General features: G+C 36.1%; 4 protein-coding genes across 7 annotated transcripts; 2 read left to right on the forward strand and 2 right to left on the reverse strand.

Annotated features, from left to right (window-relative positions):
* Window positions 1-7,378: 7,378 nt before the first annotated feature.
* On the forward strand, window positions 7,379-64,658 carry LOC132543273 (uncharacterized). The gene is made up of 17 exons (XM_060206756.1): window positions 7,379-7,568; window positions 13,627-13,711; window positions 23,845-23,906; window positions 26,992-27,016; window positions 28,492-28,620; window positions 29,357-29,625; window positions 49,207-50,017; window positions 50,102-50,372; window positions 51,103-51,160; window positions 57,581-57,660; window positions 58,384-59,226; window positions 59,621-59,704; window positions 60,091-60,218; window positions 61,641-61,788; window positions 62,312-62,518; window positions 62,970-63,044; window positions 64,261-64,658. Exons 1-17 carry the CDS (start codon window positions 7,379-7,381, stop codon window positions 64,360-64,362), a joined length of 3,567 nt encoding a protein of 1,188 aa, XP_060062739.1. The 3' UTR covers window positions 64,363-64,658.
* Window positions 64,659-66,267: 1,609 nt separating this feature from the next.
* Window positions 66,268-69,886, forward strand: LOC132543272 (uncharacterized). Its single transcript, XM_060206754.1, has one exon. It carries the CDS (start codon window positions 68,817-68,819, stop codon window positions 69,717-69,719), a length of 903 nt encoding a protein of 300 aa, XP_060062737.1. The 5' UTR covers window positions 66,268-68,816; the 3' UTR covers window positions 69,720-69,886.
* Window positions 69,887-70,276: 390 nt separating this feature from the next.
* LOC132543267 (gasdermin-E-like) lies at window positions 70,277-105,159 on the reverse strand. Of its 4 annotated transcripts, XR_009553967.1 has the most exons (10): window positions 104,571-105,159; window positions 86,812-86,996; window positions 84,737-84,981; window positions 84,291-84,447; window positions 82,597-82,834; window positions 81,869-82,041; window positions 79,645-79,779; window positions 77,520-77,666; window positions 75,196-75,941; window positions 70,277-74,620 (listed from the first exon to the last, which is right to left on the reverse strand). XR_009553967.1 is itself a non-coding variant. In XM_060206749.1 (9 exons), exons 1-9 carry the CDS (start codon window positions 104,911-104,913, stop codon window positions 75,732-75,734), a joined length of 1,830 nt encoding a protein of 609 aa, XP_060062732.1. In that variant the 5' UTR covers window positions 104,914-105,159; the 3' UTR covers window positions 70,277-75,731. The 4 variants fall into 4 exon arrangements, 3 of the variants coding, with proteins under 3 accessions (XP_060062732.1, XP_060062730.1, XP_060062733.1); XM_060206749.1 differs by having other exon boundaries at window positions 70,277-75,941; window positions 81,869-82,038; XM_060206747.1 differs by having other exon boundaries at window positions 70,277-75,941.
* Window positions 105,160-112,024: 6,865 nt separating this feature from the next.
* On the reverse strand, window positions 112,025-113,023 carry LOC132543270 (carbohydrate sulfotransferase 9-like). Its single transcript, XM_060206753.1, has one exon. It carries the CDS (start codon window positions 113,021-113,023, stop codon window positions 112,025-112,027), a length of 999 nt encoding a protein of 332 aa, XP_060062736.1.
* Between the last annotated feature and the right edge of the window lie 31,156 nt (window positions 113,024-144,179).

Here is a 144,179-nt window from a genome sequence, read left to right on the forward strand (position 1 = left end):
GTAATACAGAGTTGGGGCCTCAAGTTGTGTCAGCTGGGGCAGGCACATTGTGACAGAAAGACATGACAGAAATCACACTGAATTAATGCTGATTAAATGACATGTATGCATGTATAATTTGGTGATATCAATTGCTTTCGATAGTCATTCACAACCTGTTTAGCTTACTGCAGCATCTACTGTGGATGTGAATACGGAATGATAGTGACCAAATAGACCGCACATTGTGATGTCAATATCCCTTAATATCAATTAGTTAGACACACATACAATCTCATAATGTGAAACAAAAGTAGAAAGGGTTCAAACCATCACTAGTCAGAAAGTTACTATTTTTCAAAAAAAAAAAAAAAATGAAAAAAACATATTCAAAATTACTTGCCTCATAAAACTGACGAATAACTGGTTTACTCTGAATACCATCAATAACGAATCATTTGTTTTTGTTAAAATCATGTTAAACCCATGTAAGGCAATAAAATGAAAAGGTCTAGTACTGTAAACATTGTACTGTCATGGGATGGCATTTATGGTGGTTATAAATACCATGAGAAGACAGTTCAGTGCTTAAGTATGATACACCTTGTAGAAGACACGGGATAGGGTTAAGGTGTACATAAATTGGAGCTTGTGACTGATCTTTTTAAATTACTATATCTGTATCTAGTTACAAGTCCAGTAGACAAATACTCAATACTTCTGACGTAATGCAAGAGATAATTTTGTGGAAGTAAAATTTGTATTTTCTCTTGTTTTTTTTTCCCAAACCACAATAAACATAGATGGGGTCTAAATTTCCAGACTTGCATAGGGCTTAATTGTCAGATAAATTTGTGTTAAAGCAATAGTTGGGAAGAAATGTCCATGAATTCTAAATGTGGTCACTGTAAGTGATATAGAATACTTATGGTATCAGCAGTAGTCCTCGGGGCCCCTGTGTATATTTTGTCTATTTGTTGCTGCTGTTGAGTAAGGGTGAACTATATATATACCATATTCTGTCCATAAACATTGCTTGACCTTCAGACACCTGGCCATCTTTTATAAGTAAGACTGTCAGTGATAAGTGGCTATACTGTTTGACCAATGGTCAGGTGTTTGCCCTGATATATATATATATGTAGGTGACTGGTGCATTTTGTTTATTTGTTATACACTGTAGATAATGACAACCTGCTGCAAAAACATCTCGGTGCCTAATTGCACATATTTTTCATATGTACCTGATGTTTAGTTAGGGGTTGCGATGGAGGTGGAGGGGATAAGGGGTGTGTCACTCATGTCCCTCTGCTTCCTGTCCTCTCCGTCCTTTGTCCCATAACACCTCAAAAAATATTGATCAAAGTTTACACTAAGGTCAGGAACAACAACAACATTTCAGTTGAGTTCATGTTTCAGGATTACAGGGCCAAGATCAGGGTCATCAAATACTGGTTATCTTACAGATAGTTTTTTGGTAGGCCTAACTCACATTTTCATAATGTTATTACCACACTTAATGTTAATAGTCAGTACTACAATATACAGCTTAAAGGCGACACTTGTATGTGTGAATTGACGTTATGTATTTTCTGCTTTCAGCTTTTTAACCCAAATTAGATCTATAACTATTTCTTATGGAATTTTTTTTAGATATGTGTAAAGTTTATGTTCCTTAACTATATCTAAAATGTATATTCTAGACACAATCATATACTTTGAAAACAAACCTTTTTATAGGGCTCTTATTTTCGTGGTTTTCCATAAATATAAGCATTTTGTTGGCACTTGATTTCATGAAAAACTCTAGCTTACAAAATCAATTAGTGCTGTAGTCCATGTCAACCTTTATTTAATATAATTTCATGCACATATAAATTTGTGGACAAAGAGTATCTATAAATTCAAAGAAAAAAAATACTGAAAGAAAATTTTATGATTTTACAGTTTAAAGCAACATTATTTTGAGAAGATGTTTATGATAATTTTTTTATACAAACAGTGATTGAAAACTGCATTTTGCAAAAATTTTTGTTTCTTTTATCAAGCAAAGTGTCATTGGTAGTAAAAATGAACTATTTTGGGACAAAAATGTGTTGTGACATTTTGACAGCTGACTTGACACTTTTGTCTATCTAAGAAATAAGTCGCCATCTATCATTTGCACTTTTTGTTTGCTTGAGAAATGAAATGACTTTTTTGAAAGTTTTCAAAATATCAGAGTTTTCAAGTTGCTGTTTGTGTTAAACACCTTCTCAAAATATACGTATAATCAAACTGAGGAATCTCATTCCAATCATGAAAGCAGCATTAGTTTGCTTGTCACCTTTTTTATTTTCTGCAGAGGAGATAGTCCGTGTTCAACATAAACCTTCCTTTTCACAAATTAAAGCAGAAATAAAATATTGATCCTCATGAGATATTTTCAAAAGTAGTCAAGATGTTTTAAATTAAAATCAAAGTACAGGGATTTGATACGTGCGGGTTATCTCTGTGACATTCCTTACAGGAGTTCAAGAGATAATTAGGTAATTAAAACTATACAACACATGGTTTGTATACACAATGGACTTTAATGATGGACAATGGAATGTTATGCAGTACTTATATATATAAATAATTACCTACGGTGTAATTATTTATGTAAACTAATTGTAATTTTAAATATGTTGAAACACTTCAGGGTTTCAAAGTAAATACTTAATTTCAAATTCAACAAAATTTTATTTGAACTTTTAATTCCAGTAAGAATGACATTTGTCTTGTGAAGATCTCAAACGTGAAAATAGGTCTTTAAGTTATAATATATGTTTCATTTCAGATAAAATTCAGGTCAGACATTTTTCTGAGCTATACTTGAATAATTGTTTGCAGCATACCTAAATATTTCAATGAAGTTTAAATTATTTATGAGATGTGTATTTTAGCATACCTGATTTAAGTGACATATATGTCATTCAGCTGGATTTCTGATTATGTTGTACAGTGAGGTAGCCACCATGCAGCCTCAATACGACCTTGGCTGTTTACATGTATCATGCGGCTGACTTTCAAATCGTGTGGTTCAGATAGGTAGCCATTATGCAGCCTGGATATAACCCTAGCTGTTCACATATGATGCACTGAGTTGAAACAACAATTTCCTTTATTTGTATTGGAAATAATAACAACAATGGGGATTTCTTTAGAAACAGTAGAAGTAATAATATGAGGAAGAATTAAAGGTCATTCAAGGTCAGAAGGTCTATATTTGATAAACAGAACAGATAATTCCAATACACAGTCTGTCACAGAAGATAAATTATGAGGTAGTGGTTATGTCAGATCCCATTTCCTTATTTGCTTCTAAGATCTGGTATCAGGCCCCTGTGTTATTTTTTGGTAGGGAGATATATTTGTCTCTTTCTTGGATCTGATACATGTACATCATGCCCCTGTGTTCATCTGTATTGCCCCAGAAATACATGTATACCAGGCCCCTGTGTTACATATGTATTGTCCCTGAAATACATGTATATCAGGCCCCTGTGTTCATCTGTATTGCCCCTGAAATACATGTATAGCAGGCCCCTGTGTTACCTCAGTATTGCCCCTGAAATACATGTACATCATGCCCCTGTGTTCATCTGTATTGCCCCAGAAATACATGTATACCAGGCCCCTGTGTTACATATGTATTGTCCCTGAAATACATGTATATCAGGCCCCTTTGTTCATCTGTATTGCCCCTGAAATACATGTATATCAGGCCCCTGTGTTACCTCAGTATTGCCCCTGAAATACATGTATATCAGGCCCCTGTGATACCTCTGTATTGCCCCTGAAATACATGTATATCAGGCCCCTGTGGTACCTTTGTATTGCCCCAGAAATACATGTATATCAGGCCCCTGTGTTACCTCAGTATTGCCCCTGAAATATATGTCTATCAGGTTCCTGTGTTACCTCTGTATTGCCCCAGAAATACATGTATATCAGGCCCCTGTGTTACCTCAGTATTGCCCCTGAAATACATGTATATCAAGTCCCTGTGTTACATGTTATACATTATATATTCATTACCTGGGAGATACATCATATGTCATCTGTGATAGAGGGATAAGATCAAACTTTCTCGTCAATTTTTACCTGATATGATATCACACCTTAATCCTTTATACAGGTAAAAAAATTCTTTTGTATTTCATATTCCCACGAAATTTTCAACACCTGGATATATCAGTGCCATGGAAGTGAGGACAGTGGTAATTTTCCTGCTGTACAATACAACACCAATCTCGTACCTTATTTTTAATACTCAAGATCATCATAATTATGTGGTAATCTTATACAAGTTTAGCCCAGTTTGAGCAGCCCTCACACACAGCAGGTAATGATGATTAGAGATAAAGAATAGGAATATTTTATTTACCTGTATAGTATATATCTTTAGCACTGTTGACTGGTTTCAAAAGTCCTCTGTACCTCTTTATATCTATGTTATAGAAAGGTTATAATATAGTAAGATCTGGATTAGTGTGGTTTTGTATGTCTAGCTGTGACTTATATAGTGTCAGCAATGGTAGAGTTCTGTGTAGGGGTATGTTTACACTGCCATTGATGTATTAGATTTATGCCTGTACCCACGCCCTGGCAGGTGTAAATCGAACAGGTGGAACAGCTCAGTTCATACACTGAGTAAGGTAACTATATTAATAACTTTTGATTATTTTTAATATCAAGGAAACTATATTAATGATTTTTTATTATTTTTAATATCAATATAAAGGAATAGACTTTCAACAAAGTTTTTGCTGTTGTTTATGTCTCCACAAAACTTATCTGACCAGTCGGGTAAAATTTTACCCAGCGGGATCAAAAGTCTTCAAAATAAGAAGAAAAGACAAAGCAGAGAAAATGATTAAAAAACTTTCTGGTACAAAGGGATTATAGACAACATGCATAGCTTGTATAAGTTTGTTCTTAAAAACGGTATTATAAAAGATGTTTATTCATCCTGATTAAAGCCAAGTCAATTCCACCTAGACTGACATACTGTCACAAAGATAAGTAAGTACACAAAATTGTTACAGTTTCTAGACTTATGGATCAGTATGTGTATAGACAGGATTGATTTACTGCCTTCAAAGTTGAAGGTTATTTACCACAGTGTTAAGACGTGGTATATATTATACACTACACTAGTATTGTATATTATTCATTTCAATGACAACCAAATAAGACTTGGGACTCAGATGAAGGTAGGTTGCATAACTTAATATAAAGTATCCTTTTTTATGTGTAATATTTTTTTTGTAAATAAAACTTGTGATAACCTTAAAGATTTCACGTACAAGGCTAATCACTGGCGATGATTTATGTGTTATATATATATGTATTGTAGCACATTATACATTTTTAATCTGTCACCGTGGGCTAGATTTTTAACAATATCAAATAATCCTAATCATCACGTTCAAATATTTACAACAGTCTTCTGGCGCTCCATGTCATTGGCAGAAATTTTTATTATCACTATTGATGCTTAGAAACAAAACAAATTAGAATTCATAAATGTCCAGTCAGAGAGTGGAGCTGAATTCATGGATGTCCAGTCAGAGAGTGGAGCTGAATTCATGGATGTCCAGCCAGAGAGTGGAGCTGAATTCATAAATGTCCAGTCAGAGAGTGGAGCTTTTAAGACATTTTGATTAATACTCGTACATGGAAGCATTTGATATACCTTACAAGGTCATTTGTGGGAATACAGTTCATTTTCCTGTTCAATGTCTCAGGTGTGTTTTGTCATTAGGCCAGTATGTTCCTACTTCATGCTCTTTATTGAGCTTTGAACTTTAATTTTCAGCTCATCAACTTTCTAGAATGAAATACAGTTACCCAGTGTTTTGATTAATGTATATCTATATGTAATGTGTAGTTATATAGTCACACACACATACAGGTGGTATACACTGTATATATATATATATATGTAATGTGTAGTTATAAGTCACACACATACAAGTGGTGTACACTGATCAAAATGCAGGAAGGCTGCATTTGAATATGGTATGCATGAAATGCTTTGATGATAATGAAATTGAATTGGAAATAAAATTGAATTGGAAATAAAATTGAATTGAAATTGAATTTAATGGATAGGAACTATATGTGCATGTCTATATAAACACTTCTATAAGTGATGTGCAGCTTAATACATGTATGTATTTATAGCAAATAATCCATCAATACTTTCTGAGAAAATGATTTAATGTGGGATTATGTAAATAACCAATCTAAGTAACCTTTATATTAAATATAGTAATCAATATATGCAGAAATTAACATCTTGTACATATATAATTATGTTGACCTCTCACCTCTATGTATATATATGGTAGGCAGTGTGATGATCGCTGGAATTCTTCACTAATTCCAGGTATGAAATCAGATATAAGATATTTGCCTTGGATTTTCTTACTAATTAAGTTTCTTTTAATCTTTTAAAAAAGTCACAGTCTTATTTTTTTTGCCCGTACACTATATGTAAGTAAACAGTCACATAATCTATTGATAATTTAAATCAGAGCTAAGTTTTTATATTCTGTCATATCCTGAAATAAGTAATGTTTTAAGCATATGAAAAATACACCTGAATGTAATTTTTATCAAGTTGAATCACATTCTTTCAGGCAATTTTAATCATGATATTGTCTTTAGAATATTTCAGTTTCTTTGAGAAAAAAATGATGTTTGAAAATTCTAGCAGTGCTTTAATTGAATGATTGCAGGTGAAGGAATTCGACAGTCATCACCTAAGTGGTCAAGGGAGACAAGTCCCACAAAATGGACTGACGCTGGCTGGGATGAAGAGGGAGGCCTTGACCAGTGGTACAAGGAGGAAGGGGAATGTTTCAGTATCAGTTACCATAGCAACCATAGTGTGAAAAGTAGTCAAAGTGACAGGGGACCTGTTAATGCATGTCCTATTTTGAAATCGGTCAATTTTTCCAAATCTGCGGAATTTGTTGAGATTTGGGACGATCAGTTTGATTTTTGCGTGAAAGAAGATAATCTACCAGATCCGGGGGATATCCACTTGTCGCCGAGTAAACGGAAAAGTAACACGAAGAACAAAGCCAAGGAAGTGTTTAATAAAAGTAAAGATTATATCCGATCTAAAGTAGAATCCTGTCGTAAGAGGTTAAATACCTCATCATTAAACATATTCTCTCCAGTTCACCGCGGAAAACATGGCAGGTTTGTGAACAATTGTTGTGAAGCAAACATCTCCAATCCAGAGGTGAAACAGATTCTGGAACAATCTGGTAACCATGGTGATCAGGAACAGGTTTTAATAAGCACAACTGCTAGTACATCATGTGCAAATGTCACAGAATATTCGGATAGACTTGAACTAATGGTGAACGACATTTCACGTCAGAATGGGGCGGGCAATGATACATCTTCATGTGGACATTTACAGGAACAGCAAGGCAATGTCAGGGAGGTCTGTGTTACCTTAGAAACAGAGGAATCACTTTGTACCTCCAACACTGAAGAGCTACAACCCTCTGATACAATGCCTGGACTTATCAGAAGTCAAACAGGTAATCTTTTAAAGAAACTTGACCACACTTGACCTTTATTATCTGTTTTGAGTGTAAGAAGAGTTTTATGTTTACATTGTTTAGTTGTCTTGTCTTCAGATCAGGAATGACCTAATATGTCCTACACCAAACCACATAAAAATATTTAAAGGATGACAAGGGTCTCTGTTGTGAAATCTTGTATTTCAGTATGGACACAAATAGGCAAAAATTAAACACCACAAAAATTAACACAATGATGATAATCTATTACTGTATGATATAGTCAGTTTTTCTGAAATTTGATCTTCACAAAGTTGTTGTGACACTAAAATCATTAAAGGTAGCAGCTGCTGTATACAGTAGTGTACTGTGATTAAATTTCATTGGGCAGTAATTTTTGTTTTTTTTTAAAAGCAATACATTAAAAATCTACACAATTTTACTGGCTTTCTTCAATGTTTGCTGCAAAACATTTGCATATGTTTTAAATTATAACCATAGGCTTTTTCTTTATTTGACACCTTCAAATCTTATATCGACTTTTTCTGTCCACACTTGATTTTAAATAATCCTACAATGATTATGTTTCCGAGGAAGTTTGTGGTTTCTTAATACAAGTGATTTTACTGTTTTGCGCAATAACAATGTAAAGATAATTTATTTATTACGTCAGGCCCGACATGAATACAAAGAAAATTTTAAATTCTATCATAACAATCTGAATTTTAAAATATATTTTAGAAGATTTTAAGAAACTACAGAATAATTTGAACAAAGATATGTACGTAGTGTAAATACAAGGATTGTCACACTGCTAGATGATGTACATAGTAGACCAGACACAGCAAAAGTTTGCTAAAAATAGAATTTTTGTATGTTGTACAACATACAAAAGTTCATTCTTTTAAACAGTAAGTTTATTTGAAGTTAAAATTGAACATGTTTATATTTTTAGTTGAAAGATTAATTCTTATACATGATAAAAGCTGCCAAAGTCAGACTGACATAATTCTAGTTTATAAATTAATTTGATGTTTGAATTAAGAGTATGTTATAGATATATTACAATATATAGGACAAGTGAGACAGGATGTGGAAGACTGACAGAAATTCACCAGTACACAAAAGTGTTCCGACATGAGAAATTCTAGACCTCACATTCTACGAGACACTACTTATTAAAACAGTAAATTAACTTGAAATTTGAATTAAAGTCTGGTTATAAAATCTCTAAACAAAAGAATTAAGCATTGTGAGTAAGGTGTTGATTATTTATTTGACAGTTTCCTGTTTCTTACATCCTCCTATTTATTTGTAGATTTAATGAAATGATGACAGGACTAACAGTTAATCTACTGCTACAATATTTTTTTGTGATTTATTAAACAGACCGGTGTATAAGTTTGGAAACTATATTCATTTTTTGTCTGATTTATTTCCTGTTAATCATCAGATCCATATCCTTGAATGACATGTATATAATGTAGGTTTAAGTTTTCATTATTATAGTGTCTAATTACTATAAGCTTGTTATTAATTGTACCCCATATTTATCCTGTTAGGGGTCCATGCCTGGTGATTTTGTAGAATAGACCAGTTTATTTTAAAAATGGGTCACAGGACAAATACAGTAATTGATCATCTATAAATAGTGCTCCGATATTAAAGACATTCAGTTGATGTAAATGTGTATATATAATGTGTCTATGTGCTGTTTAAAGTACAAATTAATAAGAAATAAAATCACTGTACATAGTGAAGGTCGAAGTTTTCATGAGAGAATGCCGGATACATGGCACCACACAGGTAAGTATTATCACTTTGATTACAGGATCAGAACTTCCTGTTGTGTTGGTCAAGCTTGAGAAATGGCAAATATTGAATTTCAATTTATAAAGATTTGTATGGACACATAATTTATAAAGCTGTGTTGTCTTGCTTTGACAATAGAGTGAAAGTGTTAAGTTTCCGTCAAGAGTTCACATGCATGTCAGCTATATGTTTAGCTCATCTAGTTCTCAGTTAGTAACTGTATATTACATACTCTGTCTCACAATGAGGATCAAGTCAGAGTTAAGGGTTTTACAATTCATATCCTTAACAACAAACGATGAAGAGGACCTTGTTTACATGTATATGTAGTAACAAGTATTATCTACCATCCTCTTAAACTGACTTCCCAATATCTCCTACTGTCCTCTCAAACTGACTTCCCAATATCTCCTACCGTCCTCTCAAGCTAACTTCCCAATATCTCCTACTGTCCTCTCAAACTGACTTCCCAATATCTCCTACCGTCCTCTCAAGCTAACTTCCCAATATCTCCTACTGTCCTCTCAAACTGACTTCCCAATATCTCCTATCGTCCTCTCAAGCTAACTTCCCAATATCTCCTACTGTCCTCTCAAGCTAACTTCCCAATATCTCCTACTGTCCTCTCAAACTGAGCTCAAATGTTTTCTCATAATGATCAGGCTTTTCTTCAACTCTTGAAAACCTGCATTCTGCTTAATTAGTTGAATTGACAAAAGACCCTCAAAATTCATAAAAACAGTTTTACTCAATATCATATGTGATTTCAGTCCTTGAGGACTGGTATAGTCATAAAATTAGGGAGTCCCAGAGAAAACCAGTATTTTGAATGGAATATTAATCTGTATCTTGTTGTTGTTATGAAAGTTAGAATTTAAACAAATTTGTTACATGATGCAATATAACAGACAGGATGTACGTTAAAATATCTTATAACACCTATATAGGGTACAGTATATAAGTGATATGTAATTAAAGGTGGTAGCTCGTCAACTGAGGCCAAAAGACCATAAAAGTGGATGTAAATAAATAAATAAATAAATAAATAGATAAATGAACAAATAATTCAAAGTTTTAATGAACAAAAATTACAACGGCAAAAGTAAGCCAAAATCTAGAAAATTTCGCAACATGTTATTATATGTAAATATATATGAAACGTGCCAGATTTGATTGTAGATAAAGAGCCGAAAGTGATTTTAAGATCATTGACAGATCTGCTGGAATTGATTCATATGAGTTCTAAGTGATAGTCATTGAACCATAAATACTACAAATAGCCGTCTAGGTCTCTATATACGTTGTAAGTGAAAGCTTTAAGCCTGGAGGGATATATAAAATTTGTTTTTATTTTGTGTTATGTTGTATGCGTCTATTGTACATTATCTTTGCTTGCGTCAATAGGTCAAATACTTACGTAGTTAAACTATAAATGTTGACATTTTAATTTTCATGTAAGGATATTGTAACGATACTGCAAATCATTCGTCTTTGATATTTAAGTCATGCATATCGTTATTTAAACAAGTAAATAGTTTATGTTGACACTTTAGTCAATGGTTACTTCTTCTTCGTGATTTTAAAGCTGAAATCTTTAGAAATTTGTACTTTGTTCTATAGGTATGATGTCATTCAGTTTTAGCTAATTATCTCGAAACAAAAATGTATGTCACTGAAAATTCTTGTGTGAAATATTGTATATTGATTGGTGACAATTTGAGTTAAAAAATCCAATTTGCAATGCAGTAAGTATACCCTATTTTTTAAGCAATAAGCCCATGTCTCGTATTGTAAACCTCACGTCTGTACATTGCTGTTTAGTAAAATTCTAAAATATTGTAAAACATTTGTGGTTTTGATCCGCACCACAAGTTGGCAGCAATTTACTTTCGTGAAACAGAATATACTATACTGTTATCTAATAACATTTTACCATCCATCTGAATTTGTGGCAATATTGCAAAGTTTACAGAAATCGAATAACATGACAGAAAGCTCAATGACATTATTTTGCTGTCCTGTAATACGTCTACTCCCTGTCCTTTAATACACCTACTGCCTGTCCTGTAATACACCCACTCCCTTTCCTTTAATACACCTACTGCCTGTCCTGTAATACACCCACTCCCTTTCCTTTAATACACCTACTGCCTGTCCTGTAATACACCCACTCCCTGACCTGTAATATACCTACTCTTTGTCCTGTATTACACCTACTCCGTGTCCTGTAATACACCTACTCTCTCTGACCTGTAATACACCTACTTCCTGTCCTGTAATACACCTACTCCCTGTCCTGTAATACACCTACTCCCTGACCTGTAATACACCTACTCCTTGTCCTGTAATACACCTACTCCCTGTCCTGTAATACACCTACTCCCTGACCTGTAATACACCTACTGCCTGTCCTGTAATACACCTACTCTCTCTGACCTGTAATACACCTACTCCCTGACCTGTAATACACCCACTCCCTGTCCTGTAATACACCTACTCCCTGACCTGTAATACACCTTCTCCCTGACCTGTTATACACCTACTTCCTGTCTTGTAATACACCTACCCTCTGACCTGTAATACACCTACTCCCTGACCTGTAATACACCTACTCCCTGACCTGTAATACACCTTCTCCCTGACCTGTTATACACCTACTTCCTGTCCTGTAATACACCTACCCTCTGACCTGTAATACACCTACTTCCTGTCCTGTCATACACCTACTCCCTGACCTGTAATACACCTACTTCCTGTCCTGTCATACACCTACTCCCTGACCTGTAATACACCCACTCCCTGTCCTGTAATACACCTACTCCCTGACCTGTAATACACCTACTCCCTGACCTGTAATACACCTTCTCCCTGACCTGTTATACACCTACTTCCTGTCCTGTAATACACCTACCCTCTGACCTGTAATACACCTACTTCCTGTCCTGTCATACACCTACTTGCTGTCCTGTAATACACCTACACCTGTCCTGTAATCTGCAAGACGTCTACTCCCTGACTTCGATTAAGAATCAGTAGATCAGCTGTCACCTTTTCCTATAGGAAAATGAATAGAATAATGTCTTATTGTCAACTGAACCTTAGCAGGATGGTTCTTATCGAGAGAAGATTTTAGCATCCTACAATATAGACTCTTGGTTCAGAATGATGTATTTTTAGGTCATCTGGACCCGAAGGGTCCGATGACCTATAGTCATCATGCTTCGTCCGTCGTCGTCCGCCGTGCGCCGTGCGCCGTCCGCCGTGCGCCGTGCGCCGTCCGTAAACTTTTCATTCAAACGACTTCTTCTCAAATACTAGAAGGTCTAGGGGGCTAATACTTGGCACAGAGGATACTGGCATGGAGCTCTACCAAGTTTGTTCAAATGAATGACCTTGACCCGCTTTAAAGGTCACAGGGGTCAAATATGTTAAAATCTTTAAACAACTTCTTCTCATTAACCAAAAGGCTCAGAGTGTAGATATTGGGCCTGTGACATGCTGGGATGAAGGACTACCAAGTTTGTTCAAATGAATGACCTTGACCCACTTTAAAGGTCACAGGGGTCAAATATGTTAAAATCTTTAAACAACTTCTTCTCAATAACCAAAAGGCTCAGATTGCTGATATTGTGCCTGTGGCATGCTGGGATGAAGGGCTATCAAGTTTGTTTAAATGAATGACCTTGAACAACTTTCAAGGTCACAGGGGTCAAATATGTCAAAATCTTTAAATAACTTTTCTCAAATATAGAAGGCCTAGGGGGCTAATACTTGGCCCATAGCATGCTGGCATGGAGCCCTACAAAGTTTGTTCAAATGAATGACCTTGGCCCACTCAAGGTCACAGGGGTCAAATATGTTAAAATATACAAAGGACTTCATCTCAATAAGCAAAAGTCTATGAGTGCCGATATTGGGTCTGTAGCATGCTGGGAGGAAAGGCTACCAAGTTTATTCAAATGAATGACCTCAACCCACTTTCAAGGTCACAGGGGTCAAATATGTTAAAATATACAAACGACTTCTTCTCAACAAGCAAAAGTCCATGAGTGCTGATATTGGGCCTGTAAGATGCTTGGAGGAGAGGCTACCAAGTTTGTTCAAATGAATGACCTCAACCCACTTTCTAGGTTTGGCTTGCTTTTTGTCAGATGACCGTTAAGGCCCATGGGCCTCTTGTTATATTTCCTATCCTCCTGTTACAGAAGGGAGATAACTCTTGATTAATGATCATACTTAATGATGTACATCATCTATTTTGTAGATGGAGAGGTGGATTATGGGATGAGACCGAGCATAATTGTTCAGGATGATGTTGATGATGTCGCCATGGAAACTATGGAACAGAGGTACAAATTGAGCCTCCAATTTATCAATAAACTGATCTTTTGAATGAAGAAAATCCTGATATCGATTTGACTTGTGAAGAACCACTACATATGCATTGGCACAATATATTTTAATTTGAGGTTTTTTAATGTAAAACCAATTTTCATGATGTAATACTTACCATAACTTTAGTATGCAAATACAGTACCTACACCCCCATCTTTGTATCCCAACAACAAAAGATTCAAAAGAAAAACAATCCCGCCCTCCCTACGATCCATGAGCCATCACGGCAGGAACGCAGAGTGATCTCCCTTCCTCTAATAACCTTTATGGCGTAAACCCCACAGAGGAGCAGCCAGGCAGATAAGGAAGAGGGGAGGATAGGGTGGGACTCCATAAAGTTATGGTAAGTATTACATCATGAAAATTGGTTTTACATTAAAAAACCTCAATTTCATTTCAGTAATAATTACCATAACTTTAGTATGCGAATTCGTCTTACCGTAGTGGTGACTAGAAGCCAGGCAGCCCCTTCAGCACAACCAAAGTAGTAGGGAGGGAGAACAGAGTGCTAAAGTGAAGGAAGGGACCTCTCTGTGAAAGAGCAGGTGTACCCACATGCCGCCGTACGGAAAGACATGGCCCGGGGCTAACGAGGAGGCCCAGCCACTGACTATGCCACCACCAAAGGTCCCAATGAATACAGGCCTTATGAGTGGGAAGCTAGGGATCACAGATAAAAATCTGTTAAGGTATCCCTGCCCTGCCAGAATACTGCAGACATGACCTCCTGAAAGGAGGACTCATTGAGAGAAGGGCCCAGGATGAAGCAAGGGCCCTGACCTCGTGAGACTGCGCTTTCACTCTCGCCCGAGCCAGATCATCAAAATGCTCGTAAGCATACTACATCACCTGGCAAACCCACCTGGAAACCGACTGGGAGGAGATATCTCGTTGCCCCTGTTTAATGGGCAAAACAGACGGGATCGAGAGCCCCGCCCCCCCCTGGTTTTATCAAGATAAAACCTAAGAGCCCGACAAGGACAAAGCAACCTATCTCGCTCCTCCGAGCTAGTCACAGCCAGGATCCTGATGGGATCGTGCGAGAACCCCGGAACCTGATTCTTCGCTAAAAACAACTCTATTCATAGCAAAGCCTCTGATTAGGGCAGAAAGAGAGGAGGACTAACCGATCTCCTTCCTGCCATAACAAGCAAGAACTCTGGCAATAGCTGTACGATAGCCAGCAATAGTGCCAGGTGGCAGATAGCGGTACCTAAACAGAGAGATTAGGAATTCCGCAATCAAATGCAGAGGCTTCGAATGAATAAGCTTCCTTGCCGACACACCAATCACAGAAGATCATCCAACGTGACTGGTAGACGGCAGAAGAGGAAGCCCTGATTGATTGCTCAATGCAATCTGACAACTCTTGAGAAAAGCCTGCCTTGGCGTGGCTTCCAGAGATAGCCTCAGCGCGTGAAGGTGGAGGATCTCTGGTCAAGAGTGTGTCGTTCTGGGCCAAGGCTGGCGAAGGAGATTCGGTCTGGTGGGGAGAGCCAAGGGCTCCTCCACCAGAAACGACAAGAGCTCCTGAAACCAAGCTTGCCTCGGCCACAGAGGGGCTCTCAGAAGTAAGGAGCAGTGATGCTCCCAGAACTTATGTAGAACCCTGCCCACCAGGTTGAAGGGAGGGAATGCATATGCATACGTCCCTTCCTATTCCAGAGAAAGGGCGTCCACAGCCCACGCCTTACGGTCTGGGACCGGGGAGACGAAGGTTAGCAGCTGGTTGTTCAGGGAAGTGGCAAACAGGTCTATAATAGGTCTGTCCCACGCCTGACAATTCCCCTTGAAAATCAAGGGACACAGCTGCCATTCCGTCAACACCGGCTGGTGGCGCCTGGAGAGTGGCCACCAACACACTCAGCCTGCCAGAAAGATGCTTGACCGCTATGGTCAACTGCATGTCCTGGCAGAGAAGATGGATGTTGATGGAGAGGGCACACAGGACATGAGACCTGGTGGCCCCTGTCTCTCCAGATACGCGACAACTGTTGTCGGTAGCCACACTTTGGACTGCAGGATACCCCTAAAGGACTGCAGAGCCAAATGAACAGTCTCATCTCGAGTACACTGATGTGCTCCGAGAGTTATTCGCCAGACCACTCCCCCATCGAGGTAAGCTCACATTCCTGTCATGAACGCGTCCATGAACAGGATCATAGAGGGGATAGGCTTGGTCAGAGGTACCCCGTGGAAAACGTTCTCCTGAATGGTCCACCAGCAAGAGAACTCCCTGACCGACTGGGTAAGTGGGATCCAGGCCTCCTGGATGACGGAACCCAGTCAGACAGGAGGAACATCTGGAGAGGTCCGATGTGAATCCTCCCTAGGGGGACCACATATGCCAAGGAGTTGAGATACCCCAGAAAACTGAGGAACCAATGTACCTGGACAAGCGACCAAGTGATGAAAGTCAGAGCCAGAGCCCTGACCTTCTCAAACTTCTCCAGAGGTGGAAGGGCTAAGCCCCGAACCATGTCAAAATGGTTCCCCAGGAAGAAGAAGTCCTAATATGAAGGAACCTCTGACTTCTCTCTGGAAGGAATGAAGCCGACTCTGAGCAAGAGTTTCAGGACCAGACGAGTGTCCTTCACTAACGATTCCCACACCAAAAGAGGCATGAGGGAGTCGTCGAAATAGATGTGGACGTCTATTCTGCAGGAGTGAAGGAAACACCAGCAGCAACTTGGTGAACACCAAAGGAGCTGTCGTGAGCCCCAAGGGCATCTCTGCCTTGGCAGCATGGTCCCTACTTCCTCCTGGAGCACCCGTGCCCTTTCTGAATCCCCGGGAGGAGGAAAGAAACAAAAACGGCCAGGAGGCGAGGGACGAATCCTGAAGAAGGGGAATACCTAGACCCTCCCTGACCACCGACAAAAGCCCAAGCGTCCTCTGTAATATCCTGCCACTAGGAAAGGAAAGCAGAGAGACGTCCGCCCACAGGGAGTTCCGGATGGGGCAGATCGAGCCCCTGCCAGACCAGAGAATCGTCTGCCCACCCGGAGCCTGAGCCTGCAGGAGAAGGACATGAGCCCGGGAAAGGAGAACCACCGTCCACCCGGCCATACCCTTCGCCTTTCGCGGCCAAGAAGCAGAAATAGTCAGGAACCCTTCTTCTTGCCCCCAGGAGGTTTCTTACCCTTCCTACCCTTCCCCTTGTTGCCGTTGAAGTGAGGTTGGGACTTGGGCTGTGCAGAAAACTGAGCAGCCGAAGACTTCGCCTTCTTCTTAGGAGGCACTGACCCCTGCGAGGCACTGGCCTTCTCAGCCTGAAACCTCTTCACCAGAAGTGCTGAGGCGACCGAGTCCTCCTTCATATCCTTCTGAACCCAAGGAAGAGCTCCCCTGAACAGGGTAGAGCCCTAGAAGGGGGCATTCAACAAGCGGAAACGGTAGGGTTACTGGACTGGGCGGAATTTCAGAACTGAAAACTGCCTAGCCAACACGGCATTGACGAGCAGAGAACCTGCAAGGTTGCCGTGTCCTGTATGTCGGCTGTTCTGTCTCGGATAACCGACACTCAGGCAAATCGGATACCCTGTATAGACAAACTGTCAGGAAGTCTATGTATGACAGAACTTCGATGGAGAGGTGCAACATTCTCTCCATCCTGTGGTGCTCTTTGGGATCGAGCACCACCTGGTCCACTGATTTGCCGGGCCAGGCAGCCAGCTGTCTCAACTCCAGCTGTGCTGGTTGAGAGGCCAGCTGCCCATCATGTGTGGCATAGTCGGAAGCTGAAGCCTCCGACAATTCACCAACACTGAGCTGCAGACCGACAAACCCGAGAGCACGGGTAGAGAAGGAGTCCTTCTCTAAAACCGGAGCCCGGGCCGTGGCCAGAACCGAAGACATGATATTGCCTTCTGGCAGAGACCGATCTGAGCGAACGGAAGCCCGAGGAGCCACCAGGGAACCCAGAAGGATGGTGGATTCAGGCGCCGACGATGCTGAGGCGGTGGGCAAACCTCCGCCCTGAGAATCCGGGAGATGTTGGCCCGGAGGACCCGCATCCCAGAAAGCACATGCTGAGCCTCAGCTTCAGCAGTCTCAGGGCCATCTTCCCCTTGTGAACCCTCTTGGCCCAGGAGAAAGATGAATGACATCGTCTTCCTCTGCCGAGCCCGCACCCTCGATGTCCATCTCCTCCTCAATAGAGACCGAAGTCCCCTTGGGAGGAACAGGGGCCACCAGAGGAGCCATCTCCGCAGAGGGGAACTCCTCTTTATGGCATTTGGACGCAGCGCGACCAACAGCTGTAGCTGTAGGCTTGGGTCGGAGACCCGAAGCCGACCCCTGGGAACAGGAGACCGACGGGTCCGCGCTGGAGGCGGAAGTCCTTAAGGTCTGGCAAACCTTTATAGGACCGGCCAACAAGGCCCCCGAAGTAGCAGAACATTGGGGGGATTCCGCACTGCTATAACATCTCCTAGAGGAGAGACCAACCCCTATGGGTTCCACGAGTGAAGACCCATGGGGTAAAAACCCAAACCCCTGAGGGAATGGGAACGGTCCAGCGGGCCGGGAGTGACCCCAGAACTGGCCAAGATGGCCTGCCTGAGTCTGGGGCTGGACATCCTGTCCAAAGGACCAGGATGAACCGCCACTCCCACCAGGTGGAAACCCAGACATGTACAGGCTAAGCCCGTAACTGCTGAGTAACTGTTGGTACCCAAAACCATCCGCAGGTTGGCCTGGGAGACCCAGGAATAAGTGCCCGCAGGCACCCCTACTCCCTGAGCCCGGGGGAAAGGGAGACCGGAAACCGGACTCCTGGCCTGAAGCCCCAAACCCTTGGAGGAAAACCCCCTGGGAAACCCTGCACTGGGAAATCTGGATTGGGACGGAAGTCCCAGAGCCAGAAGCCTGTGAGGGTGGGAAAACAGACCCCGCGCTGACACCAGGATTAGTGAACTCAAGTGTCACTAATCCCCGTAGCCACAGACAATCCTGACAAAAAGTCTGTGGCCCCTGAACCTATACCCGAAGGCACAGTTCCGGAGTCAAAGCGGCCCCCACCAACGACGCCACCTGGCGTGCCGAGGTCCCTGAAGGAATCAGAGACCTCGACCGGAAGTCCCTTTCCGACGGTAACACCGCCGCCTATCGAGAGCTACCGGCCAATTCGACCCTTGACTGCGCCGAGTCAGGGTCGGGCTGCCCCCCCCCTACTCCAGGACGCACCTGGACAGGGGGAGCCACCCCCTGCTGAAGGGCGGAGCTCGGTGGAACGAGAGCACCCCCAGTAGGAACGCTCTGGTTCAGAACTTCAGGAGGGAGGTCTTAAAAAGCTTACTTCCCTTACCGGAAGAAGAGGACGAATCCCTCTTCCGGCGGAAAGTTAGCTGGAAAGGCATGGGAGCCTAAGCAGCAGACTCCATGTGCAAACAAAGTTCACATAGTGAGGTCTGGCTGTAATGTCGGCAAATGGGACAGGTATCATGGGGTTCCCATTATCTATAGAAATAGGAACATCCATGCGCTGACCCCCGACGTAAACCCGGCACCTTTATCCAGCATCGAAACAATAAAAAATTGTAACAATGAAAACAAGGATAAAAAGTTTTCTAACAATCAAAAAACTACGAACGAGATCATAAAACCTACCGTACGCAGCAAGATTGTACTGCAAAAAAGGAAAACGGTCGTACAAAACGGCCGACAAAGCAGCAAGAAAACAATTTCAACTTCACGAAATTCCGAGTGACGAGACAAGTAGTCACTCACTCGAACACGCGGAGTAAAAACACGGCCGGAAACGAAGTTCTCGAACAATAAAAAAAACTACGAACGAGAGCACAAAGCCTACCGTACGCAGCAAGATTGCACTGCATAAATAAAACGGCCGTACAACACGGCCGACAAAGCAGCAAGAAAACAAATTCCAACTTCACGCAAATCCGAGCAACGAGACAAGTAGTCACGCACTCGAATACGTGGAGGAAAAAACGGCCGGAAATACGGTCAAAATAAACAAATGACAATACTTAATTTCACAATATAAGTTGGGAGATGGGTTTATAGACTACTAATAGAGTAACAATATACTCAAACGACAATGGCAGTACGAAGAGAAGGAGTAAGAAAAGCACTTAGCTCAGACACCTCCGCACTCGTCGGCAGCCATAAAGGTAAGAGGAAGGGAGATCACTCTGCGTTCCTGCCGTGATGGCTCATGGATCGTAGGGAGGGCGGGATTGTTTTTCTTTTGAATCTTTTGTTGTTGGGATACAAAGATGGGGGTGTAGGTACTGTATTTGCATACTAAAGTTATGGTAATTATTACTGAAATGAAATCTGTAAATTGTATCAGTACTTTTCTACCAGTTCTGGGTTGGAATTTTATCAAAACTTGACCTCTCCTGCCAGGTTGAGTTGAGAGATTGTTGATATAATAGCTAATATACATTTTTTCAACTTTTTTTTTCGGTATGGTTATATCTATTTCAGATTATTTCACATATAACACATCTTGTATGTAAAATGGATAGAACAGCTGTGATTAAGTTAGGAATGCTTTCTCTTTTGTAAATAGTATATATTTAGTATAATAAAAGTGAAAGTATGAATGGCTAGGGTTTAAACAATCAGGAAATTTATAACCTTGAACAAAATCACTTGTCATATTATACAGATTTGGAAACTTATCGGGTATATGGCGGTTACTATTGGTCAGCTAGTGTCACATGTGATTCATCGAAATGTGAACGCATAGACAGAGACTTGTTGATGATGTACCCTGTTCGAACAAATTAGCGCACTATATGTGTGATTGCAAAACACAAAATGGGTACACTTTATTTACTTTTTCCATACTAATTTCAAATTTTCAAACATTTGTTATCTGCAATTTATTGTATCTATAAAGCAGAAACATGCTAATTGAATACCTGCGAGGAAAATTGTTCTATAGAATGACAGATATTGAAAGTAAGTTTGTTTACACATCTAACCAATTAATGTAAGTTGTCTACACATCTTACCAATCAATGTAAGTTGTCTACACATCTTACCAATTAATGTAAGTTGTCTACACATCTTACCAATTAATGTAAGTTGTCTACACATCTTACCAATTAATGTAAGTTGTCTACACATCTTGCCAGTTAATGTAAGTTGTCTACACATCTTACCAATTAATGTAAGTTGTCTACACATCTTACCAATCAATGTAAGTTGTCTACACATCTTACCAATTAATGTAAGTTGTCTACACATCTTACCAATCAATGTAGGTTGTCTACACATCTTACCAATCAATGTAAGTTGTCTACACATCTTACCAATTAATGTAAGTTGTCTACACATCTTACCAATCAATGTAAGTTGTCTACACATCTTACCAATTAATGTAAGTTGTCTACACATCTTGCCAATTAATGTAAGTTGTCTACACATCTTACCAATCAATGTAAGTTGTCTACACATCTTGCCAGTTAATGTAAGTTGTCTACACATCTTGCCAATTAATGTAAGTTGTCTACACATCTTACCAATTAATGTAAGTTGTCTGCACATCTTACCAATTAATGTAAGTTGTCTACACATCTTACCAATTAATGTAAGTTGTCTACACATCTTACCAATCAATGTAAGTTGTCTACACATCTTGCCAGTTAATGTAAGTTGTCTACACATCTTGCCAGTTAATGTAAGTTGTTTACACATCTTGCCAGTTAATGTAAGTTGTTTACACATCTTACCAATTAATGTAAGTTGTCTGCACATCTTACCAATTAATGTAATCATTTGATTGCTTCTTGATCGTAACCCATTTGGATAAAGTCTTGTTTGAATTTTTTGATAAAGATTCTTATTTGTTCATATATGTAACATTTTTACTAATTTTCCTCAGTTTTTACTGTTATCAATGACCAGAAATCAAAAGTATAGTTGTGGGATCGCACAACATTACACAATATGTGATGCACACCATGTCTACATGATGTACACATGATGTCTACACAATGTACGCACGATGTATGCACGATGTATGCACGATGTGTGCACCAGGATTTTTGCATTGGTGCATTTCGTGTTACCACAACTATAAAAGGAAGTCCATTTTGTTGTCTATGTTGTCCCTATCAATACCATTTAAGTTTTGAGCACCTACTCAAACAAATGATTCAGCAGTTAAATACCCTGATTCTATTTTTGATAAGTTGAACCACGTTATTTTGAGCTCATATAACTTGAAGACCCTGAATTTGAAGCATTTCATTGATTCTCATGAAACTTTACGTCAAAATTGAAACTCAATTAAGTCAAATACTCGGTTATTTCAAAGTTTTCCTGTGGTCCTACCTGCTTTGAGATAACAAGTCTTGACTGTATTTTGATTGGTTAAATATGCATTTCGTACTTTGCAAAATCTTTTCTGTGTAACATTTCTAACGGGTGAGTATCACAACTGTCTGTTGATATCAACTGTAGGTTTTGATTGGCTCATTCATTTTTTCGTCCTGAAAAAGATGGGGGTGCACTTATTGAGGCAGTCAAATATGGTAATTGCTGATGATATTTTGGGATGAAAGACTTTCCACATATGGTATCTAGGGTATGTAACTATATTCATGCACCAATAAGACCATGTCTGGTAATAAGCCCATCCACATTTATTGCAGTTTCTTTGGAAATGTCAATAAATTCTACACCATAGCACAGTAACAAGTCCATGTAGCTCCCTGCTGTAAGGTGTTGTGGTGGCAAAGTGGTTACAATATCTGATTGTCTTTATCACTAGTTCTCCACCTCTAGGTAGTGCTTTGAGACCTAAGCAAGGCAGTTGCCAGGTGCTGGCCCCAAGTAGGTGTTTTTTCTTGGGAACTTTGACTTTCCTCTAATATTCAAACCTGGCATGTCTTTAAATGACACTGGCTATAAATAGGATGTAAAGCTCCAGTAAAGTAAACTAATTCCTAACTTTGAGTCGGGGTTGTGACAAAACACCCTGGGCTGAAGGTAGGATTGATACAGTATGTTTTCTGTTCAGAATGATAAAATATGGCTGATCTGACTGACATGTCATGACCAAAAGCATGTGGGATATATTTACGATTTAAAACGGTATGAATATTATGTTTATAGTGTGTCAGGCAAGGTAGGTGAGATGTAAGTGGTTAGATGATAATGTTATATATAGTGAGCTGTAAGTGAATTATGATATGGTTTAGCTTTCGCGAGGACTGTGATAGTTCAGACATTGGCCTAAGTATCCTCTTTTGATGATCTTAGATGTGTGGTTATATGATCTCTTCCCATGGTGCCTTGTGTTTATCGAAAAGTTGAAAAATGGATCATCATCCGCAGTCATGGTTATGTCTTTGGAAAAGACACTTTACCCTAATTGCTCTGGTGGTATGTGATGGGCCTTCCACATGCTGTTCAGTGGATTAGCCACCAGCTTCTGCAAGGAGATCCCCCTTTAAACAGCCTTGGATGTTCATGAGATGATAAACCAATCAAAAAAATCTACAACTGTTAAAAACGTTTCATTAAGTTGTGTTAACTATAGCAATGCTTGTTAAAAATTGACTTAAACACTCTCCGATCAGTTTATTCTGTGGTGAACATGAGGTGCTCGGACTAGAGAAAAATTCTCTGATCAGTTTACTCTCATGATAAGAATGAGGTGCTTGAATAATAAAAAAGAGATTGTGATAAGGGTTGGCATGCTTATCAGGTAAACACAGTAATTAGGATCATATCTATAAACATGTACATATCTGATTAGATTGAAATGCTGAACCAGAAAAGTTCTTTGATATTTCTTTGATAAATTCCTTTATATATGTGTACATGTATGTGAATTTGAATTTTTTTTTAAGTGATTTTTTTTTGTATACCAGTATGTGTGTATACCAGGGGTGTATGTACGGGGTTGACTTCAAAGCAAAAAGTTCAGTGCATCATACTATGGAAATACATGTAGGAGATGGTAAGATACTTAGGAGGCCTGTTGTATATCCTGATATTGCTTCCAATAGGAAAAGATTGACAAGCACAGTTAGCAGCCTATTCTTGTCCTAGTAGTGTTATATTCAAAGGCAGATAAATAATGATATTTTTGTTACTTTATCAGGTCTGCTGAAATGATGGAAGATGGTAATGTGAATGAAGAAGACATTCCAATGGGAACAGAGGGTAAGTCCAGAGGTATTTTCAGCTGTGTAACCAACATTCGGAACCTCTCTTTCCCTGTTAGTTATATACTGTTAAAACCATCATCTCCAAACCTCTATATTTCATTTCCCTGTGATCCATGGATTGTCTTTCTCTCTTGTGTTATGTCCATTGTCTACCGCTGGCTGTGTGATCAATGTTCCCATTCTTGTCTTGTTTCCTGTTTAAACTTTCTCTTTTAGCGTCCACTTCCATTAGTCTCCTTGTGTCCTGTTCCATTGATCCCCATGGTCAAAGTGTCCTCTTCGATTGTCATTAATCATTAGATGTCATGTGTGTCCTTCTTGCTTTCCTCCTGATCTATCCTTCAGGTGTATGTACAGAGTGTCTCCAGTATTTCACCTGTCATCCTATATATATGATATTTACCAATCACCTTTTCTGTCCACAAAAGACCTTATGCTATCCCCTTTGTCCAGTTTTCTCCCTGTCCAGACCTTGTGTTATCCCCTATGTCCAGTTTTCTCCCTGTCCAGACCTTGTTTTATCCCCTATGTCCAGTTTTCTCCCTGTCCAGACCTTGTGTTATCCCCTATGTCCAGTTTTCTCCCTGTCCAGACCTTGTGTTATCCCCTATGTCCAGTTTTCTCCCTGTCCAGACCTTGTGTTTCCCCTATGTCCAGTTTTCTCCCTGTCCAGACCTTGTGTATGTTTTTGATGTCTCTATATTCCATGTGATCCTGTTTGTCTCTATTTACCACTGGATATTTCCTATAGTATTCCTGTTACTACCTATCTATGTATGAATCTTCAATATCAAATGGTGCTGATGCTGTTTGATATTGACTTATATTGTTTTGGAAACATACTAGTGTGATATTATTGATAGTTAATAATTGATCAGGTCTAATGAGCTGAGATACCTGGTTATGATAGCTTTCACATTAGAGTAATCAACCAATGTTTCCTGGTTTGTGTGTAGCTGTTGAAGGGGAAAGAGGATAGGGGAGACAATACCTATAATTTAAAATCAAGGAGTGGGCTTATCATAGGACAATGAATTAGTAATTATTATTAATTAGTCCTACTGAATAATGAATTGAAGTAATCGTCAGGTGAAGGTATCCGCAACGTGACCCACCTGATGGTTATGAATGATAAATTTTTAAGTAAACATATAAATGATAAATTCAGTTGAGCTAATTACCAGGAGTGGGTTCTGTCATAATGCTTTAGTCTAACTGACAGTATGTGAGCTGTATAAGGACAGTTTAACCTCATTTTACTGTGAGTTAGGATATTTCACTATTATATAAACACATCTGTTAGTGGCGTCTTTACAGACTTTAGCTGTAACAAGGATGAAAAACAAACAAATCACTAGAACTATAGAAATAAGGATGAAATACCCAAACAAAGGAATTATACAATTAAACAAGGTTTTTTTTCCAAAAATGTGGAAATAGACTAATGGTTATAATCATATTAAGAACAAATATCAAATTTTATTTAGATTGTATTTGACCAAAGCATGTGTAGAGTTTCAAATGCTGTGAAATGTTAGGAGCTAATATGGCACATGCATTTTTAATGAATGTTGATGAGGTAGCAGGTTTCAGTAATGGTCATTTTCACAAACGATGAAATGATTGAGTGTGATCAGGTAGCTGGATGATATGCCTGGTTTGTTCAGTTGGATCCTGAAACTAAGACTATTGCTAGCCATTAAGGGTGATGTTTGTATGGCGGTAGTGTGATTATGCCAGCCATAGGGTGATGATTGTAGGGGGAGAGTGTGACTATGCCAGCCATAGGGTGATGATTGTATGGGGAGAGTGTGATTATGCCAGCCATAGGGTGATGATTGTAGGGGGAGAGTGTGACTTTGCCAGCCATAGGGTGATGATTGTATGGGGAGAGTGGGACTATGCCAGCCATAGGGTGATGTTTGTATGGGGAGAGTGTGACTATGCCAGCCATAGGGTGATGTTTGTATGGGGAGAGTGTGACTATGCCAGTCATAGGGTGATGGTTGTATGGGGACAGTGTGATTATGCCAGCTATAGGGTAATGGTTGTATGGGGAGAGTGTGACTATGCCAGCTATAGGGTGATGTTTGTATGGGGAGAGTGTGATTATGCCAGCTATAGGGTGATGGTTGTATGGGGTAGTGTGATTATGCCAGCCATAGGGTGATGATTGTATGGGGAGAGTGTGACTATGCCAGCTATAGGGTGATGTTTGTATGGGGAGAGTGTGACTATGCCAGCTATAGGGTGATGTTTGTATGGGGAGAGTGTGATTATGCAAGCCATAGGGTGATGTTTGTATGGGGAGAGTGTGATTATGCCAGTCATAGGATGATGTTTGTATGGGGAGAGTGTGATTATGCAAGCCATAGGGTGATGTTTGTATGGGGTAGTATGATTATGCCAGCCATAGGGTGATGTTTGTATAGAGACAGTGTGATTATACCAGCCTTAAGGTGATGTTTGTATGGGGTAGTGTGATTATGCCAGCTATAGGGTAATGTTTGTATGGGGAGAGTGTGATTATGCCAGCTATAGGGTGATGGTTGTATGGGGGTAGTATGATTATGCCAGCTATAGGGTGATGGTTGTATGGGGGTGGTATGATTATGCCAGCCAAGGGTGATGTTTGTATGAGGAGAGTGTGATTGTGCCAGCGATAGGGTGATGTTTGTATGGGGACAGTGTGATGAATTGACTTGTACAGATCTTTTATCATTGACATTTACCTTCAATGGTTGGGTGTGTCATGTATGTGATTTGTACTTACTTGTACTTTCATTTACATACGTTAACATTTCAAATAAATCGTGAAAACATTAATAATGTTTAAGTGAAAATACATCACAAATAATGTATACACGTATTTTACTCATTTTTCATAATTCATGGCAGGAAAATCATACCCTTTTCACTTTTTCAATATAAATAAATTTTAGTTGTGTTGGAAATGTATTTGATATTTTCAATTTTGCAAACTTGATTGTATTTAATGATTCACTGATATTTATTCAAGAGTTTTAGCAATTTCTTAGCTTTATCTTGTCGTACTAATTATATATATATTATATTCACAGCCAACTCCTTTGACCAGAAGGAACGGTGAGTGAAATTTAATTCAATTTCATTGATTACTCTATAATTTCAGTGTGTATCAATTAATCATTCTATAATTTTAGTTCATGTCCCTATTGAGCTGAATCCTTTTATTGTTAGTATAGACTTTTTGAAAGCATTTGATGAAATGAAATTTTTTATACCTGTTTTGTTTAGTTTTCAGTTAAATTTAAAATAGAAAGTCTGGCTAGGAAGACTTTTATTCTACCTTAAATCAATGGAAGAATTTCTTTCAGTTTTCCTTTTTTAAAAATATCTATCCACATGTTCTCTTTTTGAGTTTATCAAAACTATGAAGAATTATTCTAAAAAATAAGTTAAATTTTCTGGTGCATAAAACTTATTTTGTGAAAAAGAAAAAAGGGAAGAACATTTGCTCTAAATTTTTCACCTAGAAAACAGTTACTTCATGGCAGAAATTTTGTGATGGTGCTGTCACCTGTATTTGTGACGGTGCTGCCACCTGTATAAATGTTTTTGTTTTTATGATAGAAACTTTGTGACGGTGCTGCCACCTGTATAAATGTTTTTGTTTTTATGATAGAAACTTTGTGACGGTGCTGCCACCAACTTTGTGACGGTGCTGCCACCTGTATAAATGTTTTAGTTTTTATGACAGAAACTTTGTGACGGTGCTGCCACCTGTATAAATGTTTTTGTTTTTATGAGAGAAACTTTGTGACAGTGCTGCCACCTGTATAAATGTTTTTGTTTTTATGAGAGAAACTTTGTGACAGTGCTGCCACCTGTATAAATGTTTTTGTTTTTATGAGAGAAACTTTGTGACAGTGCTGCCACCTGTATAAATGTTTTTGTTTTTATGACAGAAACTTTGTGACGGTGCTGCCACCTGTATAAATGTTAAATGTTTTTGTTTTTATGACAGAAACTTTGTGACGGTGCTGCCACCTGTATAAATGTTAAATGTTTTTGTTTTTATGATAGAAACTTTGTGACGGTGCTGCCACCTGTATAAATGTTTTTGTTTTTATGACTGTATAAATGTTAAATGTTTTTGTTTTTATGACAGAAACTTTGTGACGGTGCTGCCACCTGTATAAATGTTTTTGTTTTTATGACAGAAACTTTGTGACGGTGCTGCCACCTGTATAAATGTTAAATGTTTTTGTTTTTATGACAGAAACTTTGTGACGGTGCTGCCACCTGTATAAATGTTAAATGTTTTTGTTTTTATGATAGAAACTTTGTGACGGTGCTGCCACCTGTATAAATGTTTTTGTTTTTATGACAGAAACTTTGTGACGGTGCTGCCACCTGTATAAATGTTTTTGTTTTTATGACAGAAACTTTGTGACGGTGCTGCCACCTGTATAAATGTTTTTGTTTTTATGATAGAAACTTTGTGACGGTGCTGCCACCTGTATAAATGTTTTTGTTTTTATGACAGAAACTTTGTGACGGTGCTGCCACCTGTATAAATGTTTTTGTTTTTATGACAGAAACTTTGTGACAGTGCTGCCACCTGTCATGGACAAGCGGTTACAATGGTTACTGGATGCTCCACAAAATCTCAGCTTTGCCTCGGATTTCTCACAGAACACAACAACAAGCATGTCCAGTGACATCAGGTATATATATTAACAATATTGATAGGTTTGTGTGATTATTGTGTCTGGTAATAAGTCTGTGGCTGGTAATAAGCCGGTGTCTGCAAATAAGCCCATGACTGATAATAAGGTCTAGTAATAATAGTAATAGTGTTTGGTAATAAGTCTGTGTCTAGTAATAAGTCTGTGTCTAGTAATAAGTCTGTGTCTGGTAATAAGCCTGTGTCTGGTAATAAGTCCGTGTCTGGTAATTGGTCTATGTCTGGTTATAAGTCTGTGTCTGGTTATAACTCTGTGTCTGCAGGTAATAAGTCTATCTTTGGTAATAAGCCCATTCCTTTTATTTATTCAGTAAAATCAAGTTAGATTATAAATCTCTGTTATTTCATTGTAATATGATAAGCCAAACCCTTGAATTCCAGTATAAAGTAGTCTCTGTCGAACCCCCAGGTGTATTGCAGGTTGAATATAGTCATTTGCCTCACAAACAAATTAAATGTGACAGAGATATGATTCTATTCCAAATGGCTTGATCAAACAATTTTTAGCAGTAGCATGTGTCCTCTTTATGTAATGGTCTGTTTATAGAGGTTGATTATATCTATGGTAAATCATCATGATATCCAAACATTGTCAGTAGTCATACTGTACTTGAAGAGAACATTAATTCATAAGTTAATGTTTTAGAACTTGTCAGTACTTATCTATCTGTAACAGTTTATAACCCTACCATGATAAACATCTGTATGTTTTACAGCCTTGACATGCTGCTGAATGATCGTAACGAAGATCCTGAGGACATCCTCATGGGTTTAGGATTTGGAGATGTGGACGAAACAGAAGACACGATACAGAGAATCCCAGAGCGTTTTCTAAGTGAACCCTCAGAACTTGATGGCATCGATATATCTGGCCTCATTAGGGACAATCCAGAACTGAGTTGTCTTTTTCAAAGCTACATAGAATCTCAGAATAGCAGCGCCGACTTTTCTGTCCAAGGACCAAATTCTAGCGGAGCTATTGACCGTAAGTGTGAACATTTTTTCTTAGAATATGCCATTCGTAACCTTCTTTATAGGTGTGTTCCTAAACATTTTATAAATCCTAACAGAATATCAGAATTTTCTGTTCTCTGTTTGAACCAACAAGAAACAGAGAATGGCTTCAGTGCTGAATGCTATGAAAATGATGACATTGAACTTCAGTCTTCCAACTCACATGACCTTGCGATATTGCATGGTTATCAGAATTCTTCCAAGTCGCCAAGACCAACAAGTCTGGACATCCAAGTCGACAAGGAGCTTAACATACCTGGATCACCAAGGAGTTTGTCTTCCTGTTCCAGTGTATCCACAACAGACTTGTACGCCAACATACTGCTGTCTCCTGACGAGACTCTTGTTTGAAGAACTAGGTTCTGCTGTCTCTGCTTTCTGTCTTATCTTGTTATATATTTCTGTAGAAACACTTGTTAATATTATCACCATTTTCTCATGTGCTTCAGAGCTTTCATTTTCACATTATACTGTGTTATAAGACACTTCCTTTTGAATTTTGTGAAACTTAGTATCAGTATACTGTAAAATCATAGACTTATGGAGAGTTCGATTTTCGTGGTTTTCCAAAAAATCACTAATTTACAGACATGTGATTTTGTGGATAAATACCGCTCATTAAATATTCGTAAACTAATAATATCAGTTTGTGGACAAATAAATTTGTGGATTAAGAGTAACAAAGAAATCAATGTTCAATAATCTCCCACAAAAAATGAATTTTGTCGTACTTTTAACATTCCTGGTGAAAATCGTCTTCATGTGGTTGATGTTGATCCTGTTTGATATTTACAGATATTACTATATTTATACCTTGTAATAACAGTATTTTCTGAAGAAAAAAACATTAGATATAATATATCACCTTAAACTAGATTTAAAATGCTGTTTAAAATGATATGGTTTGATATTTATGGACAGTATAATATAAATGTTTTGTGTTATTTAGCCTGTCTGGTTCAAAGGACCAAGTTGTTTTGTTATATCAATCATCAAGTGCTATTTTCCAATCATTCCTCTATTCTAGAACTGTCAATTGTAATCGTATACAGGATGACTTTAAGATTTAAGTAAAAATAACGTTATCATGGATTTAATCAATCATAGCTTTTAATATGAATCACAATGATATCTTCTGTACTTTCATGGTAGCTTCAGAAGCCATAGTGAAAGCTTACAAGTTTTTGAAACACATCAATAAAATAAAGGACTATCTGAGTATAATTCATTTGCAAACTGATATTCAATGTTTCACTGACGATCTTGATAATTGGCTTCCGTTGTCTGTTATACCAATGAACTTTGGTCAACATAACCACATTGTAAGAAAAACTTCTATTCTTATAACACTCATATTAGACTTATATTCTTGTACAGCCAATATGTGGATCAAATAAAAAAGTCATTAAAACTTGACTCTGCAGCTTACATACCGGTGCAGTTTATAACTCGGAAAATAGGGTATTTAAGATTTCTTGTGGCTGATTAAATCTCTTTAAGGATTCTTGTTTTGTGTTCTGGTTTTCTTGTGTCTGATACAATCCCCATTGGGTTCTTGTTTTTGGTTCAGATCTTTTGTGTCTGATACAGGCCTTTTTGGTCTCTTGTTTTTTGGGGCAAGACTTTCTTGTGACTTATACATGCCTTATTTGAGCTATCATTGATTAATGTGTTCAAGTTTTATTGTGAGTGTTACAAAGTTGAAATAATCAACAATTTTGGAGCAATTTTCTGTCAAACAGATATCAAGACAAACTGACTGTTCTAATATATAAATATTTAGAAATTTGAAAAAAAGACTATAGATTATAAGTGTGAAGCTCAGGACTCCTACAACATCAATCAATACATTGTTGTTGTAAACCTTGGTAAGGGAAGTAACTCCAAGAAAAAAACTCTCTAATAATATGGATACCACTTGGTATGACTTTGTACATAAACAAAAAGAATGCTTCAAGTGTTGAAAATATCTGTATTAGAACTATTTTTAGTTTTCACATACTGATTGGCACTTAAACTGATATAAAGGCTGGCAAACATCTCGTCCCTGAGCACTGTAGGTTTGTGTAATGCACACAAGCCTTCCAGGAAGACAATTACCTCAGATAATATACTGTTGTCTGTGAGCATAAGAGAAAACAATTTGTCATTCATGGTGTGATATATTTATGATCAGATATTTACATAAACTCTCTGAGTCTTAAATGATTACATAATTGTGTTTACAAACTTTAACAGGTACAATGGTCTGCATATGACAAAAGAAGTTTTTTTTACAAAAACTCACAATTCTAGCTAATAGGCTGATGTCTGTCTATGACAATTCTATGATTATTTTAAAAATGTAGGTAAACATTTGAAGAAAAATTCAACAACTAATGTGCCCATTAAAACTCAAGGTATGTTAATTTTCAAGTTTTAAAAAGAAATGTATCTGTATATTGAATTACACAAATTAACAGGCCATAAATGAATTTGGACAAGGAGATATCTTTGTGAACTGATAAATAGAGCTCAGAATACTGTGTTTTCAGGTAATTTACAATATTTTCTTCAGGTTGATAATGTCAATTGAAAAGGAGTTCATATAACACAACCAGAAGAGATTTGAGAGTGACATTTTGGTGACTATTTACGTTATAACAAAGCATAGCTGAATTGACTACAGTACATTGTTACTATCTTGTGTATTTTTTGGTCTATAGTCTGTTAACCATCTTGTCACACGATTTACGACTTAAGTTTATATCAGATAAAACTAAAGACAAAGAAATTGTATTCCTTACCATCTCATACACTACATATGTCAGTGCTAGTACACTCCATGTTGGTCATTTGTCTGATGAAGGTGTGTAGTAATTGAAACGTCACACTCAAATCTACTACTGGTTGTGTTATAAGAAATTCTGTTCAGTTGTGTTTTTAAGTCACTTTTTTCATGCAATACTATTTTATTTCTCTAGGTGTAGTTCAATTTTAATCAATTCTGATAGTAGGAAGAAATCTTGAGGAGCAGGGATATTTTTTAACAGGGATGATGATCTCACTAATACTCTGTCGTCTTCTTCATTTCCGTTGTACTGATCACATAGAATTAAGGTTGATAGATTAAATGTAATTCCTCAACATGGCACAAATGTTTTTCATTTCCTGTTTGTGCAAAGATTGAGATTTCCAAAGGATGGGGAGAATGTGGGAGGGAAGACACTTCGGAAACAAAATCAAACAAAATATTTGATATCTACATATATATATATATACAATTATTATCTCTGGTTGAAGAGAACATAGATATTTGCTAACCCTGATATTGAGATATTGACCGAATCAAAAGTTATTGAGGGTTATAAATATCCACATGCAGGTAAGCTCACCTTTAGTGATTATTGGATGTTCTATTCAGAAAATTATACATTTTGTACACCATGTTGTGCTCATATCCCCGCAGTGTGATGTCTGACATCACAAAAGTTGTACTGATTCAGTGACTACAGCGGGGAGTCAGTATCACAAGATATTAACCGTACATGTGGTAGTTCTCATCCAATCTCGAAAATTAGAACAGTCATAAACAGACATGTATATGCAGGAAACAGGTGTGTTTATACACGTCATTAACAACAGGTGTAGTGTTTATAATGTAAGATGGTTTCTTTTGTGAGAATATTATGACAGATTTTGTTACAAATCACTATACATGTTAATAATTCTTTATTTCTTTCAAGTTAATGTTTATAAACTTCATTAACCATTCAAAAACAATAGTGATTAACTTTACCATGACAAGGTATCTTTTTTATACACCTCTGTTGATAAATTTCTTCTACTAATTAATCAAAACAAGAATTAATGCTCACAATAAAACAGTGACTCAGACAGGCCATTAATATAAGCTGGTTTGTAATCGTTATTATCAATATTTATCGCCCTTTACAGTGCATTTTATTTCATTTTTATCACTCATTTGCTTTGAATTCCATATCAAAGTGTCAATATTGTCAGATGTTAGGTTTCTGAATTAATCAAAATGTGTCTTTCTGTTGAGTTTACTGTATATATTGATCAACAAGCCCATGCCTGGCAATAAGCCCATCCATTTCTTTTACAGTAAAGTACATTCAAATGCTATTTACTTGCACTACATTGGTCCCACTACCTCAACTCTTAGCCCCCCCCCCCCCCAACCAAAGATATGCTGTTGTTCTGTGTACATTATTTGACTCAGAACCAGTAAGTTTCTACCATTTGCTTGACACGTTGTCTCTATTTCTGGTGTGGGTAATTGTCAAATGAAACTATTTTGTAGCATTTGTAGGTTGATTGTTTCTGAGTCAAGTAATGTTATTTAATGTTGCATATAGTAAACAATAACACACTGTAGTGCTATTATTGTGAAGGTTCAAAAGTTCGAGGCTAATAGGCAATGATTAAAATTTGACAAAATGACAGACTTCTAAAATCATTGTCTACCCTTTCTTGGTTCGATTTTTCTTCAGTCGTTTTTAAAAATGCAAGTTGTTTGGAGGCATTTCCACAAAGGCAAGAGATGTGAATATCAAATTTAAGTAAAAAGTCAATATAGGTTGTGATGTATTCAGAAGTTATTTATCTGAAGTTAATCATCTTGGTCGTGTGGCTATGGTAACATACTCTTCTTTCACCTAGACATTCAGGGTTTGATTCCAGAATTGATCTGAAAAGGTATAGGGTCACCTGCCCAGCCTGTTAAGGTGGATATATCCTGGGTACTTACTCCAGTTTTCTCCCTCAGTGAAAACCCTTGAGCGTTTCCATCTGGGCAAACAAATGTGATCAGTTAAAACGAAAAAAGGTTGTTTTACAGTTGCTGTAAAGTAGATAAAAAGTTTTATTCTTTTGATTTCCAGAGTTAACAAAATCTAAAAGCATCTCACAGCGAGTTCTATGTATATAATTACAGTAAGATCGGTAGATTTGTTTTCTAATTACTTTGTATATCCTGTGAAAAGTCCCAACACATAACCATGGGCACTGATATTATAGATTTATAAAGTGTTTACTTTATAAACTCTACTTTGAAAAATATAAAAGTTTAGTTTTGTTGATTTTTCATTTAATCATTATTTTATAAATAAACCTTTTCAAAATGTGAAGATTTTGTGCCAGATTTTCAATCAGCTAGACTCCCACACACTTCCATGGATTGCCTAGTTGTATATTATGCAGTGTTTGTTAGGTTAGGGTGGACCAGTTGTAACCCTGTCCTAAACATGTTTTATAAATGTCATTTCTGTAGACCAAAGGAGTAGAGGAAAAGTGTGTCACTCTCCTGTATTGAAAACCAGACTTATTGGCAGATACACGGTCATATGATGTTTTATAACTTGTTTTGACCTATCGTTAAAGTCGACACCAACTCCCCCAAATGTCACTCACCAGAAACTTTACAAGATAATCAACATGAACTCAGCTATTTTTATTCACAAAAGATGATTTTAAAGAAAAAAATAGGAGGGGTCGTTTTGTGATCCCTTGTCTTTTTAATGTAGTGTAGTTTGCAGATGAGTCAGTGTCGCGTCTCAGACAGTACAGTTGTACAGGATCAAGCAGTACAGTTTTATGTAGGGTGTTATGTGAGAATTCTGATGACAAAATTTGGGTGAAGTATTTAACTGATAATATTTTTCCTAATTGGTTGGTTTTAGATTTTATGTCTAAAGAGTGAGGTTTACTTGTTGATAAGGTGAGTTTTTTGCTTCCTAAAATATCCATGTACTTTTCATAATTAGATTATGAATTGCTGTATCTAAATTGGTAAGGTTGTGTGTCTTAAAGATTTCACAAGTATAATTATAAACAGTTTATTTGAGATTTGTGCACCAATATGTTGGATCAACTCAAAACTGTCATCTTATTTCAATGATAAACAGAAAATATTATATTAGTGTCCAATGAATGACTATTCTAGCATTTTCTTGGAGGAAGTTCAGTATTTCTCACATTTCCCGAGGCATCAAAAGAGCTTGATATATAGATATGTACAACTGTATTTCAAATCTCTTTATGTAATATCTTTCCACGTATGTACATTATGGTTGTTTGAAAGTCCTTATCTTGTGTTTGAATGTAAATTTATTAGGGGGTGGTTTTAAGTGTATTCTGTTACTTAAGCCGATATATATACATTTTCCCTGAATAACAAGTTTATTCATTAAGGAAGTTCCATGTGAAACAGTTATGTAATACACTTGAAAGGATTTAATTTTATTTCCAATTTGGATCTGCTGGGGGAAACTTTGAATTTGCAAAGAATTTTCCTTTTTCCGAAAAACAAATATCTTTGCTTTTAGGACAGATGAATTATATTAATTTTCAAAATTATGTGTGAGATTTTGGTTATGATACTGAAATTCCCAGGCAAAACCATGTAACAAGGTGGCAGAAATACTATAACAAAATTTTGACCAATGCTGAAGATATTAAAATATATTGGATATATACAGAGTTCATGTGCTATGCCGAGATTTCCAAGGTCAAGGACACTGGACTGGAGGTCAAAGTCACTGGATTGGCTGCCCTTGGAATATCCAATCCTGTGTAGGTATTAATCGATTTATTTAATGAGACAAATTTTGCTACAAACAAAAAGTCAATTATATCAATCCAGCTTTTTTTAAGTTGAAAGGTAATTTTGAATCCATTTTCATGATTATCAATGATATTTTATATCTCTTCATAGTGATGTCTTGAACTTTGTAATTAAAGAATAGTACTGTAGTCCTTCACTAGGTGTCGCTAAAGAATGTCCAGGTCTACCCTCATGTCCCAGGCAGGTCTTCGTCCAAGTTCAAAATAGGGAGAGAAATAACAGATTTGGGGAAAAAAGGGAAAAACAACTCAAAATTCATGAGAATAGGGCAAAGTATAAACAAAAGAAATATTTACACAGAAAAATAATTATCCTTTTAATCGACATCATTACCTTCTTAATCTGTAAGTGAAGCCATGAGAAAACATCAGATATCACAATCAGCTGGATTAGTAACTGCAGAATCACCAGACATATTGAAGAGCTTTATGTATGTAGAACTTCATAATGGAAATAGCATTTTCCCCTGTGAGATCATAATGATGACCATGAAACTTTCTAAAACTGATCATCATCAGATCTAAAAACACTCTTTTTTGTTAGGTTTTTGTCAGTGACTAAAATCTAGAGCTGAAATTATAATATAAAGAACAGATTCTCTAACATCAATTCATAACTCATATCTCTCTATATTAAACTTGGTGAAGCAAGTATCTTACTCTCAAGAAATAGGAAATTCATCTTTTCCTGGTATGGTATTTTTTTTGTTAATCATTGTGCATTGTTACTTATGGTAAGTACTTCTGTTTTCTACATACATATAATGTTATCATGCAGGAAGCAAATTCCTTAAGGAAATTGATTTCCATTATGTGCGTAACGAACTTGAATTGTGACATGAAATTCCTTTTAAGCTAGATTATAAATATCATTTTGTATGTCTTTGACTTTGGTCTTGACTTATCTGTCTCAAAATATCAATGTCTCTCTGCAGTATAAATCCCACGATTAGATTCTATCATGTCCATGCACCTTGCAAGTATAGAAATCAATATTGAATGTGCATATATGTCAGTGAAACAGGTACAAGAGGATCAGAACAGACCACTATACAAACAATACAAGATGCATTCTCATTATAATAATTAATGGCCTGTGTGGTCTAAGTAAGGATTTGAAATTTCATTCCAAATAAGGAAGTACTTGTATGTAGAATACTGATAGTTATGGTCTGACTGATTCCGAGCGAGGTGGAAATGGCTTCCCTAAAGAACTTTCCTAACAGTTACAGATATAACAGGACCATTTCTAAGAGAGCAAGTAGGTTTAAATCATTTTCTGAATGTTTTTACAATAGGTTTATTTTCTTCTATTTGAGTTAATCCTTCAATATATCTGTTGTTCCTGTATTAAACTAATATTTTAAGGAAATGTTTGACTATTTTCTACATGAATCATATTTTAAGAATATTTAAAAAAAAGCATGGTAATGTCATAGCAATTTGTAAAAACTGACTCACTGTAAACATACATGTTTTTGTAGTAATGGTGATAGTGCTTTTCGTGCTGAAAATATAGTGCTTAGATAAAATCTTGGTAATTGTGGTTCCTGAAGATTGTTTATATAACAATTATAGTGCTTGCACAAATCCATCAATGTCCGAATTTCCCAAAAAATGACAATGTACTAAAATTTGGTTGCATCAAATTATGTACAATTATGTAATATTCTGTATTAAGTACCCTGAATGGAATAAATGTAAGATAGTCATTGTTAACTTGTCAAGATATATTTCAATTACTTAACTACGTCAGCTACTCATCGTAGTGAAATTGTAAAGACACATCATTTAAGTTACTTTTCAGTAGGTCAGAGAAATCTTTAGATATTTTATATATAAAGAAAAACAGTAAGTTGGGCCTAATAAAATACCTTTCAATTATACCATCCTGTCTCTCTCACTTAGTAGACGGAGCATGCTTCCTTGGCTCAGTAAGAAGAGTTGGGCAATTATCACGCTGGAGATGTGGGTTTGATTCCAGGTCAGGGCAGTCAACAGTAATGTATATATTCCCTGTTATTTCACTTGTGGCATAACTACATCACAATCTGTTACATTTCATGGACCAAGATAGTGTGGTGCAGTGTCTGATACATTTTATGACAACAGCTTTATGTTTTTACAAATTGGTAATTGTGGGAGAAAAATAATGAATTACCTGTTTATAATATGAACAGATTCATATAAACCTTATGTGTAATATTCTAAAACTTGGAAAATATATAATGTGATGTCATCAGGGATGAGGTAATGTAATGTCACCCGGGATGAAATAATGTGATGTCAGCGGGGATGAGATAATGTAATGTCACCGGGGATGAGATAATGTGATGTCACCGGGGATGAGATAATGTGATGTCACGGGGGTTGAGATAATGTGATGTCATCAGGGATGAGACAATGTGATGTCACTTGCAATTAGATAATGTGATGTCACTGGTAATGAGATAATGTAATGTCACTGGAGATGAGATAATATGATGTCACTGGAGATGAGATAATGTAATGTCACTGGAGATGAGATAATATGATGTCACTGGAGATGAGATAATGTGATGTCACCGGGGATTTGTCACCGGGGATGAAAGATTCTATAAGTTTATAATTATGTGTACTGCAAAAGAAAGATATTGCCTTCTACATAATAATTCATATCAGTCTACAAAAGGCCCTTATAAATGATCCTACATCAAAGCTAACATTTTTATACAGATAATATATATACTTAGTCAATAGTGTCCTGATAAAGAATATTTAACCAGACATGAGTAAATACATACCTGGTCATACTGCCACAGCATGACTAACTGCTGTTCCTAGAGGTCAAGGTAAAAGCTGAAAAATGATTTATTGCCAGAGCTGAAAAAAAATATTAGCATAACATATTTTTTTTTGGGGGGGGGGGGGAGCGGGGGGAACTCATAAACTCGGTTCATCACCCATGGACCTGCGGGGCTCATTTTAGGTCAAGATGGACCATGTAATCAAACTTTGTGAGTACCACAAACAGCCCTTACAGGTAGAAATTGTCAGCTTGCTGTAACACCTCAGATCTTCACCTTGGGTTATTGAGTCTGATGCTCCTTCAACCTTTCTCCTACTTTTAATTTTTAACATCACCTGAGACAAAGCCTTGAATGCCTTTTGTCCGGCTTTGTGTGTTGTAAACTTTTAACAGTTTTAACTTCTTCTGGAAAATGCTTGAATTGATTTCAATGATATTTTGCAGTAATTTTCCATGGCAAAAGGTAAACCAAAAGTGTTCTTTTCTTTATATATACCCCGCTGAAATTTTTCAAATGAATCAAATTGTCACCAATAATTTATCATTACAAAAGTGGATAAAGCTTTTTAGTATATCATCTCTTTATTATGCAGCTTTGGGTAGCTATGTAGATAAAATGATAGTTATCATACTGCTGACAGAGATCAGCCTGTGTACATGTGAGCTTGGACAGCGCATAGACCTTAAAAACCGCAACACAGTATATGTGTATCAACCTTACTGACAGATGTGCATTTATGTCATGGAAGGTACATTTATTTTCTAATAAGTGGATGTTATGTTTGTTTTGGCTGCTTACCGGTAGGATAAGGAGCTCAGATAAAGAGAAAGGTGTTGTCATATGCATGTTTGTAACCAATGACTAACATGCTGTAGACGTTGAAGCTTCTTGATGAGTCTGATTGACCAGAGAGTTTATTATGTTAAAATTGAAAGTGCAGGTGATTTGAAAGTGTGTAGAAGATTCTGACCTAAAAAGGAGAGCAACATGAACCATTACAGATTTACAGGTATTACATTATTTTCTATCAGAAATTATAGATCTGTTTCTGGCAAAAAATGTTTTCATTATTGTCAGACAGTATCAACTGATATTTACTGGGAGTTATGTGTAAGATATATGCTACTGTGCACATGTATACACCATGTATACACCATGTAAAGTAGCAGTTTTTACATGGAGAGATTGCTGAAGCTGCACAGTCAATTTGATTTGTGTAAAACAAATATTCATGTACCTAACATGTATATATATTTTTTTCTTTTGTTTTTATGAAAATAGAGTTTGTTATTCCCAAGACTAGTCATTTGTTATGTGATATATTTATATGTCTCTGTGTGTATCATATTTTCAACTTTATAGATGTTGCCAAACATAAGTTACCTTGGTTTTGGATTATATTTAATGAAGAAAAAAATCCCTACTTCCCCTGACATTTTGATAAAGTGGTTTATTTCTTTTTTTTTTTTTTAGAAAATGCTAATTAAGAATATTTATTTCTTTTATTTTTATTTTTTAGATATTGCTAATTAAGATATTGTTTTCTAATGCTTAATTATTTTATTTATCATTCTGTCATACATTTAACATACAAATGGGACCAATTACTAATTAACAATCAATATTTAAACTGGACCAACCGGGAACATGATTGGAACCTATTACTTATCAGAACCAACACAGCAATACAAATTTTAACATCGTGATTATTTTATTGTTGCTAATTAAATTAACATAATAAAAAATATTGTGTTTATAATTGTACTTTAATGTTTTTTATAGGAATAACTATTTCTACATTGTATGTAACTCTGATTATTGAAATTTTAAACTTGTCAGCATTTTTTAATAATTTATGATATTATGGCTTCTACAGGGCTGGAGATCTACTGTATATATCTACAATAGCTGAAATTGGTTAAAATCCATAATTGATTATTGGTTAAAACCAGATAGGCTTTTCAATTTAATTAATCCATTACATAATTGGCTGACTGTGTGTTCAATATTAATAGCAAGTGAAAGTGTTCTCTGTGGCAGCGGTATTTTCTTTTTCATAACTTTTAACATAATATACCTCACTCACTAAGATTTACATAAGAATGAATATTAGCGGCAATTTACGTCATAATTATACAAAGTATGAATTTTTATTTTTGCTAAAACGGAAGATAATATTAAGGTAATGATGATCAGTTATGAAAAATTACAATTGATCCTAGGATCAGATGATGTTAATGAATAGATAAATGATTATATATTATCATCTTCCCATCATTAGCCCAGAGAGTTTGGGGCAACACATTATAACTATTAAAAACAGTTAAATAAGGCTTTGAATATCAATAGATATGCTTATTGTTAGGCATATTTTTTAAGATGAATATTGGAATTCTAAAGATATATGTTTATGATAATGATGCTGGGCTTATCAGGAAAACGTATTAAATATACAAATAGTTTGTCATAGATATCTTCAGTCATTTTAAACTTTGACCTGTCTTATGTAATTTCTTATCCTAAAAACCTTCGGATAAACTGGATGAGGTTGTAGTACAAATGTTCTATATACTGGCTATGCTGTATCAGTTTTGCCCTGATAAACTTACCAGACATATGATGGGTAAACTTACTTGACCCTGTAAAAACACTGCCTAGAGTATATATTTATATATCAAGTTAGAACTCAGCATATAGTTACTTAATATAGTTCAAATTTATCTTCTGATGTCTACAGTCATAGTTTCTGCACTAAAAGCCAGCAATATGTCTTTACCTGGGGCAGGTTAAATTTGGTCCAGTAATTTATCTTGTACAAACATGTATTGAAGTTTCTTAATTATCTCCCCGAGCAATTTTTTTGCTCTTTGTTGATTTAAATTTAGAAGCGGTGTTAATTTTCTTTTCCCTGGTAGGGTTTTATCCATTTTATATCTGATTGCTGGTACCACTTGTTATCAACTTTGGCCATATGTTTAATGACTTTGTGAATTTAACTTTTTAATTTTCTCCCTTATAAACTGATAACAAAGTTTATTTAAATTTGTTTTTAATTTCTATACAACCAATGAACAAACAACGCCATACCATCATACTTCCTGTCAAATTTTTTTTTATGACGCGATATATTATGTTATGACGTTATCTGCCAAAATCTTTTATTTGTTCGGACATCTCTTCACACAGTTTTAAAACAATGTCTTTCTTTTTTTCTAAGAATTTTGATATTCATACAAAGATCTCCTCCTTCAATTTTTCACCAATTTTCTGAAGCCATTTATAACCATTACATGAAATTATGCTTTCCTTTATGGATTGTGATTTTACAATTTTGGGAAGAGTTTTTGCCCTTGGTTTCTTTCAACATTTTCTATCTTGCCCAGATATCTCCTGCCTCAATTTTGGACCAATTTCTTTGAAACTTGGCAGGTTTGAAAACTGCAACATGAGATTATGTTTTTGTGATAATGCAGCATTTTAATTTAAATTTTTTCTATTTAGCTTTCCACCCATCTTTTTAAAACTTTGTAGATTTTGATTTGTCTTATTATTGAAACATACAACATTGCTCTTTCTCTCTCTCTCTCTCTCCCTCTCTCTCTCTCTCTCTCCCTCTCTCTCTCCGCCCTCCCCCCCCCTCTCTCTCTCTCTCTCTCCGCCCTCCCCCCCTCTCTCTCTCTCCGCCCTCCCCCCCTCTCTCTCTCTCTCCCTCTCTCTCTCCCTCTCTCTCTCTCCCCCCCCACTCTCTCTCTCTCTCTCTCTCTCTCTCTCTCTCTCTCTCTCTCTCTCTCTCTCTCTCTCTCTCTCTCTCTCTCTCTCTCTCTCTCTCTCTCATTGTTACTATTTTTATAATTGTATTCTTTTTGATACAGTTAAATTCTGAATTTTCTTTCTGCTTTTAATAAATTGTTTCAGTTGACAATGCAATCATGATCATGAAAATGTTTTGGTTAGATATAGATTTCCACCTTCAAAGGGCTCACACATGTCGTAGAAGCTTATCTTTATAAAAAAAATCATATGCAATAGTAAGTTAGTAACAAATCTATGCATGAGGGTTCCAGAAGCACTCTACAGGTTGATATGTATAAAATCCTGAATGATAAGATTTTAGTACAGGTGGTTTTTTTTTTGTATCAGAAGGTTATCTGTAGAAGGAAGTGGCTCTGATCAGGCTGTAAGTAGCTCGATAGGAAACACACTTAATCTGATAAGAAATACAAGATTTTCTTTTAAGTCAGATATTTTATTGATTTCAAATAAATGTTTTTACTCCGATTTGATGGTTATTTTCTATGTTTATTATCTAGTATTTGATGATATTTTTGTGATGTATGTGTTTCATTTTTTACTCGTGTAATAATTGACTGATTTGACTGTTGTTATAGACCTTTATTCGTAACTTTAATGTTCATGCAGTCTCTATATATATGGTTAATGTTCAGAAAGGATCTCCGTTACAGAATTCTTCAGCACAAATTACGTCTATTTGTACCAATTAATGGGCATCCTTAGAATACTATAATGTAGAATTTGGAGTGATTTAGTGAAAAATGAACCTTATTTAGTGCAGTACATGGTTACTCAGTGGGTTTATCCTGAATATTTCTGTTTTCCCTAATGACACTTACAACTGGGACAACATGAGCAATATAGTGATATAACTTATTTCATGTTAAAATATCACAATTCACATTAACAGGCAGTGATATGACCAGATTGGCCTCTGTATTTTGATATAAATTTGAAGTGGAGGTTGTTATTAGTATTGTGAATTTAAGTGTTGTTGTAAATATCAAAACACTGGGATGTGACATATGTGTTGGGACATTGGGGTTTGGGGGATTGGGGGATGGGAGAGAGGGGGGAGTTTGGGATGTATATAGGCTACCTAATATATTGGTTAAAGTTGTTAGGATTTAATATAGCTATCATAGTCATTTGAAATAACTCAAAATTAATAAAAATTAAATATTCATTAATTGGCAGCATAAAAATGTAATGTTTCATATATTTTTACTTGTTCTTAAATATTACATAGTCATGTGATTAAGAATCTTGTCATTGTAATTGAATGGTTTTTTTTATGCTTAAATTGTGATTTGATGTCTCAGATGTGATTTGATGTCTCAGATGTGTAGTCTAGTAAATAATGGCATATGTCTATTGTTGTCACAGGGTCCAAAAGAAAGTGAGTTCTTCATGTGTATATTATAGATGTAAAACCAAGAAAGTCCAACACGTGCTGACAAACACATTTTTTTAAAACTGTCTCTCTGGTGATGTCATTCTTTCAAGGTACCATATGTTTGAATCTGCTATTCAAAATGTTGTCTGACATTTTTCAGGATTAAATAAAAAAAATTCCATGAGTCTAAAATATAGATTTTTGCAATTTTCCTTACGAGAGATATTATGTGCTATTTTCTTTGATAGGTATAATGCTTGTTTTATGAGAAGTGGAAGTATAGAACAGGGAGATGTGTGTTGGTGTGTTTGTCTGTGTTGTAATTCACACAAGAAAGATAACTCCCATTTTATTTATGTATTTATTAACTAGCTGTATTCTGAAATATATTTTCTGTTATTCCAGTTGTTATAAATTTTATATTACCATTAGAAGAAGAGTAATAAAGATATAAAAATTATCTTTGTGTTTGTTTGGTGTGATAACAGGTAATCTGGGAACATTTGGTCGTGGTTTCTATCATCCATTTGTTAAATACCGTATATATCCTTCAATAGGCCCATGTCTGGTAATAAGCCCACCATATTGTTTTAGTTTTAAAGAAATTTTAAGCTTGTAGCTGTTCAGTTATGAGGTTATACTGTAATAACCCCTCTCTTATTGTGTTTCCGATCTGTTACGAGAGTATTCAGTAATAAAACCGGTTCAACACTTGGAGACAGAGATAAATAAGATACAGTACATCAATTTATGTATAAGGTTGAAATTATTTGTTTAATTTACAGAACTTTGTAAAGTCTTCTATGATCAATTGGAAAATAAGTTTTTTTTGTGTAATTCTATTTTTAATGTTTACGAACGAGAAGATTTCCGAAAATTTCTATCTTTATCCCAACACCGAGTTTATTTGAAAGATTTATTTTTCTTTACTAAATTACATAATTTTTATACCTCATTTGATGATCAACGATGCAGAGACTGACATCCATTTGAATGAATGAAGTTCATTTCTTTGATAATTTTGAAAAACAGCGTTAGTTAATTTTGATAGATCTTCTGATTGATTCAATGGGAATTTGAAGAATTCTAGCAAAGGGAGATAATTCTAGAACCATCCTAAAACATTTCATTGTATTGATTGAATGAAACATACATTTTTTTGTAGACTGTTTGTGTGTGAAGGTAATTATTAATGTCAAAATATTTATTTTTTATGCTATTTTTGGAATTGTGATGTGATTAAGATTTTTTTTGTGAGCTAGTATTCGTGTTATGTAGTGTTGATGCAGAACAAAACTGTTATTATGAATAATAAAAAATAATTTGCTTTATCATTTTGGAATCTGAAACCTGTTTGATCCTAAACTACAGATTTTATGTCATCATATCCTATAGATTCCCAAAGTAATTAAACAAGGTTACGCCCCCGGCACACCTCCATCTCACTACTGCAACAGAATGACTCAGTGTAAATGTTTCCTGTTGTTTTAAAATGCTAAAGAAAAATTCTCTGTTCTCCACATATAATAAGCATAATGAATGGGATAGAAAATCAAAATTCAATGCATGGAAATGGTGCAATAAAGGCTCTGGACTTTCCAAGTTAGATTTATAATTATTTTACAGATTGTGAAGTTTTTGTGATAATACGGTATGAATTACCTTGATTAAAATGAGCATGTATATTTGATCTGATTATGCATTCCAACATTTTCTTATTTGTATTTGTCATGCACTTGTTTACTTTGTATATGTATTAGAATACTAGTTTACAAATTAACTTTGAGTCCAGGAACTTAGCACGGTCATATTGTTAATAGTTGTATTAATTTTACTACATTTTTTTTTTTCTTGCCCAGACCTAATAAGGTAAAAGATTTTTATTTACTGCCTTTTAATTGCTTTTATGTTTTTTTGTGGTCGATCAGGGTGTTGATTTCTCTATAACAATCGGCTGTTTTAAAGATAACAAACATCCAACATTGAAAAAGACATGAACTTCATGGCTTCAATGTAATAAAAGAAAATAATACCCCTATGCAATTGTGACATCCATCCCCAATTGCTGTGAATTTTGGATATCTTTTAACGAGGATCATATCTCCGCTAGACTCTCTGACCTCAGCTTGGAGTTTAATTGGTCATAAATTTTGAAAAAAATAGTAAGGGTTTTAAAATCTGTAAAAAAAATAATATTACTCACTCATGTGAGCCTTCAGAGTTATTTTGTGGTTTTTTGGGTGGAGTGTGGTCTTCTTGTAAAAGGTTAGATACATGCTACCCAAAAACATTTGTGGTAAAGCGTCCAAAAACAGGACAACAATAGGACAGCAAATCTGTATTTACCTCTTACATGATAAAAACCACCACAGGTTGGGTAGTGGAAACATATACCTTAGATACTGGCTTAATGTAACCATGGAAACGTGATGCTCTAGCTGCTGATCAGGTTATCACAGTCTCCTGTTAGGTCAAATGGGGGATGAAAATATGGGGGATACTAGAACGAAAATGGTGATGCTCTAGCTGCTGATCAGGTTATCACAGTCTCCTGTTAGGTCAAATGGGGGATGAAAATACGAAAGATACTCAAACAAAAATGGTGATAAAACAATTCAATGATAAAAAAACGATCAATATAAGGACTGATGTTATTTTAACATTCTGACTGTAATGTTGGAATACACATGGTGTGTTCTTTTGTTTTTGTTTTTTTAGATATTTAAATAAGCTAATTGCTATTTTGTGTGTCACGGTTTATTTTGACATTCCTTTTGTGTTTTGGTGTATGGAAGGTTTACTGATTCCTGTTTTTGCTTGGTTTGGAAATGTTTATTGTTACAGCATGGTATTTATTTTGATGTAGATTTAGTCCATTGTTTGGGTTGTACAATATCTGATCAGAAATACTTACATAACTGTATATACATGGATGACATACTGTGGTTTTGTTATTGTACTGGACGTGTATGTATGTATTCATTTGTATTCAGATTGAACTTGTTAATATCTGTTGTAAAAATTTTATCTGCAGAGATGTGAACAAAAAATATTAAGTTTGCTAGATTTATATAATAATGTTCTGTTTCCTATTTAAATGCACGCTTTTTACTTTTTGTTTTAACATCTTTTAAAATTTGTTTTATCCTCTTTTATCTATTTTGCTGTAAATTACCCATCATGCATTGTTCTTCTTTTTATACTGTAATTGATTTGGTGAAAATTAGTTTGTATGATATGTGTTGTTTTTAAGCATGACTTTGTATTTGTTTTGGTGTGATAATTACAGCTTGTGATTCACCTACCTAAGCCTACAGTATTTAACCTGTTGTATTGTTCAAGGGATATCACATGACCTCAGACTGAATGACAGGGTGGACTTATGAAAGACAAATAAGTCCAGAGGGTATTATATCACCTCAGACTGAATGAGAGTGGACTTAATACAGAAAATAAGCCCAGAGGGTGTCATATCACCTCAGACTGAATGAGAGGGTGGACTTATGAAAGACAAATAAGCCCAGAGGGTATTATATCACCTCAGACTGAATGAGAGTGGACTTATTACAGAAAAATAAGCCCAGAGGGTATTATATCACCTCAGACTGAATGAGAGGGTGGACTTATTACAGAAAAATAAGTCCAGAGGGTATCATATCACCTCAGACTGAATGAGAGGGTGGACTTATTACAGAAAAATAAGCCCAGAGGGTATTATATCACCTCAGACTGAATGAGAGGGTGGACTTATTACAGAAAAATAAGCCCAGAGAGTATCATATCACCTCAGACTGAATGAGAGGGTGGACTTATTACAGAAAAATAAGCCCAGAGGGTATTATATCACCTCAGACTGAATGAGAGTGGACTTATTACAGAAAAATAAGCCCAGAGGGTATTATATCACCTCAGACTGAATGAGAGTGGACTTAATACAGAAAATAAGCCCAGAGGGTGTCATATCACCTCAGACTGAATGAGAGGGTGGACTTATTACAGAAAAATAAGCCCAGAGAGTATCATATCACCTCAGACTGAATGAGAAGGTGGACTTATTACAGAAAAATAAGCCCAGAGGGTATTATATCACCTCAGACTGAATGAGAGTGGACTTAATACAGAAAATAAGCCCAGAGGGTGTCATATCACCTCAGACTGAATGAGAGTGTAGAGTTATTACAGAAAAATAAGTGCAGTGAACAACATAATACCTCTGACTCGAGGGGGAGGGGTGACTTAAAGTTGATGGGAGAGGTACTCAAAGTCGGGGGAGGGGTGTTCTTAATTATTACAGGACAATGAAAAAAAGTACTGTGCCATGGAACATCGACAAAGAAAGCAGGTTTATTACAGAGTATATATATTCCTTCTCCATTACTCCATTTGTCTTGTAAATTCACATATGACTCATTGTGTTAAAAAATTTGTAATTAGTGGTTCTTTGTGACGATCAACAGGACATATCAACAAGAAAAAACAAAATCTTGAACCAATAAGATTTACAACATTGTTATATTTTCCTGGCATCATGAAGTTTTTATTTATGTTTTCAGTATCAATAATTATCCTACTTTTATTTCAGTTTTTAGACCTTATGTTTTGTAGGTCATTTAGTTTTGGTTCATAGGAATGGCTTGTGCAAATTTTGGTGTAGGAAAAATTCAGGAGCTTGAAGTTTAATAATGAGTATCACTAAAGCTTATGTTAAAGTGAAACACTCTATCTTTAGCACCAATTTACAATCTAACTATGATTTTGAAAGTGAAAAAAACACGATCATCAGTTTTATCTCATATCAAATTAGAGATAGATGCATGCAATCTTTTGAAAATCAAATTTTTTAAAAAACTACCAGAAATGACAATTTTGTTTGAATTGAACTGTTTGATTTAACCTGCCTGTGTTTTCAGTTTATTTACCCAATATTTTTGTTTGATTTCCAATTTAGGTAGTCCCCATTTGAACACCACGTTTTGTTCCGTTATGAACAGCATGAAGTTCTTGCATGCTCTACAGTCTCCCAGTCACGTACCATCTAACTATGATATTGAAAACGAGGGTGTTCACAGTATTTTGAATCCAGAAAATCGTGACTGGCTGGCCAGTCAGGGATATTATTACTCTAAAAGTGGGACACCTACTTCGACACCAAAGCCTGCAACTACCTCTGTTCATAAACTTGCAAAGTCCTGGTCGATGGATGCCACAGAACGACGAAAAGCATTTGGGAAAACACGAAGATCACAACATAGGTCCTTGTCTGATTTGAAAGAGGAAGTTGATGAGTTGACCTCACCAAAGGTAGAAAATCGGACAGGGGCACAAAGTTTTGACAGTTTGGGAAATTACACGAGTGTTGAAACCTCTACCGATTCCTTTGATAGTGTAGACTCCATGCATCTTGGTCATGGACGGACGAATGTGTTGGGACGCGGTGTTGGCAATAATGTTCGTCGTAGTTCTGGCATTATACTACCAGTTCCCTTACCAATGGCTAATGAAAATATAATTACCAACATCCGCAAACAGGAAGTGGAAATGATGGCATCATTTCCGGATGCTGATGGTGAATATTTTGTGTCCCCATCGCTTTCTACTCAGTCTAGTCTAGAACATACATTAACCTCAAAACATTTACACAAATTATCAACCAAGTCCTCTACCTGCACACTATTAGGTGAAACTGACACTGAACCGATCAATGATGGCGTTATATCTGAAATGACCAATCCTGACAGCGATAACACATTTATAGACGACGATTTTCAGAAACACACGGAAAATTCAGATCTTAATGGAGCAAAATCTAAAAGCCTGGAGGTGGCAAATTCAGATTCTAGTCCTACAAATTCTAAAGATTTGGATATGACAGATTCAGATGTAAATCGTGTGAAGAAGGAAAACATAGACACAGAGAATTCAGATAGTGGTCAGGAAAAGACTAAATATCTAAACATGGATGCTGTCAAAGATGTGTTAACTGTGTATTTTACTTCAAGTTCTTTAAAAAAGAAAGTGAACGAAGGTACAGGTGAAGAGCTGGAGCAGGTGTTTGTATGTGATAGAGGACAGCAGACAGACAAGCTTACAGAAAACAGGACACTTAACATAAAGGTAGGTTACATAAATGTAATATGTTTGTGAAGGAAATAGCTTCCAGATGGAAGACTAAGTAATACAGCTATTATATCGCGCACATGATATCAATATCCTCCATAATTGTATGAAGAATATCTGTATTTCCTATGTCTTTATATAGGATCTCTGTATGTCTCCTTCTTGTGTAGAGAATGTCTTTATCTCACATAGCGGTGTGTAGGATATCTTAATCTCCCATACCTGTGTGTAGAATATCTTTATCTCACATACCTGTGTTTAGGATATCTTTATCTTCCATACCTGTGTGTAGAATATCTTTATCTCTATTACCTGTGTGTAGAATATCTTTATCTCCCGTACCTGTGTGTAGAATATTGTTATCTCTCGTACCTGTGTGTATAATATCTTTATCTGTAGGATTTGTTTTCTTCCAAACTCGTGTAGGATATCAATAATTTTTAATCACTTTTTTTCCCTTTCTTTGACATAATTTGTTTCCTTCACACTCTTGACTGTCATGTAAATATTCTGTCTGATCAGAATGCGTAATTTGTTGTTTATCCTTGATGTGTATTAACAGATACTGATCTCTATGTAAGGCAAAACTATAAGGGCACAACAGCATGAAACAAATATGAATAATTCCTACATATAATCTGTATGGTTTACCTACATCACAAAGATATGTTGATTCATCATTACCTGTGATTATTTATGGTTACGCTACAACAATCACTGTTTTCAGGCTGTTGATGGAAAGGCTTGTGATACCATTGATAGAACGGACTCCAAAGTTAACTTAGGTACGTATCAGAGTCAAGATATAAATATTTATTAAATATCGCTGGTTTGAAACAGTAAACATTAGCTCCGTAGAGCTTTTCATGTGGGAAATGAGTCAAATGAGTCAACATCTGTTGGATATGATATAAGTATACCTGTAACCCTGGTAGATATTAGCCGGTTTATACTGCACGGCCAGTGAGAACTTTTCTTGAGCTCTATCGGTTGAATGTCTGACTAGTAAACCAGTGGTTACGGGATGGAATCTCAGTGGAAGCATACCATATGGTGTTTGTTACGATCAAACAAGTAAGGGTAGGTATGATACTCCTGTACTGCTGTTCAAATCTTGTGTTAAGATTTTTCTTTAAATAAATTTTGTATCGCACTAAGTTTTAACATATTCTTCTTTTGTCTGTAACTTTGAAATTGCACATTTTGACCTTTGACCTTTTTAGAATGTTTCATAAGAAACTTGCTTGTTCCCCCTTTTTTATTTACTTTGATTTGACCTTCACTCCAACAAAACATTAGAATTTTGTCCTTGGTGACCTTTCCTAATTTTGCAGATTTCTACTTTGTCTAGTATTTACCAGTTACCTTGACTTCACCTTCAGTATATTTAGCCTAAAAATTGACCTGAATTTTATTACAGATAAGATACATTTTATTAAAGTGTCACACTTTTTAAAAATACATTAAGGTCATCAATCAGATTTATATCTAGTTATGAAGATGTCTAGCCTTAATTGGACTTATGAGAAACTAAATGTTACATTGGCTGGACTGTCACACTTCCTGCAGATTACCAAATGCCTGTACTACCTCTCTCATGTCACCCTGGCTTGATCTGTATTTAGAAATGACCAAACATACCTCTCTGTTGTAACCTTGGTTTGATATTTAAAAATATTAAACATTCAAAAATGTGTCTGTTTTTGTGACCTTGATGTTAGATAAAATTCAGAATTCCCAGTTAGAAAAACAAGATGGTAAATATGAAATAATAAAAAAAACCTGTTGTTTATGCCTCAGGGTTATTTTTTACCTGGGTTCAGATTTATATCTCTAATTTGGACATGATATTTTTGTGTTGTAATGATACTGGAGAATTTTGACAAGTCTGACAGTTGACTATTGATAGCCTGATAGATCTGCCTGATTTTATCACACACATGTGTCACTACATACTTAACACATGTTTTAAATTGTATTACTTAAAAGACTAGAACATGACATTAAAGAAAATGCCGAAGTTCTCTCACAACCATGTTATTGTCCTGATCACTGTTTGTAAAAGAATATATAAATATCAATTTAAACATACTGAATTGTGATACAAAACATACACACAAAACATACTAAATTGTGACACAAAACATACACACAAAACATACTGAATTGTGACACAAAACATACTAAATTGTGACACAAGACATACTGAATTGTGATACAAAACATACTAAATTGTGACATACTAAATTGTGACACAAGACATACTAAATTGTGACACAAGACATACTGAATTGTGATACAAAACATACTAAATTGTGACACAAAACATACTAAATTGTGACACAAAACATACTAAATTGTGATACAAAACATACTAAATTGTCACACAAAACATAGACACAAAACACACTAAATTGTGACACAAAACATACACACAAAACATACTAAATTGTGACACAAAACATAGACACAAAACACACTAAATTGTGACACAAAACATACACACAAAACATACTAAATTGTGACAACTAACTTGAGACACAAAACATACTAAATTGTGACACAAAACATACACACAAAACATACTAAATTGTGATACAAAACATACTAAATTGTGACACAAAACATACTAAATTGTGACACAAAACATACTAAATTGTGACAACTAAATTGTGACACAAAACATACTAAATTGTGACAACTAAATTGTGACACAAAACATACTGATAATAAATAGTATTCTTTGCTCCTTTTCCTCAGTGCCTTAAAACTTTTACATTAATATATCTAGATTGAAAGGAAATATCTAGATATCACCATTTTTAAATAAATATTTTTGAACTACAATATTCTCTATAATATTTTGATATTAATTTTTTATTCTTTTTGGCTAATATAACAGTTAGCTGTGCACAATTATTGAAAGTGAAATTTTTTAATTTTCTAGGACAAAGTGAAAAAAATCATGGCTTACCTACATTGTTGTGCTTAATTACATCAGTCTTGATGGGATAATTTGAAGGAAGGGTCACTATGGCTTGGACCAGTGAACTTGTTAGGAGAATAAGTATAATTAGAAGGCAGGTGGCTTGGCATTGTCCCACCCCTGTGGGCTTGTGTTGACAGTTGTATGTTGTTGTAATACTCAAAAGACACTTTCTAGGAATGTGTGTAGCCCCCTAATGCTTTAAATAAATACACCTGGTTTACATTGTCAGGGGTGGACAGTGGCTACTTTTGTTAGATTTTGTTGATTACATTGAGTCACAATAATTTGTCATTCACAAAAAAAAAATACATGAATTGTTAATAGGTGTTCGGAAATTCTATTGGTAAATCAGGTTTACATTTAATGAGTTGAATGTCAAAGAGATTTTCTTACCTAACTGTTTGTGTGAGTGATAAGAAGCTATGTTGTCATAGAAATTGAATTACCTAACAACACATTAGGTCTAGTGGTAGGAGGCGTGTACAGCCTTATAATGAGACGGTGAAAATCTAGACCCTTTATAGTGTAATCAGGGGCAGAGGGCACCAGATGGTTCAGGCTGATGTTAGGAAATACTGAAGGAGATTTATGAAAAAAATATCAGCCATTTCTAAGCTTCAATATAAATTCTGGATTTTAACAAAATCAAACCACAAGGAAACTATATCCACTGCTAGGATGGGACAGGCAAACGGTCAGTATCAATTAGTATTCAGTGTAATTAAGTACATATAATCTATTCAATAGAAATTGAGGAGAAATGGAAGTTGGACATTTACATATTAAGATTATATTGAATTAGTAGTTTTGATAAATGCTATACATAAAAATTCTGCAAATTTTCAGCAATACCTTCAATATTGACATCATTGTTTGAGTTATTTATTGCTGTATTTTTACCGGATTTTTTTCAAAAGTTACATACAGCTGGTGATAATGAATGAGACAAAAAATAATCAATTTGTTGAAAGATTTAAATAATTTCATAAATGATTTGGTTAAAAATTTGAAATAACCACATAAATCAGTATAAAAAGTTGAAATAATTTTCATAATTGTAAAAGGGAATTTAATGAAAATTCAAAATGATTTGATGAATAGATTTATTAAAACTTGAAATAATATGTAATATGTATGAAAAATTGAAATAACACATAAGTTAATTCATTAAAAATTTAAGATAACACAAAAAACAAATTTATGAAAAATTTGAGATAACACAGAAGTAAATTTACTAAAAATTTTAAATAATTACAGAAATAGATTAATGTTAAATTTGAAAAAAACCATCTAAATCTAAGTCTGGCATACTTGTACTTAAATATAAATAAATGTCAGTTCTACTCTTGTTAATTGGTTAATTACTACTCAGGGTTAACATTTCAAAACTCATAAGTTGAAGTCGGTCATCAAGGTAAGTAATTCTTAGCTTACTATGTGGTCTGTCAGTAGCAATATGGTACAAAGTAGTCAGGATCAATTACAGCAGGACAGAGATGTTTATCCTCAGAGTATATATACAGACATCAATCTGTAGGAATATATTGATTAAGTTGGTATGTATGGTATGTATTATAGGTCAGAAACTGCTTCTGTTATCAAACATATGGATAACTGTGTTTACTTACATTACCTGAGGATACCTTTCTCTTTATAATGACAGGATTGGTTCAAAGCTGATGATTTGATTGTAGGATCTTAAGACTGGAAATTTACTTGTAAGATCTCTAGGCTGGAAATTTAATTGTAAGATCTCTAGGCTGGAGATATAAAATTTAATTGTAAGATCTCTAGGCTGGAAATTTAATTGTAGGATCTCTAGGCTGGAGATTTAATTGTAAGATCTCTAGGCTGGAGATAGGTAATTGTAGGAATTCTAAGCAGATGTTTTCTTTAGGTGCTTTGAAATTTAATTAGGGATTTTTAAACTGTTGAAATTTAATTAATAGGATTTATAGGCAAGTGGAAATTTAATTGTAAGATCTCTAGACATGGAATTTTAATGTAAGGAGGTGGAAATTTAATTTGTTTTCATATGAAATTTTTGTAGTCTAGAGCTGGAAATTTAATTGAAGATCTCTAGGCTGGAAATTTAATTCAAGATCTCTAGGATTGAAATTTTTGTAAGATCTCTAGGCTGGAAATTTAATTGTAAGATTCTGGCTGGAAATTTAAGAGGACTTCTAGGCTGGAATTTACTTCACAGGACTTCTGGATTGCAGTTTTCTTAAGAGGACTTCTAGGCTGGAATTTACTTCACAGGACTTCTGGATTGCAGTTTTCTTAAGAGGACTTCTAGGCTGGAATTTACTTCACAGGACTTCTGGATTGCAGTTTTCTTTGAGGATTCTAGGCTGGAAATTTACTTCACAGGACTTCTAGGCTGGAAATTTAATTGTAAGATCTCTAGGCTGGAAATTTAATTGTAAGATCTCTAGGCTGGAAATTTAATTGTAAGATCTCTAGGCTGGAAATTTAATTGTAAGATCTCTAGGCTGGAAATTTAATTCACAGGACTTCTGGATTGCATATTTCTTGAGGACTTCTAGGCTGGAGATTTACTTCACAGGACTTCTGGATTGCAGTTTTCTTAAGAGGACTTCTAGGCTGGAATTTACTTCACAGGACTTCTGGATTGCAGTTTTGTAATTGTAGGATCTCTAGGCTGCAGATTTAATTATAGGAATTCTGGATTGCAGTTTTGTAATGTAGGACTTCTAGGCTGGAATTTTAATTCACAGGATTCTGGATTGCAGTTTTGTAATTGTAGGATCTCTAGGCTGAAGATTTAATTATAGGATCTCTAGGCTGGAGATTTGTAATGGTAGGATCTCTAGGCTGGAGATTTGTAATTGTAGGATCTCTAGGCTGGAGATTTAATTGTAGGAGTTCTAGGCTGGAAATTTGTAATTGTAGGATCTCTAGGCTGGAGATTTGTAATTGTAGGATCTCTAGGCTGGAGATTTAATTGTAGGAGTTCTGGATTGCAGTTTTGTAATGGAGGATTCTAGGCTGGAATTTGTAATTATAGGATTCTGGATTGCAGATTTGTAAGAGGATTCTAGGCTGGAATTTAATTCACAGGATCTTCTGGATTGCAGATAGGTAATTGTAGGATCTCTAGGCTGGAGATAGGTAATTGTAGGAATTCTAAGCAGATGTTTTCTTTAGGTGCTTTGTAGTTTAATTAGGGATTTTTAAACTGTTGTTTTCTTAATAGGATTTATAGGCAAGTGGTTTCTTTAGATGATTTCAAGACATCATTTTAATGAGGAGGTTTAATTTTGAATTTGTTTTCATATGAAGATTTGTAGTCTAGAGCTATTTTAAGAGGACTTCTAGGCTGGAATTTACTTCACAGGACTTCTGGATTGCAGTTTTCTTAAGAGGACTTCTTGATAGGATCTTTATGTTATTATGTTTGTTTGTTCTTGGTATTTCAGTTTAAAGGTTGTGGGGGGCTGTTTTTCAAGTTCTATGATTTCTAAGCTGATCTTTTCATAATAGCATGTTTTAATCAAAGGTTATTAATGAAAAGACTTTTATATTTGGGTTTCAGTTATATATTCTGTATATATATTATAGGATTTCTGTACAGTGTCCAGGACTTTGAGTCAGAATGATGAGTTAATTATTGTATTTCTAGAATCACACTTTTGATTGCTCTGCGCTTTAGCGACAAAGAATGTATATACGTCAGATGAGGTACATACTATGATATACGTCATTGTGACACAGGATGTGAAATAGGTTTTTTTTCATCAACTTAATTCACCTCAATTGTCCAACATGTTCTCTGATGGATTTCTCTAAATAAGGTGGGTATATATATATATGAGTGTTATGGTATGTTTTAAAACTGACAAATTCCATGCGTTGAGATGGAAATTGAATTTATATAAGGTGATATGTTCTGTATAGCTGACGTCACCTTAACCTAAGTTTGATGTTGAGCTGTGATTCAAACGAAGGAGTGATGTAATTTGGACAAATTTTTTTCAGCGGAAGGTTTATCATTGCAATGAGATTATGAAATTGATTGACAAGTGTTGGCAAGAGACAGGTATGAAATGTTGATTTTGTGTACCTGTGCCTTTGGAAATATCACTGATTATTTATGTTAGCGGATCCAGTTTCAGACTTAACAGGTACACAAGTGAAAGATATCTGACAATATGTTACTGGCACGTAACAGGATTTAATTTAATTGTTACAGAGGTCATAGGAAGGATGGAGAGTGTCCAGTCAGACAGCAGTGGATTTGCTGAAGGTGACCACATGGATGTTCAGGAAAAGGTAAGATACTTCAGGATGTTCAACTGGAACAGATTAAGTTGGAATTTCAGTTTTCAGAATTTGTACAATATTTTTGATAATTGAATATCTTAACAGACCATAAAAAGGAATCATTTCCAGAATAACGTTGATAAGTCAAATAAAAAGTCACCTTCCATTTGATTATTTCTATCTTGTGGCATAAAAAAAAAATTGAAAAATTTCAAACTTGGATAAGAAATTTTCTGGGTTGTTTACATCAATTATTGTACTCCATCTCCTAGAATATTATAAACAAGTTGTGATTGTCAGGGTGATCAGAACTGTTTACATCAATTATTGTACTCCATCTCCTAGAATATTATAAACAAGTTGTGATTGTCAGGGTGATCAGAACTGTTTACATCAATTATTGTACTCCATCTCCTAGAATATTATAAACAAGTTGTGATTGTCAGGGTGATCAGAAACAGTTCTATTGCCAGAAAAAGTTTCTTGATTTTTTTAAATATTTTTTTTTCCATGAAATGTATTTTGAAAAAAAAAACCAGAAATGATACGGAATTCACTGATAAGGTGTCCCGTTTTGATATGCCTGTCACATGAAATAAAAGAAAATAATTATAATTTAAAAAAAACTAATACCATGATTTGATTTTAGTGAGACTTGATGGGTGAGTGTAATGTCAATTTAATGTATACAGATACTGAAGCTATCAACATTTACATATTGTGTGTTGTCAGGTGTGTACAATGGGAAGCAGTGGGGAGAGTGACCAGACCAATCAGAGCAGTACTACCATCCTCCATGATATTACAGACAGACCTCACTCGCCTGACCTTTGGTCAGAAGGTACAGTTCCACGACCAGTGTTCGTCATTCCTAGTAACAAGAAGGCAGTGAGGAAGGATGCCTCCATCTCTACTGATGACACTTGTGTAAGTCCTGTTTTGTCACCTGTGTTTGGAAAGATTCATCCCGTTCAACACGAGCAGTGTGATTCTGGAAATGAGACTCTCTCCGACAGATCTGTTGTTTTAACCATAGAACTCCCACAGGAATGGATAAGATCAGGACAGTTGTCAGGTGCTGATAAGGGAGTTATCTCCCTTTCCTACCATGACAATGAATTACAAATATCTCCAAATATGGACATCACTGATGAGGACGTACATAGGAGTTACGGATCAATTACTTCAAGCACCTCTGTGAATCCTTTAGAATCTACACCATTTAAGAGACCTGTCCGTCCGGAATGGGCCTCTACACCGAATCAACGTAAAAATCCACCTACTTACACAGCTCACCAACACCACATAACAACGAAACAAAGGTCAAGGTTATCCAAGATTTCATCTTCCTGTGAATCTTTGTACATGCCATACAAGCGTCATTTTGACTCAGACACTGATGGAGAACGTAAAAGTCAGTTTGATTCTGATACAGATGGCGAACGTCGCAGCCATTTTGCTAATCTTACTCATAGTGTCAACTCATCCTTTGATGGTAGTTTGTCGAGTGTAGCAGAGGAATCACTTGAATACTTTAAACTGAGACAGCTTATCAACAAACCTGTGACGTTTCAGGTAAGTCATCAACAAACCACTGACATTTCAGGTAATATATTGTCTAGAATCAGTGACGTTTCAGGTGATATATTGTCTAGAATCAGTGACGTTTCAGGTAATATATTGTCTAGAATCAGTGACGTTTCAGGATAGACATTAGCAATCAACAATGTTTCAGGTAAAACATTGTCAAAAAAATCCATGATTTTTTTTTTAGGTTTAAAGCCTTTACCAGCTAGCACATGGTATTTTAACATGTAAGTGATGTTTCAGGTAAAGACAAAAAAAATAGCAAAATTTAGTTTGGAGGTTGTCAGAAAATTCTCCAAAAGTCAATAATATTCTGTGAAAGAATCAGTCGACAGACAGATTACATTTGTAGGTGTTTATGTTGATTCCTTGTTGTTTTTAGCAGGAGACTCGGGGCTCAGTACCACTCACCAAATATCAGTCGAAATATCCCATCAAAACCTGGCCCTCCATTCAACAACGGCTGGTAAGTTATTTGGACTTTTACAAATAATTTGTTTACAATTATGAAATATCTTTAAGGTATTGTTTTTATTTCTTTGTTCACATTATGTGTGTTAATACAAACACTTATTACAGACTAGATACATTGTTTTGTTATTACATAATTTCCGCATGCCTGGTGATAAGCTATATCTGATATTTCAGAAGAAATGCAAAAAAAATGCTGTACAAATTGATCCCTCGACTGTGAAACTGATATTGTTTATTGATTCCCTCCGCTTTTCACAGGAAAAATACATGAACTACCTGTTAAGACTTCCTGTGGTATAAAACACCTAACATTATGTCTTAAAAAAAATACAGGAAAAATTGTTTGTGTTGTAAATTAACCAGGAATTCTAATTTTAGTTATTACAGGAGGAAACGCAGCTTGTTCAGTACGCAGTGCATCGATATAAGTTGGAACTAAACATACTGGAGACTACGTTCCTGGTCAATAAACAGCTTGCCTGGGATGAGCTGACTCCAGAAGAAAAGTGAGATATCTCTGTGTTTATTCGGGCATACTTATACTGAAGAATAGCAAGATCCAGTCGGCTGGTTCTGGTTAAATGTGTCGTCAGTATTTGAAATAACTTTTTTTTTTTATACTGTAAACATCCATATATTATCAGTAATCTAATCTTACTTTAATGCTTTACACTTAAATATGATGGTGCTAATTTTTCTGTTTGTGTGACATTAATATACTGTAGAAATAATAGTGAACATGCGAGTTATCCAAATTGGATATGGTTTAAATCTGTTTCACGCTGAAATATGTACATTTACAGTAGTTGGTGATTCATATATAGTATGTGTATTGCTAAGATTGGTGTTATTGAGGAAGTACTATCCTTTGTTATATGTTTGAAGAATTTTATCACTAGAATTAATTAATGCTAGAAGGAGAACTTTACAGGTGGAGTCAATCATTAGGGATGTAACCCTGGTAAAATACTAGCTGCAAAATACTGCTCAGCTACAGAGACATTCTCTTTAGCTTGATTGGTTAAGCATCAGACTAGTAAGCCAAGGGTCCTGGGTTCAATTCCTGGTGGAGGCATTGAAATTAATAATGACCTCTGTTACATTGGCGTCCATGTAGGGACACGGGAATAAATATTTAATAATGCCCCACCAGCGTTACTTTCACAAGTACCGCTGTGACCCCTGGACACTCGAGGACGAGTTATTTCCTAGAGAGGGAGTATGTAACCCTTGTAAAATACTAGCAGCAAAATGCCATTTGGCTAGAGAGAACTTCTCTTTAGCTCAATTGGTTTAGTATGAGACTGGTAAGCTGAGGGTTCAAAATTTGAATCCTAGCAAAGGCATTGAAATTAATAATGACCTCTGTTACAGGAGGAAAACAATGTTAATCTCAATGTAGTAATGTAATTGACAAAGTGAGTTTGTGGAATCTTTTTATCTGTGATGTCATTAAGTTATGACATCATAGTTGATACTATAGGACCAACAACTAATCACAGCTAGCTAGTTGTTACTAAATGTATGTATAAAACTATGCAATGACCTGATGTCAATTGGCATTCATGGGCATATGAATGCCAACATGATAACAGCAAATTCATTGATGTGCTCTATGTAGAATTTGCATGCATCAAGTTGGCATTTTTATCCTATGAATGCCAACTGAAAGCAGTTCAATGTTTATACTTACTGTTTTCAATATTCTTCTTATCATGAAGAATACAACTTCAGTTTGGTTATATTTACTTGCAAGGCTGATGGCAGTTGATGAGCTGGTAATACATAACTGACTTAAGTAAGATTACATGGTAGCATTGCTATACAATGGTAAATATTGGTTGTTATGACAACCATAATTTTGTAATTCTATGATTAAGGTTTAACACTAAAGTATTTAACCTTGAAATGTCTGTTTTTGTAATAAGGACGGAGCTGGACGAGCTTCAACTACTGTGGACAGAAGTGCGTAAGGAAGTCACAGAAATGGAACAGTACCTTGCCAACAGAATGGCTGCCACTCAAGTAGGAAATGATAGGTTCCAACCTCTGCTAGTGTTAGAGGTCGTACACAAGGTATGTGTCAAGGTCAGCTGTGACAAGCCAGGGTATATGTATTGGTCAATGAGTGAGAGGTCATTAGGAAGCATGGTCAGCTGTCATAATTAACCAAGGATCGTTAAAAAATGCTGAAAAAAGGGAAAATTTTTTCATGGTGAATAGAGAAAATTTAAAAGAATGTATTCAGAACATTAAATGGTTTTGTTGAGAAAGTCAGCTTTGGCATGCTTTGTCCATAGGAATATTGGTATGAAGATCTTTCACAAGTAAATAGTTTTTTTTTAAAAAGGTATTATATTTTAGAAGTTTTAATTTAAAGATGCTGAATAGTTAGATATTTTTGTGTTTATATTTATGATATAATATGATGTTGATATGCTGTTTGGTCTAGTGCCTTTAATTTCAGGCTTTATTCCACTCAGACTTATATTACAGCTACCCTTCTTTATTAAGTCCTTTGTTTAACAAATTCTACCATCCATTCTAGTGTAAGACTTGGCTATAACAAACATGTACATAGGTTTCCTGTCTGTTGTAGATGGTAAATCTCCTCAGGGAACAGATGTACCAGCAAGAGATCTATAAATCCAAAATGGATCTTGAGCTTGATCCACCATTCCAGCCTTCACTCCAAGTCCCCTGGTGGCCAGAAGTATCCCAGATGTTGTGGGACATCAAACAAAAAGTGTCTGAGCCTCCAGCCATGTCTAATACCTCAAGTGTGGCCTCGGGCAGCATGCAAGACGTAAGTTACCTCCCTTTAGAATGAATTACCTCCCCTTCCAATGAATTGTTTTCACCTCTCTTTTTAGTAGTCACTTTTCACCTTTCTGATGTTTTCATATGATATCTCAGTTAGTGGTATATGACTGTCATGTAAAAGGGGATGTTTGTTGAAAAGAGAAGACAAAATGCAAGTTAAAAGATGTTAAAAAAAGTACATATGAAAGAAAGCAAAATATTGGTTGATGTAAGTGTATAAAATTTTACAATTTATAAATTGCATTTAACTTTCATTATGTGCATATTTTCTGAAGGGATAGTCAAGGCTCTTTAAATGGGCTCTAAAATTTCCTTAATGTGGATTATTGTTGAAAGTGAACGTGTGAATTAAACCTTTGCTTTGTTAACTTAAAATATAAATGTCATAAATACTTTCAGTGTCTCTAATAGTTTTGTGTGTTCTCATTAAACAGCTGCGGCAAATTATCCGAGAGGAAGTCCAGCAAGAATGTAAAGACAGTCAACGATGGCTTCACAAGGAATTAGAAGTAAGTAGTGTATAAGGCTTTACTAGTGTGTTGTTTCACTGTTTTAGAAGTAATTAGAATTACTGAATTAGAAGTAAGTAGTGTATAAGTCTTCACTAGTGTCTTGTTTCACTGTTTTAGAAGTAATTAGAATTACTAAATGAGACGTAAGTCTTGTAGTGTATGAGACTTCACTAGTGTCTTGTTCCACTGTTTTGTTTCCATTTGTGAAAAAAACATGATCATTTCTTGAATATAAAGATTAGGGATTGATCTAAAGAAAGGAAAAAAATAGCTGATTGTTTAAACATTGACAAGCAGGGTAGGGGTGACATGTACCTTAAAGTCTGAAATTAAAAGGATTCTGGATATATAGAAATATTTGTAGATTTATTATTAAAAACATACATTTGTGGAACAGTGTTCCTGTGTCCAGGGGAGTGTTTCTTTTGTGGTGCCTGTTGACAAAATACAGTTTAAAATAATAAACATACATGGTATATTACAACAGTTGTAAAACTCCTTTTATCTACTTACAACAATCAATCTTGTTGCTATGGATGAAAGTGTGCAAAGGGTCGTACTGTCGGAGGAAACCAGAATGCTCAGGGAAAACCCACATAGTTAGACAGGTGTCAGGGAATCTAGGTTAAACGCAAGAGCATTGTGCCAGCCATATAAATATGGTTCAAAGGAAGTATATTTATCACAGAAGTAGGTGAAAGGGTTGTGATGATGTTTATCACAGAAGTAGGTGAAAGGGTTGTGATGATGTTTATCACAGAAGTAGGTGAAAGGGCTGTGATGATGTTTATCACAGAAGTAGGTGAAAGGGTTGTGATGATGTTTATCACAGAAGTAGGTGAAAGGGTTGTGATGATGTTTATCACAGAAGTAGGTGAAAGGGTTGTGATGATGTTTATCACAGGAGTAGGTGAAAGGGTTGTGATGATGTTTATCACAGAAGTAGGTGAAAGGGTTGTGATGATGTTTATCACAGAAGTAGGTGAAAGGGTTGTGATGATGTTTATCACAGAAGTAGGTGAAAGGGTTGTGATGATGTTTATCACAGAAGTAGGTGAAAGGGTTGTGATGATGTTTATCACAGAAGTAGGTGAAAGGGTTGTGATGATGTTTATCACAGAAGTAGGTGAAAGGGTAGTGATGATCTCTTTGAAATTGAAATTTTGAAACATTTACATTGCATCCGATTATTCTTAACAATTGTATATTTCAGGCGAAAGAAAAGGAGTTATGTAAGCTGAGAAAAGAAGTTATATCCCAGAATATAAAGGAAGGACAAACGAAAGTGAAGAAATACTATGAAAGTGTTGTGTGACAAGAACACAAGGGAGATAACTGTGATAATGAACACTTCATGCTATAGTATCAGCAAATACTGATCCAGATAGCTAAATGTTATATAAAGTGCCTTGTATGTACCTAGACTGTGATTGGAAGGGCTTTACAATGAACTTAATTTGCCCAAGAGGAAGATTGACTGTGATTGGGAGGACTCCATACTTATCAGTGAAGAATAATCATTATAGAATAATTTCAACTAAGGTTGTGTTAAAACTATTTCACCGATGTCCATGATTTTTTCATGAGCTATTCTACACAATTAGAATTTTATCAAACAGAATCTTTTTAGAAAATAATGTTACAATATTATTTTTAATAGATTTGTGTTTCATTTGTAACCTTTGTACAATTCTGTAGTGAGATATCCCTAGTCTACCAAATCTCCTGACTCAGTGATTCTAGATCGTCAGGTATGGATTGTATAATTATTTCTATGTTAAAGAATATCTTATTCTAAAGGAACACCAAGCAGGACTTTGCTTACGAGAACCTGTTAAGTTCCACTTCTTTTAACTATGTTTAACCGTGTTAAAAAAATTCACATTGAAAGAGCCTTATTTCACTTCCTCATCAAATTGAGACTGTAATGAATTTTAACTATAGATGATTGTTCATGTATTGTGATAAAGAAACTACTTATCACCAGATACCTGACTATCAAATTGTTATAAAAAAAGGTATGCAAGGGTCAGCTATTAACTTGAAATGTATGAGGGTTAAAAGTAATGTAAAATGTATGGGAGAGTTAGATATTAATTTAAAAAGTATGGGACAGTTAAAGATTAATGTAAAATGTATGGGGGAATTAAAAATTAATGTTAAATTTATGGGAGGGTTTAATATTAATGTAAAATGTATGGGAAAGTTAAATATGAGAGTTAAATGTATTGGACAGTTAAAAATTCATGTAAAATGTATGCGAGAGTTCATTGTCAACGTAATATAAAGATGGTCTTTGATTCTTTTACTGGTAGACTTCAGGTTTAATCTCAAGGGGAGATAATTGAGTAAAGTTTAGAAAGCAATTCAATTTTCATTAATCATTGTCAGGCTGAAGGGTTAAGGGTGTAAGGGGCAGCACAATATTACAAAGAAAGGTGGGTTCTGATGGTGAGAAAGATAATATTTGATAGGTCATGTATATGATATATTCTGGGATGTATTTGTAAATAACGTACTTCAAAATTATCATGTGCAAATTTTTATTTTAATTATTGGAGATCTGTACAATATTTCATGGTACAGATGACCTTATGCTTTCAGCAACAGATGGGATAATGTTTGTGATGATCCTGTCAATGGAATTGGTGCTATTTTCATAAATAATTATTTAAACATTATTACATTCCTTCGTAGCTTGTCTTTCATTCTTCTAGACAAATCATTTTTAACTTTTATTTTTTCTGAGTTCTAGTCTTTTACTGCATTGTAGATGAGAAAAACGATTTGTGTAATAACTTTGCCAAGATGTATATGTATATATTATATATGTATAGAATATTGTACAAATATTTTGTACAGTTTATTAGAATTGATTTAATCAATTAAAACATGAGAAATTTGCAAAATTTTTAGAAAGAGATATATTTTTGTAAATTATTTGATCTAATGTATAGTGTTGATATGGGCATGTTTTTTAATTTCCAGGTGAAGTTGTATACATCTTCAATTTGATCAATAATATGTATATAGAAAATGAAAGTAGAATACAGTATGTCTGATATATTCTTACATCACAATAATTGTATATTATATGGGGACTATTTATCTGTTAAGTTTGATCAATTGAATAAAAGATTGTACTACATACATTTTGATACATTGTGCAATTTTCCCTTTTTTACTGTCACCTTTTTCTATTTTCAAATACCTGTTGTTCTGTTGCAACAGCTTAATCTTAATTTATATAAAACATACACTATAGAACAAACATCTTTTTCATTGAACTTCAGCTCTCTCATTTTAATCCTCGGCACAAAATCAATAACCAGTAGTATTTTATTTTTTTCTAATCATTGTTGCAGTTGATCAATAAATATAGGGAAACATTAAAAAAAATGTTTGTCACCAATAGCTTTATGCAATAAGACTGAAATTTGTTGCAAGATCAGAAATTAATGTTGTACATGATTATCATATCGTTTTGCTGTGTTAGAATACGGATTCCGAAAGAGCATGTCAGATGTTGTCAATGATATACAAACAACACCAACCGAAGTGATATACAGATAATCACGGAGACAGAAGAATCCGTCTTAATGCATTATACACTGTGATGTTACTGTGTTTATTTAGCAATAAGCCCATGTCTGTTAATAAGCCCACCAGTTTTAGCTTATCTTCAGTATAATTACTAACAAATGATATTTTATGGTCCTCAAGCTGGTGCTGCAGTGGCCGAATGGTCAAGATGTCGACCGTCTTTATCACTAGCCTTCAACCTCAGTTGCTTGTTCGAGGCCTATGTGGTCAGATACCAGGTTCTGACTGTAGGTTGGTGTTTGTTTCTCTGGAGACTCAGACTTAACCACTACAACCTGGCATGTCCTTAAATGATCCTGGCTGTTAATAGGATGTAAGTCAGAGTGTCTACAAACCAGTTTTTTTTTTTATAAACCCATAGGCCCTAGGTAGCAATTAATGAATTCAAAGGTTTGAGTTTATATCCTCTTAGTGAAACACAACTGTTCAGCATAGCTAGTGCTTAATGAAAAGTTCACAACTAAAATTGTAAAATTGGTAAAAGTTCAGAATATTTAACCAGGAAAAAATGTTTAAAAATTAAAAAAAAAAAAAATTAAAAATACAGGAAAATTTAATTACACCTAATTCTGATGAATGGATATTTTAGAACAGAAAATCATGTGTTAAGTTTACAGGAAATTTATCTGATATTCCTAATCAAAGGTTATTTAAATACAAATTAGTAGAATCAGCCTTCATTTGTGTACTTCATTGTCATAAGGTTTTAATTTGACAGATGTATCATTGGCAGTTTTCAGTTCAAGAAGTTGTTAATTGTGTTTCATGAAACTGCAATATTAGATTTGTACACCGTATCTTAAGAACCATGGCCAGAAAGGCTGCATATCATCACAATGTTCTTAATGAGCCAATGTGTTGGTCATTATCATATCGGAATTCAACAAATAAATTTCTTGCGACCACAAAATGCACTGTAATGCGTGTCCAAACATCAGATATCCTGAGATCTTGTGTGTGGATTTTAACTTGTTTTGATAGGTTCTGTAAAAAATTTACATTGGAGGTTCGTATATGTTAAATGTAGCAACATGTGATGTTTATAGTAAAGTTTTTTATTTTGGAGGCATCCTAATTTAAGCTATTTTTAAAAATGGAATAGAATAGTAAAGAAAAATATAGATCACTTGAATATAAAATCAGTAAAGGAAACCACTGTCCAGTTCATGACTTATGTGAGTATTATGTTCTTTTATGTGAATCAATGTTTTGTGAAAAAGCAAATTTTTAAACTACTGAAAATATTAATCTTTACAATAACTAAGAACAAATGGCAAAAGAGCTCGCTCTTCAATGATCAAGTCGTCAATTTTACATAAAGTGAAGACCAGTGTAGTGGATCAGTTCATTTATGTTAATTTTTCAATCATTTTCTAGCTAATACTTTCATGACAACTTTTGTCCATAGTGTCTTAAAAGTTCTTGTTGTTTCTAAAGGGAAGTTGCAAATATGTGTGAAATGCTTTTATGTGTTTTAGCTTTAATCTGGTTAATTTTTTCAATGATAACTTACCACGTAATTTTGTGTTCACAATGACAACAGCAATCGGGTAGTGTACTTATTCAGTTATCTTTCTTTTAGAGGTTACTGTAACTGTATTTATTCAGCAATAAGCCCACCTGTGTCTACTGTGCAGTTGAGTAGAAATACCAACAAATGCTACATGATTATCCTGTAATAAGCCCACCCTCTACTTGGAGTATGGTTTTGTTTTGGCCTAAGGTGCTTTTTAAAGAATCTGAACGATAACATTGTGCTTTCCACACTGTCAGTTGGTGATAAAGCTGAACGTGGCTTTAAGGCATGAGATGTTGAGTCTGCATTTATGTGTGAAAATATATTTTGTATTAATTAATATTACGATTCCACAAGAAAAACTTTGAAATATTTTTGTACAAAATGTGAAAATTTTGTAACATTTATTTATATGAAATAAATAAGATAATTAAAAATGTATACCAAATATTTTTATTGTACATATAATTATGCATTTTCCCGATAAGCCAAATGAAATTGTAGAAATTGCACTAACCAAGACATTCCATTTATATGAAAATATTCTGGAGAGAAACTGTTTATTATCACCATAAAAAGACAAATAATTTATCATTATTACTTATTATTGTGACAGAAGAGTAGAAGATTGGATATTATCACAATTTACTATGACAGAAGTTTGGTTATTATCACTGTTAACTGTGACAGAATATTGGTTATTATCACTGTTAAATGTGACAGAATATTGGTTATTATCACTGTTAAATGTGACAGAAGATTGGTTATTATCACTGTTAAGTGTGACAGAAGTTTGGTTATTATCACTGTTGACTGTGACAGAAGTTTGGTTATTATCACTGTTTACTGGGACAGAAGAATGGTTATTATCACTGTTAACTGTGACAGAATATTGGTTATTATCACTGTTAAATGTGACAGAAGATTGGTTATTATCACTGTTAAATGTGACAGAAGTTTGGTTATTTTCACTGTTGACTGTGACAGAAGTTTGGTTATTGTCACTGTTAGCTGTGACAGAATATTGGTTATTATCACTGTTAAATGTGACAGAATATTGGTTATTATCACTGTTAAATGTGACAGAATATTGGTTATTATCACTGTTAAATGTGACAGAAGATTGGTTATTATCACTGTTAAATGTGACAGAAGTTTGGTTATTTTCACTGTTGACTGTGACAGAAGTTTGGTTATTATCACTGTTAAATATGACAGAAGATTGGTTATTATCACTGTTGACTGTGACAGAAGTTTGGTTATTATCACTGTTAGCTGTGACAGAATATTGGTTATTATCACTGTTAAATGTGACAGAATATTGGTTATTATCACTGTTAAATGTGACAGAAGAATGGTTATTATCACTGTTAGCTGTGACAGAATATTGGTTATTATCACTGTTAGCTGTGACAGAATATTGGTTATTATCACTGTTAAATGTGACAGAATATTGGTTATTATCACTGTTAACTGACAGAATATTGGTTATTATCACTGTTATATGTGACAGAATATTGATTATTATCACTGTTAACTGTGACAGAAAATAGATTATCACTGGTAATTGTGTCACAAGATTGTTTATAATTGTTAAAGGTCAGAAAATTTGATTATTGCTGTGAAATATTGTCACAGATAGGGCTTATACCACATGTATTTATATATTATATTCACCAAAACAATGATCTGAAAAATAAACCCATCTGTTCAAAACGAAGTGGCTGTATCATTGTTCTGTTTTGTATGACTTGCTTATGATCAACATTGTTAAGAGTTTGGAGAAATACTATGAATTATGCATTATGTAATGAAATCTGACTGAAAACTGCTAGGACCCTGAAGAAAACTTTCCCATCACAACATTAATATTCTAATCATTAATTTTGACCTGATCATCTTAGCTGATATTGGGAGATTTTGAAAGAATATTTCAAGTTTGTTTTAAGAATGCTTGAAGTTTTGTGGAATGTACAATTTTAAATCAGGAGAACACACATAAACTAGCTTTGTGGAATAGATGAACAGGTTTTCCTATTAACAAGGTATCAAAGTTTCAAATGTAAGTCACGACTGGGATACAAGAAAAACAACCCAAAAAAGCCACATCTGTACTTTTAAACAGTTTATTATTGTTCTCATGCAAAAGTTAGAAACACCCTTTTCAGGTTTTCAGAACTACAGATAAACTATGCACACCAAACATTAGTAATTCAGTGTCATGTACTAATTTCAAGATATAGACTAGCTTGACACTGAACAAGTGATGTCTCGTGTCGCTATATATAATGTGTAGAAAAATGGCTTCCGTCTTATACTCTATGCATCAGATGTACAGCCTTCTGGTTCAAAATCATGAATACAACGCAATAATGGCAGATCTGTACATAACGATAATATTAATTCGCATTTCTGTGTCCCTGAACATCTTAACGACACCAGAAAACAGAAGGCTGATCATCACTTCAATCTCTAATCACATTCACTGTAAAATATCTGATACCAAGTCAATGACATTCTGCACACAAATCCCGCAATCCCAAATCGACCACCCAAACGAAATAGATGTCAGCAACATATCTGATTTCATCAGGTCAGCCTGATACTGACAAGGTCTTAACCTGCTCAAATTATGAAAAATGCTAGAATTACCTGATATTATGATACTTTGGATCAATATTTAAAAGTTTCAAATTTAATATTTTTAATAATCTTATATAGTCAGTATAATGTTCAAACAACATAGCCCATCTTTATAAAATACCTACTGATGTCATAATTATACAATAGAATTCATCAGAAGGGCTTTTTAACTTGATGACCCATTAGGTAGCAGGAAACAGTTAATTTGCATTTTTCCTGAAGTTATTGGGTCATGTTTGAGATATACAGGTAAAGCAGTTTGGTTATGAAAAATACATCATTACATGTATATTTATTTATGAATTACATACATAACAGTTACATTAATAGTAGAGAGATAAAATTTGCGAAAATCAAAAATTTCCTCTGATTTCTGACATGTGATTGCTATGGTTACCAACTGAAAAAATGCTAAAAATGCAAAAATACTGCTAATTTCAACCTAACATTACAACTTTATGCAAGAAATTTATTTCTGAACACCTGTCTTAAAATCAACAACTCTTTCATGGTAACAAACTACTAACATTTCAGCAAATTCCAACTCCGAAATCCTTCACAACATGTTCATCTAAACACTATGAAAATTTCACTTCCTGTAAAGCTAGTTTTTAATATGTAGACACAGATTTGAGACTGCTCAAAGAGTAATCTCTAACACAAAGCTAAAATATTATTCTGAAAAAAAGGAAACCCCACTTTGTCCACTTCAACATTGACAAGACCAATTTTAGCAAGGATTTATTTTTTAGATTTTAATTAAAGCCTTTATAATGGGGTAATCTGATGAGCAAAAAAAATCACCCATGGCCACACCGCGAAACTGTACTGCTACCTTTATACATGACACAAACAGCAGTTGACAGAGAAAATGAAAATTTATTAAATATCAAAATTTGAACTTTACCTTGTTCAGGACATAGAAATAAATAATCTAAACAAGGTTTTGGTAATCGTAGGGGCTGCTTACTATCTAACCCTCCTACTGAAATTACAAAAAACGATATAAACTGGCACAAAGCAAAAGATACAAAAACCTATCTAATTACAAATAAGCAAAATTACTTAAAACACAATAAAGTGAAAGTGGGGCGATCCCCGGGCAAGCTCAAAAGCTGACACAACCACCAGGCAACCTTGAAGGTTATAAGGAGAAGCAGGCGACCCCACTGCAACACAGAGCGATACCCTTGATCTTGAAGGTCATGACTATACATTTTTTATGTCATTTGACAAGAAAGGACTTCATATATTTTGATGTAAATTTTCATCTTCTATTACCAAGGGTTCCGGTCCAACACCTACCTATGAATTAAAGTTTATTTTGACATGACGAATGTGTATGAGAAATTTTTGTAGCATAAACATAAAAAGTGTTGAAAATAGAATTTATAAAAAAGATATTAATACAATCAGGTTTCCATCTGACTAAGATGCCATTTGAGTTACCTGCATCATGGTCTCTTATAAAAAGCTCAAAGTAAAAATCCTGAATTCTGTCAATCATCCATGGAAAAGGGCCCATATAAGATAACTGTAATACAGATAAAATTGTGTATTTTTTAATGAAAGTTTCGATGTCTTGGCATTAATTTTTGTGACAGTAAAATTGGACAAAAATGATTTCCTCATAGACATGTGAATTTCATTTGTTTTGTGACTGAGCCATTCCTGGTGTGTCACTGTGAAATGCTAATTGACCATGATACAAATACAAATACGTGTTGTGTAGAAGTCTTTATAATTAATTCTTATTTAAGTAACAATGTGTATATTTGGTAACAATAAAAAAAAAAAGCATTTAACATTTCATTTCTTACTGAATATATATATCTTGCAAATATCATGTGACATAATTCTGCCAATCATGACAGGAGACAATTTTACATTTGTTTCCTTGACTGTCTCCACCTCATTTCTGGACATTTCACATACATGTAGTTAAAAATAGGTACAGCTTTTTAACTATTTCTACACCATCACAAAATCCCCCAACAAGAGTGCCGTGGACACAATATATGCCGCCACAAAATATAATAATCTTACAAAAATCGCCCCTTCATGCACATCTACCCCTTGTAGTTGTGACATTGAGCAAGTTTCATGAAAATCTGATGATTAGTTTAGGAGGAGTTGCATTCACAAGGCTCCACTATGAGCAAGCTACAGATACAAAGTCGAAAATGGCATAAATCTTACAAAAATCAAAGAACCGAAAAATAGCCCCATCATGCACATCTACCCATTGTAGTAGTGACATTGGGCAAGTTTCATGAAAATCTAATGACTAGTTTAGGAGGAGTTGCTTTCACAAGAAATGGACGTACGGAAGGAGAAGATGATGCCAATATACGACCGCCTCCGGCGACATATAAAAATGATGTCTAAATCTGTACTGATGAACAAACTCAAACAGCATATCACATGATGCCATTTTGTTTCAAATATCATAACCCTCATTTGCCTTCTGTAACCATACATATTTCAGCGGTTGTCATATTTTAACGGTCTCGAACAGAAAGTATTGTACTAAAATATGATTACACGTACTGCAGTTACTTATGTTGCTTATAAAGTAACTTTTATGGATGCATGCACTTATTCCACTAATTGGGCAGAAAACGTCAATGAACTAAAATTTCATTGTTTCATATTAAATATGTTTACAACATTTCACTGTTCCATTCATGTGATATCAAAAAATAAAAAAAATAATGACAGTATTCAGCATGTTTTATAAAAAATAGAATAAGTACTGTATGAACCATTCAATGAATTCAATAAACTGATATTTGAACATATATAGTTGTACGAATATCACACATAAATGGGAATCAGGTTCCCATTTCAAATCAATATTTGAATACACATAATTATATGATTAAAAAGATATATCTGTGTTAATTTTAAATCTAGATATTGCACCAGTTTTTGTATTTAATTCTTATGGAAAACACTGATTAAAAACTTCCAAAGTCACTGGTTGTAAAAATTATCTCTATGTAAAAATTTACATGAAGAATTATACTTGATATCTGCATTTCTGAGATCATCAGGTCATTCTGGAACTCTACCAATCAATTATCTAGCTATTTTGGTATCCATTCTTAATTGGTTTCAATTCCTTTACAGATAAATTTTCTATTATTTTTCATTATTTGTCATGAGGAAGTCAACCCATGTATATATATATATATATATACACACATTCAAACCTGTCTATATAAGCCATTCAAGAGAGCAGAGAAAATGGCCTTTATACACAGGTGGTAAAGGCCATTCAATGGAGTAGAGAAAAGTGGCCTTTATACACAGGTGGTAAAGGCCTTTCAATGGAGCAGAGAAAAGTGGCCTTTATACACAGGTGGTAAAGGCCATTCAATGGAGCAGAGAAAAGTGGCCTTTATACACAGGTGGTAAAGGCCATTCAATGGAGCAGAGAAAAGTGGCCTTTATACACAGGTGGTAAAGGCCATTCAATGGAGCAGAGAAAAGTGGCCTTTATACACAGGTGGTAAAGGCCTTTCAATGGAGCAGAGAAAAGTGGCCTTTATACACAGGTGGTAAAGGCCATTCAATGGAGCAGAGAAAAGTGGCCTTTATACACAGGTGACTTTTAATTTACTATGACTTCAATTACAATGACAACAAAGGCAGGTGGACATTGTATAAAGGTGACCTTTAAGACAGGTTTGTCTGTATATTGCTAATCAGCAAAAAATCAAGTCCATGCTATTTAAATGTCCTGTAATAACACTGTCTCCTTTTAGCCCCAATGACAAATACCTTTATGTTCATGATCACAAGATTCCTGTAAGTATAGCAATAATACAATGACCTTTTCCAGGCTCTTCAATTATCATTATCAGCACAACAAAACTTCAGATATTGGTGACAGTGAATATACAGATCAGTTCCACATATCTTCCTTAATTTAAGGAAATCTTAATTACCACAGGAAAGCATTACGTAACTTAAAGGTAAACTTAGATTTAAGGAAACTTCCTTAATTTTTGTAATGCTTTTCTTATGGGCTATTTTAAAAGTTAAGGAAAATGCCTTGAGTGGAGAAAGATTCATGAAAAAGGACCATGTATTACAAAACATTATTACAACAATGTAATAACAAAAATGAGAATTTTTTATTTTCATAAAATTCCTGTTTTATGATTAGCATGGTTACTATTTAAACTGCATTGGAGATTGGGTAACCAAAACTTAAGGGTTTATTAATCTAAACTTTATTTAACAACAATTTTCAAAACATTTTCCAACACATAATAATCACTTTTGATGGCCCAGATGGAAATGTGCAAGAGGAGTCTTACTGTGGGAGGACACTGGAGTATTCAGGGAAAACCAACATGTCTGTTCATGAATACATACCTTTTCCAATCATCCCAAGAATCAAACTCTAGTGAAAGGCAAGTGTATCACCAATGTGCCGCCTGTCCATCAACAAGTTCATCTATAGCTGACTTAGTGTGAACAATACAACTTCATGTTAAATTTCAGTTCAATATTTCTCTACATATTGTCATGATGAAAAAATCACTCTCATTTCATGAAATCCCAGCTCAAAGGAATTTCACAGCAATTATCATGTGTGGGGAGTAAGGTTATCCCACTTCCTGTAAAGCTAGTTTTTGATGTGTAGACTCAGATTCAAGACGGCCAAATTTGCACTCTGTGACAAAATAGTTTCTTTATTTTCTTTTCTGAAAACTATGAAGCCACTTTGACACAAGGATACTAATTCTAAAGAACATTAATTGTTTTTTTGAACTCCAGATAAATATCAACTTTTGATATGGCACAGTCTTTAAGGCTTTGAACCAACATCTCTTGTCTCCTTTATCATTTGTTGAGTATGGCTAGGCTACAACCCTCTGTGATGTCACAAAGTGTCATTGTTTCTGATGTCACCGTAAAAGTACAGCACAGAGCCACCAGTAAACTTCATCTATACAATCAGAGAATCTCCAGCTGCGAGCCCTCAGAGGATTCTTTCTTATCAGGTCCACCTCTATGTTTAGGACATTTAAAATCTTCATTCCTGTTTCATCCCGAGCCAACTGTTCGATGTATCGAGTAAACTCTACCATTGGCTTTCCCCTCATGAACTCTTCAATCTGCAAACACACAGAACATTCAACAACAATACTACAGTAGGTTCCATAAATGATTTGCCTTCCTGTTAAGTTGGTTGAAAAGTGAAATGTGACATAATTTAGCAATGAATAATGAACAATACGCCATAATGAAATTTCTACAATGTACACAATTTTATTTGATCTATGAATGTTGTATATATGCATGATTTACATAAACAGGAGACCTGCTTTACATCAAATAATTTGTTCTGCTGCTCAAGTTGAGACGAAAAGTGTTTATTTCAAATACATTAACCTATAAACTGTTGGCACATCCAATCAATTTTAACGAATTTACACAACAAGCAGCTTATGATACTCAAACCCTAATCAGCAACAGTTATCACCTGGATTACAGGTAAATGTCAATTTTTTTTTCCTTAAAATTTGTCAGGTTTTTACCTAGAAACACATTTCCACCAAATATCCTGCTTCTCAGATTTTATCAGAGTCTTTTACAGGTTTTGACAGTTTGACCCCTGTGACCTCTAATGTGGTTAAAGTTCATTTCATTTTTGCAAATTTTGTCAGGCTTTATACCAAAAAATTACCAGCAAATTATCATGCTTCTGGGCCTTATGTTATGCAGAAGTTGTTTAAAGGTTTTAACCAATTCCATCCTTGTGACTTTGAATTAGGGTCAAGGTCATTAATTTCCAAGTAATGTAAGTTATGCCTGGTTTCATCCTTGGAACTAATTAGTTAAAACCATGCTTTTGCATCTTTTGATTGTTTTAAGATTTTAACAAGTGAAACTCATGTGACCTTGAATAAGGTTCAAAGTCATTTTCTTTTTGCAAACATTGTCAGACTCCATCTCAGAAAGTTATAAGCCAAATACCATGCATCTGTGTAAGTCAAAAGAAGCTGTTTTAAGGTTTTAACAATCTGACCAAGTGATCTTGAATAAGGGTCAGGATCATTTCTTTTTGTAAACTTTGTTGGGCATCATCCCAGTAATCCACCAGCTAAATACCATGACATTTGGTGTGTAGGTTATTGAGAAGAAGTTGTTTAAATGGGAAAGTTGATGCCTGATGGACAGATGGACTGACGGACAGGCAGAGGACAGCTGCTGCACTACAGTATAAGCTCACTAGGCCCTTCTGGCATTCAGAAGAATTTAGTTGAAGGAGACTAAATTTTGTATAAACAAAGAGTCTTTAAGAAAAAGAGCAAATTTTTAAAAGTTGTACATCTTCTGTAGGTCTTGACTCTGTCCCAATTTGGTCTGAAGCATCATTGAGTGAATGGAAATCAATTTTGTATCAAACATGGGTCTCAACCCCTCTGGTGGGAAGGCAAGGGCCAACAGCGAAGATTCAGCAATTCAGCAAATTCTTTAAAACCATATATCTTTTGTAGGAGTTCCAGAATTCACTCCTTATTTGGTCTGAAGCATCTCTACTTCAGTACTTAAGTATTACTTATATGTCTGTAATCAGGAGTGATCCGAATGGTAAATGAAGGTGTTGGATGGTTTTTAAGAATGTCAAGTTACTTCGTCCAAGTGTAAGTGTCATTAATGTCTATACTGTTATCATATTTTCCACATACCACATGGAGCAGAGTGCGACAGAACTCTGACTTGCAGCTTCGCACTAACAACATGACATCCTCTGGTAGTTCTGTCATAGCCTCTAATAGATGGCAGCATGCTTCAAATTCCGGCGTGGGTGCTACAGGTGATGTTATTTTTTCTTCCTAAAAAATAAAAATCCTCACTTATTCAAGTTCTTTTAAGTATAAGCTTCACTCTTGAATGTGCTTTATAGAGTTAGGGAGAACTTACAACATATCATCAACCATCATCTTATTTGACTCTAAATTGAAAAATGAAATTTAACACAATTTTCTATGAATATTAAGAAACAAACAAACCTGTCAAAAGCCATTTAAATCAAATATGAAACACCGAAGAATGCAATAATAAAGAATCCAATCATTCAAAATACAAAATTCCTATGGTTGTAATAATAAAGAGTTCAAAGACAGGATGACATTTCATTAAATTTTGCTCAATTAATTGTTTGCAACTCTCTTTATTGCAACACTCTTTATTGGGTCTCATCACTACAAAGATCGTTTTAGACGGACCTGTTAGTCTTTATAGGGTCTCGTCACTATCAAGATTGTTTTAGACGGACCTGTCAGTCTTTATAGGGTCTCGTCACTACCAAGATTGTTTTAGACGGACCTGTCAGTCTTTATAGGGTCTCGTCCCTATCAAGATTGTTTTAGACGGACCTGTCAGTCTTTATAGGGTCTCGTCCCTATCAAGATTGTTTTAGACGGACCTGTCAGTCTTTATAGGGTCTCGTCCCTATCAAGATTGTTTTAGACGGACCTGTCAGTCTTTATAGGGTCTCGTCCCTATCAAGATTGTTTTAGACGGACCTGTGTCTTTATAGTCTTTATAGGGTCTCGTCCCTATCAAGATTGTTTTAGACGGAGGGTCTTGTCCCTATCCTGTCAGTCTTTATAGGGTCTCGTCCCTATCAAGATTGTTTTAGACGGACCTGTCAGTCTTTATAGTCCCTATCAAGGTCTGTCGTCACTATCAAGATTGTTTTAGACGGACCTGTCAGTCTTTATAGGGTCTCGTCACTATCAAGATTGTTTTAGACGGACCTGTCAGTCTTTATACTTTATAGGGTCTCGTCACTAGATTCACCTGTCTAGGGTCTCGTCACTACCAAGATCGTTTTAGACGGACCTGTCAGTCTTTATAGGGTCTTGTCCCTATCAAGATTGTTTTAGACGGACCTGTCAGTCTTTATAGGGTCTCGTCCCTATCAAGATCGTTTTAGACGGATCGTTTTAGACGGACCTGTCAGTCTTTATAGGGTCTCGTCCCTATCAAGATCGTTTTAGACGGACCTGTCAGTCTTTATAGGGTCTCGTCCCTATCAAGATTGTTTTAGACGGACCTGTCAGTCTTTATAGGGTCTCGTCCCTATCAAGATTGTTTTAGACGGACCTGTCAGTCTTTATAGGGTCTCGTCCCTATCAAGATTGTTTTAGACGGACCTGTCAGTTCTCGTCCCTATCAAGATTGTTTTAGACGGACCTGTCAGTCTTTATAGGGTCTCGTCCCTATCAAGATTGTTTTAGACGGACCTGTCAGTCTTTATAGGGTCTCGTCACTATCAAGATTGTTTTAGACGGACCTGTCAGTCTTTATAGGGTCTCGTCACTATCAAGATTGTTTTAGACGGACCTGTCAGTCTTTATAGGGTCTCGTCACTATCAGATTGTTTTAGACGGACCTGTCAGTCTTTATAGGGTCTCGTCACTACCAAGATCGTTTTAGACGGACCTGTCAGTCTTTATAGGGTCTCGTCCCTATCAAGATTGTTTTAGACGGACCTGTCAGTCTTTATAGGGTCTTGTCCCTATCAAGATCGTTTTAGACGGACCTGTCAGTCTTTATAGGGTCTTGTCCCTATCAAGATCGTTTTAGACGGACCTGTCAGTCTTTATAGGGTCTTGTCCCTATCAAGATTGTTTTAGACGGACCTGTCAGTCTTTATAGGGTCTCGTCCCTATCAAGATTGTTTTAGACCGACCTGTCAGTCTTTATAGGGTCTCGTCCCTATCAAGATTGTTTTAGACGGACCTGTCATAGTCTGGTCACTATCAATTCACATAAAGTCAGTGTGAGAGTTACAGACCACCTTACCTCCAATTCAAATCCAGCTAGTTTAAGAAAATCACAGCAAGTTGTCCGGTCTTTGAATTTTAAGCCTGAGATTCCTTGAAATGAAAGTGTATCTGTGGTTCCTGAATCAGAGAATCTGTTCTCTACCTGGTCAAACTGCAACAACAAGTACAACAACATTAGAATAGACTTGAAAACTCATATTACTCTATCTATTCCTTACTGTCACCACAAATGTGTAATTTTTATATTCTTTTTTTATCTTTTTAAATTGATCTCAAGTTGCCGTTCAGTTATTTAATCTTGTGTTGCTAATGCTAATATTTTGTGTTTGTCCTGGTGCTGGCTCAATCACTAGCAATTAATTCATCATTTCTCTGCTTTTAACACTAGACCTGTCTGTACATTAGTATCCATGTATATAGACAAATAACATACATTTCCTTAGATTTTGATGCATTAAAATATTTCCAGGATATTTAATGTTGCATTAACTTATTTACTGCAAAAATATTGAAATTAAATCCCCATGGAAATGTACAGAGAATATGGTGCGAGTCACTTTTGTCTTACTGTCCTGAGCCAAAATAAAACTTATGTTTTGAGACACTGACCATGAATTCTATTTAGCCTGCAACACTGATTGAAAATCAGACTTTTAAAACTCATAGTGTTTTCGTTCAATTTGTGTTTACCTGACATTGACAATACACTGAATTTTGATTGATGTCGAATGCCAAATTAATTGCTCCACATGGAAACATAGTTCCAAACTTCATCAGATATAACATCGATTTATGAATTTTCATAAATCAACTTGTTCATTATAACATGTAAAATCGCCTATTGCAACAACTATTTATATTTCTAAACATACCATATGAGTAAATTCAGAGAGTAATTGTGTCAAATTACTGCACATGCGAAAATACAGCTGTTTTCCCCCACTGCCAAATACAGCAAAAATATACGTGGCAGGTATATTCCGACAATGGTCGTGCCAGTTGCAGGATAAAGTGATATACATGTACATGTTGATTTTCTTTTTTAATTCAACCTGTATCTTCCAACAAGAGGCCTAGCAGCCTTGACGGTCACCTGAGATAAGCAATATTGAATATAAAAGTTAAAGGATAGTTATCAAGTGTCATGAAACAGAAATTGTGACACTTAATATTGACAGTGTCAACATATGCACTCCATCAAAACTGTCCTCCTTCACTGATAATTCTTATACAGTTATTTCCAGTGGGAAATAACCAATGTTATGCTCAAAAATACTATTTTTCTATGAAAATTACAATAAAGTCTAAAAAATATTCCTCCCCAGGAAGAAATGTGAGACTCATTCTGGTAATTAAAGCATCTAAAGATGCTTTCATTCATGAAGAGCATTTGATTCTATCATATCTAGGTCTTGAGAAGCAGATTTTTGAAATCTGAGTCAATTTGACTCCTCTTGGCCCCACCCATCAGCTCCTGAGGGGCAGTCAGGATCAAAATGGGCATACCACCAAGCTGTCACTCTTTACTCATTATTCTTAAACATTTCCAAAAAATTTAACAAATTATGCAAAAAAAATCTAGTTTTCCTATATAAGCTTTAGTAAAATTTACCTCTCCCAACAGGTATATGTGAGACCCTGGGGCCATGAAATTCACAATTTTGGTAAAGATGCTTCCATTCACGAAGAGTATTTGATTCTACCATATCTGGGTCTTGAGAAGAAGATTTTTGAAATCTGAGTCAATTTGACTCCTTTTGACCCAACCTCTCAGGCCCCTGGTGGGTGGGGACTGTATAATTCAAAATTTTGGTTCATTTTAGGCAAGGGAAGGTTTCTGCAAAATTTCATTGAAATTGGATCAGGTTTTTTTGAGTAGAAGTCAAAAGTGTTAAATTGTTTATGGACCCACAATGCACAACGCCAGAAGAAGGGTATTATTATAGGTCATCATGAGACTTTGTCCCAGGTGACCTAAAAACTAGGGGCTCATCAGGCATTATCAATCATCTGGTATTTAATGTCGTTCAGTTGACAACATACTTATGATAGTGCTCTTCAGGCACCACATCATTAAAACCATCATCACCTCATGTACACTAGCATTTTTTCTACATCTTTGGAGTGAATTTGGATACAACTGCTTTAGGGCACACTAGTTTTTTTAATAAGAGAACTGCTTTAGGGTACACTAGTTTGTGGTATATTTTTATTGGCAGTTGTTGATTTTTTGATCTTACAAGGACATCCAAAGTTTCAAAATCCTCAGCTGGAGCTTTAAAAAGCAATTCTTTGATTTTTCCTCGTTCAATCTCAGGCATGGAAAGCAAGGGTCGCAAAATTCTGTAAACTTTCTCTGGAGAGTCTACTGGCTTTGGTAAAGCAATGCCAGCACCATCTGTTTCTAGGCCTTCTGAAAATCAAATAAAAGCCATTGTGGAATACTGCTTGCCTTGAAAAGAAATAACTCTTCTCACCAGCAATATTACTCAGCTTTAACACAAACAAGGGTGGTCACTCACCCTACTCATAACATTAGTAAGCTTTATCAGAAGAAAGGGTAGTACCTCTTTCTACTAGTCACATTAGTAAGCTTTATCAGAAAAAGGGCAGTAACTCTTTCTACTCGTCTCATTAGTAAGCTTTATCAGAAGAAAGGGCAGTAACTCTTTCTACTAGTCACATTAGTAAGCTTTATCAGAAAAAGGGCAGTAACTCTTTCTACTAGTCTCATTAGTCAGCTTTATCAGAAGAAAGGGCAGTAACTCTTTCTACTAGTCACATTAGTAAGCTTTATCAGAAAAAGGGCAGTAACTCTTTCTACTAGTCACATTAGTAAGCTTTATCAGAAGAAAGGGCAGAAAATCTTCCTACTATTAACATCAGTAAGCTTTATCAATGGTAGTAACTTGAATCTTGGGTAACAATCATTGTTAAAACAATTCCTAGCCATTAGACAACAGCCTACCTGTATTTCCAGAATCAATAGTACTTGCTGGCTGAAGAGGACGGCCTACAATGTCATCGCTGTCAATAAATCCACCTGAAATATCACTGTTTATACAAGGAACTATCTCCCCACCAAACTTGTCGACCTGTAGCTCCCATACTTTATAGGATATAGGCTGGTTCTTTATGAGTCCTATATCACGAACAATATCATCATCTAGTGTCCCAGAGACATTGCCAGCAATGCTTTCATTAACCTGTAACACACAATAGACTGTATCACTGATATGATGTACCCAGGATAACAATATACTGTATCACTGGGGCGATGTAACCATGGTAACAAATACTGTATTACTGCTGTAATGTAACCAGGTTAACAACATACTGTATCACTGCTGTCCTGTAACCAGGTTAACAATATACTGTATCACTGCTGTACTGTTACCTGGGTAACAACATACTGTATCACTGCTATACTGTAACCAGGTTAACAATATACTGTATCACTGCTGTACTGTAACCAGGTTAACAACATACTCTTTCACTGCTGTCCTGTAACCAGGTTAACAACATACTGTATCACTGCTGTACTCTAACCAGGTTAACAACATACTGTATCACTGCTGTACTGTTACCTGGGTAACAACATACTGTATCACTGCTGTACTGTAACCAGGCTAACAATATACTGTATCACTGCTGTACTGTTACCTGGGTAACAACATACTGTATCACTGCTGTCCTGTAACCAGGTTAACAACATACTGTATCACTGCTGTACTGTAACCAGGTTAACAATATACTGTATCACTGCTGTACTGTTACCTGGGTAACAACATACTGTATCACTGCTGTCCTGTAACCAGGTTAACAATATACTGTATCACTGCTGTACTGTTACCTGGGTAACAACATACTGTATCACTGCTGTACTGTAACCAGGTTAACAATATACAGTATCACTGCTGTCCTGTAACCAGGTTAACAACATACTGTATCACTGCTATACTGTAACCAGGTTAACAATATACTGTATCACTGCTGTACTGTTACCTGGGTAACAACATACTGTATCACTGCTGTACTGTTACCTGGGTAACAACATACTGTATCACTGCTGTCCTGTAACCAGGTTAACAACATACTGCATCACTGCTGTACTGTTACCTGGGTAACAACATACTGTATCACTGCTGTCCTGTAACCAGGTTAACAACATACTGTATCACTGCTGTACTGTAACCAGGTTAACAATATACTGTATCACTGCTGTACTGTTACCTGGGTAACAACATACTGTATCACTGCTGTCCTGTAACCAGGTAAACAACATACTGTATCACTGCTGTCCTGTAACCAGGTTAACAATATACTGTATCACTGCTGTACTGTAACCAGGTTAACAATATACTGTATCACTGCTGTACTGTAACCAGGTTAACAATATACTGTATCACTGCTGTACTGTAACCAGGTCAACAATATACTGTAACACTGCTGTAACATATCCAAGATAAAGTGATACAATATATCACTACTGCCTTGTAACCAGAGTATTATACCAACATACACATCAGTGAAATATCTTTGAAATTTATAACAAGTGAGAGTATGTTACACTTATCTTGAGGAGAGAAATTTAATCAGGCTTTCAGTGAAAGTATTAATCTACATGATATCTCTTTGAAAATTAACCTGTTATCAACATACCGGATTATGGGCACTGGCATTACCGCTGATATCAAATTTATCTGTTCTTCTGACTTCTGCATCCTGAGCCAATTTGATGATACTCTGGACCACACATAAAACACTGTTTTTGTTCCGTCGGATTTGCTCTATCAGGACGTGGGACAAGTTTATTCTCCTGTTTTACAAAAATTAATTAAATTCATTTTTTCTTCTTGTCATCCTTTTTGATATACTGCAAAGAAGAGCTTAAAAAAATTGACCACTCATGTGCATTACCTAAATAAATTATTTAACAGTATCATAAAACACCTTACTGCTGATTGAGTCACAAGTATGCACCCTTTTATTATTTATCAAATAGCAGATTTAAAACTTAAAATCTAATTTCCTGAGTACATCATTTGTATGTTTAAGTCTGAAAACAATCTGTAGTCCATCCTTGATATACAGTCAGTTTAACTCACCTTTTTATAAGTTCTCTTTCAAGACTAGAAGAATCTAGCTTAACAAGATTAAGCTGACCTAAGTTTGCCTCAATGTTGACGGTGTCTGATGTTGATAATGATACATCACCGAGCTCATCCAGTATAGCCAGTCCAAATTTGCCACCGAGGGACAACTTAATAGTTCTATGCCACTTACAGAAGGCTTCCTGCGATATTTCATCAACACGCATAGGTGTGTGTGGATTCAAAAGTACATCACTTAGCTGTGGATAAACAAATACCATTCATAACAATTCAACCAAAACCGATGTTTTGAATAAAATCTATGTAGTTCCATGCAGGGTAATAAAGCTTTGATTCAATTACATGACATGTTACGATTTTGATTATCAATATCACATTTTGTAAATAAATACTGAACCAAACAGATCTTACCACCCACTATTGTTTGATCTTTATTTCATTTGTTCTTTAAAAGTTGGATCTTTTCCTTCTTTCCTATTCTTTCCTCTATTTTCACTGTTATATAAAATTCCTTTAGGAAATAATGATAATTATCTTTAACAACCAAATCCAAGATGGCCACCTGCCAGCAATTTTTGATTTTCTAATCAGTTACAAAATCAAAAGGACACAATAACAGACCAAGAAGAATCTATTTATGAAATTTCAAAGAGATCCTTCCAATATTTGTCAAAAAATAGTGATGATAATCTTTTCATTAAAATTGTAAAAATCCAAGATGGCCACCTGTTAGCCATTTTGCTCTTTCCAATCAGTTCAAAATCATACTGGAACAAGAGGCCCAATTGGCCTGCATCACTCAACTAGTGTATTCAATGTTCATCGACAACAGAATTGGTGTTAATATCACAAATATATCGACATGTACACCATTGGCATTCAAAATGAGTACATCCAATCAATTCTATTTGATTTCCAAAACAGAGAGCTTATATGATATTCAAAATTTGTTGGCCTTTGACCTAGAAACACCTTTCCACCAAACATCATGATTCTTGGACCTTTGGTTTACCAGCTAGAAGAAATCTTTTACAGATTTCAAAAAAATTGTATCCCTGTGACCTTCAATATGGTTCAAGGCCATTTCTTTTTGCAAACATTGTCAACCATCTTTCTAGGAACATATCAACCAAATACCATGTTTCTGTGCCTTTTGGTTAGTCAGATGAAGTTATCATAAGATTTTAACTAGTTTGACAACTGTGACCTTGAATAAGGGTGAAATCTGAGAGAGCCGTCAGATATGGTTTATGCTCCCCAATTGGTACAAAATTAAACTATGAAAAATAACAAAGGGCAATAAGAGTTATAATTTTTGTTCACTGCCTTCCTACTCATGGAGACCTATCTACCTGAGACCTTTCATGTTAATACCCCTTATAATTTTAGAGTAATGCTCCACACAAAATTTAACAATGAAAAATTGCAAAGGGCAATAACTCCTAAATTATGCAAAAAGAAAGTGATGGCTCTTGTGCACTGCACTTCTCCTTGCTGTGATCTATGAAGTTTTATGTTGGTTTCTCTTATAATTTTTGTGTTATATTACGGACAAAAGTATGACTGATAACAAATGGGCAAAGCGGCGACTATATGCTCTCCCTTCTGGGTGCATAAAAATTGTTAACAGATGGATGGACAGACAGGCTGAGGGAGGATGGACAAAAAACCATGGTTATAAAGGACAATTTGAATAGCCTACCAACTGATGATAGTGGGCTAAAAAGCCTAGTAAACACATCTAACAAAAATGATACATATTATAATGCCGTACTAAAACAGGAAACTTTGGTAGCATGTCTATAGATTTAATATCATATCTGTGAACTAAGCATTACAATAAAATGGTTCTCGATCACTCTCAGTATTACACCACATTATCTATATACCGTAAGTAAACAACTACCACAGAATGATGTGTTACCTATTGAGTCAAATATTTTATCATCGTGAACAAATTAAAACACTAAAATTGATTGTTACAATATGTGAACTAATCAGTTTAACTCACACAGAAAGGAACAATAAGTCACTGAAACAGGAAGTATTTTACTGAATCATGAATTTACCTCAAAGTTGTATGGCTTGTAAGTCACTTTGTTCCAGAAAATGAAGTGGCGTTTTTTGCGTTTGACTACAATTTGAAGAAGTTTCAGATCATGAGCACTGGCAATAGAGCTCACTGGGACGTAGGCATCATCACTAGATACACCTTTGGTAAACTTTTCAGCTATCGCTTGAAACATTGTTTTACCTGAAAGTTAAGAAGGAGAAATACTTTAAAATAAGGAAATTTCAGTTTAAGTTTAAGAAAGATTTGATGACCAGAAAGTTTGGTGTCTATCATAAGCTTTTTAGTATAATTTTCAAGGAAATTGTTAACAAAAACATCAAGAAAATACCAACATGACATGACCTAGTACATGTAACACTTTCCTCCCTTAAACTGAGGTCACATGACCAAGTACATGTAGTAATCTCCTCCCTAAAACTGAGGTCACATGACCAAGTACATGTAGTAATCTCCTCCCTAAAACTGTGGTCACATGACCTTGTACATGTAGTAATCTCCTCCCTAAAACTGTGGTCACATGACCTTGTAAATGTAGTAATCCCCTCCCTAAAACTGTGGTTACATGACCTAGTACATGAAGTAATCTTTTCCCTATAACTAGATAAAACTAAATGAAATATTTCCTTATAGGGACATTTGTATATGTATGAATAAACAGTATTGTAGGAAGAAAGATTTTACTACAAATTACATGAGTCAAGTATTTCCTTGAAAGCAAAGATCTTACAGTACAGCATGCTTTTGATGCGGGAGTTTGCATTTGTTCAAAACTTCATGGCTCAAAGCAGTGCATTGATCAACATTGTTTTGGTAAACTATTACTTTGAAACAACATGCATTATGATTGTCCAACTGGTATGATTAACGCCTGGTTTTATAGTTTTATAATGGGAAGGAAAACTTCCTCTCTGGTGGCGATCAAAATGCTCTTTCAAGGGATTGTCCTTCTAATGAGTTAAATAGTTAAAACAGAGGTTACCCATACATGAGCTCAATTTTAGGGAGGACAGTGTTACGTGACCTAGTACATGTAGTAATCTCCTCCCTAAAACTGTGGTCAAATGACCTTGTACATGTAGTAATTTCCTCCCTAAAACTGTGGTCACATGACCTAGTAAATGTAGTAATCTCCTCCCTAAGACTGAGGTCACATGACCTAGTACATGTAACACTCTCCTCCCTAAAACTGTGGCCACATGATCTTGTACATGTAACACTCTCCTCCCTAAAACTGTGGTCACATGATCTTGTACATGTAACACTCTCCTCCCTAAAACTGTGGTCACATGACCTAGTACATGTAACACTCTCCTCCCTAAAACTGTGGTCACATGATCTTGTACATGTAACACTCTCCTCCCTAAAACTGTGGGTCTTGTACATGATCTTGTACATGTAACACTCTCCTCCCTAAAACTGTGGTCACATGATCTTGTACATGTAACACTCTCCTCCCTAAAACTGTGGCCACATGACCAAGTACATATAACACTCTCCTCCCTAACACTGAGGTCACATGATCTTGTACATGTAACACTCTCCTCCCTAAAACTGTGGTCACATGATCTTGTACATGTAACACTCTCCTCCCTAAAACTGTGGTCACATGATCTTGTACATGTAACACTCTCCTCCCTAAAACTGTGGTCACATGATCTTGTACATGTTACACTCTCCTCCCTACAACTGTGGCCACACATGACCTAGTACATGTAACACTCTCCTCCCTAACACTGAGGTCACATGATCTTGTACATGTAGTAATCTCCTCCCTAAGACTGAGGTCACATGACCTAGCACATGTAACACTCTCCTCCCTAACACTGTGGCCACATGATCTTGTACATGTAACACTCTCCTCCCTAACACTGAGGTCACATGACCTAGCACATGTAACACTCTCCTCCCTAAAACTGTGGCCACATGACCTAGTACATGTAACACTCTCCTCCCTAAAACTGTGGTCACATGATCTTGTACATGTAACACTCTCCTCCCTAAAACTGTGGTCACATGATCTTGTACATGTAACACTCTCCTCCCTAAAACTGTGGCCACACATGACCTAGTACATGTAACACTCTCCTCCCTAAAACTGTGGTCACATGATCTTGTACATGTAACACTCTCCTCCCTAAAACTGTGGTCACATGATCTTGTACATGTAACACTCTCCTCCCTAAAACTGTGGTCACATGACCTAGCACATGTAACACTCTCCTCCCTAAAACTGTGGCCACATGACCTAGTACATGTAACACTCTCCTCCCTAAAACTGTGGTCACATGATCTTGTACATGTAACACTCTCCTCCCTAAAACTGTGGTCACATGATCTTGTACATGTAACACTCTCCTCCCTAAAACTGTGGTCACATGACCTAGCACATGTAACACTCTCCTCCCTAAAACTGTGGTCACATGACCTAGTACATGTAACACTCTCCTCCCTAAAACTGTGGCCACATGACCTAGTACATGCAACACTCTCCTCCCTAAAACTGTGGTCACATGATCTTGTACATGTAACACTCTCCTCCCTAAAACTGTGGTCACATGATCTTGTACATGTAACACTCTCCTCCCTAAAACTGTGGCCACACATGACCTAGTACATGTAACACTCTCCTCCCTAAAACTGTGGCCACACATGACCTAGTACATGTAACACTCTCCTCCCTAAAACTGTGGCCACATGACCTAGTACATGCAACACTCTCCTCCCTAAAACTGTGGTCACATGACCTTGTACATGTAGTAATCTCCTCCCTAAAACTGTGGTCACATGACCTAGTACATGTAACACTCTCCTCCCTAAAACTGTGGTCACATGACCTAGTACATGCAACACTCTCCTCCCTAAAACTGTGGCCACATGACCTAGTACATGTAACACTCTCCTCCCTAACACCAGACTTGAAACTAATTTTATACTGTCATCTCTAATAAAATTTTTCCCTTTGCCTGTGTATATTTTAAAACAAATAACACAATTTTAACAATCAAGAAAAACAAATGGTATCTTCCTGGTCAAATAAATGTAAATCTAACTCTGAAATAAACCTTCATTAACTAAAGGTCTTGTGATCAGATTCAGTCATCTCAATAGATGATCAAAAACGACACGGACATGAAAAAAAGTTAATAGAACATTAGAACATTTTGAACCTTAAAGCTACAAAATACAACTCTACCTATGTGATATGTTTGCCTGGCTCCTATAAACAGCAGCTGTCAAACATTTTGATGGACATTTGTGGACCAAACATCTGTACATTAGAATAACAAATGTCTCAGTACTGGATGATATAGAAGCCAGGTGAAACTCATGATGATTGTGCAGCTATTCTGTAATGAGGGGATGTCAAAAATACCTTGCCAATACTTAGCTAAAATGATCAACCTCTAGCTTTTTAAATACTTGTATCTTACAACTGCTTATTTCAAAACTTAGCATTGTGGTAGAGGTGACAACTGGTTTGCCCATTGTCAGTATGAGTTGACCAGTGCAGATGTCCTGTTGGTTGCCCTCAGAAGAATACTTTATACTTCAGTGCAGTAGCACTGTTAGAATAAGTTTTTCCCTATCATTCACGAGTCTTACATGGATATTTATTTCCCTTTTTAGTCCAAAAGGTCCTGACTATCTTTTCAGGATTTTATTTTTGTCTTGATTAATTTTGCATTTTAACAAACCAAAAAATATTGGGCTGCATTCAAGCAATGTTTTATATCAGGGCTCTCGATCTGCCTGATTCCCAATGCAAAATTTCCCAATTTAGACCCCAAGTTTTCCCAATTCCAAGGAAAACACCATTATTTTTCCCAATTCAACGGGCCCCGGGCCCCAGTCCCAAAGTAGGGTGTTAGAGCCCTGCATATAGTTTACAAAAGAGCCATAGGTTCATGACTCATTCATTGATAGAAAAAATCAAACATGCTTCTGTAATAAGCAGTAATGAAAAATACACTGCCACCAAAGGGGTTCAAACTAGCAACCATTTAGTCTCTAGCTGGACACTGTATCACTTGACTGAAGGGAAATTCCTACAAGCATGTATGCTCAACTTTTACACCACTTTATCATTATGGTACTTTGACCCCAGTTCTTTTCCACATGTTTCACAATACCATGTGGTACACCAGGTTCAATATCTGCAAGGAAGCATCTCATTCTCCTACATGTATGGAAAATACACTGTCACAACTGGAGCTGGATCATTTAGTCTCTAGCTGGATGCTCCATGACTTGACTAAATGTAAATTTTCACTAGCTGATGGTAGTAAAGTGACCTGTACTCTCTACTTCTACACTTCTACTAACTTGCATATGTGTAAAAACAATAAAACTTTGTGAACAAAGTATTTTCACTCATTTTTCCTTACAAATTTATTTTCAAGTTTATTTGCAATGCTTGTGACCAAAACAGAAGTAGAATTGTGGACATATATCTAATCAGAACCATTGAGACAAACCACACCCTCGAATAAAAAGATCTACTCTTACAGAATGGTCCTCATGAATCTTGCAATATATTCCCATTTTTACATAAATTTTAATTTTACTCTTGAATTTCCCCAATTTCAACAGAAATGATATTTTCTTGTATTTAGACGCAAAAGTTAATTATATATCATAGAATGAAAATGGAAATTCAGAGGTCTTTGTATATCAGAGCTGGGAAACTGTTGTGCTATCATCAGTATCGATCGTACTTACTCCTTACGAGTCAGGTACTGGTGAAGATCGGAACAATTCACACGGTCACATATGCATGCTGCTTGCAAAGGCATGCTATTTTGGTCAGCAGATCTTTGTAAGTGTGGCTTAGTAGTTTTGATTCGTGCATTATATACGATTGGCAATTACTTCCTGAATAGTTTTATTTCTTCCTCTTTGTATGTTATATTTTCCCTGATGAAATGAAACCGGAAGTTCAGATAGGAAACAGGAAGGCAAGTATTTTTCGGTCGAACTTCATTTTGGAACAGTTGAATATTGTCATCCGTGTGAGAATACACATAATTTTACGGTAAAATATGCACAATTATATCCTCTTTTTTTCAATGGGGGGTTTTAACCGACAAAAATCAAGTACCGACTTTTCAAACTCACCCATCCTAGTTAGGTCAACACGCATGTGCAAGGGAAATGATTTGATTTTCAGAAACCGAAAGTACGTATAGATACAATCAAGTTATTTACGGGACTAGACGCCCAGGATGTACAGTTAAAAGTTTTCAGTGCAAATACGACAAAAACGTAATCGGCCTTACCTGTATATAGTGTTTTATATATTTTCAGCAAGGTCGTTTTGACTAGGATCGTCAAGGGAAGGGCAGTAACTCTGGGCAGAGACCTATATAGTCTCGGAATGTCTAGTAGGAACAGGAGTCCATTATTATTGATAATTAAAACATAATTTATATTGCTGACGCACACAGTTATTTTTGCTGAGTTTAAATCAGCTACACTGTACCGCATGTGCTTGTGGACATCAACGATTTTTAACGAAAATTAGGTAACACACTGTGGGGTTATACATTTAGTTAGCAACCTCACAGAAAACTTACAACACAGATACTAGCTTTCACTGGTGTATTCATAAATCCAAATGTCACCCTATACACTACAGGAGTATCACATACACTCTCTCATTCGGGCTTACCCTTACGTCTGACCCGGCCCCACTTGTATAAAACATCTCAACTTGAGATTTCCTCAAGTCGGGATTTTCCTCAGCTAATATCTCCTTGAAAATATCTTGTATGAAAATTCCTCAAGGAATTTCAGGACATCCTAGCCGATGACTTCCTCCTATTCCTTGAGAAATTTTATACAAGCTGTTTTTGAGGAAATATCAGCTGAGGAAAATCTCAAGTTGAGATGTTTTATACAAGTGGAGCCTGGTCTCCGATCTTACCCTCTTACTTTTAAAATACCCTCCATCCTGAGACTCTCAAGTGAAAGGCAAATGACACAGTCGCATTATATGACGATTTCATTTCGCGAGGGAATAGAAATAACCACACAAATAGTATGAAACTGGAAATTTTGCATACGAAGGTACTTAGTGCATTTTGTACCGTGGTATCACAGATTGTGAGACAAAATACATAATAAGAAGTGGATTTTAGCCATATTTTAACATATATTAAGAATTAAACCTACAATCTATGGTAACCAATATCCACGATGGTCGGCAACGGGGCTAAAACCATAACTATCCAAAGGTAATGAACGTGTTCATATCTCTCGAGCTTTTTAAAATCGTTTTATTTTGTATGAATTAGCTTTGTTTTCATTAAAAATTAGTATGAAGAAAATTTAATAACTTCCTGTTATATTTATATTCATTGCGCTCGTACGAAGTGAGAAGACAAGTTTGTGTACTATTCTGTGAAGAATTTAAGGCTTTTAGTCGGATTTGACACAAGGAACTGTAAACTAAACTAAAATCTTCTGGTATATTAAAAGAATTATTGATATGGTGAAAAAAATTCAAACAAAAAACAAAAGGTATTCATTTTAAATTAATTTTCTGACATTGGTACTTACGGTAAAAACAGAAGCGATCTTGAATTAGTTCTATAACGAGTTTCAATACTTTAGCAAATTCCACGGACTTTATAGATGCTATAGGGAAATGAATATGGCCATATTGAAAACACAAGTCTGTTTTTAAAAAAGATTAATGCTATCAGAAGTTGGAAATATATGCTCAATGAGTTTTAGGATGGTTTTGAAAAGCCTATGTTTCATTTATAAGGAAAATCCCAACGTGAAGCGCCTCGCGTGATAACTTGTCCACATTCATTTACAGTTAAACTTAAGACTTTCTAAATGCTATTTTGCAGTAAGACAAAACACTAAATATCCTTTTAAAATAAAAATCATATTGAAATTTCAGAGTTTGGATTGTCCATTATAAATTCGTCATTTTAATCCCAATCCCTTTGTTTATGAAATGAACTAGATACTGCTTATAGATTTGTATCTTCCTTGGTAGATCTTACTTTTTTTTTTACGCCAGATTTAAAGAAATTTCAAGCTCCGAAGTGATATGATTTTGGTAACAGGAAAATCAATATATTACATACCAAGCTGTGTCACCTAAATATTTCTCTCTGATATGTCATATGCCGTATTGCTATTTTAAAAGAACGAATATCTATGTGATATGTATTTTTCTTTGATTTTCTCGGTTTGATCTTCAGAAAGGTTTGCTCAGACAGTTTAGATGATATAGATGTAAACATTAATATCGAGTTATCTCCCTTAAGACACGAAAATTTGCCACTGGGCACAAATATTAAGATTTTCATAAATGTACCCTATTTTGTTTTTTAAAAAAAATCAACAGATTCTAATTACTTTGCATTAATGAATCAGTATTTCTTGTTTTCTTGATTTCGGAGAACAGTGTAAGGACAGTTAAAGTTATTTCCGGATCTTTACTTCCTTTTGCCAAAGGTTATTATCTGTACCATTGTTTTAGGAAAGAGCGTTGACAATATCATAAAAAAACTTTGGTACCCAATCCTGTTGGTTGTCCATGTGGCATTTTGATATGGTAGTGTTCGTACAAAACCTTTCTTTTGTTCATAATTTGTTTTTTTTTTTTTTTTTTAATTAGGATGTTTTCTACTTATCGCCACTCTAAAGTGTGTACTAATCACATCAAGCAAACTTGACTTTGATCCGAAAATCCTTCATTTCAACCATATGTCTTTATGGTGGTAATACAAATATCGTTCAACAGTCCCTTAACTAGCCAATCAATAAAGAAACCAGACGATTTTTACGTCTTACAGTACTTAACTGTCCTCTGCTGAACCCCGTGACGTTCAGCAAACTGAAAAGTCACAGAAAAGTCACTTGCCAAATAGCATGACCATAGAAAAGGACTAATTTTATGATAGAAACTGCCAAAGGAAGAACGACGGTCGTCACGCTGTCTCCGGGCTTCACGTGCACTTTGTTTGTTGTGAGTCTAGTATGATAGTCCAGTCATTTAATAGTTTGGCCTCAAAATAATTGCGAAATGCTGGTACATGTAATCCATACACATATACATTGTTAAAAAAAACTCTGCTTTTTATGCCAGAAAAAAGACAAAGAAAATAAAAATAATTGATTGCTGGACGAACGTTGAATATTAGAAATTAACTGTATTGCCAGATTGAGAAAAAATATCCCATCATGAATATTTTCAAAAATCATTCAATTGTCGAACATATTAGCTTTTATTGCATTTATATTATAGGATTTTAGACATGTTTTGACATTGAAGATTTTGACACCATAATTAGTAAATACTGAAAAGGTTTCTTTCATCCTCGTTGCTCAAAGGGTTACGATCACTTTCGTTCTCTACACCCCTGGAACATTTGGCAAAACTGAGAGCATAAACGAAGTAATTCGATTGGGTCAAGGAGAAAAACCTGACCAATCACAGGCTGCATAACAAATGCAGATATGATTGAAAAAAAATGTCGGCATGTCAATGGAATCTTGATTCAAACTTCAATTGCTTGGAAAGATTTACACCGAAACTCGTAAAAAGTACAAAGAAAATTTAAACCATGTGTACCAGAAGGGTAAGCGTTTTTTGCTTTATCGACTACATCGAGCAGGCAAATCTGGATCAAGTAAGTAATAAGAACCATAAGACTACACACACGTCTATAAAACCTATTTTAACGGTATTCTTAATTTTTTTTGGTAAGAAAAAAATATGCATTTCTTCCAGGCGAACAATCTTAATGTTTAAATCAGACACCGACAAATATACAAAATTTAGAGGGGGTGTGCTATCACTCTCTAGGGGATGTAATATCACTTTCTAGGGGTTGTGATATCACTTTCTAGGGGTGTAATATCACCTTCTAGGGGGTGTGATATCACTTTCTAGGGGGTGTGATATCACTCTTTAGGGGGTGTGATATCACTTTCTACGGGTGTGATATCACCTTCTAGGGGGGTGATATCACTTTCTAGGGGGTGTGATATCACTCTCTAGGGGGTGTGATATCACTCTCTAGGGAGTGTGATATTGCTTTCTAGGGGGAGTGATATCACTTTCTAGGGGGTTTGATATCAATCTCTCGGGGGTGTGATATCGCTTTCTAGGGGGTGTGATATCAATCTAGGGGGTTCGATATCGGTTTCTAAGGGGTGTGATATCACTTTCTAGGGGGGTGGATGGGGGTGATATCACTTTCTAGGGAGTGTGATATCACTCTCAAGGGGTGTGATATCACTCTCCATGGGGTGTTAATAACTCTTTATGGGATGTGATCTCTCTCTCTAGGGGGTGTCATATCACTTTCTAGGAGGTGTGATATTACTTTCTAGGGGGTTTGATATAACTTTCTAGGGTGTGATGTCACTTTCTAGGGGTGTGTGATATCACTCTCTAGGGGGTGTGATATCAGTTTCTAGGGGGTGTGATATCAATCTAGGGGGTGTGATATCAGTTTCTAAGGGGTGTGATATCACTGTCTAGGGGGGTGGATGGGGGTGATATCACTTTCTAGGGAATGTGATATCACTCTCAAGGGGTGTGATATCACTCTCCATGGGGTGTCATATCACTTTCTAGGAGGGAGGTGTGATATTACTTTTTAGGGGGTTTGATATAACTTTCTAGGGTGTGATGTCACTTTCTAGGGAGTGTGATATCACTCTCTATGGGTTGTGATATCATTTCTAGGGGGCGTGATATCACTCTCAAGGGGGCGTGATATCACTTTCTAGGGATGTGATATCATTTTCTAGGGGGTGTGATATCACTTTATAGGGGGCGTGATATCACTTTCTAGGGGTGTGATATCATTTCTAGGGGGCGTGATATCACTCTCAAGGGGGCGTGATATCACTTTCAAGGGGTGTGATATCACTTTCTAGGGGGCGTGATATCACTCTCAAGGGGTGTGATATCACTCTCTAGGGGGTGTGATATCACTCAGTGTGTGATATATGGGGTGTGATATCACTCTAGGGTGTGTGATATATCTCAGGGTGTGTGATATCACTTCTAGGGTGTGTGATATCACTTTAGGGGTGTGATATCACTTTAGGGGTGTGATATCACTTCAGTGGTTTGATATCACTTCAGGGGTGTGATATCACTTCAGTGGTTTGATATCACTTCAGGGGTGTGATATCACTTCAGTGGTGTGATATCACTTCAGGGGTGTGATATCACTTCATGGTAGTGATATCATTTAAGGGTGTGTGATATCACTTCATGGTTCGTGAAATTACTTCAGGTGTGTGATATCACTTCAGGTGTGTGATATCACTTCAGGGTGTTTGATATCACCTCAGTGGTGTGATATCACTTATGGGTGTGTGATATCACTTCAGGGGTTTGATATCACTTCAGGGGTGTTATATCACTTCAGGGGTAGGATATCACTTGAGGGTGTGAAATTACTTCAGGTGTGTGATATCACTTCAGGGGTTTGATATCACCTCAGAGGTGTGATATCTCGCCAGGGTGTTATATAACCTCACGATTGTGTGATATCACTTCAGGGTGTGTGATATTACTTTAGGGTGTGTGAGATCACTTCAGGTGTGTGATATCACTTCAGTGTGTGTGATATCACTTCAGGGGTGTGATATCACTTCACGGGAGTGTGATATCACTTCAGGGTGTGTGATATCACTTCAGGATGTTTGATATCACTTCAGGGTGTGTGATATCACTTCAGAGGATATGATATCACTTCAGGGGTGTTATATTATTTCAGTGGTTTGATATCACTTCAGGGTGTGTGAAATCAATTAATGGTGTGATATCACTTAAGGGTGTGTGAAATCACTTCAGGTGTGCAATATCACTTCTGGGTTTGATATCACTTCAGGGGTGTGATATCACATATAGGGGCGTGATATCACTTCAGGGTGTGTGATATCACTTCAGGGGTGTGATATCACTTCAGGGGTGTGATATCACTTCAGGGTGTGTGGTATCACTTCAGGGTGTGTGATATCACTTCAGGGGTGTTATATCACTTCAGGGGTGTGATATCACTTCAGGGTGTGTGAAATCACTTCAGGGTGTGTGATATCACTTCAGTGCAGTGATCTCTAGTCAGGTGTATGATATAACATCACGGGTGTGTGATATCACTTCAGGGTGTGTAATATCACTTCAGTGTGTTTGATATCACTTCATCGTGTGTAAAATCACTTCAGGGGTTTGATATCACTTCAGGTTTGGTGATATCACTTAAGGGTGTTTGATATCACTTCAGGGTGTGTGATATTATTTCAGGTTGTGTGATATCACGTCAGAGGATGTGATATCACTTCAGGTTGTGTGATATCACGTCAGAGGATGTGATATCACTTTAGGGTGTGATATCACTTCAGTGGTGTGATATCACTTCAGGGGTGTGATATCACTTCAGGTTGTGTGATATCACGTCAGAGGATGTGATATCACTTCAGGTTGTGTGATATCACGTCAGATCATTTGATATCACTTCAGGAGTGTGATATCACTTCAGGGTGTGTAATATCACTTCATTGTGTGTGATATCAATTGAGGGTGTGTGATATCACTTCAGGGTTTGTGATATCACTTTAGAGTGTGTGTGATATCACTTCAATGGTTTGATATCACTTCAGGTTGGGTGATATCACTTCAGGTTGGGTGATATCACTTAAGGGGTGTTTGATATCACTTCAGGGAGTGTGAAATCACTTAAGGGTGTGTGATATCAGTTCAAGTGTGTGGTGTGTGTGATATCACTTCAGGGTGTGGATATCACTTGTGTGATATCACTTCAGGTGTTTGATATCACTTCAGGTTTGGTGATATCACTTCAGGGTGTGTGATATCACTTAAGGGTGTTTGATATCACTTTAGGGTGTGTGATATTATTTCAGTGTGTGTGATATCACTTCAGGATGTTTGATATCACTTCAGGGTGTGTGATATCACTTCAGGGGTGTGATATCACTTGAGGGTGTGTGAAATCACTTAAGGGTGTGTGATATCACTTCAGGGTTTGTGAAATTACTTCAGGTGTGTGATATCACTTCAGGTGTTTGATATCACTTCAGGGTGTGTGATATTACTTCAGCGTGTGTGATATCACTTCAGAGGGTGTATGATATCACTTCAGACGGTGTGTAATATCACTTCCGAGGGTGTGTAATATAACTTCAGGGTGTGATATCCCTTCAGGGTGTGTGATATATCACTTTAGGGTGTGTGTGTGATATCATCAGGGGGTGTGATATCACTTTCTAGGGGTGTGATATCATTTCTAGGGGTGTGATATCACTTTCAGGGGGTGTGATATCACTTAGGGGTGTGATGTCACTTTCTAGGGGGTGTGATATCACTCTCAAAGGGGCGTGATATCACTTTCTAGGGGGTGTGATATCACTTTATAGGGGGTGTGATATCACTTTATAGGGGGTGTGATATCAGGTGTGTTATAGGAGGTGTGATATCACTTTATAGGGGTGTGATATCACTTGAGGTGTGGTTCTGGTTTCCCCGACTGTCCCTGTTTGGTATTAATTTCATTTTAATATTAAAGGGAAAACAAAATAAAAAAATATCTAAAATATTTGATTTTACAGTTGATATGTTTGCCAGAAATTCGAGTATCCAGACGCTTGCCATTTATCTATATAGACCGATGGGAATAATTTCCTAGACACGTCTTTGGAGGAGGGTCGCCAGACCTTTAAAAGTAGGTGGGCTTATATTTGTGAAGTTGTCAACTTATACCAAATGATTCTAATTCTTCGTATAAAACTTATTATTGAAATTCAGATTAAAAAGGAGTGTTAGCGCATCTGTGGATTTGTTGTAAGTATGTTTTATATCATTTTATCGAGATTGAATTTATCTCCGTTTTACTTGTCTAACTTTTAAGCGGTGTTGGCGCATGGGTAATACACGAGGAGAAAGGTAAACGGACAGGCATGGATTAACGTGTTTATACCATCAAGAAGGCGTTCAGCAGCCATGGTAAGTTTGGATGTGTTTATATCTAGTATACGTTGTGTATATGAATTATTGAATGTGTATAGGTGTATAAGCGCGTGCGTGGCGGGTTGTTGATATTGTAAAGCTAACAGGTACGCGAGTGCAGTGGTGTGTATTGTTATGTTGTATAAATTGCTTGTATTCATTAACTAGAGTTATATTGTAATGATATATTCATAATAATGCCCAGGACATACTCTTATAGGTATTTTCATTTGTATATTGTAGCTCCATGCCCATTCCCATATTCATGTCGCTATGAGTTGAGCCGACGGTGAAATATATATGGAAGCCCTAAACATTCATATGCAGATGTTTGTATACCTTAACCCTTACTCCCATCTACGCACTTCTACGAATTGTGATGTCGGTGTTGGGAAAGCCGTCACACTCGAATTTCAATACATGGATAACTAATACTCAATATATTATGCATGTACATCGTGCGTCTGTATTGATAAAGAAGCAGCTTAAATTCACTTTTTGTAAACATGCCTCCATTTACGATCGTTGCCGAATCAAACTCGGAAAATCCTTTAGATGTTTCCGTGAGACTGTAATTGTACAATATAATGTATTTCGTATTCAGACTAGACAGCGAGCCCACGAATGGTTATTCACCTGCATTCTTCCTGTGATATGACATTAGAAAAAAACCATGCAGCACTTCCGATATCGCACTATACATGTAAACACACCAACTCCATATGTACTATGTACATTTTTTCGTAACGGCTTTCTGAAGTTTGTGTAACATCGACTAGTGGGATTGATGGGCCTAAGACCTAAAGTTGTAATAAAACTTGAAACTTGAAATAAGCTCTAGCTGTCGATCATACATGTTTTCATTAAATAAACAAACATCCATTTTTGTAAAGATCAGTAATAACAACACTCCAATATTTAAAGTTAACTTTATTTATTCAATCAGAATAGCATGCATATAAAACAATGTCTGTATTCAATTTACACAAATTAATAAATATTAATTCATTAATATAGTTGTTCCATGCTTGTTCATTATAAAAGTCCAAACTTGTAGTAAAGAGGAAATTTGTGGACGGATGGAAGAAATTGGAAAATCGATAAAAAAGATAACAGAATAACGCATCCTATTTAGATCGATGTCCGTGGTAACACGTTTGTATATGTGGATATGTGGAAAATTTAAGCTAATTTAAACAAAACACGCTCCAGTGAAGCCATGAATCATACAGTTAAAAATATTGATCAACTTGCGTTCACTTTTAAGGCAGTGCCGATTTCATGTTTATTTAAATTTGTTTCGATATCCACACAAAGTTTATGTTAACTGATATACCTCTCAGCTTAGTATGTTGGGCAATGATTTAGTGTCCTAGAGTGACGATCGACTGTCTTTTACTTTCGGACACACTGCGTTCTGAATAAGAAACAATTTATTTTCTTTATTAATCTCATGAAAAAAGGAGTTTGATCAAGTATGATGTACACGGTGATCAAATTATCACATGTTGTGCTATTCCTCTTAACCAGTCTAATTGATAACCACAAATTACAAATACTAACCCTACTCACCTTAAGTTACATAGAACTGGCGAGGACATACTCATAAAGACTTTTAATATGTACCTAAGGGACCGTGAATCTTCGGGTGGAGCGTTGCTTATCTCTAATAAAGACGGACTATTTTATTGGTTTAGCTTTTGATAATACATATTGTGTTGCTGATAGCAATCGGCGACAAGACTACGACAAGCATTAACATTACGTTTAATGACAGGCCATATCTCTTCATGGTTGCGTGAACATCTTCGCCACCCATGCAAACTTCAATTATGTAAATATATATATATTTTTTAATTCTATTTTTTTTTTTTTTTTTTTTAATTTTAATTAGTGAACATCCAGTGTAGTCGGGCTTCCCAGTTTTCCTCATGTGACAGAACAAGCAGATTGCTTTTAAAACCTGACAAAAGTGTAGTTAGTATTATCTGAGATCTCTTTGCTTTGATCGAATTTCCGTACTGGAGCGGATTATCTTTATGGTGTTATGATCACAAGGTCCTATTTCATTCATACTTAGACAAATACCGATAAACGAAAAGAAATAATTTTGCTGTAAAACAAATAAGTTTTTCAGTTTCCTATTCCATATTCTGGTGGTTGACTAAACTGTTGATACTGTTGTACAAAACAACAACAACAAAACTCATATCATTATTCGTAAAAAATGATTTTTGTCAAAAGATTTAGAAAGCTTGTAATTCCATTTTTATAATTACATGGGGATTGCTTACCATAAAGTTGACTGGAAAAGGGTGAAAATTCATGTTGAAGCAAAATGACAGATTTTCCTTAGTGTCATTAAAAATTCCTGGGAGTTAAGGGGTTAAAGGACATGATTGTCTAATTACCTGGCGGTGGATGCTGTATAGTCTTGAGACTTTGAACATGTTATGTATGCGGTCGTGTTGTACAACACTATGGAGGCCCAGATGTGTGTTATGGCAGTAGTGGTTCGGTCATTGACATGTGAGTTACGGCCTTATCCACGAGGAAGCTTCAGTGAGGTTGATATACTAGATGTTTCTCTTTTTTATAAATATATATGAGAAACTGTGCCATGCAGTGCCTAGATAATCTGTCAGGTGGACATGTTGTCACAACGGAACGATAGAGGTCGACCCAGTGTTTTATAAGGAGCAGCAGGACATATGTACTGACATTATTGTGTGGGCTGTCGTACCAGTCACTTGTTGAGCTTCTAAGAATTCTTTAGGATTTGGTAGACTTTGTGAAAGTGTTATATCATACTTTCGAATACAGTAGGGTTTAGTTAGAGTGATATAGTGTAGACATATCAATGTGATACATTGTTATTTAGAGCGTAAGTCTGTCACGTAAAAGAGAATCACGTGATTGTATATCAATGTGTATATTTTGCATAAAAATCCTTGTAAATTGTAATAAATGTAAATATTGTAAACTGTCTCATCTGTTGAATATGTGGCAATTTGTCTCAGTTAGGTTACAGAGAGACAAAAACGGACACGCTTCTTTTGAAGATTACAAAGGAAACATATCCAACTTTAAAGCCTTTCAACATACCGTTATACGACCTGAGTTTCGTTTGCTGTACACCAAAGGACCAAACTCGATTTTTTCCGGCTTGCACACGGTGTTGCAAACAGAACCTTCAATTTTACCATGCCACGTTACAGGGGTACAGAGAGCGACACAGATCGTAACCCTTGTAGTATCGAGGACATGTTCCAGAGGTACAGAGAGCGACACAGATCGTAACCCTTGGAGTATCGAGGACATGTTCCAGGGGTACAGAGAGCGACACAGATCGTAACCCTTGGAGTATCGAGGACATGTTCCAGGGGTACAGAGTGTGACACAGATTGTAACCCTTGGAGTATCGAGGACATGTTCCAGGCAGAGAGCGACACATTGTAACCCTTGGAGTATCGAGGACATGTTCCAGGGGTACAGAGAGCGACACAGATTGTAACCCTTGGAGTATCGAGGACATGTTCCAGGGGTACAGAGAGCGACACAGATTGTAACCCTTGGAGTATCGAGGATGTGTTTCTTTCAAAAAGTCATTCTTAACAGGAAAATCATGGGATCGATGGTTTCATACAGTTTTCAGCTTAACATAAAAAACGTGTCATTAGATTTGACTTAAATTTTCACGACTGCTATTTTTGTAAATACAATTCAATGAAAGTATATTATAAATGCACTCAGGTTTCCCTTTAAGATACCTGCAAAAAAAGTGTGTCAGGTTTATGGAAGCACATGATTTTGAACGACAAAAATATAAATTAAGATTTTATATTTTATCCGATCGCTAAATCTTTCGGTTGGAATCATCGCCATAACATTGTCTTCTTGAAAAAAGGGGAATCGAAATGAAACTTATGTCATATATTAGAGTAGAATATACAGAATACGGTGAACATAATTCTAAGTAAAGTGACGAGGCTGTATGGACGACATCCATTTTATGATTACAAGTGAATTCTTCTGTAAATCGGACAAAACCTATATAAAAAATATAGATTTTCATTGTTCCGAATCATGCACTTTTCTATTCTTTTCATTTTTGAGGCATAATTGTGAGAAATGAAATTTCTATTATCGGACACTTAACACATTTATTAATTCATCTAATCAAAATCAGTAATTCCAATGGCCGTGAAAATACCGCCAAACAGGCACAATTAGCTAAACTATGTGCTTGATATTTCTCTCTGTACACTCGTACCATTTGTCTTGTATTTATTGAATAAAATATATTGTTTTAAGGAATTAAATGCAAGCTCATATTGTTACTGAGAGTAAGGACTGATATTTTTTCTGCGATTCAAAACAAAACAAAATCTTGTAAGGTAAAGTTCACATACGGGTAGCATTTAAGCCATTTTCATACTTTAATGTTTTTCCAATGAAATACAACTGATCTAACATGTTTGCAAATCTACATTATATTTTAGTTGATCTTGCTATGCAGTTCATTTCAAGTATGACATTTCAAAAGTTGCCAAATGTTATTTTTCTTATTTTCTTAATCTTATAAAAAGAAAAAAAAAATAATCCTGGAGTTTGATTTCAGGAGACTTTTTTTCTGTTTTGATACTGATAACTACCATTCCAAAGAAGAAAAGTGTAAATTCTGTAATTATTAGCTCGAGATTAGTTCTAGGTTTATTTTAGTAAAACGACTGAACTGATAAACATACCTGAAGGTATGAAGCCAGAGTCTCTTGTGTCCTCCAATTGCGTGGTATCAATTTCCGGTGTAGAGTCTCTTGTGTCCTCAAATTGCGTGGTATCAATTTCCGGTGTAGAGTCTCTTGCATTACCGGCGGAGATTTCTTTTGAACTCTCAATGCACTCTCTTGAGGAATCATCTATTTCTCTTGAAATATCAGCGATATAACTTGAAACATCGGCGTCTTCTCCTGAGGTATCGATCACTTCTCCTGGCGTATCGATCACTTCTCCTGAATTATCGATCACTTCTCCTGAAGTATCGATCATTTCTCCTGAAGTATCAATCACTTCTCCTGAAGTATCGATCATTTCTCCTGACGTATCGATAACTTTTCTTGACGTATCGATCACTTCTCTTGAAGTATCGATCACTTCTCCTGAAGTATCAATCACTTCTCCTGAAGTATCGATCACTTCTCCTGAGGTATCGATCACTTCTCCTGATGTATCGATCACTTCTCCTGAGGTATTGATTACTTCTCCTGAAGTATCGATCACTTCTCCTGAAGTATCAGTGTTAAGCCGTGTCGCGCCGACAGTTTCAGTCTCGCCATATCTCAATATTTTGTAACAAACATCCTCCATCTCACGTGTAGTGTAAATATAAGCTCAGAGTGTTGATGTGTGCCAAGCGTGCACGTGTATAAATGTCGACCAGGCGCACACGCTTTACGTGCGGCTATATATATACACACACTAAACGTACATATACATACTTGTATATACCTAAACTAATGGTTGACCCGTATGACTGCGACTGACAGGATGTTCAGAAAGCATATATATTTTTTTGTTTAAATTTGAACAAGAATTCTGCAAACAATGTGGTATTTCATTTAAAAGTTCGTGTCTCGATTCGGTCCTCGTGGTAATTAAATGGAATCGGCGTTGAGGAAATTTTGATATTGGGTTTTATTTACAAAGTTACTTAAAAGTTCGGCCTTTGATTTTGATTTGAATTTAAAACCAGATCGATATACACAAGTCATAGAATATGAAATAAGATATACAGAATGAATTCCTCATCACTAAAGGATGACTTACACCAAACTTTCGACGGATAGAACCCATCTATTCCTAGAGTGTAAAAAAATTGAGTTTAAAATATTAATATTTAGTCTACTTCCTTATTGGGCCCATCCCTTTATACCCAAAGAGGCCGAGACCCAATGTTAATACAAAATTGATTCCCATTTACTCAAGGATGCCTCTGATCAAATTTGGGCAAAATTAGTAATTCCTATAGGTGAAGTAGCATTTCAAAGAGCTTGCAAAATTGTCCATTTTGGGATTTGTTCCTCAAACCTCTGGCGGCTGAGACACACCGTTTATTAAAAATTGATTCCCTCCCCAGCTGATCGTTCTGATAAAATCCGCTCAGTTGCTCATGGCTAATAGTGATTTGTTAAAAAAAAGGACGATTAGACGGTATCCCATAAGCTCACTTGACACTTCAGTTTAGGTGAGCTAATAATGAGTTAATTAATTGAACCCGAATTTCGAACACGTCAACAAATGAAAACTTAGAATTCACCTGATATGTACATGTACAACAAACGACTCGGCGGCTCCTTGGGATACATACTGACCGCCAACATCGAAAACGAGCCAAACTGGACATGATCATATAACATCTTAAAAATAGCTACTCAGCGTGTAATCCACATTTATATAAAAAAAATGTAAAAACATAAAAAAAAACGGATAGACAATTTTCATATCGCAAGTCTGTACTCACTGGAACGTGTATCACACGCTGTTGCATATGAACAAAAATTGTACTTTTTGCCATCGCTCAAGTGCCATTGGACAAAAAAAACCCATTGGAATTCAAGCTTCGTTAAAATTTTATGTATGTTTGTCTCGTCATTCAAACATTTAATAATCTCTAAATCAGGGGATATCCAGAGATATTATAACAACTGCATTTCTTGTTTACGCGATGAAGTGACGTCAATTGTAGTTATAACACACGAGATAATGATTTGTGTTTTCATATCTGATTGTTTCCTCTGTGTTTAGGTGGATAATATAACACCAGCCAGTATCATCAAAAATAAAAATTAATAAAATAAATAAATAAAAGAAAACCGACATGTTAATTTTAATTCAAACACAAATTCGATAACACTTTGGTAAAACATTAACAAAATATTTACACACTCCTGAAAAATACAGGAAAATATGGTCTGGTGTTCCGGAAAAGTAAGCGTCTCCAGCTTTCGACGACACTCACCACAAAAATCTTGGTCGATCCAATTAAGTTACGTTCCCTTTAGAACATTGGAACCAACAGGCAAACTACCGAGCATCAAACACCTGGAGCTTTATATTGGACACAGAAATAGAATATTTCTCAATGAGGACACTTGGTCAACAGTAACGTCACGAAAATGGCGCGATCGATCATTGGTATCTAAACGAAAAATATCAAAATGCACTAAAATATTTTCAACCCTCCGATTTGTTGTTTGATCCCGCCGATTTGTTCGATAAACATTCTATAAATGGTAAACGATAAAGCATTGTGTGTGAAAGAGGAACGGAACAATAAGTACTGAATTCCATTTAAGGACTTGTTTAGTGTACGAGATCCTAAAACTAATGTGGCATTGGGTAAATCACGTGAATACGACTTAAATTTACAATATTTTCTTTTCTCAATAACACCATTCAAAGAGTCAGATAGCAGCATTGAGTAATCTACGTTCTAAATGATTTCGACGTCATGTTAATCAGCACGAAAGCCGTTTACATGATGTATGTGCGGATGGTTGCTGAGTGTAACTTTTAACAAATAACGATTTATATTATAACATAAAGCTGCCATCTTAAATTTACTTTAGCAATACAGATGTCTTATAATTGAAGATATATAGATGTTTATTGATGGGGAAGTGGTTTGTAGAATTTGTGCCCAATACCATTGCTCTGTAAAATGCATTACATAGATTTTATCCTGACCTTAACCTTTAGTCTCTCTGTGCCAGGAGGCACACAAGGCTTGAACATCCCTTCACCACTGTTTTCGATCTTCGGCGGCACGGCGTGTAGAGTTCCAGGTACTCCAGCCAGCACCATTCCGCTCCACCTCCACCATTCTTCGCCAAGTTGTTTTTGGGCGAACCTTCAACTTCTCTTCATTCATGCTGTTAGCTTCCATTTCTTGTCATTGAGCTTCAGTCCTACTTTGGAGGCATTTTCTTCAAGCCTTGATGTCTTTTGTTGTAGATGGTTCATGGCAGATGAAAGAAGGGCAAGATCATCTGCAAAATCTAGGTCTTCTATCATTGTTGTGAAGTTCCATCTGAATCCAGTTCTCTTCCTATCTGATTTTATCAGTCCATACTTAAGATTAAGCCCCGTTATATATTGTCGTAATGGATCTACCTACCTTGAATTGATTGCACTTGTCAAGAATACTGACTGCAGGATATCTGACGTATTTAAAGTGCACAGCCCTTAAATATGATTGACAACGATACTTTTTGTAGTGTATTTGTTAAAGATGACTCATCCAAAGAGAAGATCTGTCATACCCATTTTTAAAACAACGGGCCTGTGACATCAATTTTTTTAAACGAAGTGCTCTATGTTAAATTCTAATTTTCTGGTGGATTGTGTATGATACAAGTATCACTTAACAGAAACATATGTCTTATTTATTTGACATCAAAATAAAGCAAGTTTGTCATCAAAACGATTTTTTAGCATGTTGTAAGTTCGAAAAACAGTTGTTCACGTAACTCTCATTTGTCTCCATTTTTACAAATGAACTGCCTCGTTTTCAAACCTGTTGGCTTTATAATCTACATAGTGAGTTATCGCGTTCTGTATCGATATTCTACATAGTGAATGAGTTACTGCGGCTGTCTAGAGTTTACTTTGTTAGAAATGTCGATGCAGAGATCTTTTTGTGACCCTCCCCTTTTATTTTAAAAAAGAAAGCCTCTTTTTTTCAGATATCCGCCAAACTCACTCTATTTGAATCCGATTGTCCGAATTTTTGGTAATTCAAGTTCGATTTTTGATTCATTGTCAAAACATGATATAGGACACGTAAGATTACTCAACTTACGCATTTTGGATGTTACCTGGACGTGAAGTGTTGTTACCATTGGAAAATACTTGCACGGTTCTTTCCTGGAGGGGGAGTGTGTAACCCTGGTAAATGCTAGCCGTAACATACCGCTCGGCTAGTAATCATGAAAACCTCGCATCTCTTTAGATGGACCGGTTACGCGCAAGACTAGTAAAGGACAAGAAATTAGGTTCGATCTGTACGGAAGACTTGGGAATAACCCCTGGGACATGCATGTATTAGCTGATAAAAGGAGCATCACTGCGTTTTTATTTTAAAGTTTAAGAAAACAAACCAGTTCCGGCTTCTCAAATCATTTCTTGTTAACAAGTTATGTCAAATCATGTATTTTCATGGGGATTAATATTCATCTGTGTACTCTATATCCAAGACTTTTGATGTCCACGGAATGAGTAATGGATTAAGTTGACATGGATGATAGTGTCAAAATAAATATGTAATGTAATTCTGATTTATATATGTGTGTGCACTATAAAGAAAAAAAGGACACCGCATGTTTTAGTATATGTAAGCAACTACATAAGATGACTTAGTAGTGCTGGAAGGCACCCTACTAAAAATGTTTTTTAAGAGTTATGTCCCCTGTGAAGGAACGTGAGATCGTGATAATGAACAATCGTGTGACGGGGAGAACGTGTACGATTGTGTATGTGCCAAGAGGAGAAGGGAATGTTTTTCAGCCTTTGGATTTGAAGGAAACCACGAAAAAAAAAATAAACCTAAAATTCGTCGCACTTGACAGATAGCAAGATTTATCCACAAAACCACATGACAGCAAAATAATGTATATTTTTGGAAAACCAGGAACCCCATGAAAATGTATGATTTTGTAATATTTAAAAACGATACGTCGTCTTAAAGTGTCTGTGAAACTGAAAAAAATCACTCGGTCAAGGAAGGGGGACAAGGTCAGGTTCATAAGTATGAAAACACTATGTTGCATGTATCTCGAAATTTAACCAAAATAGCAATAAATATCAATTCAATATATTCGGTTGAATGGCTAACAGGTAAAGGACTGTCTCGTTGTGTGTGATTTTCGATGTGACTGCTCATGTGAATTTATTTTGATAATTGTTTAACAGCCTTTACAAGACGTTGTGATAGTCTGACAGTTCTAATATATTTCAATGGAGAGATATGGCCTGTCGTTAAACTTAATGTTAATGAACACAATGGCTGTTGTAGTCTTGTCGCCAATTGTGACTTTATTGACAAAGATTGTCGTAGTTTTGTAGCCGGCTGCTTTTAGCAAAAGCTTCGATGTGAGAAAAACACGACGATATCAACATACTAAGCTGGGTGGTATATTAATTAAAATAAACTTAGTGTGGATATAGAAGGAAATTTAAATTTACTTGAAATCGACACTGCCAAAAAGTGAACGCAAGATGATCAACATTTTGCATTGCATGATTCATGTCTTCATTGCCATACGCCGACATATCCACATATACCAATGTGTTATCACGGACTTCGATCTATCTCCGTGGTGTCATCGCCGTCTTATGTTCGACGATCATGTCAGAGACTGGAAATTGATGAAATGAAAATTACAACTTCATGAAATATGTCGTATTTTATCATTGCACATTGTATGTAAAATATATAACTATAACATGAATAGGATGCGTTATTCTGTTATTCTTAGAAAAGGCGGAGGTGTGTGTTTACAATAAAGGGCATACCAAATGATACAACTAATTCTGCTTGGATTAACATTTTATTTCTTGAAACCAAACCAACTGGTGTCGGTGTTTGTTATAGAAGGAGGAACTCATAATTTTGGGCGATTTCAATATTTGCGTCTGTTACCCCTCTATGTTGTACTATCCTTATGTTATACAAAAGACCAGCAACAACCGTTCTCAAGTACAAATGTTGAGTATTAACACAGGTTACAACAATGATAACATGTATGGCCTGAGTATCGAGCTTAACAAGTTACTCCTTCCACGGCCACACCAGGACTGACTCTATTTGCTGTGATCTTACAGTTTATCCTAAAGCAACTATAATCTAATTCTGATAGGGAAAGTGTCTTCTACTGATCTACAATTAAACCGTGACCAGTTAATGTCTCCATGGTGGAGAGCATGTCCAGCCAATGTTTCACGGCATGATTCTGACACTAAGGTGACCGCAATTAAACTATCTGTCTGATAAGCCAGCCAGTCACATTAAGATTTAACACAAATTATGTTCTACACTTGAGTGACAAATTTCACTATTAACAGCGTCCATTAGAATAGAAACATTTTGTATAGAACCTACTACGATATTTTAAATAAACTTTTTAATTACAACAAATGAAATTGCTATCATATTTTAAATGAAATAAAGTAAATCAGAATATTTATTTTAATGCATGTGCTAAAATACAGCTGTTTTCGTCACTGCCGGATGCAACAAACATATATGTGGTAGATGTATTCCGGCAAAGGCAGTGCAGTTGCAGGATGAAAGATTATATTTTTATCACCCAGTCATATTTCTACCTCCTGGTTATATATTTTATCACCCACTCATATTTCTAACACCTGGTTATATATTTTATCACTAGTCATATTTCTACCTCCTGGTTATATATTTTATCACTAGTCATATTTCTACCACCTAGTTATATATTTTATCACCAGTCATATTTCTACCACCTGGTTATATCTTTTATCACCCAGTAATATTTCTAACACCTGGTTATATTTTTTATCACCCAGTCATATTTCTACCACCTAATTATATATTTTATCACCCAGCCACATTTCTACCTCCTGGTTATATATCTTATCACCCAATCATGTTTCTACCACCTAGTTATATATTGTATCACCCTGTCATATTTCTACCACCAGGGCCTGTATTCATGAAACCGTTCTCGTGCTCGAGCATGAATTTTGTGCTCAAGCCTTATGTCTTGCTTAAGTTAAAAATTGATAAATAAGATTGATTTTGCCAAAGATTTTAAAAACAATTTGAAAGGACTTCAAGTCAAAGTTATATTCAATGTTTATATTCGACATATGTATTTTTCATTTAGGCGAATTATAAAAAAGTCTGCTTGAGCACAAAATCTATGCTTAAGCATTAGAATGGTTTCATGAATACGGGCCCTGGTTATATATTTTATCACCTAGTCAAGTTTCTACCACCTGGTCATATATTTTTTCACCCAGTTATATTTTTACCACCCGGTTTATATTTTATCTCCTGAGGGTACATTTTTGTTACCCGATCGAGATTTTTACCACCCGATTATATAAAATAGTAAGTTTTCCCTTTACAACACGGAGCACACTGTCCTCATCAGAACTACAATTCTCATGAAAATATTTCAGCGGGCCTATCGTTGTATCCAAAGATCTTGCAATCTAGAAGAACGTATTCTCTTAGTCCTTCCAAAAGTCGTCTGTCCAAGGTCTTGTACATATTGATAAATCCTCTGCGTTTGAACTCCGACACACGTGACGGGTCACTAGCTCTGACCGCCGCCTGCTGTATCATGTCCATAGTAGCATTAGGAGAGTAAGGCATTGGAACATCCGGATTTACCATTCCTCTGAGTTGGAGCGTTGTCCAGACTCTACCATACATTTCCTTCAACGTCATACACTTTGAAAATGTATTTGCAGCATTAAATGCTTCTCTAAATTTCAATCGTATATCAGCACTGATGGAATCAGTCTTTTTCATTAATATTGTTCTGTTTAGAAATAAGCCTATTTTTCTGAAGAGAAAAGAAGAATCTTCATCGAAGGATTCCATTCTACCCACAAAGTCATATTTGACATCGCATGGCAAACAGTGGGTATACATAGGTGTGAAATGATGGTCGATTTCTTGTTCAACACCATTTTTTTTCATATTTAAGATATATTGTACAAATTCCGTAAATGTTACGTCATGACCGCATGTTGTGTTACTTTCATTTCTCCGTAGCATTTTGATGATAGGTCGCCCAAGGTGTGTCATGTAATAAGTATTTACCGCGAATATTTTGTCTAAGTACCCAGACAACACTCGTTCATAAGGGTCTCGAGTAAATAATGCAGATGTTGAAGATTGTAAAACACTTCTCGCTTCACTGAGGTTGAAACGCCCAAGGGTAGGAATAGATTCGGAGTGTACTTTAAAATGATCAATAGAATACAGATTCGAAGTTTCATTGTGGGTCAATAAATGGAACACTCGTCGCCAGAATGTGCATCCTACTTTCTGCACCATACAGAAGACAAAGTTATGCTTCGGATTGTAAAGGAAATATTCGCCTTTTATGTTGTTAAGTGTTCCGTGTTTCCCATGCTTTAGAGAGATATTCATAGATTTGCATGCTTCTATGATATATGTTTTCCTTCCGTCCAAAGTACTCCTGCGTACCTGTTGTAATGTTTAAAATACTTGTTAAAAGTGATATAACCCTTATCGAATATGCATGTTTGACAATGGTATGAACGCAATGGTTTACATATCATTTTAGGGTGATATTCATATGTATCCCATTGTCTTCATACTACCGTAAATGCAATTGCATACAGTTCAATTATGTTATACGGTTATTTACAATTCTGTTTTTACTGTCACTATTTTGAAAATGAGTGCAGTGCATAACTAGAACTGTCGTCCGGTGTTTGTGTGTGGTGCCGTGTGGGTGTATGGTGCTGAGTGTGTGTGTGGTGCTCATTTTAAGTGTGTGGTGTTCTGTGTGTGTGTTAGTTGTGTGTGTGGTGCTGTGTATGTGTCTGTGTGTGTGTGTGTGTGTGTGTGGTGTTCTCTTTGTGTGTGGTCCTGTGTGTGTGTGTGTGTGTGTGATGCTCTGTTAGTATGTGTGTGCTAGTTGTGGTTGGTGTTCTTTGTGTGTGTGGTGCTCTGTTAGTGTGTGTGTGTGTTTGGTGTTCTCTGTGTGTGTGGTTCTGTGGGTGTGTGATGCTCTGTTAGTATGTGTGTCCTAGTTGTTTGTGTGTGTGGTGTGCTCTGTGTGTGTGGTCCTGTGTGTGTGTGTGGTGCTCTGTTGATGTGAGTGTGCTAGTTGTGTGTGTGTGGTGTGCTCTGTGTGTGTGTGTGTGTGTGTGTGTGTGTGTGTGTGTGTGTGTGTGTGTGTGTGTGTGTGTGTGTGTGTGTGTGTGTGTGTGTGGTGCTTTGTTTACATAACGTTCCGAGGTACAAAGCATGACAATATAGTAAAGAAATAAGGTATGTAAAATGCGAAGTACTTCTCGTCACCTCGCTTTGCCGACCCCGGATTCTGCGTAGAAAATCGAATCTCCACGTCACATGACATTTTAAGTATGTACCCCACTTTTATGGTGTAGTGTTGCACAGAGTGTGTCGTCTCCACGATCTTCAAGTTAGTGACCTATCACACATCGCTCAGTAAAATTCCACTTACCTTGCTTAGCCGCTGTGGTGTTACATATTGTGTGTTAACCCCTTAACTCCCAGGAATTTGTAATGACACTAAGGAAAACCTGTCATTTTGCTTCAACATTAATTTTCACTCTTTTCCAGTCAACATTTTAGTAAGCAAATCCTATGTATTTAGAATCATAGGAATATAAGCTTTGCAGTGTTTGGACAAAAATCATGTTGGTGTGAGGGAGGGTGTGTGTGTGGGGGGGGGGGGGGTGTGGGTGGGTGTGGGTGAAGGTGTGTGTTAGATAGAGAGAGAGAGAGAGAGAGAGAGAGTGTGTGGTGCTCTTTTTAAGTGTGTGGTGTTCTCTGTGTGTGTGTGTGTGTGTTAGTTGTGCGTGGGGGTGCTCTGTGTGTGTGGTGCTGTGTTTGGTGGTGGTGGTGTGTATGTGTGTGTGTGTGTGTGTGTGTGTGTGTGGGGGGGGGTGTTTTGGTTTGTGTGTGTGGTTGTGGTGAGGTGTGTGTGTGTGTGTGAGGGTGTGTGTGTATGTGTGTGTGGTGCTGGTTGTATGTGTATGTGTTTGTCATGGCTTCACTGACACACGCCGATATATCCACATATATCAATGTGTTATCACAGACTTCGATCTATCTCCGTGGTGTCATCGAAGTCTTATGCACCACAATCTTGTCAGAGACTGGAAACTGATGTAATGAAAATTACAACTTTATGAAATATGTCGTATTTTATCATTGCACATTGTATGTAAAATATATAATTATAACATGAATAGAATGCGTTATTCTGTTATTCTTAGAAAAGGCGGGGGTGTGTGTATTTATATCCGAAATGATATGCGTTATTCTGTTATTTTTTAATGACTTTTCCAATTTCTTCCGTTCGTTCATATATCTATTCGTAAACGTCTCCTCTTAATAATATAAATATAAGCATACAAGTAAGGAACACCTATATTAATGAATTTATATTTATTACCTTGTGTAGGTTGAGTACAGACATTGTCTTATATGCATAATAACCTGATTGTCAAATTTATCGCATCTCCAGAAATGTTGAAAGGCCAAAAGGCCGTAATAGAGGACGTTAAACCTGTTAAATAAATAATTAATACAGTCAACTTTATATATTGGAGTGTTGCTATTACTGATCTTTATAACAATGGATGTTTTTTTATTTAATTTTGTTAACTTGTTTGTTTAGAATTACAACGCAAAGTTGTTACTAATGAAAAAATTGTATGATCGACAGCTGAAGCTAGTTGGTGTAGCACTACAACACAAAATACCATAAAGCGCTTGCTGAGCTCGCGAATAAAACTTGGTCCCTCTTGTCGATGTTACACAAACTTCAGAAAGCCGTCACGCAAAAATGTACATAGTACATATGGAATAGGTGCGTCTACCTGTGTAGTGCGATATCGCAAATGCTGCATGCTTTTTCTTAAGTCATATCACAGGAAAAATCATTCGAGGTATCGCTGTATAGTCTGAATACGACATACATTATATTGTAAATGTGTCACCTCACGGAAACGTCTTAAGGATTTTCCGACTTTGATTCGCCAACGATCGTAAATGTTTTAAAAAGGGAATTTCAACTGCTTCTTTATCAATATAGGCGCACAATGTACATGCATAAGATATTGAGTATTAGGTATCCATGTATTGAAATTCGAGTAAATTATCTCGTTCTTTATGAACATATATGTGGGATACAAACCGGACTCGCGAATAGACATTTACGTACACCGTACACACGACGTCATCAATTAATAAAATGCCTTGTATTTTCAACTCGCAAAAAGAGTAAGAGATATTTACCAAATTACGATGTATGTGTCTGTGTGTGTTGTTCTGTGTGTATTGTGCGTGCGTGCGTGTGTGTGTGGGTGGGTGGGGGTGCGGTTGGGGGACCACTCATACCCCTTGCCATCCAGAGGTTTTTTCATTCGTTTTTGGCTTAATGTCGTTACATGCAACGAAACTGGTATTATACCCTCTTCTTTGAAATTTACACCTGGTTAGAATGACTCGAAATTAAATATAGCTAAACATGGCAATGTGAAGTTCAGAGTTTTTACCTTAAAAGATGTTTATAAGTACGGAACAAAACCGTTTCACCATGAGAAAGTGGACTCGGTTACCGATGATCTGTTATCTGTAATAATTTTCAGACTGAAATGTTTTACAATGTCAAACATTGCTGCTAATATCTTTTTATTTGTGCAAATTGTGACTGATTTTTGTTTTATTTTTGTTTTTTTGTTTGTTTGTTTGTTTTTTTGTTTTGTTTGTTTGTTTTTTATTTGTAATTACTGGAAACAGAGTCCTAACTTTCAATATACAAACTATATTTGAGGAAGTCACTGTACATGTGTTTTTCGTTATATTACTTATAATGATATGTCTTGCGGTATTCTTCTTATCAATGAAAACAAAAATTTAACAAATGCGGTAGTTAAAAGGAACCGTGTGATTTGTTATACTTTTTATGTGATTGTTGTGTTTAAACGGTTTTGTGGGAATTCTAACGTTCATATCATCAACAAAAACCTGACTCCGTGGTCTATATCCTTATCTTCATGGACACATCATATTCAAATTAACAACATGCTACCTGTATTAGAACCATTATTACGTCGTCATTTTTTCGCATATCAAACTTTAACTTTATACAGAAACATCACATTTTCATTTGTCGTTGTGCATGTCTTTGTTAAGCATTTTGGGAGATACAGATTCGAGTCTGTGGACACGTCATTATCTACAGATAACATTAAAAATTGTCATAATAACCGTACACATGAAATATTACGTCGTCATGCTTCCCTTGAATGGTGAATCTGGTAAAATTACATGTCTATGAATTGTCAAATGGACTATGGTTCTAAGAATAACGTCTTGTGAAAGTTAAAATACTTACTTTGTACATGCTATTCTGCGTGACCTGATGTCATCAGTTAGTTATTTATCGCAAAAATTCTACAATGTTAAAGTCGTTGTATACCTTACTTATTTAATATTTAGAATATACAGCTTTGTTTTATTCGAGAGTACTCGGACAAAATATTATAAAAAAATATGAGATTGGGCCAAATATGAATCTTATCCTACCAATTCATTTCATGGTGATGCTGTAAACACTGAAATACTTGACAAACCTTTTCAGCTGGATTCAACCATTGTTTTGCTTCGTTCGGTTTCACTGAAAAAAAAGATGCGGTATAATGACGTTATTAGATAACGAGTAATTTGGGTCATCAATGTAAATAGAAAGAATAAACCTTATTTTACAATGAAAATTACATACAATAAACAAAATTTCTCTTTCTTTCACATTTGTTATAAACGTTTATCCAAATATTATAGGTACTAATGCATACTCCAGCCACGTTAGTTTTTTTACATAAAAATTTCGTAATGGTAACCTGAAATTTCGAGTTTGAAAATAATATCAAATAACAATACCAACATATTTACTTTTCAGTTTTAGAATTTAACAATATGTATGATTTTTTTTTTACTTTTTGAAAGCTTATCTCAACGTAAAAAAACACTGTCCATTCCGTTGAGGAGTAACTTATAACTGTAATAAATGTTCTTTACATAGAAGTATCCCCGGTAACACTGACTTGGCAATACTAAAATACGACTCTGTCCTTTAATGTCACATATCTTACAAATACCATAGAAATTTCTGAATGATTATGTTTCACAATTAAAAAAGTTGAGTCCGATGGGCTGAATACGCTTATCTATAGATACTGTCTAGAAAGCTAGGTTAAGTATCTCGAAATTCTGGATTACCTTTGAAATCTCGAGATAAAAAAATATTGTGGCCGGAATACGCTTCCGCAATTGCATACCTTAAAAAAACCTGATCACAAAGTTTGAATGTTTATCACTACTTATATTTTAAAAAAATATCATTCTACGATTTTTTTCACACTTTCAATATCCATATATGTACAATGCGCGCGATAACAAATGACCCTTGGGATTTATTTCGAAAATGATTGATGACGGTATTTGGTTATATTACATAAAGAAGTGACGTCACCTTAGCGAATATGAGCTGATATTCAAATCAGAAAAAATAATTTCCAAGAAAAAAGGCAGATTTGTCTTTCCGCAGGACACACAAGCACAGATGAGGTGTTGGAGAAATAAAAAAAAAATGGCTATCGTAGTGAATAATCGTGTTTGACAGAATTGTGATATGCCATTGTTTCAAAGTTTAATCAAACATATTAACCACTCCAAATACGTAGCCCCTTCCCTTAACGCTGGTATTTACTAACAAAAGTCCCATTAAATGCTTTTTCTGATTTTCTATATAATTATATATCTCATGCGTGCTACTCCCCCCCCCCCCCCCCCCCCCCACCCCCACCCCCCCCCCACCCCACTTCCCCATAAAAATAAATAAACAATGTCCAGTTATCAGATTCACATACATACCCAGGACGTCTTGTTTAATATATATACATATATATACAGCAAGGAACCCGAGAAGACCCAGACAAAAGCGACGAGCTTGGATCATTGTTGTGTTGGTTACCTATGAAAAAGATGATAACAAAACATACACCATCGATTTTAATCGGGAATTAAAACTGAATATGAAACGAAAAGACAAATAAGCAAAGTAGAGACAGGTAGTGAAATAGACCATTTCCCTTCTGTTTTTCTTTTGAACCGTTTCTTCTTTTTAGGACTGGTCAGTAGTTATACAGAATTAACAGTGTGGAAATATCTATATTCGATATACCTCATTTTGTTGTAATGCTAATATCAACCCATTATGTTACTTTTTGATTAAGAGATAAATGGTTTAAACGCCGTAAGAAGTAGGAAAGTCGTGCTTGACAGAAATTTTCCAACGTTGTTTCAAGATGGTAGAATACCGTCGATAAAAAATACAACCTGTGTGTGTGTGTGTGTGTGTGTGTGTGTGTGTGTGTGTATTTGTTTACATTACGTTCCGAAGTACAAAGCATGACCCACATATTCACGAAAATTGAGGTTTTTTTCATGTAAAACTTACCATAACTTTAATATGCAAATACAGCACCTACAACAAAAGATTCCAATAATCCCGCCCTCCCTGCGATCCATGAGCCATCACGGCAGGAACCTCACAGAGGGGCAGCCAGGCAGATAAGGAAGAGGGGAGGACAAGGTGGGACTCAATAAAGTCATGATAAGTATTACCTCATGAAAATTGGTTTTACATGAAAAAACCTCAATTTCATTTCAGTAATGATTACCATAACTTTAGCATGCGAATTCGTCTTACCGTAGTGGTGACTAGAAGCCAGGAAGCCCATCCAGTACAGCCAAAGTAGTAGAGAGGGAGAACAGAGTGCCAGAGAGTAGGAAGGGACCTCCTCGTGTAAGAGCAGGTGTACCCACGTGCCGCCGTACGGAAAGACAAGCCCCGGGGCAAACGAGGAGGCACAGCCACTGACTGTGCCACTACCATAGGTCCCAACGAATACAGGCCTTCTGAGTAGGAAGCTAGGGATCGCAGATAAAAATCTGTGAAGGTATCCCTGCCCCGCCAGATTGCTGCATACATTACCTCCTGAAAGGAGGACCCATTGAGAAGTGCCCAGGACGCACCGAGGGACCTGACCTCATGAGCCCACACTTTCACTCTCGCCTTAGCCTGATCATCAGAATGCTCGTAAGCATACTGAATCACCTGGCTCCTCTGAGCTAGTCAAAGCCGGGATCCTGATGAGATCGGACGAGAACCCCGGAACTTGATTCTTCGCTAAAAAGGAAGGATCAGTTAGGAGAGTCACGGCAGCGTGGCTTCTGGACCAACATAGACAAGAGGGGAGTGACCACAAGGCATGGACCTCACTCCTCCAACGTCCAGATGCCAAAGTCAAAAGGAAGACCGCCTTGAAAGTTACAAACTTTGACGAGGCAGACTCCAGAGGCTCATATGGAGCCCTAGTAAGAGAATCTAGCACCAGGGCCAGATTCCACTGTGGAGCCAGCTGCCGAACTCTGGATCTATCCAGAGCGAAGCCTCTGATAAGGCAGAACGAGAGGAGGACGAACCTATCTCTTTCCTGTCATAAAAACCAAGGATACAGGCAATAGCTGTATGATAACCAGCGATAGTGCCAGGTGCCAGATTGCGGTCCCTAAACACAGAGAGTGGGAAATCCGCAATTAACCGTACATAGGCTTCGAATGGATCAACCTCCCTGCCGACATACCAATCACAGCAGATCTTTCAACGTGACTGGTAGACGGCAGAAGAGGAAGCCCTGATTGATCGCGCGATGCGATCAGGCACCTCTCGAGAAAAGCCTACCTTGGTGAGGCTTCCAGAGATAGCCTCCACTCGTGAAGGCGGAGGATCGGTCTGGTTGGGAGAGCAAAGGGCTCCTCCACCAGAAACGACAAGAGCTCCGGAAACCAAGGTTGCCTCGGTCCCAGAGGGGCTATCAGAAGTAAGGAGCAGCGATTCTCCCGGAACTTCTGTAGCACCCTATCCACAAGATTGAAGGGAGGGAATACATATGCATACATCCGGTCCCAGTCCACAGAAAGGGCGTCCACAACCCAAAACTTTCGGGTCTGGGACTGGAGAGACGAAGGTTGGCAGCTGGTTGTTCAGGGAAGTGGCAAACAGGTATGTAAGAGGTCTGTTCCACACCTGATAAATCCCCTTGAAAATCAAGGGACACAGCTGCAATATCCGTCAACATCGGCTGGCGGCACCTTGAGAGAGTGCCCGCCAACACGTTCAGCCTGCCAGGAAGATGCTTGACTGCTATGGACAACTGCGTGTCCTTGCAGAGAAGAAGGATGCGGATGGCGAGGACACACATGATGTGAGGTCTGGTGCCCCCTGTCTCTCCAGATACGCGACCACTGTAGAGTTGTCGGTAGCCACACAAATCACTTTGGACTGCAGGATACCCCGAAAGGACAGCAGAGCCAAAAGAACAGCCCCCAGAAACATTCTGGAGTAGAAGCTGGGAGGGCATTCTAACATAGGAACCTCCTCTACCGCGCCCTTGGCCAGCATGGTCCCTACTTCCTCCTGGAGCGCCCGAGCCTTTTCCGCATCCCCAGAAGGAGGAAAGAAAATCGGCTGGACAGCGAGGGGTGAATCCCGAAGAAAGGGGATACCTAGACCCTCCCTTACCGCCGACAGATCCCAAGCATTTTCCGTGATCTCCTGTCACTGTGGGAGAAAAGCGGAGAGACGCCCCCATCCCGACCCCCCTCCCACAGAAAGCGCTGGATGGGGCAGATCGAAACCCTTCCAAACCAGCGAATGGTATGCCCACCCGGAACCTAATCCTGCGGGACAGGGACAAGAGCTTGAGACGGGAAGACAGCCGTCCACCCGACCCGGCTTTTGGTCTGCTGCGGCCAAGGAGCTGAAGGCGTCAGGAACCCTTCTTCTTGCCCCCAGGAGGGATTTTACCCTTCTTACCCTTCCCCTTGTTGCCCTTAAAGTGAGGCTTGGACTTGGGCTGCACAGAAGACTGAGCAGCCGAAAACTTCGCCTTCTTCTTGGGAGGCGCTGACCCCTGCGAGGCACTGGCCTTCTCAGTCTGGAACCTCTTCACAAGAAGTGCTGGGGCGACCAAGTCCTCCTTCATGTTCATGCGCTCCCCCAATTAGGGTAGGGCCCGAGAATGGGGCTGTCAACAACCGGGATCGGATAACCGACCCTCGGGCAAATCGGACACCCTATATAGACAAACTGTCAGGTAGTCTATATACGACAGAATCTGGAAGGAGAGACGCAACATTCTCTCCATCTTGTGGTGTTCCTTAGCACCGAACACCGCCTGGTCCACCGATTTGCTTGGCCAGCACTCTCTATTCCAGCTTAGCTGGTTGAGAGGCTAGTTGCCCGTCATGCGTGGCATAGTCGTTATCAGAAGCCTCCGACAGATCACCAACGCCGGGTTGAAGTCCAGCAAACCAGGGAGCACGGGTAGAGGAAGAATTCTTCTCCATAACCCGAGCCCGAGCAGTGGCCAGAGCTGAAGACACGATAGTGCCTTCTGGCAGAGACCAATCTGACCGACCGGATGCCAGAGGGGCCACCAGAGAACCTAAAAGTGTGGTGGACTCGGGAATCGACAAATGTGGTAGGCAAACCTCCGACCCAAGAACACGTAGGGCCCGGACAGAGCATGCTGAGACTCAGTTTCAGCAGCCTCGGGACCGAAGTCTGTCGGAGGAACAGGTGCCATCGGAGGAGCCAACTCCAATAGTGAGGCTCTTCCATACAGCGTTAAGACGCAGAGCGCCTAACCGCCGTGGCTTTTGGCTTTGGTCTAAGACCCGAAGCTGACCCCTCGGACTTGGAGATCAACGGGTCCGCGCGGGAAGCGGAAGTCCTAAAGGTCCGGCAAACCTTCTTTGGACCGGCCGACAAGGCCCCCGAATTAGCAGGACGTATGGGGGGATTCCGAACTGCTTAACCGTCTTCTAGACGGGAGAGACCAACCCCCAGGGATTCCACGAGGGAAATCGATAAGGTTTAACCCAGACCCCTGAGGGAATAGGAATGAGAATGGTCCCCCGTGCTGGGATTGACACCAGAACTGACCAACATGGCCCGCCTGAGTCTGGGGCTGTCCATCCTGTCGGAAAAACACGGATGGACCGCCACTCCCCCAGGTGGACACCCAGATATGTACGGGCAAGGCCCATTACTGCTGGAGTACTGCTGGAACCCAGAACCATCCGCAGGCTGGCCAGGGCGGCCCAGGGTTGAATGCCCGTAGGCAAACGTATACCCAGAGCTCGTGGGAAAAGGTGGCCGGAAACCGGACGCCTGGCCTGAAAACCCAACCCCTTGGGGGAAACCCCCTGGGTATCCCTGCACAGGGAACTCTGGACTGGACCGGTACTGACCAGAACCAGCAACCTGAGAGGACGGGAATACAGGCCCCGTATCGACGCAAGGATTAGTGAACCGCGCGTCACTAATCCCCATAGCCACAGACAACCCTGACAAGAAATCTGTGGCCCCGGAACCTTCACTCTAAAGTACAGGTCCGGAGTCAAGGCGGCCACCACCAACAACACCACCTGGCGCGTCGGGATCACTGAGCGAATCAGTGACCGACGGTCGGAACTCCCTACCCGACGTTAAAACCGAAAGAAAAGTCAACTTCTAGATGGGGAGGTGCAGCAGCCCAATGATTAGATAAATTTCGTAATAATAAAACATCTCCATAATTTTCATCAACCTGTATATCTCTAAACTCTATAGTGAACTTACTTGTCAGTTGTTGACATCTTAAATGAAACTCGTAACATTTTTCTTTCTATACCAAAACCTTAATCCCATCAATTTTTCTCTTTCAACTGTAATTTAGATGCACAAAACTGAGTTTCTCTCTTCAATACTATCAGGGAAGTTTTGTGCATTATAACGTCCCTGATACTATTTAAATAGTGTATTTATAGTAGTCTTCATTGTGCTGTAGATAATATTTTCATAAATATCAAAATGTCAACGTCAAATCTTTGCCATTTTAGATGGCGAAGCCTACCAAATAGCTGAAGGACAGTCCATTGTCTGACAGTCAACAGGTGTCCGTGAAGGGTTCAAAGCTAAGGTGAAACGTATCTGACAGTATTATATCATATTACACTGAATTTGTTTTTAAAATTACAAATCAATTTTATATAACACTGTTCGAATACGAAATGTGTTTTGTAAATTATACGGTGGTGTGATTTCAGAGGAATTTTATGTTTACAAATCGGCTGATATCAACATCTTGATATTTAAATCGCTGATGTAATAGCCAACTGAATTCTTTTTGAAAGTCATAAAAAATGCTGGTCTTTAATAAAGTTTCCCCCTTTTCCCGTTTTTTTATGATTTTTTTTCTGTTTTTTTTTTCGATGCTATGTATTAAATTTTTTTTTCATTCTGACAACTTCTGTATAGTATATTCCTTATTCTACATTTAGGGAAACAGTGTTCTTGTGAGTTGAGTACAATCTTCATAATGTGAAAGATTTACTACCAATATCAATACTGCTATTTAAACTGCGTGAACTCGTAACGATAACGATTTAATTATTTTTCTTAAATAAATTGGTAAATTAGCACTGACTGTTGAAGAGCTGCTTAATAATAGTTATAACTGTCTGGTCAAAAGCTAACTACAGAATTTTCTTCAACTCAGTCCCAATGTACACTATTTGTGATATTTGGTCTAAAAGTTCAGAGTTTCTTTTTGTTATATGAACCACTAATAAGACACCTTTAAATGTGTAAGATGTAAGTACAACATACATATGTGTACCTCTAACATACCTCTGTATACAAATTTATACCATTATGTGTAAGTTGGATAGTACAGTATACTATTTAAAAGTATGTGTGTATGCAAATTTATATCATTGGTGTGTATGTAGTATAGTACAGTATACTATTTAAAAGTATGTGTGTATGCAAATTTATATCATTGGTGTGTATGTTGTATAGTACAGTATACTATTTAAAAGTATGCGTGTATGCAAATTTATATCATTGGTGTGTATGTTGTATAGTACAGTATACTATTTAAAAGTATGCGTGTATGCAAATTTATATCATTGGTGTGTATGTTGTATAGTACAGTGTACTATTTAAAAGTATGTGTGTATGCAAATTTATATCATTGGTGTGTATGTTGTATAGTACAGTATACTATTTAAAAGTATGCGTGTATGCAAATTTATATCATTGGTGTGTATGTTGTATAGTACAGTATACTATTTAAAAGTATGCGTGTATACAAATTTATATCATTGTGTAAGATGTATAGTACAGTATACTATTTAAAAGTATGCGTGTATACAAATTTATATCATTGGTGTGTAAGTTGTATAGTACAGTACACTATTTAAAAGTATGCGTGTATACAAATTTATATCATTGTGTAAGATGTATAGTACAGTATACTATTTAAAAGTATGCGTGTATACAAATTTATATCATTGTGTAAGATGTATAGTACAGTATACTATTTAAAAGTATGTGTGAATACAGATTTATATCATTAAGTGTAAGTTGTACAGTGCAGTATGCTATTAAAATGTATGTGTGTACACAAATTTGGATCATTGTGAGGTGAGATTGTATAGTTGTATGTGATTATGGAGAAAAACTTGAATAAAAAAAAATAATAATGCATCAAAATAGATAGCAAGCTGTAAAACTCTGCATGGAGGGTTTTGTCATTGGCAAAGCCACACGAAGATGATTGACATATAAATTTGCTTTGTGAAATTCAAATGAAATAGAAATTCATGGAATAACGTAAATATTCAATAGCAAAAAATATGAACGTAGGTGCAAAGCCTCCGTATCCAAATATATATGATATCAATGACTTGTAAAATAATATGATATATAGTTCTAGTATTCATAAATCATTTCTTGGTGGCATTCAGTAGATGTTTCTTTAACGTTATATGCATTCACAATTTGTGCATTCAGATGATTCCACATATCAACAACTCTATACGTTAAACGAAATCCCGGCTTAGTTCTATGTTACAGCGACATTTGTACAGTTTAAAGCTTTGATCACTATCATATTACCACTACTTGCTGACTTTTACTGCTCTAATGCAGTAACAAAATGTGATAAGTTTTTGCCAAGAAATATATATATACTTATGTTGTACTTCAGCATTAAAACACCAACATAAGATGTTTTTTGCTAAATGACAACACTATCGTTCTCGATTATATTTTTAACTCTGTTTTATGTTTATGTATGTGATGTAACTTATGATATATTTTGTGTCTATATAGATGGGCAGAATGCCTCAAACCTTTGACAATTTACCTGTCCATACAGTCATTATAACTTGTTAGAATCCAGTAACAATATTTGACTATACCGTCGATATTACTAGATTCTATTTAATTAATCATATAAGTATATAATTACTATACAAATCTACAGTAAATGTCAGATCTCATTAGTTTCTACAATTCATTGGCTATATGGTTCAGATATCAGACATCAGAAAACCACATCCGGGAAATTAAGAATGAATCTTTTTACGAAAGTTTTAGTATTCTCACTTATTTTCATAATTTGCACTGTTATTTCATTTCATCAACTGAATAAGAAAACTCATGTTGATTGTTTTCAATATTAAGCAAAACATTGAGTATTCATTCCGCTAAATGTTTGATTTCAGTAAACTTGTTTGTGAGAATAAAAAAAAATTTCCTTAATAATATACCGATTTATTATTATTTATTTTTTTTTTCTCTTTTCCAGATTTTGGTTATCGTCTTTACAGAAGTAAGTATATTTGCTAGTCAATGTTTTGATATTTGAAATTTCCGGTCATTTGAGAACAGACAATTATATCTTATACTCACTCATAAACATTTGTGAGCATGCTGTTTCGACGGACACGAAACCTCCCAAGAGCAATATACACAGGTAGATGTTCAAACTTCTATTAGTATAATAATGTTACATTAATAACAATTATGTAGTTTATGAGTTTTGTATATGTGTTACGTTTGATAACATTTATATTACATTATACAACCAAAGGAATTTTTTCCACTTTTGATATCAACTATTTTACATATCTACCGATATTCAGCAATGTTTATATAATATGATTAATTTTCAAATATTGTTTACTTTGACGTTTTAATGATTGCTCAAAAAGCACACAAGTGAATAAGTGAATACCACCTTTTAATGCATGTTAAGAATTAGATACAGTAGAACCAAACAATAAATTAATTGTATAATAAAGCTGGTTCGTCTTCTAGGACTAGCCAGTGATGTTAAGTACTAATTTTGCAGACAACTGAGAAAAATCCGACGTGATCATGAGAATGGCATCATTCACAAAAAGAGACCCAACAACAAAGCTTACAGCTGGACATTTACTATCACTCGTGTTTCACTGTCGCTCAAGGTTACATGTCCCACACTATAAGTGCTACTAAACATTAGTTTACGATAGGGTGATTGTTTCCGGTATCACAACAGATAAAAACGATCGGCTTTTGGCTTTTGTGGGTAATGACGGTGTTAGAAATCACAGCCTTACTAATTATCCCAAAGCACGCGTGTTGTTTGGTTAGGTAGTGAGTAGGCCTATCTACTACCAGCAGACTGTACGCAATGTAAACATGACGGGCTACATTTTTACCCTGACAGGTGTACTACAGTGACATCCGTTTACAATACAAAACAGTAACTCTAGTGATTTCTGTACAAGAACAATGCAAATACAGAAATAAATTCAGGGACAGCTAGTGTATTTCAAACAAGTGTCAATACAGAAAAGTGTAACTCTAGTGATTTCTGTACAAGAACAATGCAAATACAGAAATGAATTCAAGGACAGCTAGTGTATTTCAAACAAGTGTCAATACAGAAAAGTGTAACTCTAGTGATTTCTGTACAAGAACAATGCAATATAGAAATGAATTCAAGGACAGCTAGTGTATTTCAAACAAGTGTCAATACAGAAAAGTGTAACTCTAGTGATTTCTGTACAAGAACAATGCAAATACAGAAATAAATTCAAGGACAGCTAGTGTATTTCAAACAAGTGTCAATACAGAAAAGTGTAACTCTAGTGATTTCTGTACAAGAACAATGCAATATAGAAATGAATTCAAGGACAGCTAGTGTATTTCAAATAAGTGTCAATACAGAAGAGTGTAACTTATTTAATGAGAGTGTAATTAATTAAAGTAAAATTGTTTTGTTATTTATATTGGTTATGTATTGCATAGTATTATTTATTGGTGCTTTGTAATAAAGAAGTTTAAAATTAAAAGTTTTCCATAATGTAAGATTAATTAGATATAGTTGATTTAATTTCTCAAAAGGGCTTCAATCAAACGTTACGCACCAATATGCCAAGGCTACTCTCTGACAAAATTGGCTTCTAAAAATCACACTTGGCTATTTTTTTTACTACTGATAATTTTGGTTCAGGGTGAGCCCTGCTTGTTATCGGTCATACAAATAGCGACCGGATGATGTAGTCTAAGTACGCAATTAGTCAATATCAGTTAGTGGTTTCATTGGGTAAGAAAATGATAATGGTATATCATATTGGGATGTATTCTACATAACTGCTGTACATTAAATAATTTAACTTTATCATTATTACGTAATCGGATACGACGCCATTAGACATGCGACTTTTAGAAATATCAGCTATTAGCAATGCATTATTTAAATCAACAATATATTGTTAGAAGAATATACGAACAGGCCAAATGGTGGACGATTTTGCGATTGTATAACTTGGCGACTGATAAAAATACATATCGCTTTTTGGAAGCAAGTTGATAAACACAGGCCATAAACATATCGATACACGATTCCATTGATATTCCATCCATTCCATTGGGGGAGATATTTGGGAGAACATTCTAGACTTATTTTTGATATGGTGCAATACACGGAAGAATGTAGTATTCCTTGAATGTTTTTGAAGATTGACTTTGAAAAGGCCTTTGATTCGGTTTTGCATAGTAAAGCTAATTCGCCAATAAATCGGGAGGGGGCAGATTAAAAAAATTAAGCATGGCTGTTGTCAAGGCGACCCAATAGCACTGTACTTGTTTATCCTTTGCGCAGAAATTTTTAGCAATACATATTAGAAACTATTTAGTGTGTGTTATGTGTGCAAGGTGTTTGAAAATGTTGATCAACTTGTATAAAACAAAACTATACAATGAACTGGTTGAAAGTGATGTGAAGAAGTTGTGAAAAAAAAACTGGAGATATTTGAAAAAAATAACTATGGTAAAATAGACTATGTAAATATTTATATTTTGTACGTATGAATGGTTTATGGTGTGTGGTGTGCGAGAACCCTTCAGTGGAGAGGGCATTATTTGTAAGGGAGTGATCCCAGAGTCCCAACCCTGGCAGTCTCAATTATCATATCATATAAACACTCCCAAACCCAAAAATGCGTAGTTACCAATGTAATTCGAATGCACCATAAACAAACGATTTTAACTCCAATGTACGGAAACTTAAATATTAATAATCATTTATCAACCGAAAAGTGCGATCAATGAAAGGAGCGGCAGAGAAACATTAACATAATTTAATAAGTGGCTGTCTTGTTAATTTACTTCTTTACCTCAGTATGGACCTTGAGCCATGTCGAACCAGTTTCAACGCTTACTTCACCGTAGTCATGGCGACTAGATTAAAGTGTACTTCGGCCATATTTATCATATTTAACTGTAGACTACCGTCCCATGTTGATCGACCAAAATAATCATGTCCTGAAGGTATAATTGACATATGCATATTGAACTTCCGGGCAAAGACCACCGTCTTTTGAACCTCGTCAGTGGAAGTTGGCGTCACGCTTATGTTTGGAAATTATGATTCAAGGCCATATCACGTGGTTGTTGACAGATTGGGCAAAAGCTGCATATTAAATATACGTAGGGAAGCAGGACTTTCCGGCAAAGCAGAAGCTGTCGATGGATATGGCGAGGGCATAATTGCAGAGAACCACTAACTCAATATGCGAAACATCTGAAGATAACTCCTACAGAAAAAAATAAATACAATGGAATTTCCATTCACTTTAATCTTCTCTGCGATAGAAGGAGGACATGTGGATTATTTTGTCTGCAAAGTAATTTCTCATGAATTATTCTGTGTGATTGTATAATTGTGACATTGAGTAAAATATGCTTTTGGAAAAGTTTGGCATACACACCCCGAATTTGTATTCTTTAAAGATTTTCAAGATACATCAACAATCAAACTAATTAAACTCGGTGTTAATAACATTATCTTCCATGTCGTGTAAGTTTCTTAACTTATCTTTTTCTTCAAAATTTGAAGGAGTCAGGGTCAGACTGTCCCCCACCCTACTCCAGGGCGCGCCTTGACAGGAGAGACCACCCCCTGCTCCAGGGCGGAGCTCGACGGGACGAGAGCACCTCCGGCAGGAACGCCTAAAACACCCACCGGTTCAGAACCGGAGGCGGAGGACTTGAAAAGCTTACCTCCCTTACCGGAAGAAGTGGACGAATCCCTCTTCCTGCAGGAAGTTCGCCGGACAGGCATGGGAGCCTTGGCAGCAGACTCAGTGTGCAAGCAAAGTTCACACGGTGAAGTTTGGCTGGAAGGTCGGCAAAGGGGACAGGCACCATGGGGGTCCCGTTCTCCATAGAAATGGGAGCACCCATGTGCTGACCCCAGACGTAACCCGGCACTATCCATCATGGAAACAATAAAAAATCGTAACAATGGAAAAAACACGGCAACGGAGTTTTCTAACAATAAAAAAACTACGAACGAGAGTACAAAGCCTACCGTACGCAGCAAGACTGCACTGCAAAAAGATACGGTCATACAAAACGGCCGACGAAGCGGCAAGAAAACAAATTCCAACTTCACGAAAATCCGAACGACGAGACAAGTAGTCACGCACTCGAACACGTGGAGGAAAAACACGGCCGGAAATACGGTCAAAAAACATATGCCAATACTTAATTTCAAAAAAAAAGATGGGTTTATAGACTACTAAGAGAGTAACAATTTACTCAAACAACAATATCAGTACGAAGGGAAGGAGTAAAGAAAGCACTTAGCTCAGACACCTCCGCACTCGTCGGCAGCCATAATGGTAAGAGGAAGGGAGATCACTCTATGTTCCTGCCGTGATGGCTCATGGATCGTAGGGAGGGCGGGATTATTGGAATCTTTTGTTGTTGGGATACAGAGAAGGGTGCATACTAAAGTTATGGTAATTATTACTGAAATGAAAATAAAGTACGAAAAAAGCGAGGTACTTTTCCCCGTGACCTCGCTTTGCCGACCCCGGATTCTGGGTAGAAAATCGAATCTCTACGTCACATGACATTTTTAGTACCTCACTAATGGTGTATTGCACACAGTGTGTCGACTCCGCGATCTTCAAGTTGGCAACCTAGCCCACGCCGCTCAGGTAAATTTCATGAACCTCGCTACACCGTGGTGATGTTACACACTGTGTGTGAACCCCCTAACTCCCTGGATTTTTTTATGACACTTAGGAAAATCTGTCATTTTGCTTCAACATTAATTTTCGCCCTTATCAAGTCAACTTTATGGTAAGCAATCCCCATATATTGAGAAACATGGGAATACAAGCTTTCCAGTTTTTGGACAAAAATAATGTTTTACGAATAATGACGTTAACATAGCAACCAGAATTTTAAACATTTGAAAAAATAAATCAAATTTCAATCATCAGTACATCCGAAATTCATAGTATTGTTAACTCCTGGATTAGGAAGAATACGTATATGCCAGAAATTTACTGATTCGTGGTTGTTGCCATGGTTACTAGCTTGTTTTTCGAATATTTGACGTGTTGAACTAAACAAATTTCACTTTGGTCTGCCTAAATTTCATTACATAAGAAAAACTTTGTATAACAGAATTTACAATTTAGTCAACCACCAGAATCTATAATAGGAAATTGAAAAAAAAACTTATTTGTTAGAATCTTGCTACAAAATTATTTCTTTTCGGATTTTAAAGACGTCGTGGCAACCGAAATTTGTAATTTTTGAAGAATATTGTGTGTAAAACATCTTATCGCAGGCAGCATTGAAGTTATTTGATACATATTGTGTAAGTTCTGATGTATAGATGTATGTCTAAATTACCAGCTTTACTGAATATCTATTTTCAGTTGTCACAACTCAGGGTAGTAGAAATATAGAAAATAACATTTCAACATGTTTACTCTGTATGTGTCTTAGTTGTCATGATTAACTTTAAGTTCAAAGATGGTTGGACATTAAAATGTCTAGACAACTGAAAATACCAACATAATCATAATCCAAACTTAAATAAATAAAACAAGGGCAAAATACGTTTAGAATTACAACGCAAAGTTGTTTATTAATGAAAAAATGCATGATCGACAGCTGAAGCTTGTTGGTTTAGAACTACAACACAAAATACCATAAAGCGCTTGCTGAGCTCGCGAATAAAAATTGGTCCCACTGGTCGATGTTACACAAACTTCAGAAAGCCGTCACGCAAAAATGTACATAGTACATATGCATGCTAACCTAAGTGTCTAATTTATGAAATGTTGAAAGGCCAAAAGGTCGTAATAGTGCATAATCCAGACAGGTAGCTACATATCAGTGATCATGATTTCAGATACAAATCTCACCAAGCTTTAAGTAGAGCGGACAATCTCATTGGACGAAAGTTTGTGAAAATGCCTAGAGGGAGTTTGGCAGGACAGCAAATATATTGTGATATGTACCATGACTTCAGTGATATGGGCCATTTAACACAATAATTGTATTTTTGTCGCCGGTTGCTTTCAGCAAAAGCTTTGATGTGAGAAAAACACGACGATATCAACATACTAAGCTGGGCGGTATATTAATTAAAATAAACGTTGCGTGGATATAGAAGGAAATTTAAATTTACGTGAATTCGACTCTTCCAAAAGCAAACGCAAGATGATCATTATTTTGCACTGCATAATGCATGGCTTCACTGTCACACGCCGACGTATCCACATATACCAATGTGGTTACCACGGACTTCGATCTATCGCCGTGGTGTCATCGCCCTCTTATGCACGGCGATCATGTCAGAGACCGGAAACTGGTGAAATGCAAATTACAAGTTAATGAATAGCGGACGTTAAACCTTTTAGATAAATTAATAAAGTCAACTTTATATATTGCAGTGTTCGGGAAAATGCTTTGTATTTTCAACTCGCAAAAAGCGTAGGAAATACTGACCAAATAAAAAAAATGTTCAACGTTTTCATGTACCTTACTAGACTGCTGTGGTATTACCACCTACTGTTAACAGAATTTCGTTAAAGTGAGGCAATTTTCATGTACCTCGCTAGACTGGACTGGTGTTACCACAATGTATTTGTTAACAGAATTTCGTTAAAGTTAGGTAATTTTCATGTACCTTACTAGACTGCTGTGGTGTAACCACACTGTCTGTTTACAGAAATTCGTTAAAGTGATGTCATTTTCATATACTAAGCTGGTTGAGTATTGCCACTGTGTTATATACACGATTTCGCTGAAGTGAGGTATTGTGTTACCACTACCATTTTTTATTCTGGCCTTTTCAAGCTGTGGTGAAAACCTTATTTAGGTACTATGCATTGATGTATTGAAGTAATATGTCTCTCATTTAGATTGGACCGAGCTATGTGTCTATCGTTTCATTGGGGAAATTTGCAATTTACGACACAGTATATTTTCTTTGTTTTTGTGATTTTCCGAACGAATGTCAGTATAATGATACCCAAAGTGACGTACGGCCATATTTGTTTACTATAGAGGTATCTAGCTGTATTTCTGCATAGACATAATCATTGTAATTGTTAATATACAGTCACATATACTACATCAAACGAGAGAAATAACGTAACTATTATAAAGTAAATGCTAGATGCTTGAAACGTATGAGTTGACCTTATTATCTATTGAACATACGAACTGAAATTGGGATTTTTTGAATGCAATACATTAATTGTAGATGATCGATGAAGTCGTGTTTATATTGAATAATATCGTCAACATATGCAATGGTTTATTTCATTTGATGTTAAGCTAAACCAGGTCTCTGGTAGATTGCAACGAAAGTTTATATTTGTTATAACAAGTCGCAGCTTCTGATTAAGCGGATAATTTTCCTTGATTTTCAGGATCTGTTAATACTTGAGTTTGCAATATATTTAGGTGTATCGACCCCTCTTTTCATTCATGACATATACCCTAAGATATTTTTCTATTAATTAAGCAAATTTCTTAAAGTAGTTAATTTCCAGAAATCTCGTTCAATCAAATGGAAATTTAACATTTTACATCACTTTTTTCTTATTATCTCAGCATCGTTCTTTTATAGATAACGGAAAGAGGATTTTTGTATAAATATCAAGCTGACATGTTCCATAGAGAAATATTCCAGAGCAAGTTAAATGGTACGGCATACCGCTTTGAGTTCAAAGGTGTTGATAATTTTTGTAATAAGTCATAATAATAATAAAATGGCTGAACTGTCTGGCTAGTCCTCCGTCAAACTACAGCTTGGTAAGGGTACACAAGTAGATTTGCACACTCTAATTAAGAGTACTTTAGTCAATGTCGTCTTTGTGGATTCAATGACCCCCATTCTAGCGCCAGCTCTAGCTAAAGCCCTGCTACCCCCTCCTGCAAGAATCAATCCATGCCATGATGACCGAGTTAGTTGCCTCCCTGCAGCATACTCTTGATCAACAGACAGATCTTATTGTGAGCCTTTAGAAAACTAATGCTTCACTTACTGAACGATGTGATCATTTTGAAAACAAAGTTGGTAAACATAAAGGTCAGGTTGAGGAATAAGAACAGTATGAGAGGAGGAATTCTACCGTTTTCACAATGTCCCCATCCGTAGAGAGTCCGTTGGTAACACTGACTCAACCATTCTGGATATCTGCAAAAATTTACTTTAAGTTTCAATATAATTGGAAAACCACGTAACAACAAATATCAAATCATTTGCAGATTCAGGAACTTTCCAACAAAGTGTTAAGTTGTAAGCGACAACTTAGAGGCAATTCCGACAGACTATTTATTACGAAAGATCTGTATCGCAAAGACTACAGGGTGACAGAATCCTTATTAAACGCGGCGGAGACGACAGAAAAATACTCATCAAATCGTGTTCCATATGTATGATGTCCTCCCGTCTTACCGCACTGAGGACTCTCGCCCTTGATCAATTATTGGTTCAATGGGTTCAATATAACAAGATAAGATGTTTTATACTTTATTATTTAAAAGTTTGACTATTAGACTTCAAAATCAATAATTGTACATGGACTTATTTCATAAAGTTACCCAATTCCAATGTACCTTTCACTAATAGTCAACACCCCTCTTCTTACTCCATTCCCCACTCTCCTTCACATACGATTGTCGAATGTACCTGTTACATGAACTAACTATTTGATACCAGCTTTTATAGTATCAGTCAACCCCCTCTTTTCCCTCCCCTCCTCACTCTACCTCAAATTCAATTGTACAGTGTACCTTTTGCAAAAGCGTGCAATTTGATACTTGTGTTTATAGTATCAGTGAACACCCCCTTTTCCACATCTACCTCACATACAATTGCACAGTTACAAGAACAAACAAATTGATACTAGGTTTCATAGTATCAGTCAACACCCCCGTTTCCACATCCACCTCACATACAATTGTACAATGTTCCTATTACAAGAATTTACAAATTGATACTAGGTTTCATAGTATCAGTCAACACCCCCGTTTCCACATCTACCTCATATACAATTGTACAATGTACCTATTACAAGAATTTACAAATTGATACTAATGCTCATTTTAACAGTCAACCCTTCCCCCTTTTCCGTCTCCCTCACATACAATTTTACAATGTACTTGTTACAAGAACATACAAATTGATACTAGTTTTAATAGTATCAGGCAACACCCTCTTTTCCCTTTCCCTCACATTCAATTGTACAATGTACCTTATACAAGAGCATACAAATTGATACTAATGCTCATTTTAACAGTCACCCTACCCCTTTCTATCTTGCCCTCTATGAGTTCTCTGTAACTCTACTTGCTGAGTATGCTTCTGTAACAGTGTATACATTTGTAATGGACGGACCCGGCCGGTGCACCATTTGATGACTCTGGGTAATGACTTAGTGTCTTATCGAGCCATGATCGTCTGTTTTTACTTTCAGACACACTGCGTTCTGACTAAGAAACTATTTTTTTATCAATCTCATGAAATTGTTATAAGGAGTTTGGTCAAGGATGATGTACACGATTATCAAAATTATAACATGTTGTGGAACTCTTCTTAAACAGTCTTACTTTAACCTTTTTATATTTTACAAATACTACTCCTACTCATATTGTTTTACATATAGCTGACGATGACGTACTCTAAGAGAATTTTGAAAGGACCGTGAAACTCCCGAGTGGGAGATTTTTTTTTATTTCACAAATACTACTTTTATCCTGTAATGACGTTCACCCGAACCCAGGTCCAGTTGAACATACTAAAGACATTTCTATTTTACATCTGAACAAACGTTTTTGATATAGTTTGTATTACCGAGACTCACCTTGATTTACATATAGCTGACGATGACGTACTCTTAAAGAATTTTAATATTGACCGAAAGGACCGTGGCACTCCGGATGGGGGATTAATGTGTACACTTCCAATATCCTGTGCACTTGTCGTAGAAACTTCTTACAATTTCCGTTCGGTGAAGTTGTATAAGTGGAGGTCCAGTTTCCAAGTATCCTTTTATGTACAGTCTATAGACTAATAAATAGCCTTCACAATTTTTGAACTTCTTTCGTTTCTCAATTGAAACAGGTTTGAATGAAACTACGCATGTAGTTATACTTGGTGATGTGAAAATCTTGACTTTCTATTATTAGATACTTAGGTAGATCACACACTCGTAGACGTAATGAAATCCTACTTGTGATATATCTGATGTGATCAACAGACCGACAAGAATACAACACATCCTGAACTCGCTTTTTCACTCAGTTCTTTTTTGACACGTGTACCTAACAACGTGCATAACTATATTGCTATTTTTGTACAATGAAATATGTTTAAATAAAATCATATTATATTTCATTAACAAAATCGTTGTTGTAATTTTAGCGCCAGTTGTTATCAGCAAACGGATTGATGCGAGTAAATGTAAGATTTCCAACACTATTTGTTTATTTAATTATGGTGATATATTGTTTTCAGTGATATAGGCCTTTTAACACCATGGTTTTCGCATAAAGCATTGATGTGAAAAAAATTATTTTTAAATTAAAAAAAAATTAATTTGACATTCTGCAGCTCTAAATTGTTTGGTCAGCTTTTAGTATTATTCTTTAGTTTTGTATTTTTTCGCATCAAAATGTACTATACAGTTTACAACACTTTATAATTATTTTTCACTGAATTTCACGTGCGGTTACCATTTCAGTCATACAAATAACGTAAATTTCAAGTCTGCCCATCAGAACACTACAGAAAGCTGGCATAAGCATACATTGAAAGCAACTGGTATAATCCAGAGACGTCCTTCTCCAAGAACGAAGTTAAAGTATTCCGAAAGTCTTGAAACTTCCTTTCGTACGTAAAAATTCTATTTTTCATTTGTAAAGCCAATTCTAAAGCAGATTTTTGTCTGAAAATATGGTTAGGATTGCAGTTGTAGGATCCTCCCATATAAAGCGATTGAATCATGATGATGAGTTGATCTGTGGATTCACAATATCCAAATTTTCTTTGGAGAAGTGGTTGTGAAGTTGACAACTATTGAATTATTGTTGACATGACCAATATGTTTCTAAATTCAGTTTAAATGAATATTTCTAGTGCATATTTGGAAACATAAAATAATTTCTGTACCTTTCAGTTAAAAGCCAGAAGCAGTTTTCACATATTATACATCATACTCTGAAAAGATGTGTCAGATGGCTAAGATAAGTGAAATGACAATAAAATTTTAAAAATCTTCAATTTTTGTGTAACACTCCACACCTTGTTAAAGTTTTGTCTTTAGCTCCACACCGAGGTCAATTTTTCACCAAATACAAAAAGCAATCAAAACAAAACATAGGACATCTACATAAAACCATCCAAACAGATTTTCACATATAGTTTAAAGTTAACTTGAATTTAGTGATTAATTGCAGCATGTTAAATTTCTGGTTAGCTCGGATCTTTATAAGTTGTTATCATAAACCATTTGGAATGTGTTTAGATATCTCTGTATGGCCATTCCAACACACATTATAAATTCTTATTTTCACCTGCAGTTTACTACTGTTAACTGAACTTTAATTGATAACTTGTGTCATGTTTAGAGTTAATTGTTTAACTCCACTAACCAAGTATATAATCTGTCATAAGGAAACAGAATCTACTTAACCATCTAAATAAAAAAAATTGTTTTTAGTGTACTACTTACTGTACAGTGCAGCTGCTGTGATCAGATCATTGTTGTTATACAAAAAATAATGTAATCTCTACTTCTTTTGGTCATATCAAAGGAAAACATATAGTTACACAGTTATTCAAGCAACAGTCATACATATTGTTTTTTATTTATATGTGTATCCTCAAGTCGAGATCCATAAGTGATGGCAGTTTTAATCTATATAAAGCTATAATTAGGTATTCATGCATATCTGAAACAGATATTGTTAAATATTTTATTAATAACTATAATCTTAATTCTTGCAGATAGTAAGACTACAAAAAGGTAATATCACAAAATATATTTTCATTAAAATCACCAAACTTACAGTGATTTCAATGATGCTACATATGAAGCGCATCACGTTTAGCTGTTGAGTTATTCGGCAATCAACTGTGAAAATTGTTTGCTGATCTTCAATATTGACTTTAATCTGATTATAGAGACGGAACACGTAAATGTATTAAGTATGGTTTATATTTTATTAAAATTTTGTAGCTTCAGTAATTATAGAAACTTATAGAAACGGAACGAAAGAATACATGGAAAGTAGTTCGCTCTAATTCAGGAGCAATGAAGGGGCCAGAAATACAGGTCGCCAAACCCAAGGAAGTTCTAGCTGAAACTAAACAAGGAAAAGCGCGAGAGAATAATGGAATAATTTTCACCATCAACGAAGCAGCGTCTGAAAATCCTGAAACTAGGAAGAAGGAAGACAGTTTATTCGTAAAACGTTTATGCGGAATTATGAAAACAGATATGGAGAAAGTGGCAAAGATTATGTGGCTTGGTATCAGACCACACACCGGAAGTACCAAAGCCCTTCCAGTTAAAATCACATTCAAGGACCAAGAAGCCAAATCTGTGTTTATGAGTAATTTGAAAAATATTGCAAATGAAACACAAGGCGCTATCAAAAATATTAGTGTTGCACATTATATGACAAAGGAGGAAAGAAAGTCACTCAAAGAAAAAGTATATGAGACAAAAGATCGCAGCGAGAAGTCGGGGGAATGGAAGTACATTGCCGGAGGGCCTCCGTGGGATTGGCGCATAATAAAAGTAAAGAAAAGACAAAATATGCAGAATCTTGCTACACGCGAATAAGTGCGTATAAGTTTCAAGCTTTTAGTAAAAACGGACTTCATTTTCTTCATTTGAATATAAGATCATTGCTAAAAACAGGTGCAAGAACTCCAGATCATTGCGAACAGAACGAATGCTGCCGTAATATGTATCACTAAAACATGGCTAGACAGCTCGATTACTAACACAGAAGTAGGGATTGAAGGATACAATATACTTAGAAAAGTCAGAAACCGCTATGGGGTTGGAATTTGTTGTTATGTCCGTAAAGATCTCAAGTTTACCCCTGTTATATTTCAGGAGACCACAGTGTCAGGATGAAATAATTTTATAGAATTGCTACTTCCTAAAACAAAACCAATAGTTACAGAAACATGTTTCCGTCTTCCAACTTAGATAATATGTTGTGATAGATTAGAAATATTCCAATTCATTAAAGATCCGATTGTGATATCTTCATTTTAGGAGATTTTAACATATGTTTAAAAGATTTGAAAAATGCTATATTTAAAATGTATGAAAATGTCTTAAAATTGCATGGTCTAAACCAACTCATAAAAGAACCGACAAGAATAACTGAAACTACTAAATTCTTAATTGATCAGATATTGTGTAATATTCCAGAAAAAGTCGGTCAATCTGGATTGGTTGCTGTCGGTGTAAGTGACCACTTCCTCACTTTCTGAACAAGAAAAACTAACAAGTTTGTTTTTAACAAACATAAAAGCGTCAAAATAAGATCTACTGAATCGTATGATAAAAATGTTTTCAGGAATTTATTATTGAATTATTGAATAATTATTGAATGCTAAATGGGAAAATTTCTTTATTGGAAAAAAATGTTATATTCAAGGTCACAGAGGTCAAATTGTTAAACCTGTAAACGACTTCTTCCAAAATATCGAAAGGCCTAGAATAATTATATTTGGCTGGAATGTTCCTTTGATAAAGCCCAATAAAGTTCGCGAATAGAAATGACCCATAATACAGGTCACCGAGTTCAAATATGGTAAGACCTTTAAACGACTTGTCCCTAAATACCGGAAGGCCTAAAATCATTTATAAGGCTACTGTGTTCCTCTCATGGTGTCCTACAAAGTTTGTTAAAAGAAGCGACCTTGACCAATCTTCAACGACTTCTTCTGAAATACCGAAAAGCCTAGAATCATTATATTTGGCCAGTATGTTCCTTTTATCAAGCCCAAGAAAGTTTGCAAAAAGAAATCACTTCGACCCATGTTCAAGATCACAGATGTCAAATGTGTTAAAACCTTTAAACGACTTTTTCTGACTAACCAATTATCTAGGATAGTGATATTATGCCAAATTAGGTTCTCAATGATGCCCGATAATATTTGAGAAAAGAAATGACCTTGACCCGTATTCAAGATCACAACGGTCTAATGCATTAAACCTTTGAACAACTTCTGCTTAACCAAAAGGCCTAAAATCATAATATTTGACTGGGGATTTTCTTGGCATAATTTGGGATAAATTGTAAAGACCTTTCACAGTGATGTCACATTGTTCTAAAAGATAGATTAGGTTAAGCCCCCTGGAGGTCTGAGAGGCTTGAGCTAAGTAATGTGAAAAGCTACATGTTAGTCAATTACTTATGTTCAATTTACAGCATTAAAATACATTAAACATGATCGGAAAGAGAATTGGAAGAGCTTCACTTTAATTATAAAAAATAAATAAGCAATTCTAAGTTGATCCCATTTGCTGTGCAGTGTTTATAGGCCTACAGTAAACTGTTATCAGTATATTTCCAGTAACCGGGGCTTAACTGACCATGGTGACATCACTAATGGTATGCATGAAACGTTTTATTATTGGTTTTGAGTTAGGATTATGGTTTATAATTACATGTACCTTAATTTTTCCTGTCTTTAAATCTAATTGTTGCTATATATTATTGAGTTGCGGAAGTCTCAAATATGTTGTAACTGTATTTATAAACAATGATCTAAAGGGCAAGTAAGCTTCTGCTGTCCTGGGTCATCCGTCAAGCTATAACTAAGAGTTTTTCTGCTATATTGTTTGACCATCTTCTTTCCTTGATTTTAAAGAAAGCTATCAGTCATATTTAACTGGAAACATTATAAGAAAGTCTCAATTCAACATTGCATAGATTAAGGGGCTGACTACTAAGGGACAGAACCCATATTGAGTAATTTGTCATATTGCTTTAAGCATCTACTGTGGAACATATGCACAGATATATTGCTATTGCTCATAAAGATCCAGGTGAGCAATACAGGCCCTCTGGGCCTCTTGTTTACAAGTATAGTTAACAACATATAAGCATACAAACTCCACACGCAGAAACTTGCATACCTATATGCGATTGCAACTATTTGTGAATCAATAATTTAAGTTTATTGTAGACAATATCCCAGTCAACACAACACTCCTCATAGTTGTCCTCAGCATTAGAATATTACAATCAGGATTCACTCATAGATAGATAATTAGGAAAATATGGTTTACAAAAACCAATTACCATTTCTTTAAACACAACAAAACATATGCCCTTGTCATCTTTATCACACACACACACACACACACACACACACACACACACACTTTCCTACCAGTGAGAGAGACACAGAGAGAGAGAGAGAGCGAGAGAGAGAGAGAGAGAGAGAGAGAGAGAGAGAGAGAGAGAGAGAGAGAGAGAGAGAGAGAGAGAGAGAGAGAGGTCTAAACATTCATATCGTATTTTTAATCTTTTTCACTTACATTCTGAAACCCTCACACACTTTAGAGGAGTATAGCAGAGACAAAGAGAAACAAGCAGCAAAGAACAAGAGAGAGGTTGTTGGGCTAGTTGAAGAAAGAAAAAAATATCTTATGTGCATATTGAAAATCTAAATAGCACAATGAAAGGTCATTTTATTCTTTGTAAAATCTGCTAGTCCTGGAGAAATTTACAGCTGGTTGAGATTTTATCGTGGATATTAAGTGAGTTGTAGTTGCACATACTATTAAATGGTTCATCAAGTAAAACAGTTATATACATGTATGAGTAAAGCTTTGTGATGTAGGTATATGAAACTACACAAGTATGATAGAAAGAGAGAGAGAAAATATATATATTTACTGTTTATATATTATATATTGACCTAGTAATTATCTTGTTATTATACAGTATGAGAAAGTAAATTATAGATTATTAAGGTTTTCATTTTACAGTGAAGCATATTTATCTGCACAAATTATTATGCAATTTTTACCAAAGACTTCCATTTTCTCCATTCATTTATATAGCCTTTTTGAAGTCCCCTTGACTATTTGCTATATGTTTTTGAACAGAGAAGTATTCTTTGATATAATTCACAAATGCATTAATGTTTAATCTTTTACGATAGCATCTCGTCTTATAGATATAATTCTTAATAATCATAAGTATAGCATTGTCAGTTTTCACTGATGTAAGCATTTGATGTTGTAATGAAAGTCCAAAGAGAAATTGTTTCTTTATTAAAAGTAAAAGGAATAACAAGTGCTTCTAGAAGTACTTCAAGACTTTGTAAAATATTGTGTACTTCTTGACATTCTCACATGATGTGGATTATAGTTTCCTGTTCTACATTGTATAAGGGACAGAGTGGACTGGCAAATAAACCTAGTCTGTAGATAAAGGAGTTCGTTGTCAGAATATGATGGACTAATCTATATTGAAACCATTGTAGTTTTGTATTTTTAGTTACTATAAAAGGAATTTTGTAGATTTCTTCTCATTGCAAATTATTTAATTGGATCTCATCCTCCCATTTTTTTCTACCAGTGGAAATAATATCATTCTAAATCATAAGATTATACAAATCTTTAGACCCTTTTATCCTTTTTTTAATAAACATTGATAGGTTTAAAAGGATATTCAATTGAAACTGTATTTTAAAGATCAATTTGACCTAACTATGTTTTGATAGAAGATACCACGGTATCTAAGAAAATCTGTGGATAAATTCCTCAAAAGTATCGAACGTAAGAGTACCACTGTCTTTTATTGTCATTCACAACAATAACCCCCTTTTTATACCATTCCTTATAAACTATAGTTCCCCCCAATGGTTAGGCTCTCATTGTACCATAATGGAGCTTTTAAGATGAACTTTTTCCATACTTGCTTTACACCACCTAAACTATTGAATCCTGTCCATTCCAGAAAGACATCATTCAAGAAATCATTTTTACGCTTATTTTGACAAAGAATAATGTACTCATTACCACAATTTGAAAGCATATGTAGGTCAATATATGTATTTAAAATGATTTGCCACTTTCCAGACTTTTGATACAGCCTCCTTACCCGACTTAACTTAAGCGAATCTATAGGGGATCTTATATTTACCATTTTGAGACCCCCTCTGTAATATTCTTGGGTTATGACATTCCTCTTAACTTTATCAGAACTCCAATTCCACAAGCATTGAAAAAAACATTTTATTTAAACCTGTTCAAAAATTGATTGTCTGGATTCGGTAAGGAGATACATAAATGAGTATATTGAGATAACAACAAAGATTTAATTAGCTGAATTCTCCCTATTGTTATTATATCTAGATTAGTAAATACTCTTGTACTTTATGTCTTAATTAAATATAAACTTTATTTATTTTACAACAATTGCGAAACAAGTTATGTCAACTTATACTAATCACTCTTGGTGGCCCGGATGTAAGCGCGCGAGGGGCCTTATTGTGGGAGGAAACCGGAGTACCCGGGGAAAACCCACGTGGTCGGGCAGGTGACCCCTTATGTTTTCACATCAGTTCCGGGAATCGAACCCCGGTCGGCTAGGTGAAAGGCGAGTGCGTTACCACTGCGCCACCCGACCACCCATGTCTTTATTAGTAATTTTAGTTTAATTATTTTCTTATAAAAGTTCAATTTGGGGATCTGATGGAGTTTAACACTAAATTCTATTCCAAGGAGAGTAAACTTATTCTTTCCCCAGGTAAAAACGTATCTTCAC

This window comes from Ylistrum balloti, unplaced genomic scaffold, assembly GCF_031769215.1.
Source record: "Ylistrum balloti isolate Yb309-2 unplaced genomic scaffold, AGI_CSIRO_Ybal_v1 Utg369750, whole genome shotgun sequence".
In the NCBI taxonomy this organism is placed as follows: Eukaryota; Metazoa; Mollusca; class Bivalvia; order Pectinida; family Pectinidae; genus Ylistrum; species Ylistrum balloti.

Bases quoted from the DNA above. Each gene is read 5' to 3' on its own strand.
- LOC132543273 (XM_060206756.1), top strand. From the start codon at position 7,379: ATGGTGAACGACATTTCACGTCAGAATGGGGCGGGCAATGATACATCT. The intron at 28,621-29,356 runs GTATATATATTA...TATGTTTTACAG, and splicing joins AGCATGTCCAGTGACATCAG to CCTTGACATGCTGCTGAATG. The intron at 62,519-62,969 runs GTAAGTTACCTC...CTCATTAAACAG, and splicing joins CCTCGGGCAGCATGCAAGAC to CTGCGGCAAATTATCCGAGA.
- LOC132543272 (XM_060206754.1), top strand. From the start codon at position 68,817: ATGACAGAAGTTTGGTTATTATCACTGTTAACTGTGACAGAATATTGG.
- LOC132543267 (XM_060206747.1), bottom strand. From the start codon at position 104,913: ATGATCGATACTTCAGGAGAAGTGATTGATACTTCAGGAGAAATGATC. The intron at 86,997-104,570 runs GTATGTTTATCA...CTTAACTTTCAG, and splicing joins CTCTGGCTTCATACCTTCAG to GTAAAACAATGTTTCAAGCG. The intron at 79,780-81,868 runs GTAAGATCAAAA...TTGTTGTTGCAG, and splicing joins TTGAAACTTTGGATGTCCTT to TTTGACCAGGTAGAGAACAG.
- LOC132543270 (XM_060206753.1), bottom strand. From the start codon at position 113,023: ATGAATATCTCTCTAAAGCATGGGAAACACGGAACACTTAACAACATA.